Genomic DNA, 144,179 nt, shown 5'->3' on the forward strand with positions numbered 1-144,179 from the left:
ATATTCCATACCCCATATCACACACACATGCACACACACATTAACCACCAAGCCATCCCTGGAGGACGAGGCTGGGGGTTGGGCATGAGTACTCTCCCGGTTACCCGACCCCTGCTCACTCCTCGGTCAGGTTGGGGGCTGGCTGTTTGGGTGGGGGACGGCTACAACGGCTTGGGGGTGTTGCTGGATGTGGGGGGACCGGGTCGCCTACGCTCAGCATTGCTGCTGTCCATCACGGCGCTCCTCCCGGAAGGTGCGGTGGTGGGCGGCTGACTGCTTACCCGGCAGGGGCTGGCGATGGGCAACGGCCCTCTTGGATGTTTGGTGGGGACCCTGGCTGGGGCGCCGCGGGGTCGGACATGGCGGCTCCTCAGACCTCTGCCCCCGCCTATGCTTGGGAGCTCTGCCCTGGACTGGCTTGGGGGCCTTCCCGTCTTCGGGGATCCCCTGGCTCGGGGTCCTGTGTGGGCCTCTACCTGCCCCTCCTGGGGATGGGGGACGTGCGGTCGGTCTCTGGTGGGTGGCGGGGGTGGTTGTGGCGGGCTCTGCCCCGCTTTCCCGTTGCACGGCCGCTGGGTGTCCCGGGCATCGGGGTCCTTACTGGCTCGCTGCTGGGGGTTGGTCGGACAATGACTCGGTCCCCCACTCAGATTCCAACCACATGACAACACCTGCACATTTACACACGTGCGCGCTTATGCTTTCTCACACACACACATGCACCCCACTACACTATAAGATGAAACTGAACTGATATAGCTGTTGCAAACCTGGATAACCTCTCTTGATATGGTCGTTAACGATTACTAGAAACCATACCTGTTATACAAATGAATGTCAATCAAATGTTATGTTCTGTGAAGTATGTTCAGTATTAATTTGTTGTTGTTTATGTTCTGCCTTGTGAAGCATGTTCTGTCTATTTTGTAGTACCTTAATTGTTTAGTGTTGTTTATGCTTTGTTCTGTGAAGTATGTTCTGCTTTGTATTACCTTAATTGTTCAGTATTGTTTATGTTCTGTCTGCAATGTACTACACTGTCACTGTTAATGTTGTCTGCGCATCTCTCTCTCTCTCTCTCTCTGGAGGGGCTGAATGTTGTGGATAAAGTTCTCTAACTTCAGTGAGTGGGAGTGAGTATTGTTTTTGGTGGCTCTGTGTCTCTGTCTGTGCTTCCACACAGGGTGAGGTCTGCCATCTCCGTTTGCCTTGTTCCTTCCTTCTGCACTGAAAAGTGCAGTACAGTGAAGGTTACTGTTGTTATAACTCAGAAATGTGAATGAGAAAAAACCTTGTGAAACACTTTATAAAAAAAAAAAAAGAGTACTATGTTTAAACAATTTTATTTCACATTTAGGAAAAAATACAAAACAAACAGATGTTCCAAGTCAAATGTTAAATTGGGTGCAATTAAGTATTTTAAACAGAGTTGGACCTGTTAACAAACCGAATAAAAACATTTTTACTGAAAAAAATAAATTTTCCTGGGGCATTTTCCTGAGATGTGGCCCAAGTGTTAAGAGAGCAGCAGTTGTAGGAGTCTGGCCACCACAACGACATTCAGGCTGTTTCCTAAAGCTTTGAACTGTTGCTTGGTTGTGACTTGTACTGGAAAGCCTGCAAATTACACAAAACCAAATTTAGAACATCAGCAGGCACTTGGGTGTCTTATTCACACAATACTTTTCAACAGAGGGACTGCTGCGGTCTAAAATGCTAATTGGTTGAATTTGTCTTTATCACAACATGAATGAAAATCACCTTTTCTGTCAGATTACTGTAAAAGTACTACAAAGTAATGAACTGAGGTTTGTGTTTGTTTGTATTTGAGCTGCACCTTGAAATTTGAATGTTTGAAGTTTTTAAGTTAGCGATCTTTATGCTAACGTGTTAGCAGACTTCATCGTCACAAAAACAACAAACAGATGGATTATTCAGCGGCTGAAAGAGAGCAGGACAGACACAGTAGTTGTCTGAGATGATGACGTGACACCAGCACCGCTCTATATTCTTATGGGTGAGTTTTCATCTACGTAATGTGTGCCACTAGTGTTCAGTCACATACAGGGACGTTTTTTTCTTGTTATTGTTATTCACTAACTCAGCACATACATGTGCTGATGTGTTTGAATCATGTGTGAATGACACAGCCTTGTGTATAAAGTATAGACTGACGCAACTAGTTGAGAGTTATTAGTACATCATCAGCTCATTCAGTAACAGACTGATCCATCCACACTACACCACAGAGCCACTTCAATGTATTTCATTAGTGTCTGATTTGATATTAGACATATGTGTCTATCTTTGATCCTTCTCTCTTAAGTATATATAGTATATTTTGTTTTCATGAAACAACAAAAACAAATGATGGAAATACAGTGATATTTTTTTTGGTAATATTTATTTACTATTTTTTCTTATGTATATTATACTTTTTAAAACATTTCTTTCTACTTTATGCTGGTATTTTTGAGTGGACAGCAAAGTAAGAATTTCATTGTACAGGGAAACGTGTTTCTTTACTGTGCATATGACAATAAACACTTTGAATCTTGTATCTTGAATATGCAAACGTTTGGGCACCCCTGTAAATGTTCATGATTTCCTGTTATAAATCATTGGTTGTTTGGATGAGAAATTTCGGTTAAATATATCATATAGGAGACAAACACAGTGATATTTGAGAAGTGAAATAAAGTTTATATGATTTACAGATTGTCTGCAATATCAGCAGATTCTGGAGAACAATGTCCAGGAATCAGTGACAAAGTTGAAGTTGTGCTGAGGCAAACCATGAAACCTGACTGAACTTGAGATGTTTTGTAAAGAAGAATGGTCCAAAATACCTTCTGCCAGAATCCAGACTCTAATTAGAAGCTATAGGGAGCGTTAAGAGGCTGTTATTTCTGCAAAAGAAGGATGCACAAATGTTTTCTTTTGTGGTGCCTAAACTTATGCACATGCCGAAATTTTGTTTCAATAATTCTTGCAGACTTTCTGTTAATCATATAAACTTTATTTCACGTCTTGCATCATGGCGCCGTCCGAGCGGCAGCTTGTTACAGCAGCTCCGTACTCATTCTTTACTTTAGGTGAATTATGTGTATTTTTAGCGCTTTTTTATTGTGTATTTGTGTTCAGCAGTCGATCCCGTACACGTCCAACCCTGGACGTAACTCTGGTGAGACTTCTGTTGTTGTTTTCACTTTGTTTTGGACTTTTAAACTCCGCATCGGCGAACACGCTCAGTCGCAACGCTGTTGTTTACACACGGGATCAGCTGTTAGCGCTTAGCAACGCTAGGCTAACACCCGCGGAGAGACCGGTCATTCCCGCTGAACTACGGAGGAGACGGAGAGGATGTAGAGCCGGAGTCAAACGCCGTGAAAAGAGACGACGGTACAAACCAAGCCTCCCATCTGTCATCATGGGAAACGTGCGGTCTCTTCAGAACAAATTCGAGGAGCTTGCGGCGCTAACGAAGCTACAGCGGGAGTACCGTGAGTGCAGCCTCATTCATTTCACGGAGACTTGGCTGACCGATCTCATCCCGGACTCACTGGCGCAACTTGAGGGGTTTCAACTCGTGCGAGCGGACAGGAATACAAGGGAGAGTGGTAAGAAGAAGGGCGGGGGACTGGCGATGTTTGTGAACAATAAGTGGTGCCACCCGGGACACATTCACGTGAAGGAGCAGCGGTGTACTAGGGACATTGAGCTGCTAGCAGTTAGCATTCGACCATACTATCTTCCGAGGGAGTTCTCACACGTCATTGCTCTGACGGTGTACATCCCTCCCTCTGCGAATGCTGCTGCTGCCTGCGAGCTTCTCCACAGTGTTGTGTCCCAACTACAGACAGCACATCCCCAAGCCTTTTTCATAATCACTGGGGATTTTAATCATGTTTCCCTATCTGCCACTCTCCCTAACTTTCATCAATACGTGGACTGTCCCACCAGAGAAAATAAAACCCTGGACCTGCTGTATGCAAACACAGCGGGTGCCTACACCTCCTACCCCCTCCCCCCGCTGGGTCGCTCAGATCACAACCTTGTCCACCTACACCCTGTCTACACCCCCATGGTGAAACAACACCCCCCCACCAAAAGGAGTGTGAAGCTGTGGTCTGAGGAGACAAGTGAAGCACTCAGGGACTGTTTTCACACCACAGACTGGAATGTGCTCTGTGAGCCACACGGACAGGACATAAACAGTGTCACTGACTGCATCACGGAGTACATAAACTTCTGTGTGGAGACCACCGTGCCTACCAAAATGGTGCGGTGCTTTTCAAACAACAAGCCCTGGGTAACTTCTGAGATGAGAGCTCTGCTGCTGGAGAAGAGGAGAGCTTTTAGATCTGGAGACCGTGAGGAGCTGAGGAGAGTGCAGAGGGACCTGAAGAGGAAGATCAGGGAGTGCAAGGCAACTTATAGGAGGAAGATGGAGAACCACCTGGAACATAACAACGCCAGGGAGGTCTGGAGGGGACTCAAAACCATGTCAGGACAGGGCAAAGTAAGGACGAGGGACCCTGCTCCTGGTGACAGAGACTGGGCCAACAACCTTAATGTCTTTTTCAACAGGTTTGACACCAGTCTCATCCCTCCCCCCTCCAGCCTGTCTACTTCCAGCTCCCCTTTTCTTCCTGTCCCCCTCCCCTCTCTACCACCATTAACACCTCTCAGGCTCACACCCCCCACCCCTCCCACACCTCAACCACCACCTCAAGGACCCTCACCACCACCTCCCCCACCTCTGCTGCCCTCCTCTCCTCCCTTCACGACCACAGTGGATCAGGTGAGAGCACAGCTGAGAAAGACAAAAGCCAGGAAAGCTACGGGTCCTGATGGCATCAGCCCCAGACTCCTCAGGGACTGTGCAGACCAGCTCTGCCAGGTGGTTTGTTACATCTTCAACCTGAGTTTGAGCTTGGAGAGAGTACCCACCCTGTGGAAGACTTCTTGTGTGGTCCCTGTCCCCAAGACATCATGCCCCAAGGAACCCAACCACTTCAGACCCGTGGCCCTTACATCACATCTCATGAAGACACTGGAGAGGATAATCCTCAAACACCTCCGCCCCCTGGTGAGCCCAAACATGGACCCTCTGCAGTTCGCGTACCAGCCTGGCATCGGGGTGGATGATGCCATCATCTACCTGCTGCAGAGGTCCCTGTCTCATCTGGAGGGCACTGGAAACAGCGTGAGGATTACCTTTTTTGACTTCTCCAGTGCCTTTAACACCATACAACCATCGCTGCTTAGGGTGAAGCTGGAGAGAGCAGGTGTCAGCGACCGGCTGGCTGCATGGACCACCAACTACCTCACAGACAGACCCCAGTTTGTGAGGCTGCAGGACTGTGTGTCAGACACGTTAGTCTGCAGCACGGGAGCCCCCCAAGGCACTGTGCTCTCACCCTTCCTCTTCACCCTATATACATCGGACTTCAGGTATTCCACAGACAGCTGCCATCTCCAAAAGTTCTCTGATGACACTGCCATTGTGGGGTGTGTGTCAGGAGATGGCGACCAGGAATACAGGAGGACTATCATGGACTTTGTCAGCTGGTGTGAGAAGAATCACCTTCTTGTCAACGCCAGCAAGACGAGAGAAATGGTGGTAACCTTCAGTAAAAAGAAGCAAATCACTGCACCGGTGAACATCCAGGGACTGGACATCGAGAGGGTGACAACATACAAGTACCTGGGTGTTCACCTAAATAATAAACTGGACTGGACTGACAACACTGACTCGCTCTACAAGAAGGGTCAGAGTCGCCTTTATCTTTTGCGGAGACTGCACTCTTTTGGGGTGAGCAGGACACTGCTGAGGACTTTCTACGACACTGTGGTTGCGTCAGTGGTCCTGTTTGCTGTGGTGTGCTGGGGAGGGGGCTGTTCTGTGCGGGACAAAAACAGACTAGATCGGATAATTAAAAAAGCCGGCTCGGTCTGTGGCTGTCCCCTGGACTCCATCGAGGTCATCCAAGAGAGGAGGGTACTGGCCAAACTATCGGCCATCATGGACAACACCTCTCACCCACTGCACGAGACTGTTGGGGCCTTGAGAAGCTCCTTCAGTCAGAGACTGATGCACCCTAAGTGCAGGACGGAGCGGCTCCGCAGGTCGTTCATCCCTACTGCTGTCCGTCTGTACAACAGTGTGCAAACCAAATAACTATGTTTGTGTCACTGCTGTATTAGTCTGTTATTGTTTACAGTTTTGTTCCTCGTTTTTAGCTGGTCTGTTATGTTATTGTTTACAGTTTTTTGTTTTTCGTTTTTAACTGGTCTGTTAAGCTATTGTTTACAGTTTTGTTGTTTTTGTTTTGAACTGGTCTGTTAAGTTATTGTTACAGTTTTTGTTTTTTTGTTGTTTAACTGGTCTGTTATGTTTATTGTTTACAGTTCAGTTTCTTGTTTTAACTGGTCTGTTAAGTTACTGTTTACAGTTTTTGTTTTTTTTTACTGGTCTGTTAAGTTATTGTTTACAGTTTTTGTTCCTTGTCTTTAGCTGGTCTGTTTAGTTATTGTTCACAGTTGTTGTCCTGTTTGTCTTGTTTGCCTAGATTTGTCTTATTTTTACCTGAACCAAATACGCACCTTATTTACATTCACTCTTATCTTATTTCTTTCTTTGTACAGTTTTTATAACATTGTGTAATTGTTAATCTGTATACGGAGCTGCTGAAACCCTGTTCTCTCCCCACTGTGGGATAAATAAAGCTATCTTATCTTATCTTATCTTATTAACTGTGTTTGTCTCCTATAATATAGGAGACAAACACAGTTATGTCCTTTTCAAACAACCAATGATTTATAAAGGAAAATCATGAAGATTTACAGGGGTGCCCATACTTTTGCATAGCACTGTATGACTACACAAATGATAACAGAATGTATTGTATATAGAATAGAATAGAATTCAACTTTATTGTCATTGCACATGTCACCAGTACAGAGCAACGAAATGCAGTTTGCATCCATTCAGAAGTGCTGTTAGCAATTAAATATGTATGCAGTTTGCATCCATTCAGAAGTGCTGTTAGCAATTAAATATGTATATTACAAATGTACATGTATACAAATATAAATATATATACACAATATAATATAAACAGTATACATATATATAAAAGATAAATATGGTATATATGGTGGTTGATTATAGTTATAGGTGTTAAGCATTTATTTACAGCCGGGGAATAATTATTTTGTACATGTGATTATATTTGCAGTATTTACAGTATTGCACAGAATGTGATAAGGTGCGGGTGGTTGTGACTGATTCAGTCCAGGTGTTATTGTTATGTATGTCCAGAGGGAGCGTTCAGGAGTGTGACAGCTGTTGGAAAGAAGCTGTCACACTTAGTCCAGAGGCTCCTGTAGCGCCTCCCAGAGGGCAGGAGGGTAAACAGTCCATGAGCTGGGTGACTGGGGTCTTTGATTATTTTCCCAGCCCTTTTCAGACACCGCTTCCTGTAGATGTCCTCTATGGCAGGAAGTGGTGCTCCGGTGATGCGCTGGGCGGCTTTCACCACCCTCTGCAGCGCCTTCCGGTCCAAGGCAGAGCAGGTCCCGTACCAGACTGTGATGCAGTTGGTCAGGATGCTCTCGATGGTGCAGCGGTAGAAGTTCAGCAGGATGTCTGAGGACAGATGGTTCTTCCTTAGGGTCCTCAGGAAGAAGAGGCGCTGGTGAGCCTTCTTGACCAGCTTGGAGCAGCCGGTCGTCCAGGTGAGATCCTCAGAGATGTGGACTCCCAGGAACTTCAAGCTGTTCACACGCTCCACCACCGCCCCGTTGATGTGGATGGGTGAATGTGGTTCAGCAATCCTCTGGAAGTCCACGATGAGCTCCTTGGTCTTCTCGGTGTTGAGCAGCAGGTTATTGGTGTCACACCACTCAGCCAGACGATCCACCTCCTCCCTGTAGGCGGTCTCCTCATTGTCTCTGATGAGACCGATCACCGTGGTGTCATCTATTAAACTCCAGGATTGTCTAATAGACATACAGACGTGGATGACTCATAATTTTCTGATGCTTAACACAGAAAAAACTGAGGTCATGGTCCTTGGGCCAAAAGATATAAGAGCAGCACTTGGAGCTCTAAACCTAGGCAGTAACACTCCAGTCCCTTGCACTACAGTAAGGAACCTAGGAGTCCTGTTTGACCAGGATTTATCGCTGGATGAACATATTAAGCATATATGTAGAACAGCCTTCTACCACCTTCGCAACATCAAGACAATTAGAAATATTATATCAAGACAAGACTCTGAGAAACTTATCCACGCCTTTATAACCTCTAGGCTGGATTACTGTAACTCCTTACTGTCTGGATGTCCTAGTAAGTCCCTGAGAAGCCTTCAACTGGTCCAGAACGCAGCAGCACGTATACTGACTCGAACCAGACGACGTGACCATATAACTCCTGTCCTGGCTTCTCTTCACTGGCTCCCAGTGAAAAGTAGAATCGATTTTAAAATACTTCTACTTACATACAAGGCCCTGAATAATCAGGCACCTTCTTACATTTGTGACTTAATCACTTTATATCAACCGAATAGACCGCTGCGCTCCTTGAACTCAGGTCTACTGGTTATTCCTAAAATAACTAGAAGTAGAATCGGTGGTAGAACATTTAGCTACCAGGCTCCTCTCCTGTGGAACCAACTTCCGCTTTCAGTCAGACAGTCTGACTCGGTCTCTGCCTTTAAGGTGAGACTGAAAACCTACCTTTTTAACATAGCCTATAGTCGAAGCTAGATCAGGTAGCCCTGATTAGAATAGTCTATCTTATGGCTTTAGACTGCTGGGGGAATTTCCCATCATGCACTTAGAATGAGCACACAGACTTTGCACGAGCCGCACTTTCTCTACCCCGTCCTCGATTTTTCATCCCTCACCACTTACCCGATGTACCCCCATGAGATGTAGCACATAAATCTACATATAGCACATCTCTAACTGATTTTAATCTCTTACAGTTCTGCTGACACCAGTGAACGACATGAGGTCAGGACAGGAAAGAAGACTCCGTCATCCCCAAGTCTCTGACCACAACAGTCCTCACTACAGGCTGTGATAAACCCAGTGATCCAGATGATCCTGGCATTTAAAGACTTTTTTTTCACTTTTTATTCTTGTCATTGTGTATTGTATGTTTTGGGTAACATCTACTGCACGTCTGTCCGTCCAGGGAGTGGATCCCTCACCTGTGGTGCCCCCTAAGGTTTCTACCCTTTTTCAAGGTTTTTTTTTTCCCTGGTAGTTTTTCCTTACCCTGGTCGAAGGTCTAAGGACAGAGGATGTTACCAACCCTGTGAAGTCCCGTGAGACAAACTATGTTTTGTAAACTGTGGGCTATATAAATAAAGATTGATTGATTGATTGATCTGCAAACTTGATGATGGTATTGGAACCGTCGACAGGTCTGCAGTCATGGGTGAAGAGGGAGTAGAGGAAGGGACTCATCACGCAGCCTTGTGGTACACCGGTGTTCATGGTGATGATGGATGAGCTGCTGTTGTCCAGCCGGACATGCTGGGGCCGGCTGGTCAGGAAGTCCAGTAACCAGTTGCACATGTGGGAACTGGTGCCGAGGTCGGTGAGTTTCCTGATGAGTTGAAGGGGGATGACTGTGTTGAATGCTGAACTGAAGTCTATGAACAGCATTCTGGCGTATGTGTTTTTATTGTCCAGATGTGAGAGGACAGACTGCAGCGCTATGGAGACTGCATCCTCTGTACTCCTGTTCTGACGATAAGCAAATTGGTGGGGGTCCAGGGTGGGGGGGAGACAGGATTTGAGGTGTGCTAGGACCAGCCGCTCGAAGCACTTTGTAATGATGGGGGTGAGGGCTACCGGGCGGTCGTCATTGAGGCTTGATGGCTTGGAGTTTTTGGGTATGGGGACGATGGAGGTGGTTTTGAAGCAGGCCGGTACCACAGCATGCGCCAAGGACAGGTTGAATATGTCCGTCAGCACTCCTGCCAGCTCCCCAGAAACAGCCCTGGCTGTTTTGTAGGCCTGTGCATCCCCTGACCTGAAGGGGGTGTCACGGGCCTTCAGCAGGAGACGGACGTCCCGGTTCATCCAAGGCTTCTGGTTGGGGTACATGGTTATTTGTTTCTGGGTGGTGACGCTGTTTACCGGGGTAAAGATGTGGTCCAGTACAGATGAGGCGTACTGATCCAAGTTTGTGCGGTTGAGCCTGTTCCAGTCTGTGTTCTTGAACCGGTCCTGGAGCACAGCGTCTGTCCCCTCTGGCCACACTTTTATTGTCCTCACAGTGGGTTTCACACGTTGGATGAGTGGTGAGTACCGAGGTGTGAGGAACAAGGAGAGATGGTCTGAAAGTCCAATGTGGGGGAGGGGTATTGCTTTGTAGGCTCCAGCCAGGTTTGAATAAACATGGTCCAGAGTCTTATCCTCTCTGGTGTGGCAGGAGACATGTTGGTGGAATTTGGGGAGGACTGTCTTCAAGTTGGAGTGGTTGAAATCACCCGCAACAATAGAAGCAGCCTCAGGGTGTCTGGTCTGTTGTTTGCTAATGGCAGCATAAAGTTCTTTCATTGCTAGCTTAGCATTAGCGTCCGGGGGGATGTACACTGCAGTGAGTATGACGGCAGTGAGTTCTCTTGGGAGATAATAAGGTCTGCATTTGACCATTAAAAACTCCCCATTAGGTGAGCAGTGTCTCTCGGTAGTAGTAGAGTCCATGCACCAAGCTTTGTTAATGTAGATGCACAAACCTCCACCTCGGGTCTTGCCGGAGTCGTCTGCTACCCTGTCGGCACGGTGTGTGTGACGTCCTGCTAACTCAATAGCATTGTCCGGGTAGTTGTCGTTAAGTCATGTTTCCGTGAAAATCATGACATTTGAGTCCATAATCCGTCTGTTGTTGGTGATGGAGAGCCGTATTTCATCCAGTTTGTTCGCCAGGGAACGGACATTGGCAAGGAAAATGCTGGGTAAAGGGAGCCGGTGCGGTGTTAGCTTTAGCTTAGCTCGTAGTCCTCCGCGCTTACCCCGCCTTTGTTTACGTTCTGCAGAATTTGTTCAATTCAAATTGCCATATCTTCTTCAAATATTATCCGATTTGCATATGTTGGACATTGTTGGAAAGCTTAGAAATCACACTTCCAGAATCTGTAAATAACTCCAAATGTCCCTAGGTAGATTTGTGCCATGTTTTGCCATGGCTGGACATAGGGCTGGGCGGTATACCGGTTCATACCAAATACCGTTTTTTTTCCCCGTCACGATATGAATTTTTAATATACCCCCATACCGGTATATTTGATTACACAACATCCACGCAGCCGCAGCACTGCGGCGGTGCTGCTGCGCTGCTGTCTGTTTGTGAGTCGCTCTGCATGTAAACGTTTCATTAATGTTTATATATTTTTTTCAATCACTGAACAAAGCCTGTCATATTTGGGACAAGAGTCAGGACCTTAAAGCACTTGCACAAAACTATTGATCAGCACAGCATTTGTTTGTTTGTCTTTTAAACCTGTGTGCGCAGAGATAGCGAGGCATTTTTGGCACGGGGCTGGAGAGAGAGAGAAAGCGAGCGAGTGTGAGTGAGCAAGCGAGTGCGCTCTTGGTCATTAGTTCATTTACTTATTTTTGTGTAGGTAATATGTTGTGAAATATGTTTAAACTTAAATAAACTACACCTACAGGTAGTTATGTCTCGTTATATTAGTTTGTCCTGTTGTCAGTCAGACCTGACAGTCTGGCTGATTGAAACCCCCCAGATGCGCGATGCAAATACTATGAGAATATATTTGAATATCTGTGTTTTTGAGAGGGAATATTCGAATATAATTTTTGAGCAATTTTGACAGCCCTAGTAAGCATGTCAATGTCTTGGAATATCAAGAATGCATGAAGTTAAGGTCAGCACCCACCACATCAGCAGGTAACACAGGGATTTTTTAAAAAAGATGTTGATTTGCACAGTCAAAGTTCTGTAAATTGTCTTTGCATTCCGATTCCTCACTTCATTAGATTCATGAGTAGCTCTTCTTTGTAAACAGCATCATTTTCTGGTGCCATCTGAACCTGTACTAGTGTGGAGTTCTACAGTATTTATGTCAGTAAAATAGACCACCGTAAGTTAATCTACTGCAGTAATTCTGTTCTCAACCAGTAGAAAATGCTGTGAACACCTGATTATGCATGAAAAAAAAATACCGTCAGATACCGTGAAACCGTTCGAATTTTGAAAAATACCGTGATATATATTTTTTGTCATACCGCCCAGCCCTAGCTGGACACATTATGTACAGAAGTCCAAATTATGTGGCAGAAATAGTTTTTGGCAGAAAGGATGACATTAAACCAAATTCTGGATAAAAAGACGATAGTTGTTGTGAAACTCATGACAGGTTGTTGACTTACAAAGGCTTTGAGGGAATCCCATGAGGTTGGCAATTTCACGCGGAGTAAAATATCGGAGTTTCAGTTTCTGCAGCTGCTGGAGTTTATCTTCTTCAGAGCACTGGTCCAGACCGGTAAACACACTCGCCATCTGCAGAACACAATACTTCAATACACTAACATGAACATGTAATGGTTCTGCTGCTCACTGGAAACAATTAAAACCAAATATAAATCATTATATATACGTTCTTCAATTAATCTGTGTTTCATAAAAGAGGGACAGAAAGTCACACAACCCTTCACGAACCTTTGGCCTAATTATATTGACAGATTTATGATACCAAATAATACTGACATACAGATAAATACATCTTTTACACTAAAAGTAGCAGGTACATAAAGATAAACTTGCAAAAAATGGCAATTTACTCCTCTCTGCTGATTTTGTCACTTTTTGTTCTCCAGCGAGTCGTGTCCTCATTTTCAAGAAATTCTAATTCAGTGTACTTGCGCCGGAGAATGGTGACATGGTGGTGCTCTGGTTACTCTGGCTGTTAATTGTTTGTCTAAGTGTTGATCGTGTGGATTGTCTGATAAAATATGAAAGACTGGATACTCGGGAGCAGCAATCTCCTCCAAGACAGTTGTACTCTAAGGGGACTTTGAAACCACATCGATAGTGCCTCGGCCTTGGGATGCAACCAACCACCCTGGAAGCAAGGGTTAAAGAGTCTGGGCTCTCATGTGTCTACGGAGGCGCAAACACCGTTGCCCACTGCCCAGCATAAGCCTGTCTAATGTCTGATCGCTAGCAGTTCCAGTTCCATGCGCGACATGGCTGACTGCTCGGTGATGTGCTTCACAGAAACCTGGCTTCATGAGGGAATGCCGGACTCAGCAATACTACCAGTCGTCTTCTCACTGTTTCGGGTGGGCTGTATGGCGGACTCGCTAAAACAGAAGGCCGCCAGGGTCTCCTTCCTTGTGAATGAAAGATGGTGTACTAACACTACAACGGTCAATACATCGGTCATGCTCACCTGAACTACAGGCCCTCACAATACAATGTTGGCCCTTCTATTTACCGCGGGAATTCGCCTCCATTATCTTGGTGGCTGTATACATCCCCCCACAGGCTGTAGCCACATCTGTTATGCAGCAATTGGCTGTCTAATTCACAGAGATTGAGAGAGCACACCCAGACTCGGTCCTTCTGTTGATGGGGGACTTCAACCATGTCAACCTGAAAAAATCACTCCACAGGTACAAACAACAGATTCACCTTGCAACGAGAGGTGAGAAAACACTGGACCAATGTTATTGCACACTTCCTCAGGTGTTCAGTGCTGTAGCCTGGGTGCCTCTAGGTCAAGCTGACCATAACATGATATTTCTAATGCTTCAGTACCGTGAACAAAAAAACTGTTAAGTGACTGTATGGAACAAACAGACTGGAAAGTCTGCGAAGGGTTAGACGACTTCACTGACACAGTCACCTCCTATATCAACTTGTAGAGAACTCATGCATACCATCAAAGTCTGTGATTGTTTTTAGTAAGAATAAGCCATGGTTCAATAAAGAGATAAAAAAATTATGTAAGAAAAAGTGTGCCTTTAAAAGTGGTGACAAAGACCTATATAGAGTAGCTAGATTTGAATTTGAACGTGCTGTGAAGAAAGCAAAGGCTAGATACAGGGATAATATAGAAGATAAATTAAAAGCTAAATATACTAGAGGGGTATGGCAGGGACTACAGAAAACTGGGTACAAGAATAAACCGGCAGCTCAAGATGCAGACCCCCAGTTTCCAGATAATCTGAAAGAATTTTACTGCAGATTTGATTGCGCCCGACCTGACACAGCCCATGCACCTAGAACAGACCCTGTAACCCCACCATTTGTGGTTAAGGAACATGAAGTCAAAGCCCTGCTCCGCAAACAGATGAGCCGAAGAAGAAGAAGACGCAAGTGCGAAGAGAAACTTTTGCTCAAGTCTGCCAGTGGATCCTAACAGCGTGGGGCAGTTGGAAAGAATCCACCATCACTAGCGGGTTTCGAAAGGCTGGACTGCTGCACAATGAAGAGAACAGCACATCACAAATGACAGTGAGAGCGACAACGAAAGAGAGACGATGAAGATTGATGAAGATTCAAGGAAGAAAGTACATACATTACGTACTTTTTTATTATTTACGTTTCTTCACTTTCTGCACCAGCTCAGGAGGTTTGGTGTAGCTAGGGATGCAATGCTCCAATTTTAAAGACCTATGGTGGAAAGTGTGCTAGTCTTCCCAATCACTGTCAGGTACGGTAACTCCACCTCTTCAGAGAGGAAGCAGTTGGAGAAGGTGGTGCATTCGGCATCCAAAATTATAGGAGATGCTATCCTATCTGTAGCTTCCATCTACGCCACATGGATCAGCCATAAATCCCAAAAAGTACTAGCTGACCCCTCCCACCCTACCAGGTACCTCTTCCAACTACTGCCTTCTAGTAGGAGAGTCCAAAGTCTCTGGGGTAGAACATCCCATTTTGTAATAGTACTTTCCCTGCCACTATAAGGCTCCTTAATGCTTCTAAATTACTTCTTTGAAATGCACTTTATAGACTGCACAAGACACTTTATGGGAAGTTGAAATAGCACAAGTTTAACTTTACAGCTTTTTACTGGCCTATGTGATTGTTTTTCATGTACTGTATGTACCTGTGTATGTATTCATTTCCTTTTTTAACTGGAATGGCACCAAGACAAATTCCAATCAACTGTGTTGACATGGCAATACATTATTGAACTTGAACTTGAAATGCTTATCATGCGAGCACATGTTGTTGCCTTATTTCTAAATCAGCTCCTACTATTATTTAAGCAGCGTCTAAAACTATGGTCAGATTATCAGCCACCTTGTATAATTCCAATTCAATTCTGATTCATAACAGACCAGTGTCTTGCAGTTGATTTTCATGCGAATATGATTGTTCCCTCAAACTTCTAATGCACACATTTATACAATATTTCATGATCAACAACAGAACAAAGAAAGTCATATTAATGAGTCCATTCAGTATTGAAGCAGGAGCTCACAAATGGAAACTATCATAGAACATGTGTGGTTAACATTTAGCTCTAGAGGATGACACCGCTGTGCTGCCCCTGACGTCATAAGTACAAGCCATATGGATTCTTATATGACCATCTTCACTTATAGTAATTGACAGTGACCGCAGATATTGTACTTGCTAAGTATGGGACACAATTTAATTTTATAGTTTATTAAAATACACTTCCTGGCAAAGAAAAGTGCCAAAAAAGTGACCACCTGGATTTAACTAAGCACGTAGATAAGAGCCTCATTGTGGCTACTGTAAAAACCTGTGGGGCATTGCTATCATCTGGGGTTGCTGCAGTTGGTCAGGTCTAGGTTCAGCAACATTATGTGCCCAAAGACTGAGGTCAGCTGACTACCTGAATATACTGAATGACCAGATTATTCCATCAATGGATTTTTTCTTCCCCGATGGCACGGGCATATTCCAAGATGACTATGCCAGGATTCATCAGGCTCAAATTGTGAAAGAGTGGTTCAGGGAGCATGAGACAGCATTTTCACACATGGATTGGCCACCAAAGAGTCCAGACACTAACCCCATTGCAAATATTTGGGATGTGCTGGAGAAGGCTTTGCGCAGTGGTCCAACTCTCCCAGGAATGCGCGTTTTTGAAGGCCTGAACGTATCCCAAAACTCACAGATTTTTGCGACAGCATGAGACCTGGCTTAAATCGCCGAATGAAAGTGGTTCGGGGAATGTGCGTAAAAAATGGAAGTGGGAGGGACTAAAAACTGACGCAAAAAAGTGCTAGTAGGTTATCTCCTGTCAGGTTCAAGGTACATGAACGTTAGGTTGAGCTTTAAATAAAAGTCGATGACAAGTGTCCTGTGAATCCTACAGGAAGGCCGCCATTTTGGATTGAACGCGAAAACAGAGGCGTTTTTGGCGAATTTGCACGAATGCTACACAATCTATCTAGTCCTACAAATTTTGAGCGATCACCTTCAAACTTGGTGAGGGCACTGTGGACGAGATGAGGAACAGAATCAATTTGAAAGTTTTTTTGAAATATAACGGATTCGTGGGCGAGGCGCCTGTGGTGGCGTGGGCACACGGCAACTCGTGTGCATTGGTTCGTTCTTCTTTCATTCCTCTCCTATACAACCAATACATGCCAACCCCTCCTATGGCCTCCCATTAAGAGTTCAAATACAAACACTGGCAATTGTGTTTTTCTGTAAAGTTGGTAACATGTTCCAAGTAAGATTTCTTTGGAACATTAATAACATTAGTTCATCTGTTTACTCTGTATACTGTTTGTCAGCTTTCTGAAGATGAAGGACAATTTACAGCAGATTATCATAAATATCCCAATAATACAAGACGTTGCAACTTCTTTGGTTAGGATAATCGTCTCATGAAATTTTCATATCATCCCATGCCTTTTTAACACATTTATTGAAGCCAAATCATACCTGTGTTTCCACACAGCACTGCAGAACTGAACCAGTTCCCTCCACATACCGCCCATATCTGAGGAGACAAAATACTGATTATCAAATAAAAGCATCAATGAGACGCAGCAGGGTGACATGTACTAACTAACAGATTAATAGATACAATAGTCTTTTTTATTATGCAATAATGTAATTACCATTTACATCATTACACTAGGCCATATTAGGTAATAATCTAGTTTAGAGGTTGCACTATTTTATGATTAAAATATGACTATATGGTGCAATAAGTAATCATCAACCATTTTACAGTGCACCAGTAATGTTTAAGTGAGTGTAACAGTGGTATTCTGTCTCTGTTAACTTATTAGCACACATATGCTGTATAGTGCTTCAACAACACCTCAGAAAACCGGAATTATCTTTAATATAAGCATAATGTAATAGAGAATAGCTGCAATTATATTCATTGTGTAAAATATTCAAAATGTAATTTCTTAATCAATTGAATTCTCACTGCTGACCATGTTGATTGTAGATGTCTACAACTGTCCTTACATTACCAATATCATAAATGATATTATGAATGGTTGGTGTGAAACTTTAACTAGTTAGATAGTAACATTAGTTTAACCTGTGTTATGGGAGACGTGGCATCAATACTCCAAGGTATGATTGAATGCAAAGTAGTCATTATTAAATTTAAGAAAGCAGACAGAGGATTTCAAGAAGTTACAATGTCATTGTAAATATATTTAATCATAACAATGAATATGCTATTTAACTGTTTATGTTAAAATCACTACAATGTGTATATGCTTATGAAGGCAGTATAGCTGAGATATTTGTATTATTTTTCTTGTATTTTGTGACTTTTCTGTCATTCTATGGTTGTTCGGGCACTGGTACCATATCAACACCGATAAACATTCTTTATTCTCGTACCTACCCTTTAGTAAAGCAGACAGACCTCCTGCATGTGGGTTTAACAATGTCCAGGAGCAGAGCATATCGTAGCAATGTTTTAGGAGGAAGGAGATAATGTTTCAAGTTTGCCTCCAGCTGAGGTTCCAGAAAGTCTTGAATCTGCCTGACAAACAGATTGTTGTTCTGATTCATCTTCTTCTGAGCATCAGCCACTGTCTCCACTTTATAAAGGACATGGTCCTCCTCCACGCTGTCTTCTGACTGGCAGGTCCCCAAGCAAGACAGGACTGTGGGCAGCTCATAGCAATCTTTCTGAGCAGCATGTGGAAACACATCTGAAATCTAGAAGTTTACACAGTTTGTTCAAGGTGTGAACATGACATGACAGCTTCAATAATATTAGCATAGGGACTGATATTCCAAAACCTAAACGAAGGAGTCAAAACAGTCTGAATGGCAACTTAAAACAAAAAGCATGTGAGAAAACTATGTTTGTGACTGTGGTGCTATTGAACTAGAGATTAGGATAGAACAGGTTAGTGATATTGCTTAAGTAAACAGAAGTGCTATGCCAATCTCAGCTGTTAAATTAAAATATACATATAAACAATCATATGAGCAGGTCTAGAATGCACACCATGTGATGTCATGGATGCCTCTGTCTGCAGCAGAAAAGCATGGAGGGTTTCCAATGTGTCATGTTTTCAGTTGTCAAAATCAACATTTACCATTTATAAAATCCATGTTTGGGTATGTCAATTGTTTTACTTGCTTTGAAAATTCACTAATGTTAATCAAATAACAGTTTTACATGTATTAAGTGTCAGTGTTCATTTCCATAATATTCTATGCAAAAACCACATATAGGGCCTGATTTACTAAAGCTTTGCGCGTGCAAAAACGCGTGCAAACTGGATTGCACACGCAGATTAGCGTTGATGCTGATCTACTAACAGGGCGCAACGAGGAGTGCATCCCTCAGACGGGCAAAATAGCACTCGCAACCCATTTAGCATTCTTGCCTTAATGCATATGCAATATGGGGCGTTTACACGCTATTTTGCGTCTGTTGGGAGGAGAAAATGTAAATATGTTATTTAGCACGCGCAAAGTGATTTATCAAACCTGAAACTGATTGCGGTGTTTATTTTTGCGTCTATATTTAGCACGTTTGAAAGGCAGGTCTTAACTGGCACAGCGGTGCGCGGCGCGCACATGGCTGCGGTTATTTATAGTTATATATATTTGTAAATCAGGAAATTCCGCTTTTCCAGAGCATGTTCAACTACGCGTTCACAGATGACGCACATTCATTTCTTATTTGGTATATCTGAATAAATTAAACATAGATATCCAGAGGAGAAATGTGTGTTTGTACTGGTATGGGCTTACCTTGGTCTGCAGTTTGTGGTTCAAGGAGGGGTCGTACCTATGTTCCCCGGTTAAGACCGGAGGAACGGGGAACCCCGCTTTACCTTAACGGGTCCAGCTCTAACCTGGTCTACACGGCGAACCGCAGGCGGCACAGTGCGCACATGTCACCAAAACCTCACAGGCAGGTTACCCTAACCCTAACCCTTCCAGTTCCAGGCACATTTAAATGCAATAAATAATCACAACAATCACTATTTAATGTAAATATCTGAATCAGCTATAGATATATCATCTATATCGATTGTCCCGTCGCCTCTGACGTCAGATCAAAGGCTGTTGGCACGCGTAATGGAAACTCAGCCTGACTGAATGAACACAGATGAAACCAGGGACGGACTGGGACTAAAAAGCCGTTGTGATGATCCGCTTTATTTATTTATTGACAAGAAAGTCACTCATCCATTAGATCCATAGAAACAGCAGAACTCGCTCCCTGGCAGCTGTCAGTGAGCTGCAGGTGAGTCAGCAGGAGAGCGCAGCACCTTCTTTTTTTTTTTTTTTTTACGGCAACATCCATAGTCCATAGTTTTCTTTGTTTGATACGTCAGGTAATGATGGAGCTGTCCAAAATACCGACGCAGGATTATAATAATAATGATAATATAAAAAGGTCCTATGGACCCGGGGAACAATATGTCATATATGCCTCGAACCCAGTTATCTGCTCATCGCAGAACGTCACTTTCTTTTCAGTGGCTTCAAATTTAATTCAGCGCTTCCGCTGAGTCTGCTCTTTCTCCATGTGGACAACTCTTGACTAGCGCAAAATCCTCATTTAAATAGGGCGGTCTTAACCACTTCTGCGCCTGTAGTCAATTGCGGCCGCAATCTTAGTAGTTCAACCGCAAAACGTAACCCAGTAGCGGGCGCAGTCTTTCTGCTCGCGCAAGCAATTTAGCACTCGCTATTTGGAATCTTAGTAAATCAGGCCCATAGTCTACAAACAAACACGTAACGGGTATTCTATGTCAATTGTCAACTACGTTACTTTTAGAATACCCTCTCTTTATACATAATACATTATGAATAGAAAAAAAGAAAAATGTAAATAACCTATTTTAATGTTTAGTAAAATATAACTATACCCCCTTTAGTATATAGGGTAAGATTTTAAAAAATATTACTTTTTCATGATTTTTCCCTAAAAACTAACATCCAGTAGCTCTGCTGATATGCATTTGGGCATATCCATTCAAATAAATCACATGTATTACTTGTTATTTTCATTTCTAAACACTTTGGGCCTGATTTACAAAGATCAGGATTATTATTTTAATCCTGCATCGGTATGATGGACAGCTCCATCATTACCTGACATGTTGCCGTAAAAAAAAGGAAGTGCTCTGCTGTTTCTCTCAAGATGACACATAGGTCTACTTTCAATGGATGTGTGACTTTTTTGTCAATAAGTTAATAAATAAATAAAGCGGATCATCACAACGGCATCTGTGAACGCGTAGTTGAACATGCTCTGGAAAAGCATAATTTCCTGATTTACTGAAATTATTTTTGTTGATGGATTTCTCAGGACTATGCTTCAGCAGGGGTGCAGCAGTATGTGCATAACCGCGGCCATGTGTGTGCACAGCTGTGCCAGTTAAGACCTGCCTTTCAACATGCTAAATATAGACGCAAAAATAAGCACCGCGTTCAGTTTCAGGTTTGAAAAATCACTTTGCGCGTGCTAAAATAGCATATTTACATTTTCTCCTCCCAGCACATGCAAAATTGCGTGTAAACGCCCCACATTGCATATGCAATAAGGCAAGACCGCTAACTTGGTTGCGAGTGCTATTTTGCCCATCTGAGAGATGCACTTCTTGTTGTGCCCTGTTGGTAGAAAGCATCAACGCAAAATCCAGTTTGCGCACGTTTTTGCATGTGCAAAGCTTTAGTAAATCAGGCCCTTTGAATGTAAACGGGGATGATATATCTTTCATAATATACCAGATTTATTCGGGTGTCATTTGATATATTTAATAAAATGGAAATAAATCTGCGATTCCGAGCATGTGACGACTTCCGGTCCATTGAGCGGTCACTCAAAAATCGGCAGACCGCTTCTTAAGGCCCGCCCACAAACCGTAAACCATGGAGCAACACTCCAGGGAGCGCAAACTACACTTCAGTAAAGGCAAAGAACAAATCAGGGAGCGCAAAGAACAAATGTATCAAAATAATATATTTTTGAGTCTCCAGGGTTAACCAGTGTATTTGCAGATTTTAGATATGGGTCACTTTTGAAAGACAATGTAATCAGCTCCAACAAAAAATATTTTATAGGTGCAACATATCAGAATTGGGAATCAAGATCTGCAGTGCAAAAGCAGCCACATTTACCTATGAGAGGCCCTTCAGGCAGTAAATGATACTTGGTTTCGCACATAACATCATACTCTCACACATGCGCAACTATACTTTTACGCACACGCTACTATACCATCATACATGCACAATCATACTCTCTCACACTCTACTATACTCTCTAACACACGCACTACTATACTAATACACACACTACTATACTCTCTCACACACACTACTATACTCTCCTACACACCCACTACACACACATGCACACACCATTATACTCTTAAGCGGTGATTACGCTTCTATGAGGGCTCGAGGGGAGACCCCTCGAGCCCTCATAGTTCTCCGTCGTGGGTCTGGCTACGCAATGCAATTTCCCACCCGATCAGTAGGGGTTGCTACGCAAGACTGGCCTAGTCCAATGACACCAATGGTCGGTAATGTTGGTTGTACGCTGTATCTATGAGTAACAGTACAACGTGTACTGCCTCTCTCCTTTTTACTGTCATGTGTCGGTGCAGTCAGCGTGTGTGCTCTCTCTTCGACATTTGTGTTTTAATTACAGGCACTAGTGTCAGCACTGCTGCTTAATCTAGCGTCTGCGTAATCTGTACATTATACATGTCAGTGAAGCCAGTGTACTCGCTCCCTCTCCTGACATCTGTACTACTGTTATCCGTGAGTAACTGTACAGTGAGTACCGTTTCTCGCTTTGTTTTTTCTTTTCATGTGTTGGTAAAGACAGCGTGTGCGCTCTCTCTCCCGACATTGGGTTGTTGCACTGGCGGTCAACATTGCTTGCTTGACCTAGCGTCTGCCTAATCGCTACACCGCGGTTTGTACCCACCTCCAGTTGTAGCTTCATACGTCGGTGAAGGCAGCGTACTCGCTCCCTCTCCTGACATCTGCATTTCTGCTATATCCGTAGAGGCTTGACCTAGAGTCTGTGTAATCGGTACACAGCTGGTTGTACCCGGCCCACCTTTCGTGGTGGTTGTGTGTTTGTGAAGCCAGTGTACTTGCTCCCTCTTCCAACTTTGTACTTCTGCTGTATCTATGAGTAACTGTACGATGTGTACTGTCTCTCTTTTTTACTCTCCTGTGTCAGTGAAGACAGCGTGTGCGCTCTCTCTCCCGACATTTGTGTTTTTAGTTACAGGCGCTAGTGTCAGCACTGCTTGCTTGACCTTGCGTATGTGTAATCGGTACATTATACATACGTCGGTGAAGCCAGTGTATTCGCTCCCTCTCCTGACATCTGTACTACAGTTATCTGGGAGTAACTGTACAGTGAGTACCGCTTTTGCTTTGGGTTTTTACTGTGTTGATGATGATGATACACCGTTGGCTGTACTCTTCATGCTAGTCCCCTGTAGTTAGCAGACGTGTTCCACTAAGGCTAACTGCATTAGATACCCGTTTGTGAAGGCAGTGTGTTTGCTCCCTTTCCCATCGCAGGTGTATACTACTACCTCTAGTAACAGCCACATCTTGAGCTGTGTTGCTAGGCGGGATGGTTGTATTCGGCGCAGCAAGCCGACCTTTTGCTGGTGAAGGCAGTGCTCTCGCTCCCGCTCCCAGCATAGGCGGACACCGTTGGCCTCATAGTTAGTGTGAAGAACCACTAACCCTAACTGCATTCGGCCGCGCGACACCTGTTGGTGAAGGCAGTACTTTCGCTCCCTCTCCCAGCATCTGTTGCTTCTCCCACTCTACAGCCGCCGACTGTCACCATGCTTGGTGACCACTCCTGTGCGACCTGTATGGCCTCCCTGCAGCCAGAGGACGGTCATGATAGGTGCCCTCCGTGCCTTGGCCTCAGACACCTGAGGGAGGGGCTGTCGGAGGATCCATGCATGAACTGCAGCTTCATGCCCAGGGCAGTGCGGGTTGCCATACTGGCTGAGGTTGAACACCTGCTGGGTCATGTTCCGGAACAGGACCAGCTGACCCCAGCCCAGCGACTGCCACCAGCACAGCCTAACCGACCTAAGCGTCGGGCTGCAGAAGCTGTGGGCGCCCCCTCTGGGAAGAGGGTCGAGGAGTCTAAACTGGCCTCCAGGGTGGACCAGCTGACTGAGGAGTTAAACTAGATGAAGACCCTCATAGCCGTCCAGTTCTGGGACCGGTGCAGTGGACGCAGGTTTTTCCGCTGCCGCGGTCGAACCGGAGGAAGATGTGCTCTCTGTGGCGGCTTCAGCCACCGAGTTCATCAACTATGGGGCCAATGTGGTTCCCCAAGATGCTGCCTCGCACACCTCTGGGGTGAGCTCCCGCTCCCCAGCCAGCAGTGGCGGGTATAACTCCATGGGTGCCACCATTCGCATGGCCCCACAGGCTCAGCCGGCTCCCGCCAGTGCCTCTTCAGGCGTGAACCAGCCCAGCTCCCCCACTGTTCAGACTTGCCGCCAGTGGCTAGCTCAGGGGAGAGTCCGGGGCTGATTATCGGTTTCTTTTTTCCAGCAGCAGCTCAGCTTCTGGACTGCTTTCACCACAGGCCCTTAGGTGATTCCACCTTAACCCCACGTGTACAAATTTCAGTTCCGACACCCCTAACCTACAGCCTGGTCAAAATGACCATTATACGCGACCCAGCAGAAAAAACCCCTGTCACCAGGGGGTTCTACTCAACTTACTTTCTCATGGAAAAGAAAGACGATGGACTCCGCCCTATCACTCAACTTGAGGGGACAACAGGTTCCTGATGGTCACGAAGTTCCACATGCTCAGTAATGCAGTGGTTCTGTGTACTGGCTTTTACAGGGGAATGGTTTACCTCAATGGACCTGAAGGACGCGTACTTTCACGTCCCCATAGCACCAGGCATTTTCTGCAGCCTGCTCTCAGTCCGCCTCTCCCTTCACCACTGGTGCTTGCCAGGTGTGTGGCAGCAGCCCTCTCACCCCTGCAGTCGCGGGGCATGAAGATCCTCAGAGTGATTTTCACAATGAGCTGCCTGGTTCCCTCTCAGAGTACACTTTTCTAGGGGAGTGACTCTGGATGCCGTTGCATGAGGGCCTGTCCATCACCTCGGCGTGTGGACGACATCCTCATCCTTCTTCTCCTCTTCAGAAGGGCCGCTGCTTGCGCTACGCCCAGTATATGCGCCTCTTAGGCAAGCTAACAGCTGCTGCCACTGTGGCTCCCTTAGGCCCGCTGCCACTAAGCCCCCTTCAGAGGTGGCCGAACAGTTTTCCACTTGTATGCCAAGTGGCACCAGCACAGGAAGCTCAACGCTGCCTCCTTGGCCTCCTGCCTCCTCGGCCTGCTCTGGCCCCACGGAGGGTGAGATGGTTTCTTCTTCAGGGCACGCCCATGGGCTCCATTACATCCCTTCGGGAGACTGTCACACGGATGTATCCCTCACAGCTACGGGCAGTGCACATGGCACTGCAGCTTTTTCTTCAGTTCCTTCAGTAGAGGCATGTGCTAGTACGGTCAGACTATGTCTCAACCGTCTCTCTGACATAATTGCACACACTCTGTTGTAGAGGTGGTATTTAATATCTGGGATGTTTTTTCGGCAGGGCAGAGGTGGATCTCTTTGCCACAGGAGTCGACCCATTGCCCCCCTCTGGTTCTCCTTGACAGAGAAGGCCAGCCCTTCTCAGCCGCGAGGATGCTCTCGCCCACGATCGCCCAGAAGCTCTTATCTATGCCTTCCCAGAGAGCCGCTGATTCCTCAAACACTGCAGAGGGTCCTCCAGCAGGGCCACAACCTGCTACTGGTGGCCCCCTTTTCTGGCCAGGGATGACATGTTTTCCTCTGCTGCACAGGCTCTGCTGCAGCTCATTGCGGCGTCTCCCCGACAGGTTGGATCTCCTGTCTCAGTTAGGGGGCCAGGTCTGGCATCCTGACCCTCATTACCTCCAGCTCTGGGTCGGCCACTTCAGGGCACGACCTCCGGGCAGAGTGTTCAGACACAGCCCAATGTACCACACTGAAAACTATGGAGCTTTCTACCCAAATGCAGTATGTGAACAGGTGTAAACTGTCTGCCTGGTGTTCCGACAGGGGCGAGGACCCCGTCTACTATACAACTACAACAATTCTGTAGTTCCTACAGCCACTCCCGAATGGCGGACGGGAGGGCTTATGTGGCGGGCTTGTCCTCTCGACACGCTCAAGTCGATGACAACACCGTGGAGTGCCACAGACTTGTGTCCTTTTCCTTAAAGGGAAGCCTCAAGGCCACAACTACCAAGGGTACAGAGAATTCTGGCTTGGGGTCTGCCCCCGGTGCTGCAACCCCCCCCCCCCCCTTGAGTTGAAGACTGCCTTTCTCCTCACCATCACTTTAGTAAGGAGTGTTGAGGAGCTTCATGCTCTCTCTGTGAGGGACTCATGTCTGAGGTCGAACTCAGACTCAGATGGCTCAGGGGTCACTCTGTGGCCGAATACGGGCTTTTCTTCCTCAGGTTCTGTCATCGTCAAACCTTAATCCTGGCACAGTTTATCCTCCCAGCAGGGGAGGAAAGGTCAGGACGGCCGTGCCCTGTCCAGGCCTTAAGAGTCTATATAACTTCGACCGTGAGCTTGAGACGGTCAGAACAGCTGTTTCTCTACTACGGCGTCCTAATAAAGGCCGTGCTCCCTCCAAACAGCGACTCTCACACAGAATTATGGACGTCATTATGTACAAACACGGTGGTTATCCCCTGCCATCCGGGGGAGGTCACTCTACTAGGGCTGTCGCTACATCATGGGCGGCTCTGCGCGGCGTGCCCCTGGTGGGCATCACCAGCTACCCTCTCCAGATTCTATAGGGTGAATGTGGCCACCCCCACCCACTGGGTGCGGCCCTGTTGCCGCCTCTACCCTTTACTCTCACTGAGGTACGTACTGGCATTCCTCGTGACTTTGTTGTTATGGGTCATCCAGTGCTAAAGCACCGCCTCTGGCGGTCAGCAAGGATGAAATAGAACGAAACTTACGTATGTAACTACGGTTCTATGAATCCTGGATGACCGCCAGAGCGTTCTGTCACTCAGAATCCTCGTGGTTTCGCGAGAAGATTCTGCAGGAACAGATCCTCTGATGTCACCGTAAGATATAGGCTAGCCGGCGTCATCAGGGGTCATGGGTGACTTTGTTGGTATAAAAACTCGACCTGCGCATGCGCGAGATGGAGACATTCAGTGCTAAAGCACCGCCTCTGGCGGTCATCCAGGATTCATAGAACCGTAGTTACATATGTAACTTTCGATTTGAAAGGTTTGCATTTATGTTATCTTCATAACCACGTTCTTTGTTTGTTCAAATCACTAAGTTATCATTATGCTTTAATGTTCATTGACTTAGATCATTCAATTAACCTTGGATACTTAATGTTGATGAATCAAATTGTTTAATTTATTCTTGTTATTTGATTAAATAAATTGTTACTTTTGTTCACTTAAAGGAACGGTCTGTGTCTTTTGTACATGAATGTTGTGACAAACGGGGGTTGCGAGGGTCAGTGCTCGGATTCATACCTACATTACTGTTCAATTGGGATATCTTTGATATAGTCAATTACAGTGATTATTTAGACTGATTTTGAAAGGCATAGATTGATTGTCTTTTCCCTGATTTCAGGGTGGTGCCCCGATCTAAAGTTAATTAATTAATGTTTATTACTTTTATTTTTATCAATCAAATTATTGCCACTATTGTTGAACCACAACATAATGGTGCCCCGTGCAAGGGTTTTTAAGAAAATTAATAACAAAATTAATTATTAAAAATAATTAATCATTTGTATTAATATTTTCTGACCAATTACAAGTTGAATCACAACAGCAGCATCGGGTGGAAGCCTCATGTCTCACCCCCAAAGAATACAACTCAAGTAACAGGGTTTGTGTCTGGGCAGACTAGTTTAGCCATAGCTGACGCTAGAGAAATTGTTTATGGGTTTCCATGGCGACACCGGAGGTCAGCTGTTTCTAGCGGTGAGTTATATGATCCGGAAGTGGTGTGCGTAAAACGAAGGAAACGAGAGACGAATGCGAGAAAGACGGAGGAACTTTTATGCTCGCCCAAATTATCTACCGCTGGTTAACGGGGTGTACACGGTAAATACAATTTGTATTGTTTCTGAAGACCGATGTTTTGGATGAAATATTGTTGAAACTTGTTTGATGTTTATAGTTTTCACGGTGTTCCACGACTCTTCGGAAGCAAATAAAACTGAATGTGGACATCAGTACGAAGCATGAATTCTTCGAATCCAGGGCAGATACAGTGAAAACTTGACCTAATCCATCCAGAGGCTTCCAGTACAGCGGCGCTTCACATCCTGGGCAGCGTCGGCGGTGCTTCGGTGTGCAGCATGCCTTCACCGCAGCAAGCTACACCCAGGCTACAGGCTCCGCCGCGCAGCGTTGCTCCTCATCCTGCTGCTGTGGAGAGTCGGCTTCGGGCTTCGGCGTGATACGTGCCTGCACCGCAACAAGCCAGCAGGTATCAACAGACACTCCCTGGCGCAGCTTCAGGCTACAACGTGAGTCCTCAGGCGACATTGTGCAAGTGATTATGCCTCCGATAGTTGATGGACTGAACTAAAGACTATTGATAACGAATGGGAAATGAAAGGGATTATTAATTAAAAAAAAAAAAAAAAAAAAAAATCCATTGAATCTTCTGACGTTCTGATAACAGCTATTGTGTTTCTGGTTTGAGAGCTGAAAGGTGAATTCAATTCATATTTTAAAGGGCTGACACTATTATCTTTATGGTTGTTGTACCTTAAGTTTCTTACTTTGACCTGTTATTCTTTAAACCTCAATGTCTTTAAACGGTGACAAACAGACTGATGTCATGTTAGAGGGGCAAGAAGTAGAGGGGAGGGATGAAGAAAAAGGTTTGCGGTCTGAGATATCAGAAACAAAAACCAGAAAATCCTCTCGTGAAAGAAAATATACACATAAAATGAAAGAACTGAAAGAGCAAGAGGCAGTTCAAAGAGAAAAGAAGTTTAAGACAACTTACGAAAAATGGAAAAGTAACGTAAGAGATGTTCGAAACAGATTAAAACAAGTGTGCTCTGAGGGAGAATTGTACAATATGATGGATGAAACTGAAGGGCTGGATTCTGAGTTGAAGGCGCTGTATGACAGCATTAGACTCCATATAGTACCAGGTCAAGAGATATGGAGAAAAATTGATGCATGCACGGCTGTGACAGCAGACTTGATTAATCTAATGAGAGTGCGTCTAACTGAAGAGGGAGAGGAATTTGATGCTGCGACAGAGAAGTCAAGGCTGCGCGTACTTCTCCAAAACGATTATGCTAGGTCCATATATGGGTCCACAGCCTCAAGAGTTACTGTACCTAGTTGCCATCATTCTGATTGCCTCTCAGAGTCATCTAGCATCTCAGCTAAGAGGGCAGAAACGGCTGCGCAGTTGGCTGCAAAGAAAGCTGAAATGGATATGGAAGCTGCCATTGAAGCTCAACGTCAGCAGTTGAAGAAACTTGAAAATCAGCGAGACATTGATATCATTCAGACAAAGCTAAATGTTTACACTAAAGAAGAGGCAAAACAAAAGGATGGGTCTTGTAGTGCTGTACACAGCGAAGTGAATGACGCAAGCCCACTTGCTCACTACATTCCAAGACAAAAACAGCAAGCTGCGCAAAACGAGATATCCTTGGTCCAGACCTTACAAGAGTCACTAACTCTCACCCGTCTTCCAACCCCAGAACCTACTGTATTCTCAGGTGATCCCTTGAAGTTTGCAGAATGGAGCACAAGCTTTAAAGCTCTTATAGAGAGACGATGCTCTAATCCTCTAGACAGGCTGTTCTACCTGCAGAAATATATAGCAGGGGAGGCAGAGGTTTCTCTTGAAGGCAGCTTCTACAGGAAAGACGAAGAAGCCTATCAACAAGCATGGGATAGGCTGAATTCCAGATATGGTAACTCCTTTGTAGTTCAACAAGCTTTCAGGGAGAAGCTGAGACAACGATGGCACGAGTCTAGGCGTAATGTGGATGTTGGTGATGTGGTGATTATCAAAGAGGAGGATGTCCCTCGGAATGAATGGAAACTCGCTAGAGTTGTTGAAGCGCACAAGGATGATGATGGACTGATACGGAAAGTGACAGTGCGGATTGGAAATCTGAAGTTGGAAAAAGGGGTTCTCAGTCCACCATCCATCATTCAAAGACCCATTCAGAAGTTAGTGGTCTTGGTAAAAAGCAACTAAAAGGGTGGGAAAGGTTAGTTATTGATTAATATTTGCCTTCTGAGCTAAAGGTGTTTATTATACTGTAGTTCATTCATACTGATGTGTTATTTGTGTATTGAGATGTCAATTATATTGGTATGGTTTCTATTGACTAATATGTTATGGAAGTCACATGGTTGTTTATTTCATATGTGAGTGTTTAAAGAAGATGACAGTGTTTAAAATTACCATTGATTGTTTAATGAAGAGTCTAAATGTTTAACATCTCCATTGTGCCAATCTTAAGGTAATTGGTGGGAGTGTAGCTGACGCTAGAGAAATTGTTTATGGGTTTCCATGGCGACACCGGAAGTCAGCTGTTTCTAGCGGTGAGTTATATGATCCGGAAGTGGTGTGCGTAAAACGAAGGAAACGAGAGACGAATGCGAGAAAGACGGAGGAACTTTTATGCTCGCCCAAATTATCTACCGCTGGTTTACGGGGTGTACACGGTAAATACAATTTGTATTGTTTCTGAAGACCGATGTTTTGGATGAAATATTGAAATGTTATTGAAACTTGTTTGATGTTTATAGTTTTCACGGTGTTCCACGACTCTTCGGAAGAAAATAAAACTGAATGTGGACATCAGTACGAAGCGTGAATTCTTCGAATCCAGGGCAGATACACATAGTAATCGTTATATATAGACACGGGTAGTGCAGAGTCCCTCCAGTTAAACTGCTTGATCCAACACAATCCCCATTTCACCCGCACATTTCTTTGTGTGGATAGAGTCTTAGTCTCCTTCCTCACCTCTCCTCTCTCTCTGACAGAGCTGGCAGAGCATCACCGTGACAACCTTTATGCCACAGTCCCTCTTCCACTTCCTCTCCCCCCCTGATTTCACGGATATGACGTGCCTTCACAAACATGATTGACAGGAGAAAAACAAGACGATCGTCTTTCCCCAATCCCTGGTGGCGGGTGGCAGTGGCACCCGGTGGATGAAGGAAACGGGATAAGCGGACATTTTACCACCATATTTGTCCCTGTTGATATGTAACGTTGTGTGTGAAACCAAGTATAATTTACTGCCTAAAAGGCCTCTCATATTTACCTGTATGTTTTGACAGTCTGTCAATGGATTTTATTGACATGTTCAAAACCAATGAATCAATCACTATCAGCAGAACTGTGTGTGACATGGGGGGGTGGGGGTGGTGGGTGACCTACCACTCAAGTTAAAGGCCCCTATGTGGTATGTCCTCTAACCACCAGGAGCCTCATGTATAAGCCTTGCGTACACACAAATCAGCGCCGTACGCTTGCTTTCACGCACACAACGGCATCTATAAAAATGTACTTGGCGTGGAACTTTGCGGACTGCATGGCAAACTTTTGAGCTGCCATGAGAATTTGCGTGTGTAACTGGGTGATGACATGTGACACTGACAAATTTATAGATTGTTGAAATGATCTGTAAATTAAGATCACATAGATAAGTCATGTCTCAACAATGTTACATCTGAAAAACAACACTTGCAGGATCAACTATCAATGCACAGCCAGTCTTTTAAGCATCAATATTAATATGACAGCAGTCGCTGTGACCCAGACATTTAGTTACTTTATATTTATACTGTATAATTCCAAAAAAACAAACAAAATTATTATTATTTTTTTTTTAAATTTATACATCATAAATTGAAGTGCTGATCACGCTGACCCCATCAGGGAGGGCGTTTTAGAGTCATTTGTATATAAATTTTGTGGGTTGAACAAGGGCATGGTGTACGTCATCTTTCAGTATGAAAGCTGCGCACTCTTTTATACATGAGGCCCCTGGCCCCTACAAGATGAATGTATTGGCCAGCACTTGTATGGCATGTCAAAGTCATTTCTAAATAGAATACATATTGTGATATATAATACATAGATTTTGTTGTGTAAGTCTTACCTTTAAAATTGTGTGTTCTGTTGCAATCTTAGCAATCAGGAAATAGCGCAGTCTTGAATTTGGGATTCCAACCTGGAGTTATGAAGACAGGTGATACAAATCAAAGTTTCTACAGTGTGTAGAGCTCCCAGAGTATAATATTATTAAAGGAAATTAGTTACAGGGTAAATGTGTCTTACACTTGTGGGTGAGACCATGATCTCCTGAAAAGTATATCCACATTTCACAAGCATTTTCACTAAACAATCCCTAGAGAGAAATATAAAATGAGGACATATAAGAATTTAACATGGCTTACAATTAGAAATATTCAGATAAGAAAATAATGATTACCAATTACAGATCGGCTTATTTCAATTTTCAACTTGTTAATAAGACGAGTGATATTCTTAAATATTTGATAATAGCTGCTTTTCATTTCTTTAACTAGAAGTAACACATCATATTAACTGCATGCTCCCTGTGAAATGTTTAAAGCTCATTCAACCCAACAAAATATATGACTTAATATACATGTTGATGAGTTTTAATCCAATGCATGCTTTCTTAGCAAGAAAATCCTTCAAAGATTTCTAAAAGATAAGGTAGAGAATCACTTCATGATCTGAAGTGCATTTTGTAATTATTGATGATATGCTGAAAAACCAAAGAGATAATTTGCATCAAGTCAGATTTGCCTGTCTAACATACATGGTGCTGTGAGTGGTAACTGATCATTACCTGGCAGAGGAGTTCTCAAAGCCTTTCACATTCTCCAGCAGGATGAAGCGGGGTGGCGTGCTCAGCCTGACCACCAGCACCATATGCAAGTTAGAAAGAGAATGTCAAGAAGGGCTGACCAAAATCACGCCTTTAAGACAACCCCCTGTGTACACGACAGAAGATTCAACAAGAAAAGCTAAAGGACATCTCTGATCAACAAGGACATTTGAGATCTCTTTCTTGTTTTGTGTGTTTTTAATTGATTGTCTGATGTCAACATTTAACTATGTGCATTCGTTATGCCTGGTTCGCACTGCTGACTAGTGTGACTGTTGTTTGAAGGGGTGATGTGTTTATTAGCCTTTGTGGCTGAGTGAGAGATTTCACAAATAAAAGTCCCAAGATCATAAGCCTCAATATGCAAATAAGACTGTATGGAATTAGATTTGTGTTAACATTTTCAAACATCACGAAACAACACTTTAAGAAGCAGAGAAAACCCACGCACACATGGGTAGAACTTGCAGACTGCATGCAGAAAGGCCCTCGTTCCAACCAGTTCTCAAACCTGGGTCTTCTTGCTGCAAAGGCAAGAGTACTAACCACTACACCAACTGTGTGGCCATAACAATAGTTATGATAAGTATAATAAACCCTACAGAATCAACCAACTGATAGAGGAAGCTCTTTTTCATGTGATGCACTGAACCATTTTATAACAACATACCAAACCACTACACCAACCGTGTGGCTGAATGATTAAAATCGATATTTTATTTGCAATTTGTGTATTTTGATTTTGTGGTTCATTTCTGTCTGCTCATTCATACTCATGAAGTGTTGCTTGCTTCGTGAAAAGTGTTATTTGAAAATATTGACACAAATCTAATTCTATAAGAATTTATCCAAATGGTGAGTGACCAGGACAAGCAATCTGTTCATATACAGTACAATAAAATAATTTTAATATTTGAAATAAATTGTTTAAAGCCTATGTTGTACTGTACTACTCGATTTTTGTGTTCAAGTCAGAGAGCTATAACAGCAGGATATATAAGAGGATTGTTATAAATAATAATAAATACACTTGCTCCCATCAATAGAGGTTATACAGCTAGCCCAAGCAGAACATCCAGACACATTGTCTTGTCTGATTTAAGGTAAAGTGAAGACATTTAATCTTAATTTTGTCTTTTGCTGCTGTTGTGGGTGATATTTCGAAAAAGAATGGAACCAAGCCCCAAAATCGTATTTTTCCCATGTCTTTTTGTTTTAGGATACTTCCTACCAAAAACTTTTGTTCTCGTTATCGATATGTTTTTCTAACCCCCTACGACAAAATAGATGGGGTTGTTCATTATCAACTTGTGATGGCCAAAGGTAAATACTAGTGCCAAGGTAAGCAAAAACATCCAGAGAAACGGACCTGGGGCCTCATGTACAAAGACGTCCAGAAACTGTTGTACGCACAAATAAATTCAGATGTATCAAAGTGTGCGTACGCATGGATCCAAGCACTTTTCTTTTGTACATCCCAAATCAATGTGGAGTTGAGCGCACATGCAGAGGTGCCAAACTCCTCCCCGTCCACGCCCCCATTTAAATATGCAAATCAATTTAAATAGGCCCCGAGATTCACCTCTTTGATCAAATAACGCAATTAACAAAGGAAAGAAAAAGAATTTCTCCGCTCAGGGTTGATTGGCACACTCCTGACCGAAATCGGCTTATTAGCCAATTATCATCGTTTCCTAAATGACTACTTGTTTTCACATCATATCCCAGCATCACCACTAAGTACGGCCAAAGGAACAATAGCCGGAGAAACATCCGTACGCCAGCCATGTAGTTGGCGTGGGGCACCGCACATTTCCAAGGTCATTTCACGTTTCATACATTCGAACGCGAGTGTGGAAAAGGACGTACGCCACATTTGTGCGTACGCAACCTTTGTACATGAGGCCCCTGGTGCTTGGCCTAATGACTTAAGCTATAATTAAACACTAGTGGGGCTAGAAAATTGTTTCAAACGCCGACAAAAGCACAATAAAAAGCAAAATATGGAAATTTAGGACCGTGGCACAAGATCGAGGATGTAGAGGAAGCTCTTGGTTCTTTCATCTTGAATGTCACCCTGACGACCTATCCTGCAGAGAGAAGCAACATTTCAGTCAATAATATGTATGCATATTTATACTCAAATAAGTACACGTGAGCTGTAAACATGATTCACGTCCTCCTCCGTGACAGTTCTCTGTGTCAGTACATTTGCGAATCATGACTGAGTCAGTGAGTGACAGCGCGAACGAATCACATCCTCCAGGAGTGAGTGAGAGCGGCAGACAGTTCTTCTTACTAGTCTCTCCCCGCTCAGCGCACGTTGGCTGGCATTGTTTGCTGAAGATTCACGAGTGAGTGATGGTGTTCCGAGCCAGTTTGTTCACTCAAAAGATCAGTTCTTTCGACCGAATCGTTCGTGACCGACACAACACTAAGAGGAAGCCAAGTGGAAACATGAGGCTATAGGGAGTGGAGATAAAGAAGGTGGAGGATTTTAAGTACTTAGGGTCAATAGTCCACAGCAGTGGAGTGTGTGGAAAAGAGGTGAAGAAACATATTCAAGCTGGTTGGAACGGATGGAGAAAAGTGTCAGGGGTAATGTGTGATAGACGAGTATCAGCCAGAATGAAAGAAAAAGGTATGTAGACAGTGGTGAGACCAGTGATGCTGTATGGTCTAGACTAGAGACAGTGGAACTGAGGAAAAGACAGGAAGTAGAGCTGGAGGTAGCAGAGATGAAGATGTTGGGGTTCTCTTTGGGAGTGACGAAGATGGATAGGATCAGGAATTAGTTAATCAGACGAACAGCACATGTTGGATGTTTTGGAGATAAGGCCAGAGAGGCCAGAATGAGACGGTTTGGTTATGTACAGAGGAGGGATAGTAAATATATTATTAGAAGGATGCTGGGCTTAGAACTACCAGGCAGGAGGTCTGGAGGAAGACCAAAGAGTAGATTGATGGATGTAGTGAAAGAGGACATGAAGGAAGTTAGTTGGTGTAGCTTAAGTTGTAACTTTTCATGAAAACCTACATTCATACCTATGGGCAGCAGTTTCTCATTTGCCCTTTATTTCTATTTTCATTTTTTGAAGAGCAAACAGACTTACAATGCATATAAAACAAATACGACCCACCTGGTGAAAGGCTGACATGGAGGGCTCATCAAAATTGTGTCAAAACATAATTTGTTGAAGTCATCTAATGGTATGCCCTGAAAACAAAAAACAGAGGAGCTGTTTTCAAGATGTTGTTGTGTTTTCTGATTTGTTAATGTTGTTTCTGATTTAATGTTGTTTCTCTTTTGTTGTTGTGTTTTCTGATTTGTTAATCTTCTTTCACTTTTGTTGTTGTGTTTTATGATTTGTTAATATAATTTCTCTTGTTGTTGTGTTTTCTGATTTGTTAATGTCGTTACTCTTTTGTTGCGTTTTCTGATTTGTTAATGTCGTTACTCTTTTGTTGTGTTTTCTGATTTGTTAATGTTGTTTCGGATTTAATGTCGGATCTTTTTTCTTGTTGTGTTTTCTGATTTGTTAATGGCATTTCTCTTTTGTTGTTGTGTTTTCTGATTTGTTAATGTCTTTTCTCTTTGTTGTGTTTTCTGATTTGTTAAAGGTCCCATATTATACCCTATTAACCCAAGTTAAACTAGGTCCTGGTGCCATAATGAACATGTCTGTGTCATGCTTTAGTCAAAATATCATAAGGATGAAGCACAATAGCATTTCAATAACCCTGCCAAAACAGCCTTTTTCAGAACGCTCGGTTTTGTGCCTGGTCATTTACATGTGAATGGGACCCAGGTAAACACACATCCACTGCTTCCAGGGGAGTGTCAATCTAACTTTAGGCCACATAATACTTCTCCGACTGCGTATGCGTTATCCGTCTGGGTCACCATGGAGAAGCCTCGAGCCTTTATACTTCTGCGTCGTGGTGACGGACACGCGCTGCAATTTCCCGCCCGATCAGTAGGGGTCGCTGCGCAAGGTTGTTGTGCTTCTGGCTACAGTGAGCAATGGCATCGAGAGAGAAAGAAGAGAAAGACTGTTGTTGTTGAAACAGTGGCCGTTTCTCACTTTTCTGTGTCACGGAACGTAGTTTTAAGATCATTTGAGGCGAGAAATTGGCCATTAAGAGTCTAAACATGTGCCGTGTGTGTTAAGATATTACGTATTTATAGTTTGGCAGCGGCGTTGTCGGCGGGGATGAGCTCCGCCTCTGTGGACGGTCGGGTGCGCACTGTGAGCCGGCACAGAGCAGCTTCGCTCGGCCTGTCCTGAGGACCAATCGCGTAACCTACACAGAGCACTTTACGCAGAAGTATAAATTGGGCTTTACTAGCCACAGCCATACTGTCGCCACTTATCACCTATTGTCATGCACCGTCGTCACAACACCCGCTCCATATACCCCTTAGTAATGTCCGTTTACCCGTTGTTACTGAGTTTCACCATAATGCATAGAGTGACCACAATTTTGGCTGTCCCTCCAGCATAGGAATTTACACACACGATCAACAACAAAGGGCTTGTGAAGCTTGTGAACATTTTTTTCATAAATAAAATATATCCACTGGACACAAAAATCCTCTGAGGCTGGAAGTTTGTGTAAAACACAGCCACTCTTCCTCCCTCGCCTGCACTCTCGTATTTCACAGGGACAAGGGGGAGCTACGGTGGATCTGTGAAGTACTCTGCCTGGCGGGGAGCCAACATTCACGGTGAAATGTCCGCACTGTCGTCACTTGGTCGGGAGGTGTAAACATTGCGTGTTTTATCGCCTATACTTACACAAAGTGGAACCACTAAAACATGACTGAGTCTTGTTTTTTCACATTTTGGGGACTGGTATGGCCCACTGAGACCCAAGTATAAGTACTAAAAGATTAAAAAGTTGATTTTGCACAATAGGGGACCTTTAATGTCGTTTCTCTTTTTGTCAATGTTGTTTCTCTTTTGTTGTGTTTTTTGATTTGTTGATGTCATGTCTATTTTGTTGCTTTGTTTTCTGATTTGTTAATGTCGTTTCTCTTTTGTTGTTGTTTATTTGCACTTCAGGGCCACTGTAGGTTTTTATTTGTTATTACTAGGGCTGTCAAAGGATGATTAATTTGTGGAATTAACGCGTTAATTTTTTTAACGCATTAACGCACTTTCTCACTTTCATCGGTTTTCATAGGTTTTTACAAGTTATTTACAGTATTTTATTGTTCTTTACATTTATATTTTCACATACTTTATTTATCTCTCCGTTCCTACAACAATATAAAGAGAAAATTTGATTTTTTTGGCATATTTACGAATGGTAATTAATCGTGATTAATCGTATTTTTATTAATCGTTGTATAAGTAGTTTATTAATGTTCTCATGATACAGATTAGTGTTAATTTAATATTTATTACCGACATGCCACAGCATAGCTGGGACATTAGCTATAAGACTTCAACATCGGGCAACTGTTTACCGAAGCCCTGTCAGCATTAATTTTTATGGAGATGAAGCTAAGGAAATCTCCAAACAGGGTCAATCACAATCGCACAGCAAACTATTTTTGACAAATTTGTTACACTTATTATTGTATGTAGGTACATATTGTGTATATTGTGTGGAGTAAAAAAAAATATATATATATTCATACTCACCTCAATGGTCTTGTTCCAGAGTGGAGTATCTGGGAAATTGTGGCTATAGATCTGATTGGTTGTGGGATTTATGTCAATAGCAGCCACTATGTGAAAATGTACACCACTCTCTGGAGGAAAAAAAAAAGTAATTAGAAGCTATGGATTAAGATATTTTACATTTTTTCTACTACACAAAAATTGTGAAAGCAAATGTAATATATGATGACTTTATTTTGGCCTTTGTATTGCACGGACAAGTACACGACAAGGACTCATCACATATCCCTGTGAAAAACAAGTTTTCGGATTCTCAGACAATCTGGGGACAGTCAGCCATCATTGCTTGTCTGGATAAGAAATTTCAGTTAAATATATCATATAGGAGGCAAACTCAGAGATATTTGAGAAGTTAAATAAAGTTTATATGATTTACAGAAAGTGTGCACTAATTATTAAAACAAAATTAGGCATGTGAAAAAGTTTAGGCACCACAAAAGAAAAAAATGTACATCCTTCTTTTGCAGAAATAACAGCCTCTAAATGCTTTCTATAGCTTCCAATTAGAGTCTGGATTCTGGCAGAATGTATTTTGGACCATTTTCTTTACAAAACATCTCCAGTTCAGTCAGGTTTGATGGTTTCCGAGCATGGAGAGCCTGCTTTAAATCACCCAACCCATTTACGATGATATTCCGGTCTGGGGACTGAGATGGGCATTCAAGAATAGAGTTGTTCCGATTCCGATACCAGTAACCTTAGCTAAGGAAAGGCCTTAGCTAAGGAGCTAATGTGTCATGTGTGCGGTTCATGTTGGTCCGTGTATGTTTTGATCGTTTGCTTTTTCATTTAAACCAATGAACGAGACTGAAATACCATGCTTGTTTCGTTTTTCATTTTGAACAAATTCATTTATTTTTGGTAAGTGCAGCTATAACAGCTGGTTGTTTGGGAGAAGGAGAAGTAGGCTATAATTATTTTAGTATGTGAATGCATATTGTTGAAAACTTTTACCCTGCCTAAATAAAGAGCACCAGCAGAGGTCCCCATCACCCACAGTCAAGACTGACACGCTCACATCAGATATAGGTATATCTACTGTAACATCAGCTATTTAGTCAAACAAATCACACTGTGCTATATACTGAGTCAACACTGTTTTAAGAGAACTGTGTGACATTTTATCAGCCTGAAACGCGGAGAGCACAGCTACTCACAAGATATTTCTCTATCTTCTCCCTTTACACTCCAGTGTAATATAAGACCAAACAAAACATGATGTTATACAATGTGTATAGTTTCTGTGGCATGAATAAACTAAAATGTTAACTGACTTTGAAGGCGAAGAGAAGGCCACTTTCCAAGGCCTAAAATAATGTAAAACAGGCTTCAAATGTTGAAAATATCTAGAGATGTCAATCAGGCCTTTAAGCTCACATGTATGTTCTGTCGCATAGGGTGCAATAGCACTCTTCCTGAGCACTGCAAAGTAAAAACAATGGAAGTTAAATCCAAACAAGTCTCCAAATATATTGTGAGCTGAGACAATACAGTCATACAGCCATACAGTTATGGGTCGGGGTTTGCAAATAAACCATCCATCTATCTATCTATCTATCTATCTATCTATCTATCTATCTATCTATCTATCTATCTATCTATCTATCTATCTATCTATCTATCTATCTATCTATCTATCTATCTGTGTCAGTCTCGACAGTGGGTAATGGGGACCTCTGCTGGTGCTCTCTGCTGGTGCTCTTTATTAAGGCAGGTTAAAAGTTTTCAACAATATGCATTCACATACTTAGTTAAAATAATTATAGCCTACTTCTCTCTACTCCAAACAACCAGCTGTTATAGCTTCACTTACCAACAATAAACGTACTACATACCGGTGTATAAAGAGGACGGTATAAAATGTATGAAAATAAGTTACAGCGCTTTTATTTTGAAATGGTTACGCCTCACTTTCGCTTCCGGTATCACCGCCGTCGTGATATTAATAATTAAGAAACGAAAAACAAAAAAAAGGAATTTGCAAAAGACAAAATCTGGCCGTTTATTTGAATTTGGTTTTCTCGTTATTCGTTTTTTCATTTTGAACCAAAAACAAGGAAACGGCGAAAAAAACGTTGTGTTCTCGTTTTTGGTTCAACACGAAACAAGCGTGGTATTTCCTTTTCTCGTTCATTTGTTTCAATGAAAAAGTCAAACGACCGTGTACGGTCCGTGAACGTTTTGATCGTTTGTTTTTTCATTGAAACCAATGAACAAGAAACGGAAATACCGCGGTTGTTTCGTTTTGAACCAAAAACGAAAAAACCCATGTTTTTCTCGCCATTTTCTCGTTTTTGGTTCAAAACGAAAAAACGAAAAACGAGTAAACCAAATTCAAATAAACGGCCCGATTTTGGTTTTTGCAAATTCCTTTTATTCCGTTTATTTGCAACCTTTTATGGTTTGTTTACACCATGTGTTTTATCTGTATGTTTTTATCATTTCAGAACCACCCATACCTCCATGAAGGGAAGATGATGTGTTGATGTGTAGCAATAAATGTATTAAGGATGGATATGGATAAAGGACTATTGAAAAAGTAAAAAGTCATGTGGTGTCTTCTTAACAAACACCCTTCAGTAGACCTGGCTTCACTTACCACACAGTCACTACACCACCAGTACTCGTTTTTGAACTTCATCATCATCATCATCATCATCATCATCATCATCATCATCAACCGACCTCAACTCAGACTTAAACCTGCATGCTCTTCTGGCCTAACTGCTGTCATCTTCTAAGCATCTTTGACAGCTCACATCAGATATGTTTATCTAATGTAACATCAGCTATTTAGTCAAACAAATCACACTGTGCTATAAACTGAGTCAACACTGTTTCACAAGATATTTCTCCATCTTCTCCCTTTACATTCCAGTGTATTATAAGACGAAACAAAGCATGATGTTATACAATGTGTATAGTTTCAGTGGAAATATAAAAATGGGGAACATGCTCAGCTCGTTTATAAGCACATTTGACTAAAACTACAAGTCTTGAACCTCGGCCCATAAGTTACGAGACTAGTGCCCACTCACCCACCATGACTCCTTGTAAGTGTTCACTCTTGGGTGTAAATAGACACGTCTTTAGTTTTGAAGATTAAAAAAAGTATTCATTGTCAGTCAGTGATCGAATAAAGATTTCATATCAAGTCTATCTATATCAGTCTGTAATAATACATATCCTGAATACACACCAGTAGGTTTTTAAGTTTGAGTCAATAAAACATGTTCAACACCTCATGACAACCTGAAATGTAAATATGATTCACTGTAGTCACTATACAGTGTGACTGCTCACTGTATTGTCTCAGCTCACGATATATTTGGAGACTTAGATTTCACTTCCATTGTTTTTACTTTGCAGTGCTCAGATGTAAGAAAGCTGTTGCACCAATGTGACAGAACATATTACATGTGAGCTCAAAGGCCTGATTGACATTGCTAGATATTTTAAGCGCTCCACGTTTCAGGCTGATAAAAGGCCATAGTTCTCTCCTAAAACAGTGTTCACTCAGCATATAGCACAGTGTGATTTGTTTGACTGAATAGCTTAGGTTACATACCAATCTGAGCTGTCAAAGATGCTTGCACATGACATGAGTTAGGCCAGAAGAACATGCAGGTTTATGTCTGAATTGAGGGTGGATGATGATTATGATTATGATACAGTGATGAAGTTCAAAAACGAGCACTGGTGGTGCAGTGACTGTGTGGTAAGTGAAGCTAGAGCTACTAAAGGGTGTTTGTTAAGAAGACACCACATGACTCTTTACTTTTTCAATTAAATACAATTATAGGCCTCTATCTATCTATCTATCTATCTATCTATCTATCTATCTATCTATCTATCTATCTATCTATCTATCTATCTATCTATCTATCTTTCTTTCTTTCTTTCTTTTAAGCCATGTCAGTCTTGACTGTGGGAAATGGGGACCCCTGCTGGTGCTCTTTATTTAGGCAGGTTAAAGTTTTTCAAAAATATGCATTCACATACTTAGTTAAAATAATTATAGTGTACTTCTCCTTCTTCCAAACAACCAGCTGTTATAGCTTCACTAACCAAAAATAAATGTACTACATACCGGTGTATAACGAGAACGGTATAAAATGTATAAAAATAAGTAAGCGCGCTTTTATTTTGAAGTTTTTACGCCTCACTTCTGCTTCCGGTATCACCGCCGTGATATTGATAATTAAGAAACGAAAAACGAAAAACGAAAAAAGGAATTTGCAAAAGAACCACAATCGGGCCGTTTATTTGAATTTGGTTTTCTCGTTTTTCGTTTTGAACCAAAAACGAGAAAACGGCGAGAAAAACATGGTTTTTCGTTTTTGGTTCAAAACGAAAAAACAAAACAACCGCGGTATTTCCGTTTCTCGTTCATTGGTTTCAAAACACAAAAGATCAAAACGTACACGGACCGTACACGGTCCATTTCCGTTTCTCGCGCATTGGTTTAAATGAAAAAACAAACGATCAAAACAGATACGGACCCACACGGACCCATGTTTTGTGCAGTAAAGACAGCGGAGCAAAATAGAAACAGGCTGAGATGAACTGCTCACCCTTTAAAGCGTAATGCATTCCTCCGATCCCACAGTACAGTTCGAGCACCCGCAGACTCTCCATGGCGCACGTTTTCACGTTTTTGTTTATATATATTTTCTATTTCCTCATTCTTCGACTTCTTCTTCTAGACAGACTTCGAAGCTTCATCGGCGCATTGCTGCCACCTACTGTAGGACGCCAAAGGGGGCATTACGTTTCAATAATTCATACCAGACAAATACATGTAAAACAAGATATGCATATTTGCTCTTAAGTATAACGTGTGTTCCTTTTTATATGTTGCAATGCCCTTGTTGTGTTATTAAAAAAACTATGTTTTCTATGTTTCTATGTTTAATATGTTTACTCATTGTTCATTACAGGACGCGACTGACCAATAGGAAAGCAGCAGAGCCATCCCTGCATAGAAGACACCACGGACGTATAATACATCCATGACACACACACACACACTGTAACAATTGAGAAACGGGTAGAATGAGAAAATACATATATAAATAATTAAGAATTAATTAAGAATTAATTGAATAGCATATTGCAATACTTCGTCCAGGGTGTACCCCGCCTTTTGCCCTGTCAGCTAAGATTGGTACACGCCACGACCCTCATGTGGAGAATAAAGCGGAGGGTGTATGGGTGGATGGATGAATTATAATAAAGTTTGAAAGTTTCGTTGGTTCTGAGGCAGGGAGGCAACAGTCCTGCGTTTAACAAGGAGGCGGGGCTATGAGCTGAAAACCGGAAGTGTCCTATTATGGAAGAGTGGCTCTCGCACAAACTTCCGGTAGGGTGTGAGCATCCAGCGTAGGATTCTTGGGGATTTTAAAAGCCAATAATTTCCTCTTTTTCATTAGTCTCTGTGAAACGGTAAGTATGCTCACTATTTTCACTATTGACTTTGTGTATTCATTTTGTGTTTCTGCTGGTGCTAAGCGGACTGTGGCTGTGTCGTCAGCAGAAGGACTGGTGGGACCTGTTGTCTGACTTAACGTTGTGTTTTCAGTAACAATGTCCAAGTCTTTGAAGAAGATAGTGGAGGAGAGTCGAGACAAGAACCTGCCAGAGGTGGAGATGTGCGACAGAGGTATCTCCAACATGCTGGATATTCCTGGACTGTGTAAGATAGTCATCTTTAAACGTGTGTGTGTGTGTGTGTGTGTGTGTGTGTGTGTGTGTGTGTGTGTGTGTTACTAATGTTGTGGGGACCTAAAAGTGTTTACACAGTCACTTTGTGGGGAAAAAAATCAAGTCACCTCAATGTAAATGACTATATTTTAAAGGTGCATTATGTAATAAATCTAAAACTGGCCATAAAATCCTCCTATAGGCCACAAGGTGAACCCTGTTATCGTTTCATCCCGCTCCACAGGGGTGGAACTACATAATGTTTAGTTCATAAAAAAGAACGAGTCATGCTTATCCACCAAGAATTTTTTTTTAGCTAAATTTCCAGACTATTCTATCTGTGGTTGGAGTAATGTCAGTGTTGACAAGCACTACGCTGTTGTCAGTTGGCTGATGCTAGTCCTATTTCGCGTTTAACTTGAGCGTCTCAATATGCCACCGAGCTGAATTCATCTTAAACCACCTTCCTGAGGCCTGAGCAGACGTGAAACACATCTGTGGCTGCCCCATCAGATATCCACCGGGCTGCCGTTAACTGCCATGCTAACTCACTTCACGGAGTGTACAGAGTTGACCATTAACATTGACCAGCAGATTTTATCAGCGACAACAACATTCTGAATTACTATGTTCACATTGCTAGCTTCATTGGCTGAGCTTGTGGATTATTCCATAGCAGCGGCGGCTCCTGAAGAAAATTTCAGGGGGGGCAATTTTTTCTGATAATGATTAAGGTGACCCATTCAATAGTTGCATAAAGCAAGACAGTATCAATTTGTTGTTAGGTGATTAACAGTCCTCCTTGTGTCCACTAGATGGCAACTTGATAAACAAATATTATTTACATGATGTAAAATAGCTAAACAGGACACAAGATGTGTCCAGCAACCACATAAAGACAGGGGCAGCATATTAAGTCAAGTATTTATTAACTGACCAAGGATCAAGAGCTTTCACAACTTTTACCAGATACATAGAACACACATACATGACAAGATAGTGCAGTCAAATTATTCATTAAGTGTAAAGGAAAGTGCAGAATTTGATCTTTAGATGTGTTGATAAATGCATCTTACAATACTCTCTTACACAAAACAGTCTGATTGTCTGATTTGCGTGAAGTTTAACCTGCAGTTAAACCCTTAGCAGAGCAATACAAACATCAACAATGTTAGCAAACAAGCTAACGAACGTAGCTTCAAATGACTGCTGTCCGCTGCTACGAGCCATAAACAGCTAACATATATTTATATATTTACATATGACGTAAGCACGTTAGTGCATGCACAAAAATCCTCATTAAAAATGCATTGGAGGGTATGTTTTTCTAAAAAAAAGTTTTTAACATGAGAGTCAATGGGAGAATTTTTGGGCAATTCTTCACGTCAGTCAAATCGCCCCAGAAGAGGCGGAACCATAAAACGTGGCTTGAATCTGACGATTCTGATTGGACGATGACAGATAATATGTCTGGAACACTGATAATAACTACCTTTGCTGGCAGAGACGGCTGAAAGGAATATTAGTACTAAGGATCTTTGGAATTGCTGAGGAAAAAAATTCTCTTTCTCCTCCCAGTTGGGAGAGGTCGCCCAAATCGTCCCTATACACCGGCCGCCCCTGTTCCATAGACTGAGGACGTTTTTGTCTGTCTGTCTGTTGTTATTGTTCCTTGGGTTGTACCCCGTACACGTTAAATGCACTCTGAAAATAAACATGACTCGATTGCATGCATAGCTGCGTCCAAGAAGATCTTGTTATTTAGATCAATAAAAGGCATTCATTTTATAGACCAATGACCATTGAGTCATTTAATATTGATATTACTATTGATATTTACTCATTCATCCCTCCACAAATGAAAACAACAGTGATGAACCATAAAAACGACATTTATTACAAGTATGACATAGAAAACTGTACAAAACAGAGGACACTCTTATTCCTCACTGTCAGTGTCAGGGCAGTCATCTTTCTTTTCATCCGTTTCTTTTTTATTTGCACAATTTGAGCAATGACATAAGTCAGTGCAACAGAGTACTTACCATAACAATATCTTGGATGCAGCTATGTATGCAATCAAGTCATGTTTATTTAAAGTGTACAGGGTACAACCCAAGGAACAATAACAACAGACAAAAAAGTCCTCAGTCTGTGGAATAATCCACAAGCTCAGCCAATGAATCTAGCAATATGAACATAGTAGTCCAGAATGTTGTTGTCGCTGATAAAATCTGTTGGTCAATGTTGATGGTCAACTCTGTACGCTCCATGAAGGGAGTTAGCATGGCAGTTAACGGCAGCCCGGTGGATATCTGATGGGGCAGCAACAGATGTGTCGCATCTCAGGTGGTCTCCGTTCAGTGGCCCTCACGTCTGTTCAGGCCTCAGGAAGGTGGTTTGAGATGAATTCAGCTTGATAGCATATTGAGAGACGCTCAAGTTAAACGCGAAATAGCACTAGCATCAGCCAACTGACAACGGCATAGTGCTTGTTAACCCTGACATTACGCCAGCCACAGATAGTAAGACCTCTCACAAACACTGCCTATATAACGCAAATACATTGGACGTAATGAGGTATTAAATACTTATGACAAACATGAACTAAAAAACCTGCATACAGCCAGGCTTTTAGCCAGCAGGACCCACTATTTTTCCCCTGGTAACGACCCAAACGATGTTCTGATGACACATGGGTATAGACAGGCCCTTACTTCATGAGTCACCATAATGGTCCTTCAAAAAGCCCCAGAATGCTCCATTTCTACCTCAAGCAAGGGGGGGCACCCTCTAAAAAAATCCTAGCTATAAGCCTGCATACAGCACTGTTTGGAATCCATTTGGTCCGATATCTGTTCTGTTGACAAAATACAGCCACCCAATTGGTGTAGAACGATGCACTACTTTTGATAGTGAGTGTGCGTGCGTGCATGCATGCGTGTGTGTGTGTGTGTACGTATGCCAGTGAAAGTTTTAGGGGGTTTGTTGGCCTGATATATCTTGTCATTTCAGTCACTCTGTCCAACATCACTCAGCTGGTCCTCAGCCACAATAAGCTCACAGGTAAGAAATTATGCGATCTCAGAGCTTGAGGATGACCGTGTGTAATCAAGACTGTATATACGCATAAATGTTTTGAATTTGAGTTTTAGCTCCAAAATGTCTATATCTTTAGAATGTTTTCCCTACTAGTTTTCACCATTAGACAATCGACTGATAACTGAAGGTTGTGTCACTGTGTAAAATACTCATTCTCCTTCACCAAAATACATGCAAAAATCAGCTATTTTACATCACAATAACAGAAGTGGGTGATCAACTGCTGCCTCTAATAATTCATTACTTGTGTTGTTGATGATGATGATGATGATGATGTTGTTGTGAATGTGCGCAGGCTGATCAAAAGTTTGCATACCCTTGATTTGGCCTGATACCACGCACACAACTTGATATTAACAGATTTGGATCGATATTAAAGGTAACCATCTTCAGGAAAGGGATATAAGAAAATATCAGAAAGGAATTGAGAATGCCAATCAGCAGTGTTCAAACTCCAATTCCAAAAAAACACAGTTGGGTAGATCAACTAAAATTTCAGCCACAACTGCCATGGAAATTGTCCTGGATTAGAGATGCTCCGATACCATTTTCCCTCCCGATACTTGTGCTGTGGGTATCGGCCGATACGGAGTACCGATACTGATACCCATGTGGTATAATTTTCATTCTTTTTTTTTTTTTTTTTTTTTTTAAATCATACTACACCTGCATGACTGTAATATGATTATCATTGTGGTGAGGCCTGGCTCAGGTTAAACCCTTTTAAAAACAGCCAATGGAAGCCATTTATATTTTAAATTATGTTTAAATTGAACAGTATAAAACAGTAGTGCAACAGCAACTTAAATAAATAAATCTAGAAATAAATTCCTTTGATAAAACTTAAGTGCTGCTGCTAAAGTAGACATATTATATCCTATTTCTCCAAGTGAACCTAGTTCCCTGGTGTCCTCATGAACATGTCTGTGACATGCGTTGGTCAAAATACCTTAAAAGGAACCCCGGCTATAAGACTTGTAGTTCTTAAAAGATAAATGTTAGTATCAGTTATAATAAATTGATATAAAAAACCTTCTTGATGTCTTCGTTTTTATAAAATTTGTAAAAATAGTTTAAGTCGTAGGTCGCCATTGTTGTTAACGTCGCAATGCACTCTGGGTAGTGACGTTGTACTGGGGGCTTCGGGACCCTGTTGTGACTGTTCAGCATAAACATGTCATCTGTTCAGCCTTTTCAATTTGAACCCGAGCGAAACACACAGGAGGAGGACAGCACTGACAATGTTTCACAAAACGAGCATCAAAATGAAGAGCAAGAAAGACGGGATGAGGCGAGAGTGGGACAAAACCGGTGGTGTTTGTGTGGCAACTGCGTCTCCATATATGGATATACAGTGAAGTGGCGACTGCAGAAGCGGGTTGTCTGCTCAGGAGAGCATCCAGCGTCTCTTGTCTCTGCCGCTTTTTAACGCGAATTTCACTCGCTTCACGCGGGCGTTTAGGCTCCTTATGTGGGAGAATTGTCGGACAGGCATTTGGTTTAAGTCTCCGTTTGTATCCACCCGCTCTGGTGAGGTCTTTTAGCAGCTGTGGTCGACTAAAAGTCTCAAATGCTTCTGGCGAAAAATGTCTGGAACACAGCCGCGGATCTTTAGGAAGTTGTGTCCTTCCACAGGCATCTTCCCACTCCTTTCTCCTCTTCTTGTCAGTGGGAAAGCTGTGTAAACTCACAGCACTTCCCTTGTTGCCTTTCGATAAAAGCCAATCGAAAGTCAACCACAGCTGCTAAAAGACCTCACCGGAGCCGGCATTTTCGGCAGTATCGGAGGCCTTTCCGATACTGGTATCGGAATCGGAACAACTCTAACTCCGGGATGCAATGTACAGATCCACCTTTTTTCACTTCAGATCCGATACCTAACTTTACTATTCTGAGATGGATGCTCTATTTGCTTTAACATTATTATCATCATTGTTGATTTTATATAAGGCTTTAATAAACTCCTTTATACAGGCAAGTATGATGCAACATTTACAGCGATTTTGCAGACCCCTGGTGATTCTTTTTTCTAATTTTTAAAACAATTCTGCCGCACCAGTGAGATCCAGCTAACTTTATTTACTGGGAATGGAGAGTCTCACTCACTCACTCACTCACTCACTCACTGTGAGCGCAGAGCACACACAGCCACTGACACACACATAAACGGAGTCACAGATGAGCTGTGAATGTTCAATCTCCAAACACAATGCGAGGCCGACGTTTTTTTTTGTTTTTGTTATTTTTTTATAAAACGTTTCGGGTCCTAAAACTCCGTCTCCGTGTGGAGAGCCCCTGAATCACTGATTTAGTTATTTGACATTTTTACACCGGACATTTTTTTGCTGGCCAAATTAATGTGACAACGGCCAAAAGCCGGCTAACGTGAACCCTGGCTTGGAGCAGTGTGATTGTAATGCCATTTAAACCCTTTTATATAAAGTTGTGTGCATATGCACATGGTATCGGGCCAAATCACCAGGGCCCGGTTTTTCAAAAGTAATCTGCTCGGATTTTGGATAATGGATTGCATCAAATCTTGGAAATGGGTATGTCAAAAGAAAAAACGGATGATGTAATCTTATTAGATCACATAATCCAATCTTGGTTTTGATCTGGATCAAGACTCTAGTTTGGGATTTTCTGAATTTTGTACTAGGATTGGGATCACTTTGATCCCCAAAAAATCTGGATTAAAGTGATCCCATCAGAAGGGTGGATTCAACATTGATTTCAAGCCCAAAATGTAATGAAACTTTAAAATTGTATAATCATTTGGATCATGCAGTATACCCTACAATAAATCCTATTCACTCATAAGGTTTTCAGGCTACATTGATTAGAGTTTGGCCTCATAAAATAATCCCCCAAACAGCTGTCAATATTGACCACAAATAGTATATTTAATTCTGTCACTGTTCATTAATTACAATCAAAAATATTTTAATACAAATATAACATTTGAACAATTATTTTTGTTTTTTTATTATTTTTTAGTGATGCATGCAGTGATAAAACAGAATAACAAAGCAATTCCAATGGCATCACTGGTTTTTTAAATCCAAAACAAATTCAAATCAGAAATAATGTCTAACCATTGCGTCTCTTGTTGCAGGTCCTGTAATATTTGCTCGTTCTGGCAGAATGCAGGAGGTTGGTCAGGGTCTCCAAGGGGCTCAGATGCATCATTATCAGCACAGAGAGGGACATTGCACTTGGTAGCGATGTTGTGCAGGATAATACAGGCAAGGGTTATGTTGCATGCTTTCTGTGGTTCCGCTCTCAGGTAGTTAAGGCATGCAAAGTGCCTCTTAAGAACACCAATTAAACGCTCAATTGCACATCTTGCTCTGCAATGACCTGTGTATTTGCTGTCAGAAAAGCCATGGTATGAGTGGGTAGGCACTGTCTTCTAATATTATGCCATCTGGTTGATGGATTTGGAGGTCTCTATATAGACCACTCTCCCTATTTGAGCTCTGGTTATCCAGATTTGGTGATCTTGAAAAGTTTATATCCAGATCAGATTGATCCAATCCCATGTTGCTTTGAATAACTGTCTCAAAACTAAGATGATCATATGATCATGGATAGCAAAAAAAAAAAAAGATTAAGCCTTTTGAAAAACCGGGCCCAGGGCACGTAATCCACCTTGCTCTTGAGACAGTTTTTCAAAGAAACATCAGATTGGATCAATCTGGATAAGCAGAGCTCAAATAGGATTTGAAATCAACAATGTAGAACTATAGATATGTAGTGTAACAAGTAGAATAGCAATGCAATTGAGCTTTTCAATGGAGTTCTTAAGAGGCGCTCTGCAGAGCGGAACCACAGAAAGCATGAAACATCGCAACCAAGCGCAATGTCCCTCTCTGCTAACAATGATACACCTGAGCCCCTTGGAGACCCTGACCAACGTCCTGCATTCTGCCACAACGAGGGACGTGAGGGTATGTGAACTTATCAGCACAATTGTACCTAAGCCTTTTTTAAGTGCTAATGTCTGTTTTTACTTGTGTTACTATTTGTAGCCTTCTTTTCTGTAAGGGCATGCATCTTTGTTTCGCACAGCTCACTTTGAGGAAACTATCCCTTTACAAAAGCTTTTGATGGTTAGCAGATTGTCAGGAACAGAGGCTGTTGATGAATGCCAACACCACACTGTGTGTAATAATGAAAAGTGATGAACCTCTTTGAGAATTGGGTGTCTGATATGCTTGCTATTTCTCTCCTCTGTAAATGTGTTGTCCAGTGGTGCCTGCTAACATCTCTGAGCTGAAGAACCTTGAAGTTTTAAACATGTTCAACAACCAAATTGAAGAGCTGCCTACTCAGATGAGCAGCCTTCAAAAGCTGAAGCACCTCAACCTAGGGTATGTCTCTCTCACACATATACATACACACACAAACACTTAATACATACACACACATACTCAGGTTTGTGTAGCTATTCTCCTTAAGACACTGCATTGACAGAATGACTGAGAGAGAGGTGGGACTAGCACACTCTCTAAACTTTGTGGCATGCATTCTCAAGCCAATGCTGTATTTCTATAGAAAAATGTCAGACGCAGCAGCAGTATTTATTTCATCCCACCCTACTGACTGACTGTTGTATTTAGCATTTGCCAAGCTCTATTGCGGCCATTAGATTCACTGCTCTTCCACACCAGGCTTTTAGCAATCATGACGTCCGGTACTGAAAATAATAAGAAATTAGACGGCCTACGTTTAGGCAGCACACCCTAAAGATGCCCTATTTTTTCCTCCCATTTCCCCCGGTAACCACCGAAACAATGTTGTGATGACACATGCAAAAACTGCGGCCAACACGTGCCTGTCTACACCCACTTAGAGTCTGACCAAGATCAGTTTGGAATGCCAATAAAATGATTCCAACAAGATGTGAGTACACGGTAGAACAGCACCTATTAAATGCTGGAAAGTCTCTTTGCGCAAAAGCGAAACTTGGCTGCAGCGCAGCACAGATTATGAACTCCCCACAACAGAACTCTCTTCTCTCTCTCTCTTTGAGCAGTTAACTAAGAGATCAGATCATCCGATGCATCTGTTATTCCCTTAATTACAGCGCTAAAGCGAGAATCTGTCAACACGTTTTACAAAGATCTACTCGGATCCCCTGTAATTCATTGCGACTGTACTCGATCCTCGTCATAAAGATCATTACGTATGTGTCATATATGGATGTGTGGATAAAACTGCGCATAGAGAAATTATCCATTCAGCATTGGACACGAGAGGGCGCTTGGAGCTGCGCACAATGCAGGAGAGAGAGGAGCAGAGTCAGCAGGGGCGGTGCGGAGTAAAAAAAGGCCCGCACCAGATGAGGGGCACCCTCTAGAATTGCAATGCCTTGACTTTAGTTTTGTAAGTACACACAGTCCCAGCCATAACAACAAAATTAGATTAAAATACAATGTTACATTCATCCATCCATTTTCTACCGCTTATCCGGGGCCGGGTCGCCGGGGCAGCAATCTGAGAAGGGACGCCCAGACCTCCCTCTCGCATTAAAGGTCCCCTATTGTGCAAAATCAACTTTTTAATCTTTTAGTACTTATATTTGGGACTCAGTGGGCCATACCAGTCCCCAAAATGTGAAAAAACAAGACTCAGTCATGTTTTAGTGGTTCCACTTTGTGTAAGTATAGGCGATAAAACATGCGATGTTTACACCTCCCGACCAAGTGACGACAGTGCGGACATTTCACCGTGAATGTTGGCACCCCACCAGGCAGAGTACTTCACAGCTCCACCGTAGCTCCCCCTTGTCCCTGCGAAATACGTGAGTGCAGGCAAGGAGGGAGAGTGGCTGCATAGCGGAGCACAGTGTTTTTCACAAACTTCTAGCCTCAGAGAACTTGAAAAAAATGTTCACAAGCTTCACAAGCCCTTTGTTGTTGATCGTGTGTGTAAATTCCTATGCTGGAGGGACACCTTGAACGCACCAGTTACGTGCCTGCGGTTAGCGAGTGGCGTGTGTGGATCGGTTATATGAGGAGCACGCGTTTGAAAGCACTGCAGAAAGATGTAGATGTTGTCCTACATTTCTTCTCTACCAAAGGCTGCCTTTCTGTGGTGTTTCCACGTTCTCTCCTCGTGTTGTTGATCCACACACGTCAGTCGGAGCCGCAGTAACACTGGTGCGTTCAAGGTCTTTTTCTAGCATCGGAATTTACATACACGCCACCTCAGTAACAACGGGTAAACGGACATTACTATGGGGTATATGGAGCGGGGGTTGTGACGACGGTGCATGACAATAGGTGATAAGTGGCGACAGTATGGCTGTGGATAGTAAGTTAGATCGACACTCCCCTGGAAGCAGTGGATGTGTGTTTACCTGGGTCTCATTCACATGTAAATGACCAGGCACAAAACCGAGCGTTCTGAAAAAGGCTGTTTTGGCAGGGTTATTAAACTGCTTTTGTGCTTCATCCTTATGATATTTTGACTAAAGCATGACACAGACATGTTCATTAGGGCACCAGGACCTAGTTTAACTTGGGTTAATAGGGTATAAAATGGGACCTTTAAATATAGATATCCATAGGAGAAATGCGCGTTTGTACTGGTATGGGCTTACCTTGGTCTGCAGTTTGTGGTTCAAGGAGGGGTCGTACCTATGTTCCCCGGTTAAGACCGGAGGAACGGGGAACCCCGCTTTACCTTAACAGGTCCAGCTGTAACCTGGTCTACTCTCGGTGCACGGCGAAGCGCAGGTGGCACAGTGCGTAAATGTCACCAAAACCTCACAGCAGGTTACCCTAACCCTAACCCTTCCAGTTCCAGGCATGTTTAAATGCAATAAATAATCACAACAATCACTATTTAATGTAACTATCTGAATCAGCTATAGATATATCATCTATATTGATTGTCCAGTCGCCTCTGACATCAGATCAAAGGCTGTTGGCACGCGTAATGGAAACTCACCCCGACTGAATGAACACTGATGAAACCAGGGACGGACTGGGACTAAAAAGCCGTTGTGATTATCCGCTTTATTTACTTATTTACTTATTGACAAAAAAGTCACACATCCATTGAAATTAGACTCATGTGTAGTCTTGAGAGAAACAGCAGAGCGCTCCCTGGCAGCTGTCGGTGAGCTGCAGGTGAGTCAGGGGGAGAGCGCAGCACCTTCTTTTCTTTTTTTTTACGGCAATATCCATAGTCCATAGTTTTCTTTGTTTGATACGTCAGGTAATGATGGAGCTGTCCAAAATACAGACGCAGGATTAAAATAATAATAATATAAAAGGTTCCTATGGACCCGTGGAACAAGGACGTCATATGCCTTGATCCCAGTTATATGCTCATCGCAGAACGTCAGCTGTGCTTTCTGTTCAGTGGCTTCGAATTTCATTCTGCGCTTCAGTTGACTCTGCTCTTTTTCCATGTTGACAACACTAGCGCAAAATCCTCATTTAGATAGGGTGGTCCTAACCACTTCTGCGCCTGTAGTCAATTGCGGTCGCAATCTTAGTAGTTCACCCGCAAAACGTAATCCAGTAACAGGCGCAGTCTTTCTGCTCGCGCAAGCAATTTAGCGCTCTCTATTTGAAATCTTAGTAAATCAGGCCCTTAGTGTCTCAGTGTGAACCAGAGACAAAACCTGACATAGTCTCTTTGGGCCTCATGTTCAAACTATGCACTAATGCTCTGAAATGTTATATAAAGCTGGTTTTCATGCATGCATTGGGATGTATTTGTGTAATGTGAAAAAGTGCAGACAGCAAACATTCAAGCTTCCTTAGAAGTCAGAGAGGTGGCTCTATAAGGTGCTGAAACTTCAAAATAAGGCATACATAATCACCACAGTATTTCAAAATAACATTTTTCCTGCAGCTACAGTGACATACATGCAAGAGTTTGTGATTATTATGAAGAACGAACACCATAAATATGTGTTCATTTATATGGATACCATAGTGGAGCTGACCTTCCACACACAATAAGCCCCTCTCTCCCAGTAATGGTTTGTGCACTCTGCCTTTCTTTTAGCGACTTTGACTTTTGACTTTGAGTCAAACAATTCCCACAGATGTATCTGTACTCAGGATGGTTTTATCTGTTTGTGTGACACGTGTTTGATGTAAATGCACACAGATCGGGTACTGTACAGCTGCTGATATACTCAGATACATCTCACTAAAAACCAAAAAGGATTAAAAAGAAATACCTACATGGTTATAAGCCATGATCACAATAGAAAAGTTTCACATCAGGGGATATCAATAATTACATTAATAAAATGTCAGACAATCTAAGATAGTTGGAAACCAGTTAAGCCTGTTCCACACTAGAGAATAATACATTGTAGTCCTGATCTGGCCTTTCCAACAACAATAGCTACCTTCTGATTTTAGGCTGATTTGATCAGATTATATGGTTCACGGTTGCTCCAGGTACCAACAGAAGCATCATAAAACCATATCTAACTTTAACAAACGCAGACATGCTGCATACCCAAAGAAAGGTCATAAACTCCGTAACAGTGAATAACGGAGTAACGAATAACGTTTACAAAAAACGTTACAGTGCACACATTGAAAAGCGGCACCGGAATGTCAGCGTGATTATGTAAACAAAGAAAACGTGTCGACTGGACAGCGAAGAACCCACAGTTTCCAGCGGTACCATTTTTATCACTCTACGACCAAGACTCACGGATCCAGCCCCAAAATAAGAGCAAAACAACAACTGATTTTCAAGAAATACAAGCGGAAATGTTGTCTTACCTTTGCTGTTTATCAAAATTTCCACTAGAACAAAAGTTCTAATCAAGACCTGAAGAACTACACTTTCCTGAAGAACTACACTTTCCAGCATGCTTTGGGAACAAATCCCGGTCTGATTGATCATTACAGAGCGACAGATAGCTCTGATTAGAGAAGGGCGAATGTCCACGCAAATGTGTCCTATGCATTTATGTCCTTTTGACTCGATAATGAAGTGATTCACACACATTTGGTTTAGAGGTTTAAACGAACTGTCAATCACCCTAATTGACAAAGGTAAGCCAGAGCTATGGCACTGCGTAACTGAAGACGATTCAGAGTCACAGAGTTGTTATTACGCACCGCACAGGGAGCATCGATTTACAGCGAGTTATCATACTTTTTTTTTCTTTTTCAAAACAAGTTCTTTTTTCGACCTGTAGTGACATATAAATAAAATTAAATGGGTTTTTAATAATTTGCTACCTAAGAAATCTCAAATGGCACAGATGGTGCCAAACCGTGCCAAAAGAGAGAACGCCTAGACATCTCTTTACTAAAACCTCTGTAATTTCACTCTGCTTCATTTCAGCAGTATCAGACTTGTCCACATGTTGTTACATGACCTCCATATGTTTTTAAGCCCCTACTGCATGTTTTAAAGGTGCATTATGTAATAAATCTAAAGCAACTGGCCATAAAATCCTCCTAATATGTCTCATTGCAATTACTCAGACTCAAGAATAATGTTCATATAACATACTGAACTCACCAACAACAACAGTTCAGCCAAAATATTCACATTAAAAAAAATATTTTGCAGACTGCAAATCATGTTTATGTTTTGAAATCATGTTTTGGCATGTGGCGCCACCTACTGCCGTCTACCAAGCATGTCATTTTCGAGCAGGGACTCCAAAAAGAGGGTCAGGGAAGAAGAGGTTAACAGGCGCAATTTTAATGTTATCAGATGCATCGGAGTCTTCCAGATTTCAAATTGTATGTATTAAACATGAAATACACAACTGATCACCGATTGGGGAGTGAGCAGAAACTCACAATAACCCAAAAAATTTTACAGAAATCAGCAAGCATTTTAAACATAAACACAAAGGCAAAACATTTGATTGCAATTATATGTTGTGTCCCAAAGTGCATTTGCAGAGTGCATAAACATTGACAATTGAACATATTGTTCTTGATCAGGCATCCGTCCAGTGTTTTTAAATGTTCCATGAGTGCGTGTGAAGTGTCATTTGCGTGTGAGAGTTTGCAGCCCTGGTAAATTAATGATTTGCTTCTGTCTGTGTGCCTCGTCTGCTTATTCTGTGCATATTGAATCATGATGTGTGCCATTTACAGATTTATAGATTATGGAAATTACTCTGTTGCTGGTTTGAGTCATGTGTGTTTTTAATGTTTTTATCAGAAGTAAACAAGTTGCAGAGGTTTTTTTTTATTTTTTATTTAACATCAGCATTACCTTTTTGATCATTTTGCAGTCTGAAAACAGAAGGATTTACTGCTCACTTTCTTTTCATTTATCACTAATTCCAAAGAGCAAAACCAAAAAAAATAAAAAAATAGAATTTGTTTTGGTTCTTATTTCTTGCACTTGCATTAGCTCCAAACATCCTGCTGCCATCATGGATAGCTGAATAGATGTGTCTAATAGTATTTAAAATGCAAATAGCACACTTACTCACTCATCTTCTACGGCTTCAGCCTCCTGTGATGGACTGGCAACCTTGGACAGGTTGCCAGTCCATCACAGGGCCACACATAGAGACAAACAACCATTCACTCTCACACTCATAACCATGGTCAATTTAGAGTATCCAATTTACCTAATCCCCATTTCACATGTTTTTGAACTGTGAGAGGAAACTGCAGAAAAACCATGTGCACACATGCAGCATGCAAACTCCATGCAGAAAGGCCCTTGATCTGCCTGGTCGCGAACCCTCTGGCTCTTTTTGCTGCAAAGGCAAAAGTGCCAACCACTACACCAACCACGGGGCTGCCAACAGCACAATATCATTACAAAAGTATTTTTACACTGGTGGTTTGTGTTTGTAATTATGTTATTTATGTTTTGCATGTGTGTGTGCACAGTATGAACCGTTTGAGCAGCTTACCCAGAGGATTTGGTTCATTGCCAGCTCTGGAAGTGTTGGACCTTACCTACAATAACCTGAATCAGAGCTCTCTGCCAGGGAATTTCTTTTACCTCAGTGAGTATACACACACACACACACACAAACACACGCTAATACCTAATTTCACCTAACATCTAAATAAATCGACACAATATCTTTGTTAGGGATGCACCGATCCACTTTTTATCACTTCCGATCCTATCCGATCTCTGAATTTGGATATCTACCGATACCTATACTATTCTGATATGGATGCTCTGTTTGCTTTAATATTATTAAAGTGTGATTTTCATTGTTTTTATGTCGCTGTAAGTACTGTTCTCCTCAGCGAGCAGGCGTTTTTTTTAAATGGTGACGGCTGTGATTATGTCGGCTGAAGAGAGCAGGTTGCAGAACTGAACTTCCTGGTTAACTCCTGGTCAATCATGCTCTCCTGCTAGCTGGCTGTAAACTGTGGAATTGATTTCCTGAGTGGAGTCATGCATCATTACTCCACGTCTCATTGAGACACTCCTCAGTTCAGGAAACCATTCCACCTTTTGCAGCCAGCTAGCAGAGCAGTCAGTGAATCACTTGAGGAGCCTTTTCAGCAGACACACACACAGACGGATCGATCAGAAATCTCTATAGTTGGATCGGAAATTTCAGCGCCGTCAATTACGTCTGTATCGGAACCCGATACAGATACTGGATCGGGTCGGCCCCATCCCTAATCTTTGTAACACTATATTTGCTGGTTTATCTCACAGTCAGACAGACTTTTATGACATGAAACTTAAGTTTGTAAACCCCTCACTTACCTGTACCAATGTCTATACAGAAAGTCTGTATTTTTAGCAAGGACACAGGCTGCTGACCTTCAAATGCCAAATTTGATAAGTTTCTGTGAATTAGGTAAATCAGAATAAATAATTTAAATGACTGAAGTTTCAAATCATATATTTGAACTTACTAATGGAGACAATCAACTCCTATATGATGTAAAATCACAAGGTTTTTATGTACTTAAGTTCAGGAAGTGAGCTGTTAACAAAGCGAAATAACCTTGATCGGAAAAGCCTGTCGTATAGCAAGAAATATTGTACATTCAAACAGGTGAGCATTTTATGAAGTAAGCCTTTTGTTAAGTGGCTAAAAGCAATTTATTTTCACCGTTGGTAGAGAGAGAGATAGCGTCCATGTTTTTTTTGTGCACATTGTTTTTAAAAGCGACACGCACACGCGAGTGACTAGTGACTTGTAAAGCAGTTGTTTTCAGCAACTGCAACTACAACTGAATCACTACAATCAGTTAATTAAAAAAAAATAAAAAATCAGTACGTCCTCCATGACTGGTGCACAGTCTCTGGACTGAAATACGGCAGTGTGACCAGACTCCTCTGTTAAATACTGCAATTTAAGATATTTCTCTGTAATTGTTGACGATTAACCCACGTTTTTTTGGATTATTAAGTCTTTTTTAACTGATCTACAGTTCGGCACTGTTCAACTTGATCCTTGTATTGGACGTCTCAGGAGCACAGACTCCATCTGACATGGTCACACATAGTGGCATGGTTTATGCAGCTCGTCGGCTGCGATCAGTGGTGCTGTCCCTAAATACACCAGACTACTCTGTTAAATATTGAGATTTTAGACTGGTAGTTGGGTAGGAGATTAACCCACGTGTTTAGGATCGTTAAGTAGTTTTAAATGATCTACAGTTTGGCACTGTTCGGCGTTAGTCTTGTGTCGGATGTTTCTGTGACGGCACTCTGGCCAATCATTCGCCAGCAGTCTGGCGAAGTCGCGCATAGTACCAAATCAGTGCGCTTGGAACCTCGCCAGAGAAGGTACTAAAGAAGTCCAAGTGGAAACGCGACTTAACCATGCTGTCCCAAGGCGAGGTGAGTAGAGCTGGTGGAAACACACCAGCTCTACTAAACATGCCAAAAGTGTGCGGAAATAAATAAATGTAACGCTTAGAAACAAATGTTTCCTGAAATAAATAAATGTGATGTTTGGAAATAAAAGTTCCCTGAAAAGGAAGCTTATTTATTTATTCCATAGCCATATTTATTTATTTCAGGGGTATATTTATTTATTTCTGTTTTTATTTATTTATTTCATTTTGACTGAGATGGGGGCCAGCTCCTTGACCTGATTCAAACTGATAACCCTCTGGGTACAAGCTCAGTTTCCCTTGCAATTGTCCATGAGCTGCCCACAACTTGATGCGCGCCAACCTCGACACTTGAGCTCGTCTCTTGTTCATTCACTGTTTGTGATTGTAGTTATTATCAGCGCCGTGCGGATGTTGTGCTGTGGAGGCAAAGTAATGTTTTACTTCCTGTTTAGTGCGTTACATTTTCTGTTGGGAGGTCATCTTTTGCATGTTCAGGATAGGTCCCTGGTCTCACATATCAAGTTCCATGCAGATTAGTCAATGTACGGTAAAGTTAGAGGATATTTCCTGTTTAAAATGGCTGACTTCCTGTTGGGTCAAAGACGTGTCCATTAACGTGTTGAGGGAAGTTCCCTTGACTGATATATCCTGTTGCGTGGAGATCAGGCAATGTACGGCAAAGTTATTTTCCACTTCCTGTTTCGGCAGTTCCACTTCCTGTCTGGAGGTCGTCTTTTGCCGACATGTTCAGGGCAGTTTGTGGTCTCACATATCACATATTAGGTGGATACAACAATCCCTGTTATAGCAGCATACAGAAGTGTGAAATGTAATGTTAACTCCAGCAATTAAGGGGCGCTGTTTTTTAAAATGAACATTTTCATATAGACTTCAATAGAGTCGGACTGTCATCAATCCAAGGATTGGAACAGGGTTTGCAAAGTGATAAGTTTGTTTTTGTTGTTGCACAGTAAATAGCATAGTCTGCCCGGCGCTGTTTTAGAAATTTAATATATTCAAATAGACCTCCAGTGCATCAATCCAAGGAAGGACATTGGACCTTCCATCGCGAAGTTATAAGAGTTTCGTTTTCTGTTTTGACAAATCAGAATTTTTCCCAAATTTGTCGCCCCCTATCTCGTACGTATTTGAAAAAACCTTCAAAAACTTTAGATCCTCAACTGGTCCACAGTGACCTCACCAAGTTTGAAGGGGATAGTACAAAAGCTCTACGACAAGTTTGTTCAAATACGAAATGTAATTCTGTCTGTTGTCACCAGGGGGCGCTGTTTCCAAAATTAAATATAGACGTCTTCAGTGTTGTACTATCATCAATCCAAGGAAGTTTGGTTCATATCGGAACAGGATTCGCAAAGTTATGATTATAAATATACTTTATTTTTGGTTATAATTCTGTCACCACCAGGGGCGCTGTTTTCCAATTTGACCGTTTTTTTATTGTCGTATTTAGCAACTATCGATCATGAACCATAGCAAGTTTGGCTCGGATCGGACCTTCCAGCACAAAGTTATAAGTTCCGTTCAATATCAGAATGTTTGCCAACTTTGGCCCCCATCTCATACAGCATGCGACATTTATTCCGACTATGCACTCTGGCCGTTTGAACACCGTTAAACAATATGTTATCATATTCAACACGCATCCTCGACCATGTGTTTTTAGAGTTTTCACCAATTTTGAGTTGGGTACGCTAATCTCTGTAAAAGTTATTCCCGAAATCGTAAATAAACGTGTTTTTGGTACATTTTCTGTCACCACCAGGAGGCGATGTTTTCAAACTTGACCGTTTTGGCATAGGCGTTTTCAGCAATGACCCATCATCAATCATCGCAAGTTTAGTCTAGATCGGACCCTTTCCTCAAGAAAATTTGGACGATGCCTAACGCACTCACCAAATTTCGTCCAGATTGCACTACTTTTGTCTGATCATATCCCGACTTCCTGGGGCGCTGTCGAGCCCTGGGGCTAGGCACGGGTTAAATATCAAGAGTTTTTATGCACGTTAACCCCCTCAAAATTGAGCCCAATGTGAGAGGAAAAAATTATAATATTCTTAACAGGAACAATAGGTTCCTCGCACTTCGTGCCAGGAGCCATTGGCCCTAGCACAGTTGTGCTTGGGCCCTAATAACTCCTTCAGTTTCAATAGTGCTCAAACCCTAATAATAGTAATAAGAAGAATAACTCTCTCACTTTCAGTAGGGTTCTTGCACAGTCGTGCTGGAACCCTAATAATTAGAAACACTCCTTCAGTTTCAATAGGGTTCTACACACCTCGTGCTCGAACCATAATCATTTTCAAAAAACAACCAAAAATAGACAGTTGCTTCAAAATGCAAACAGGAAATGAGTACATTTATTTGAATATTTAATACGATGTCGGAAGCATTCTTATTTAAGCTTCTTTTTTTTCAGTAGACAGCACAGGTTTTAACTGCACAAAGTCAAAAACTGCATTTGGACAAACCATTCTGAATGTATGCTTATTCCAGACAGCAACATTCTTTGTCCCAAAATTAAGTTGCTAACAAGAAAAACAACTTAATTTAGCTATAAATGCTCCTAAATAATTATTTTAATGTTAAAATAATAACATTAAAACATAAAATATTAAATCATATAATAATGAATAGCTGTGGATGACCTGACGATAACGAAACAGTGGAAGAGGTGGCAGACATCAGGCTACATTAGTCATGCACCGTGTACAATGGATTTTGCATTAAAAGATGAATTGGACTCTACAGCAGAAGCATCTTTTTGGATCCATAAAATAAGGATTACATTGGACAACTTCCTTACCTCTTTGTGAAGTACTTAATAATATAGAGTTGTTTAGAGGAGGCTGACCCTCTTTTTCCCACTGCACATTGACAAATGCTGTCTTGCTGTCAGACGGTGGCCTTGCCAGACAAGCAGAAGGTCTGTGAAGATTGATTCTATCCAGTTTGTGAGGCAGTATTATTAATGGGGCTTGACTCTTGGTATTGACCAGACTCCAGTTCAGTCTCACACACACACACACACTAATGGGGAAGCTTGTCTTTCAGCTACACTTCGAGCTCTCTATCTGAGTGACAATGACTTCGAGGTCCTGCCTGCTGACATCGTGAAGTTGACCAAGTTGCAAATAGTAAGTTAATGTCAAGGTAATTTAGGGAATGAGCCAAATCTGTCTCTTGTTTATCATGAGGGCAAATGATGTTTAATAAAAAAGATTTTATTATGTTTATATTAATATATAACTTTTATGTTGACAGGGCAAGAAATGTTTTAATTTTTAAGTCACATATTCAGGGTTCGTACAGCTTTTTAAGATTTTAAAATTCAAGCACGTTTCCAGCACTTTCAAGATAAATTCTCAACTTTTTCAAGGAACTCGAAGCTTTAAATAAACTATATATATAGTTACACATATATATGACAAATAATCCTTCCAGTATACATTCATTTATGTTTAACTGTTGCTCTTTCCCAGAAATGACAACCCAATTCAAATAGCAAGGGAACAAAGCTATTGTGTTTATTTGCCATTCATAAGATTAATTTCATTGAATCTTTACTAATAAACATGTACATTTAATGTACTTTGCATGCAAACAATGCACAAATGGTCTTGATGATTCCTGCCTGAAAAAAGGGGAAACAAAGCAAATCTTGTTAAAAGAAGCAAATTAGAGAGTATGGCCCTCAACAGACCTTTATCAGTTTAGTTCACAGGAGCATAATTACCATCAAGTTAATAAGAACATGACTATACCTATGCCATACTCAATCAATAGCTCTAAATGTAGGCAGTACTTGCGTATTAATAAATTATTTCTCTCTCACACACGGTACATTTTTAGGAAACATTCAAGAATAAAGGCAAATACAGCCTTTGCACAGACCTTTTTATCCGACTGATAATCGCAAGTAAAAAATAATATATATATATATGCCTATAATAACTATTTTAAATAGGAGCTCATGTATGAGCAAACTCCCAATAGTGCTAGGTTGCTAGTTTACAGTTTGTGGGGGGCTTACATATTTGAAACAGACAAATGCAACGACATATGCATGGACAGGATATAAAATCTAAAAATTAAACATTACAACTAAAAGGAGCTTCCTGACTAAAATGGACTATATGCAACAATGAAACGGTATTTACTGCAACTGCAATTCAAAAAATGTTTCATTATTTCAAAGAGAATAGAAACAACATCAAAAACAGATGAAGGAAATATGACTATACAAGTGGAAGGACAAGAAATTATAACAGAATAAGCCACCCCCCTTCCTATACATTTTTTTAAAGTTATTTCATTTCAAATGTTAAGAGGTTGTTATGTCCAGTTTTTTTTTATGTATTCTGTGTAGCAGTGTAGCTCACAAAATAGTATCTGTGTTCCAGTTTGTGTGATGAAAAGTACAGAGAGGTGAGGTTTATCCTTTTGGATCAACTAAAGTGAGCACTTTCCTCCCGGTTCCATAGCATTGCGGCGCACCAGATAACTTTCATATTATCATTTTTTTCAGCGTGAGAAATACAATGTGTGGCAGGAGTGCGTGACAAAAGACCGAAAAGCGAGACTGCCACGCTCAGTGCGTGAGACTTTAAAGTAACCCCCGAGCTGAAGCTATCTAGCTAACAACATGCATTTGATGCAGTGACTGAATGAAAACTAGCTGACCTGCTAATTGCTAACGGTTCTGAGCGTCAATTTAGCATGCTATTTCTTTGTATCGACAAGTCAATAACACACAACATAGAATTTGCTGTAACTTACAAAGGCAACCATGAATGAACAGTCCGATATGAGATGAACCAAAACTTTATCTCAAATAACTGACCTTTGGCATGACTTAAGTGCTGATTCCCCCATTATATACAGCTCGATGTCCTTTTTGCAGACTGTACAGTATGCCTGTCGGTCATTTGGGCCTTGTCGCAACCAAATTTTATATTTATCATTTTCAAGCCAGTTGGCATTGAAACGGCAAAATGGCATGGTGGTATGAGGAGCGATAGGTCCATGTGAGCAGCGAAGTGGTTCTGGATAATTCCTGAAGCAATCACCAGGTGGGGGTGTGCACTTCAGGAAAGATAACATGGGGAGCAACACTCATACGAGACGGCTGAGAGAAAAAAAATACGCCTTAATTTTATTTTAATTTCCAGAAGATGTTTTTTTTGTAATTACAACACTAGTCAATATAGAGTAAATCCAACATTTTCCAGCACAGTGCTCACATTTCAAGCACATTTCAAACCATGAAAACACTATATTTAAAATCAAGCATTTTCAAGACTTTCAAGGCTCTGTACGAACCCTGCATTTTTTATTGTGGTAATAGATTTTAAGATCAGTTTAATTATTATTATTTAATTTTTTTTAAAGTGGAAAAAGATTACCTGTGTCAAATTAATGATGTCACTCTTTCAATGTTTGATTTGATCAGATTGTGTTTGAAATGAGTATGTTACTTTTTGCTTTTTTTTCCTCCTTTTTTTTCTCCTGCTGTCCAGTTGAGTCTGAGGGACAATGACCTCATCTCATTGCCTAAGGAGATTGGAGAGTTGGCTCAACTCAAAGAGCTTCACATTCAGGGCAATAGACTGACCGTCCTGCCCCCTGAACTTGGTACTGACCACACACACACACACACACTTACATTCTTGTACAGTACTCTTAGTGAGGAAACATAGATATATTGCATCACCTGGCCCCTTACCTAAACTTAATCATCACTATTAAATGCCTAACCTAAACCTAATTCTATGTTGAGAAATAATTCAGCCTGCCCACAACCCCACCTTTATGCCCAAACCTGACATAACAGAAGCACCATGACATGTAACACCAACTTGGCAAATCATCATTTTGATTTATCTTCTCTGATTCAAATGGAAAATTTTCCATATTGCCACCAGCACACAATTTTAATGAACATGAGTTGACCACACTGACATGACAACTTATACATGAGCCTTATCACAGAATATCTACTAAAATTCAGATAAATCTGATCATTTCAATTCAGTATTTGTCTGTGTGTCTATTTGTTTACAGGTAACCTGGATCTGACTGGTCCTAAACAGGTGTTTAAAGCAGAGAATAATCCTTGGGTAACTCCCATTGCAGACCAGTTCCAACTGGGTGTGTCACATGTTTTTGAATATGTTCGCTCAGAGACCTATAAGTAGTAAGTACTGACACACACCTACACATGTTAAACCTGACCAAGAGTCAACTTGCTGACATCTTTTGCTATTAAGGGCTGCTCTAGGTTGTGGGTTTGATCCCCAGCTACACTAGTTCCCTGGGCACATTCATACAGCACATTTGAGTGAATGGGTGTATTGTTTAGTGGCAAAAGTGTAGTGTAAAGCATCAATAATACAAAAGTGCCATGTAAATATCAGACCATTTACCATATTAAGTTAACATAAGTTAAAGAAAATCAATCTAGTCGGAGGTTATTAATCAGTCCCTCCAGGTTTTTGTGGGTTGTTGCAACCAAAAATGTCAGATTTCATGGAGTTAAAAAAAAAAAAAAAGTGAGGCCAGCTCCACCCACAACAGTTAACCTCTTCTTCACGGTTGGGGCAGCGTCAGACGCAGCGACAAAAGCATCATAAAACCATATCTAACTTTAACAAACACAGACATGCTGCATACCCAAAGTTAGGTCAGAAACTCAGCTAAAAGCTCATATAAACCTCTTATGTTCACGAAACACAGTTAAAACACCTACGGATCAAACCAGCAGGAGCGGAAAAAAACGATACAGCGCACACATTGAAAAGTGGCACCGGAGCGCCAGCGTGATTATGTAAACAAAGAAAACGTGTCGACTAGACAGCGGAGAACCCACAGATTCCAGCGGTACCATTTTTATCACTCTACGACCAAGATTCACGGATCCAGCCCCACAATAAAAGCAAAACAACAACTGACTTTCAAGAAATACAAGCAGAATTTGTCTTACCTTTGCTGTTTATCAAAACAAGTTATTTCCACCGGAACAAAACCACTTCTAATGAAGAACTACACTTTCCAGCATGCTTTGGGGACAAATCCCGGTCTGATTTATCATTACAGAGCGACGTTAGATCGTTCTGATTAGAGAAAGGCGAATGTCCGCACAAATACATCATAGGTATTTATGTCCTTTTGATTCGCTAATGAAGTGATTCACATGCATTTGATTCTACCGGTTCAGAGGTTTAAAACGAACTGTCAATCACCCTAATTGATCAAGGTAAGCCAGAGCTATGGCGCTGCGTAACTGAAGACGCTGCAGAGTCACAGAGTTGTTATTACGCACCGCACAGGGAGCATCGATTTACATCGAGTTATCATACTTTTTCTTTTTTCAAAACAAGGTCTTTTTAGACCTGTAGTGACAAATGTATTAATTTGGTACCTAATAAATCTCAAATGGCACAGATGGTGCCACATTGTGCCAAAATAGACGCCTAGACATCTCTTTACTAAAACCTCTGTAATGTTCACTCTGCTTCATTTCAGCAGCATCAGCTGCATATTTTAAAGGTGATATTTGCTTTAAAATGCAATATTTTTTAGGCGAGAGAAAAAAATCCTTCATTTATGCTGTGTTCCATTTTCTTTTTTTACATCCATCCATTATCTACCGTTTTATCCTCCACTGGAGGGTCGCGGGGGGTGCTGTGCCCATCTCAGCTGACATTCGGCGATAGCCGAAGTTGTTCCAAATGGGGCTCGAACCCAGAAACCCAGGTCTTCTTGCTGCAAATGCAAGAGTGCTAACAACTACACCAACCATGGGCCCTTCGATTTAAATCGTTTTTGGTTTTTTTTAAACTGTGTCACAGTCTTTGGACTAAAATACAGCGACAGCATGATGCCAGTCGAGGACCAGACTACTGTGTTAAATATTAAGATTTTAGACATTTCCCTGGTAATTGTCGGACTAACCCACATTTTTGGGACTGGTCGTCCTGCCTAAAAGTAGGGCGTCTAATTTCTTATCATTTTCAGTACTGGGCGTCCCCAGGACGCCCGGACACCCTGCTGGCTAAAAGCCTGCTTATTACTAGAATAGCAGTAGTATTTTTGAAAAATTGGGCTTCCCTCCCTCAGCTTCCCCTGAATATATACCGATATATGAAAAATGGAGTGTGGAGCAAAACAGCAAAACATTGTTTGACAGTGGAGCTTATTCACTGCAGCACCACACAAGCTTCAGGCTTAGCTGAAGAAGTAACTGTGGTAGTAATTGCAGGAATGATCAAGTTACTCCACCACCTTAGCAGAAAACATGTATGGGAGTACCAAGACTGTATGTAGTTATGTTAACAGACCCACACCCTCGGCTGTGCCACTCCCTCTCTTTTGCTCGACCACTCAAGCAATACAAACACACACTCGCACTCTCTCAGCTGTGCTCTCTTATTGGAGCACTCACTAATGCTCATGCATATAAAAAATACCGTTGCATACCATGAAACCGTTGAAATGTATAAAAAATGCTGTGATATGTATATTTGGTAATACTGCTCAACATTACATTATGCACATGAATAGCACTGATCATTATGAATTTGTAGGTTGGCCTCAGTTCTTTGGCATTCTGATCTCCAACTGTCTTCTTTGAGTCTAGTGGTGCCCATCACACTGAAGATGCCCCCCCAGTCTCCCAGAGACAATGTATGAACAGACAGTGAGAACATGGGAGAATGAGAAAGTCTTATGGTGGCATGTGTAGACAGGAAACTGTAAATGAGAAGACATTGTGGATGTAGATACACACATCTACCAGCAGACTGTCAGCAGCTGTTTAACTCTTCTTTCATCACAACTTCATTTACACCTGACAAAACCTCCCACTTCCCACTCACCACACGACACTGTACATTTCCCAGATTATTTTTGTTGTGGGCCCAACCCTGAAACCAAAAGAAGTGATAATTATTTGCCTAATTATTTTACTCTTGCTAGTTGAACATTTACATTTTCTTGTGCCTCCACAGTGAGGTTACTGGGAGAGAGTTATTTACTACTGTAATTATAGATCAGTGGCTTGTCTTTTAAAAACGGGAAGCTCATTTCAGGCCCAGTTATTTATACATAAATTCTCACATAAATTCTGAAAATGAACAACTCAAACAAGGAAACGCAATAATTATGTAAAACGAAGCGCTTTTATTTACAGTGTATGTACAAAGGAAATGAGATATATTGCCGAGCAAATAACAATAACAACCAGCTATTTGTCGACAGACTTCCCTCACAAAATCCACATAGGACTGAGGCAGAAAAGACTCTGCTGAGGTGTATGTTTCTGCAACACTGTCATCATGCAGAAACCCAGTGTCCACGCCCGCCCACTTGATCAATGCAAGAAGTCCTTTTCACTGAGTTGGTGGGAGGACTGTTAATCCATGTATGTGTTTGAGGAATTTCCTTAGAATGGCCATTAAACTGTTGACGTAAATGAAGAGCAACATTTATGAATATAGTTATATGCAGAAATCTAGCGACCTGCCCCTCCGGCTGCTTGAAGTTCAGTAACCAGGTTAGGGAGGCATGGTCCGTGCGGATGAGGAAGTGGTTGCCGTATAGGAACGGTCGGAAGTGCCTGCCGTATAGGAATGGTCGGAAGTTCCGTACTGCTGGAACCACCGCCAGCAATTCGCGGCGGGTCACACAGTAGTTTCTTTCTGCCCAGCTCATTGCACGACTGAAGTAGGCCAAAACCCGCTCTCCACCTACCCCCTGCTGTGACAGGACAGCTCCAACTCCCACGTTGCTGGCGTCGATGTCCAGCGTGAAGGAACGTTGGGCATCTGGGAAAGCCAAGACTGAAGCTACAGTGAGTGCTGTCTTGAACCTGTTGAAAGCTGTGGCACAGGAGTCGTCCCAGTTGAATGGTTGCCCCTTGTCTGTCAGACAGTGGAGTGGGCTGGCAATGGTGGCAAAGCTCTGGATGAAAGAGCTGTAGTAAGACGCCAGACCCAGGAAACTCCGCAGCTGGTTGATGTTAGCAGGAATTGGCCAGTCTCGTACAGCAGCTACTTTAGTTGGATCGGTCGTTATGCCCCTGCCACTGACCACATGGCCCAGGAACTCACTGGGGTCCTTCAACATCTGTAAAAAAAACTGCTGCGGATGTTTTACCAGTCTGTGGTGGACAGCGTCCTTTTCTATGGTGGACACAGTGCTGGACTCTCTTTTGACTGTGGCAGAGAGAAGGACCCTGGACAAACTGCTGTCCATACTGGACAACACCCAACACCCTCTGTCAGACATGCAAACTCCTCACCTCTCAGCGAAATCCGTAATGAATATGAAAAATGACTTGCGTGATTTGTGCAGATGGGGGCAATATCGCGGAAATGCTGTCATCTTGAGGAGAAGGAACATTTGTCTGGGGAAATGTTCCGGGGACTGCTCATTAGTGGCACCACCCGTGCATCTCCTCACAAACACCTGCCCAGGGTTTCCCCCAGTGCATTATAACTTTACTTGCCCCCCCTAGTCACAATCTCAAATATGTCATTATTACAGTTACATTGTTCTTGTCAATAAATACATTATATTTAGATAATTCGGTAGTTGAATCACAGCGAGTAAACTGTGGAACAGCCCCTATTAAATGCTGGAAAGTCTCTGCGCAAAAGCAAATCTTATGAACTCCCCGCGTCATTCACTTCACACCAGAAAACATTATCTCTCTTCGAGCAGTTAACTAAAGAGATTATCTCATCTGATGCATCTGTTCTTCCCTTAATTGCAGCGCTTAAGCGTCTTCTACACAAAGATTGAAACCACGGAGTGAAAACAATGAAAAGTGCGCTCTGCTCTGAAGAGTCTGTCAACACCTGTGCTCACTAACTCAGATTAAGACAGATTTGTGAACATTTGAGAGAAATTATGATTTTTTTATGTAGAAAATGTTTTAGATCTTTGAGTTCAGCTCTTGAAAAATGGGAGCAAAAAGAAAAGTGCTGTTTTTATATTTTTGTTCAGTGTAGTACAATACCAAGTCATCCCTCAGAGCACTCATGGATCACAAGACAGGAAATTTTATGAACTACACAGAGCACAAACTTCCATCAAGGCCACTCTGTTTCCAGTTATAGTGTCAAAACACTATAATAATTTATTAATTGTGCCACAACCAACATTCCCTAATTTTTTTTTGTCTAATTCCAACTTTTATTTTGAGAGTTATGTTGATACACAAACATGACCAAAGGCAACTTCTACAGCAGAGGTTTTTATGAGGGCAGAGGGCTTTAAGCCCCAGTTGTTTGTCATGAATTTAAATTAGGAACTTATTCCCCCTTATTCTTCCTCTTGTTCTCCATGCCCCATAATCTCATCTACATTTCCATTGTGTCTTCTCTCTTCTTCCAGCTTTTTTCTGCTTGTAAGAAAACTACTTTGCAGCTCTGGTGGAGATGAGGTAGCTGTGAGGGAAAGACCCCCATCAGATCAATGGTCTCTGGCCTCCCTGTGCATTTATCAGACATATACTCACAGATGTATATATATATATTTTGTAGCACACCCACATACACACACATTAATTCACATGGATGAAGAGAAGCAAATGCCAACTTTAAATCTCTTTATGCACACACACACATACAGACCTTTGCTGTGATTAATTAAGCTGTGAGGAATTGCAAAACTCCATAAAGACCTCTTAAAGAATCTGAATCCATTCACCCCTTCTTCTGCATTTAATTGGCCCTAACAGTTCATCACTGGAGATGCACTTTAACACACACACAAAGGAAATGGAAAATCTTTTTGTTGCTCTGCACCTAGACGTACTCAGCATACTTGTAAGGAAGCATAATGTCATTGTATCTTTGTCAGATTAAGATAACAAAGCCAAACAAATTCCACATACCCCACTTGTAGGACATAGTCAGCAAAATTATGAATGATCTAGCTGTGTCAAGTGGAGTCACAATATTTAAAAGTGTCATGAGGAAGAATCCGCATTATTTTGTTTTGTTGTTTTTGAGGCAGTGGCTCAGTAGGTAGGGGGTCGTTCACTAACCTGAAGGTTATATATATATATACATTAGGGCTGTCAAAAGATTACAAATTTTAATCAGATTAATCACAGGGTCGCTGTGGATTAATCACGATTAATTAGCATTCGTAAATATGCCAGAAAAATTAAATTAAATGTTCTCTTTATATTGTTGTAGGAATGGAGAGATACAGTATGTGAAAATATAAATGTAAAGAACAATACAATACTGTAAATAACTTGTTAAAACCTATACAAACTTAGTAAAAAATAAACATTACATTGTAAAGAACCCACATTTTAAGACAATATAAATAAATAGAAAAAAGAAAATACTGTAAATAACTTTAAAAAAAAATGTTTTTTTAAATGTTTTATACATTGCACTGTAAATAATTCACAGTATAAACTGAATATAAAGTATAGCAGTTAGTTTTCTTACTAAACCACAGCAGGAAATTCCTCATCAGCACCTTTAAAGCACTGCTACTACTAGTTAGTGTTAGCGTCAGCTAGCATTCTGACGCTAATGTTAGCTGCTGTCTGTGTCCCCGTTAGTTAGACAATGACTGTTAATGTTATGATATCATTATCTGCGCCAGCAGCGCCACTTACAACTGTGTGTCTTTCTTCCTTTATTCTTCATCCTCTTTTTTTCTTCCTCTTCTAACGACCTGATTGATAACTCCTCTTCATTTTCCTTCAGCTTCATGTACAACTTGCAGAACGATGACTTCACACAGGTTAACGTGAGGTGACGTGGGGCCCCTTTAGGGGGGTTTCCTACTGAGATGTCATTTTAAGGGGGACGGGGATGCTGCTGCTCACTGATGCATTTAGGCTCCGAGTGTCGGGTGCCCCCCTATCAGCTCGGGGCCCCAAGCAGTTGCCTGCCTTGCCTGTTCATAAACTGCACGTCTACCTGTAGCGAGATGAAAGTGAGAAAGTTCGTTAATGCGTTAAAAAATATTTATGCGTTAATTCCACAAATTAATCATCCTGTGTTATTTTGACAGCCCTAATATATATATATATATATATATATATATATATATATATATATATATATATATACAGTGGTATGCAAAAGTGTGGGCACCCCTGTAAATGTTGATTTTCCTTTATCAATCATTGGTCGTTTGAAAAAGAAATTTCATTTAAATATATCATGTAGGTGACAAACACAGTCAGTGATAGTTGAGAAGTTAAATAAAATGTATATGATTTACAGAAAGTGTGCAAGAATTATTGAAACACAAAATTAGGCATGTGCATAAGTTTAGGCACCACAAAAGAAACATTTTATGGATCCACCTTTTGCAGAAATAACACCCTAAAAACCAGTAGTCTCAGGGACGATATTTTGTGGCCCCCCCTTGATATCAAAGTTTAATGTAAGTGCTGCCCGCACTGGCGATAAGGAAGAGCGGCGCAAGAGGGAGCAAAAAAGAAAAGATGCAGACTGTAGCATCTGCTGTTTCAAAACAGCAGTTATGCACACACACATCAATATCACAACGTCTCAGCTGCTGTCAAGTTACTATAGCAGCCTATATATGCGACTCTGTTTTCACTTATATTCGCATCCACGCAGCCTCAGTGGCTGCGCTGGCCCGCCACACCCGTAAAGCTGCAGTTTCTCCACCCGCAGGTGCAAGGGAGAAGATATCGGTCAAAACGCCCTACTTTTTGGCTATTATTACTATTTTTTGTTTAAATTACTATTATTTCCTCCCATTTCCCCCGGTGACCACCGAAACAATGTTGTGATGACACATGCAAAAACTGCGGCAAACATGCGCCCGTCTATACCCGCTTAGAGACTGTCCAAGATCAGTTTGGAACACCAATAAAAACGATTCCAACAAGATTTGAGTACACGGTGGAACAGCACCTATTAAATGCTGGAAAGTCTCTTTGTGCAAAAGTGAAACTTGGCTGCAGCGCAGCACAGATTATCAACTCCCCGCAACAGAACTCTCTTCTCTCTCTCTCTTTGAGCAGTTAACTAAAGAGATCAGCTCATCTGATGCATCTGTTATTACCTTAATTACAGCGTTAAAGCATTTCTACACAAAGAATGAGACCACGGAGTGAAAACAATGGAAAGTGCGCTCTTAAGAATCTGTCAACACGTTTTACTAAGATCTACTCGGATCTCCTGTATTTCAAAGCGACTGTACCCGATCCTCCTCATAAAGATCATTATGTATGTGTCATGTATGGATGTGGAGATATAACTGCGCATAGAGAAATTATCCATTGTGCGTTGGATATGCAGAGTCCGCTTGGAGCTGCGCAGAATGCAGGAGAGAGAAGAGCAGAGTCAGCAGGGACTCTGCGGAGTAAAAAAAAAGCCTGCACCAGATGAGGGGCACTCTCTATAATTCCAATGCCTTGACTTTAGTGATGTAAGTAAACACAGTCCCAGCCATAACAACACAATTAGAGTAAAAACAATGCTACAGAATTGACATAATTCTTTTTTTTTAGGTACTTGGCCTTACTTCATGAGGTCTTTCAAAAAGCCTTAGAATGCCATTTTTACCTCAATTTTTCAAAAGAGCCTCATACCCCGCAATTTTTATTTTATTCATTTTTTTGGGGGGGGGGGCACTTACATGATGCGGCCCAGCCTCATCCAGACTCTAACTCATGCGGCCCCCAGGCAAATTGAGTTTGAGACCCCTGGTCTAAACCTTTCCTATAGCTTCCAATTAGTCTGGATTCTGGCAGAAGGTATTTTGGCCATTCCAGAACGTTGTATTTGTTCCTCTGCATGACTGCCTTAGTAGAATTTTAGCATTGTTTAGGGTCGTTGTCTTGTTGAAAGATCCAGCCCCGGCACAACTTCAACTTTGTCACTGATTCCTGGACATTGTTCTCCAGAATCTGCTGATATTGAGTGGAATCCATGCGATCATCAACTTTTACAAGATTCCAAGTCCCTGCACTGGCCACTCAGCCCCACAGAATGATGGAACTGCCACCAAATTTTACTGTAGGTAACAAGTGTTTTTCTTGGAATGCTGTGTTCTTTTCTGCCATGCATTTGCCCCTTGTTTTGCCCAAATAACTCTATTATAACTATTTTAGTTTCATCAGTCCACAGCATCTTATTCCAAATGAAGCTGGCTTGTCCAAATGCTTTTGCATACCTCAAGTGACTCTGTTTCTGGCGGGTGCAGAGAAAAGGCTTTTTCTGCATTACTCTTCCATACAGAATCTCCTTGTGTAAAGTGTGGTGAATAGTTCAACGATGCACAGTGACACCATCTGCAGCAAGCTTCGCCTCTGCTTATCTGAGATTTAAAGCTCACATAGAGTGGTCCTGTTGCACATATATGTTAATTATGGAGGTCAACTTACATACATTAACTTGTTTTCATGGTCAAAAACCTCCTAGTTGCTGTAAACGAGCCGATAGAAATCGTCTTTTCTGACGCTGTTTCCCAGCCACGATATTTCAGACTCCACTCTCACCCCGGCTTCCCAACTGTCTTCTGATTGGCCAGTACCTGGAAGTGACATATTCAGCACACCCGCTCTCAGAAGCGCAGCTCCCCCCTCTGGAACGGTGGATGCACTGCTACTCATTATTTCGTTACGACTACCCGCCGCAGTCCCTTTTTTTTTGCGAATAACTTTTTATTGAACCACTGCAAGTGACAGTAACATCCATACAACTTTTATAAAAATAATTCCGTCACCCCGCCCCCCTCCCGGGAGCATCCCTCCCTCCCCTCCCGAGTCTCCCCTGTACCAGTCAAACATCATCAGGTGTCAGCATTATATTGTAGTGAGTGGTGTACCTCTGTTCATAATCCAAGAAGTCTATCCTTTATCTGCTCAGCCGCACCTGACCACACCTCCAGCGTGGAGGCTTTGGCATTATTAATCCGTGCAGTAGACAACTCAAATAACACTATATCATGAAAGTAAATCAGCCACTTCCTAGTACTAAGGTCATGAGGCGGTAGCCATCTTTGCACTAGGAGTTTTTTGGCAGCTGTGAGGCCACTCAGCAACAGTTTGCGCTGTTTGTCATTTATATGCAGTTGAGAATCATCATTAAGAAGAAATAAGATTGGATTGCATGTTATGGCGGTACCTAGTAATTCAGACAAGACTTTGGTTACCCGGCCCCAGAAGGCCTGAACAGAGAGACACTCCCACATCATGTGTCTGTAGCCTCCTATTGCGTTAAGTTGGCACATAGTACAGTTTGGGTTTGGTATCAGTTTCGTGCAGAATCTAGTGACAGGTGTATAATAAAGTCTGTGACACACTTTAAAGTTAATAAGTCGGTGATTCGGATTCTTGGAGGCAAGAAAAGTGTTCTCCCATACATTGCTCCAGGAAATGTCATCATCTTTCAGCTCAAAGTCTCGCTGCCATGCTCTGAGCATCGATAGAGTCTCTCGCTGTGCAGATAGTTTGGAGTAGACTTTCGATACAAAGCCCCTGCAGGTAAGGGAGTTTATCCAGTCCATCAGAGGGTGTATGGGAAGCTTATCCCTGACTGGGACACCATGTGCTTTAAGTTCTGATCTTATTTGCAAATAATAAAAAAGGGAAGAGTCCTGTAAGTCAAAGCGGTCCTTCAAATCTTGATGGATAAGCATGCCCTTGCCATCATACAGGTCCCCAATAACATTAATACCTTTCGAAGACCAGAGGCTTGTTTCCAATCCGTAGGTTCATATTGTGCCACAAAGGGGTATCATTGTGCCACTTTAAGCTCCCCTTCCAGCTCTTCTCAACGACCCTGAAATTCCTGATTGTGTTGGCAACAATAAGGCCATAGTGCAACAAACTATTCGTCTTTTATGCCATAAAATTAAATGTCCTCTAATCTGTTGGGATGAACTAGATTCTTCTCTAAAGATTTCCATGAGACAGATGAGCGGCCGTCGAGCCAAGCCATAACAGGGCGTAGCTGGAAGGACTGATGATACACTTTGAAATTTGGAAGAGCAAGCCCGCCCTGGTCTTTAGTTCTCTGTAGCACAGAGAACTTAAGTTTTGGATGGCCGTTATTCCAAACATACCTCTTAATAGTTTATCAATTTTAACCCAGTCTTGAGGGGGAGAGAGCAGAATCATCATACTTAGGAAGTTAGTGCGAGGCAAAGCATTCATTTCGAATACAGATATATACGCATCCGCAGTGAGGCAGGCAGCCTGGTCCAGTTTGCAAGATCATGTTCAATTTCCTTTCCCTACATTTTTTAAAGATTGCTCTTCACTATTTTCTGGAGTGAAGAGTGTATCTGTATGTGATTTGGGTTACTAAGGGAATCTGACTGCTGTTTGAAATCCTCAAAAGCCGCTAATAAAGAGATAATAGAGTTTTCTATGTCCGTCATATATATGAGTATGTTGTCCGCAAAAGCCGACAGGGTATGAGAAGTCTGTCTGATTTGGATAGGGGACTGAATTTTGTCTAAGGTGCTGTGCAAACGGTTCGAGAGAAAGAATGAACAGGTTCGGGGAGAGACCACAGCCTTGTCTCGTACCACGACAAATGGGAAAGGATCTGGAATTCAATCCGTTTTTTGCTGACCATGGCTGAGGGGTTTGCATACAAGACCTGTATCAACTTAATAAAAGCTTCACCTAATTGAAATGTTCGCAATGAAGCCCACAAATATCCCCATTTTTTGGCAGCGTCGAGTGACAGAATGGCACATGGCCCCCGAAGCTGTTTGGATTCTTCTATTACATGCATTAAGCGCCTGATATTATCCGCAGCAAGATGGCCCTTCATAAACCCAGCTTGGTCAGTGTAAATTCACTTATCCATATAATGCTCCAGGCGTAATGCCAGCATCTTGGAGTAGATTTTCAGATCCAAATTTACAAAGCGTCTGTAGTTGGAGCATTGCAATGGGTCTTTGCCCTTCTTTGGTAACAATGAAATTAAAGCCACATTGGTGTGTTCGTGAAAGGCACCTTTCTCTATAGCAGTCTGGATGGAGCTCAGAAAAATCTAACTTAGAATGTCCCCCGAGAAGTGCAGGAGCATTTCAGGTGGGATCCCATCAGGGCACGGAGATTTCCCTCTTCTCATGTTACTCAGTGCAGCCTTCAATTCCAGCAAAGTTACCGGGCGGCCTAGATCCCCTGCCCCTTCTCCCTGTATAGGGTAGATCCACCCCTTGCAAAAAAGTATTACACACTTCTGGGTCTAAGCTGTCAGACAACGTGTATAAGTTCTCGTAATACGTCTGGAAGGTGTTATTTATCTCTGCTGGGTTAAAAACCAGATCTTTACTTGGGTGATGTATTGAGTTGATTGACGCCTTTGATTCACACTGTTTTAATTTTAGAGCCAGAAGTCTGCTGGGTTTACTTCCGTTACAATAATAATTTAATCTAGTCCTGTGTATAATGAATTCCGCTCATCTCCGTAGTAAATCGTTCAGCTCTTGTCTAACAACCTGCAGCTCGTTACAGACTGTGTTAGAATAGTTCTTCTTAAGAACCCTCTCCAGACATAAGCATTTCTCCTCTAATTCTTTCATCCTATGGTTCCTAACCTTTTTCACATGCGATGCATATGATGTTGTAAAGTCACGTATAAAACTCTTTGTTGCCATCCACACCAACCTAGCGTCCTCGACGGAGCCTATATTTTCTTGGAGAAATGTGGACACTTTAGTTCTAAATTCAGAGGCAAATGCAGTGTCATTTAGAAGAGAGGTGTTGAAACGCCATCTCTGAGATTTTTTTAGATTTAAAACTGAAGTCAATGCTGAGAACTAATGGGTTGTGATCAGCCAGTGTAGCTGGGAGAAATTTACAGGTATTGTGCATTCCTTCAAACCAACCACCAACAACAAAAATAGTCAATCCTTGAGAACGACGTGTGCATAGAAAGAAGTATAATCTCGACTGCCCAGGTTTTGTGACCTCCAAACATCAAAAAGGGCTAAGTTGTTAATCATTGCATTCAAAGCCGTAGAGGCCGACTGCTGACTATGTGTAAATGAGCTTGTAGATCTGTCCAAATCAAGATTACAGACTGCATTCATGTCGCCTCCCAGAACCAGCTCATATTCTGCAAAATTCAGTAATTCCTTTGTGAGGTCAGGATTGAAATTATCTTCAAAAACTGCTGGAGCATAGACCGATATAAATGCTACCTTTGTACCATAAATTGATGTGCACACATATGCTATTCGCCCAGATTTATCTTTACTAGTACCGTCAATTTTCACAAGTAGGTTCCTCTTAAACATAATCATCACTCCTTTAGAGCTAGACCCACTGCTGGAGGAGGAGACCACCATATATAGTTTGTTTTACATCTTCTGCACATCACCTTGTTTTAGGTGAGATTCCTGAATCAGTACTATATTGGCCTTTGTTCGGCGCATCAACTCTTGTTATTGACATTCAAACCCCGGACATTCAGACTTGGGATAGTCAATTTAAGCATTATCGAAAATCACTTTGGTTGTATTCCAGTTATAAACTTGACTGTAAAACATATATCCAAGTATATAGTCCAGTAAGAGACCCACACCCACCGTAGTAGATAGTTTCTTCCATGTTAGCATCGGTAGCCGGCGAGCTGTTAGCTCAGTAAAAGTTAAAATTATCAGTAAAAGTGGGGATATCACACGGGAGCTCTAGAGTCTTCCTACCATTGTGCTTGCCGGTCACGTGACCTCCCCGCAGTACCTTTTATGACTTTTACCTGGAGTCAGACCCAGAGTCAGAAGATACTGTCGCTCGTGAAACACCTCCACAACGGACGTTATTCTTCTTCTGCGGTTCAATGTACGCAGCCGGATGTGCCCGGACTACTGCCCGGAGCAGGACGATGTTGTGCTGCTGTTCCGAAGAACCGTTGTTTACGTAACCGGACCGGGTTTTTTCAGAGATCTCGCTGAGCCCGAGATTACAATAAAATACAGAGTTCTCAGCAGTGGCTGAACTGTTTGTTTTGAAACTTCAGGGCTTCTTAAACAAGGGAATGATGCAGATACACACTAAAAATCAGTGTTAATTGGAGCTTCCGGTCCAGCGGCCTCATTTATAAAACTGTGCGTAAGACCGACGTCAAAATTGGCATACGCACGAAACACAGAAAGTGCTTACGCACAAAAATATATATAATATATATAATAAACAGTGCGCACGTCCTACGCCGATTTCCCTTTATAAATCACAATTCACTCTAAATGTGGCCCATCTGTGTGCAGGTCATACCACGCCCATATTTGCCTATAAATATTCAGAGAAACGCCCCTCATGAATATTGATTCACGACTGAAATCATGCCGAAATCTGAGAGAAAGGCCAAGGAACGTAATTTCACCCAGTGTGAGGTGGAAGTGAGTGGCAGCATGTGGCGGATAATGTCAATGCTGTTGCCTCAGAAGGTCGGAGTGTGGCCGAGATGAAAAAAGTAGTCAAACATTGAAGTAGACGCAAAAAAACGCCTGGCGTCACATAGGCAGAGCGTGTATATATATATATATATATACAGTATATATATAATTTTGTTTAAATAATTCTTGCACACTTTCTGTAAATCATCTAAACTTTATGTAATTTCTCAAATATCACTGTGTTTGTCTCCGATATATTTAACTGGAATTTCTTATTCAAACAACCAATGATTTATAAAGGAAAATCATGGAAATTTACAGGGGTGCCAAAACTTTTGCATATATATGTATATATATATATATATGTATATATATATATATATATATGTATATATATATACATATATATATGTATATATATATATATATATATATGTATATATATATATATATATGTATATATATATATATATATATGTATATATATATATATATATATGTATATATATATACATATATATGTTTCTATATGTATAAACATATATATATATATGTATATACGTGTATATATATATATATTTAAAGAAATACATTGAATCAAGCAAATTATATTTAAAAGATATGGGCTGAAATATGTGCCACCAGAAACTGAATTTGAATCATTTAAATTTTAATTTTAATTGCAAAACTTGAATAATTGTATTGAAAAACTGAATCTGAATAGTATAATTTGAAATTAAATTTTTTAAATTCAACACTGCATATATCTGCGCATTCAGTTCTCACAATTCAAATTCATTTCTCAAATTCAGATTCAGTTCTCAAAATTCAGATTCAAATTACTGTGGCAGACATCCGATAGTTCAAGGATGAAGGAAGAACAGTCGAGTGCAGATGTGACCCGCCACGGACCAAGCGGGAACAAGTCGGCAAAGCACAAAACGAGAAAAAACAGGAAAACGTTTTTTTTTTTCCAAAATTAGGGATTTCCGTTTTTTTCAAAATTACACAAGTTGAAGTTTTGAAGAAGCCACTACATGCTTCAAATGACAGTATTGTGGGTCTTAAAACCATAAACTTTGTGTTTGAATTAAGGTTGTTTTATCGCTGTGAATCACTCCTAGTTAGGGTGTGGCGATCTCACATTGCAGAGCTTTTGTTGTTTTTTCAGCCAATCAGCTGACGATCACGGAGAATACAAATGGCTAATTAATATGCAGTACAGAGAGTGAGAGAGAGGGAGGGGGAGAGATAGTCTGTCCAGCAGTTGTGTGTGTGTGTGCAGTGTGAAATTAAATCATGATTGTCATCAAAGCAGTCATCAAAGCTTTGTTGAACAAAGGAAGACAAAGAAAACCGGAGAATAAGTCAGCTGTGGCACAAAGACAGAGACAGCAGAGAGGCGGCTGGTGTGTGGACTGTTAGCATTTTAAGCTAGCGATCTTTATGCTAACGTGTTAGCAGACTTCATCTTCACAAAAACAACAAACAGATGATTATTCAGCGGCTGAAAGAGTCCAGGACAGACACAGTAGTTGTCTGAGATGATGACGTGACGCCAGCACCGCTCTATCTCCTATCTAATTGGACATTTGGAGGCGAACAGACGTAAAACTGCGACTAAAAGGAAGCACGCCCGGTCCTCTAATCTGATCGGAGGCACTGAATTCTGCCGGAATACCTTTCAGTTTCTTATGGGTGAGTTTTCATTAACGTTGTTTATCTATGTTATGTTAGTGTTCATTCAAAGTCACATACAGACGCACATAGGGACGCTGTCTTTTAATAATCCACTGTGCGTTTCATAACGCCGTTTGGCTACATTAGCTGTGCCTGCTTAGCTCCCTAGCTCGCTAGCTCGGCACTCGTATTATAAGCTAAGATCATCTGATCGATATGTACGGGAGCATATGACCTCTGCTGTGCAAGAATAACGTGTGGATAACACACTTATGGTGCGTTTCAGAACGTTATGTTGCCATAACGGTTATTAGCTATACTAGAGATTGGCTAGCTCACTATTGGTGTGTTAAAAATAATACCGTAAGGGGAGCATGTCAAGGCCCTCTTTGAGATTTTGTACACCCGCAGGTTCAGTTTGATAATTTATATGATTTGAGACGAAACTCCCGTGTTCGAAACCTAACATTGCATTGAATGATGTGTGAATGCCACACCTTTGCATGCATGAATCACACGTGATTAACACAATGTGTGATGAACGTGTTAATTACACGTGCGATTCATGCACATAAAGGTGTGGCATTCACACATCATTCAAGCAATACTACTGATCAATCTATACTGATTCAGTGATAAAGTGCCTGTCAACATGAATCCATGATCTGAAACAAGTATTTTTTATTCAGAATCCTAGGCATAAGGATTGGCATGTGAAGTTGCTGCCAACCCATGTGTCCAAGGCCCCAGTGTGGCGTCTATACATGAGGTTGGCTAAGACTCTTGGTATGTGTAAACATTGATTTCTATACAATAGCCAAATGCTTATATTGACCAGTAACACTATGAGCCATTAGAATGAACATAAACATAATATTTGTCTTTTCAGGTGAACATGCAGTTTGTAAAACAAGCTTCAAAGCACTGTCGTCAAGTAAAGGGAGCAATGAAGTCATCAGCTACATGCATCATTTCTTCAGCAACTTTGGAGTTGGATTAACAGATGTGGATCTTCATTGTGACAACTGCAGTGGACAAAACAAAAACAAATTCCTGGTCTGGTACGGTGCCTGGCGGGTTGGACACCAAGCTTCACTCCACGCTCAGCATCCACTTCCTGATTGTTGGCCACACCAAATTTGCCCCTGACTGTGGCTTTGGACTAATCAAGCAAGCATTCATGAGGACCAGAGTCAATACTTTGGCAGACATCGCTCAGGTTAGTTCATTTTATTAGACTGCAATATGTAATGTGTAAAATGTGATCTTTTTTTTGGAAAAGTAATACAATTATTTTCATTGTGGTTCTTGTTGTCAACGGGTAGTGGAACACAGCTCTCCTGAAAGTCGTCTCAATATTCCACACCTTGTTGGAACGTGATAGTGAAGGCCATCGACTGGCAGACACATCTGAGTCCCTACTTTCGAAAGCTCCCACAGATCAAGAGTTATCAGCACTTTAGGTATTTATATTCAAACTTCTGCATTTTAGAAATAAAAAAATCACGAATGGACATAATAGTGTTCCATGTGAACAGTGAGCCGTGTTTTAAATATTCTGCTGTGTGCTTCTATTCTGTCACAGCTTTGATGCCAACAGACCAGGTGTGGTGCTTGCTCAAACTCACAGTGATGCAGAGCCTATCGAGTTTCAGCTACTGCGCAACCCAGGAATTCTGCCTCCTGTTGACAGTCTTCCCGTCCTGGCCCCACCTGGACTGACCATGGACAGGCAGACATATCTTTTTGAAAAAATCAGTTTTCTGATGAGGCAAAAGACTTCACATGCCCAGCACCAAAGGTTACAGCACAGAAGACAGAGCAGAAGAGGGTGAGCTTGGGATGTCACCATTTAGCCCGCATATCAACTGTGATGGACAGTGGGTACAGCCACATTGTGGGGGAGGAACTGGTATTGAAGATGATAATATAGTCCATGGTCTGGAAAATATTGAACTCTCCTTCACACACAGATATATTTTATTTGATATTTGAAGTATGTATCTAGCTTTCACCTTTCTTGTTTCTCATTTTTATTCAAGTGCTTTTTGTAACAGAAGAATTTCCCTCTGGGGATCAATAAAGTAAATTCTGATTCTTATCAGTCCACTGAAGTACTTAAGGCAAATAACACTACATTGACATGAACTACATTCATTCCTTTGTTTTCAAACTGTTACACTGTTTCTGTCCTGTGGGCTAACAGATATCAGATGTCACTGACAGCTAGACTGGGTAGGGAGTTGTGACCATGTAAATGTGATGCAAATGAGCAGCTATTGGCCTGGCTCCTCAAGAAGGTCAAAATCTTTCAGGCTGAATTTCTCCCTAAAGCAGTTTGAGGAGTGCCTACATTCAAATGGCCTCATCTTCTTCAAAAATTATCAGATTTACATGTGTTTGACATTGTTGGGGGCCCACGGTTGGTGTAGTGGTTAGCACTCTTGCCTTTGCAGCAAGTACTCGGGTTACTGGGTTCGAGCCCCGTTTGGAACAACTTCATAACAAGGGCCTTCCTGCAAGGAGTTTGCATGTTCTCCCCGTGTGTGCGTGGGTTTTATCCGGGTTCTCCGGCTTCCTCCCACAGTCCAAAAACATGCGATATGGGGATTAGGTGAATTGGTCACTCTAAAATGACTGTAGGTGTGAGTGTGTGAGTGAATGGTTGTTTGTCTCAATATGTGGCCCTGCGATGGACTGGCGAACTGTCCAGGGTGTACCTCGCCTATCGCCCAATGTCTGCTGAGATAGGCACAGCACCCCCCGTGACCCACTGGTGGAGGATGAAGCGGTAGATAATGGATCGATGGATGGATGACGTTGTTGGAAAGCTTAGAAATCACACTTTCGGAATCTGTAAATAACTCCAAATGTCCCGAGGTAGACTTGTGAGCGCTTTTGCCATGGCTGGACACATAGGAGAATCGATTTGGTTTTTCGCCAGAACACAGCAGCAGAGAAAACAAATTAAAACCTGAAATTTTATTTTCTATTTTTCTGTGTCCCAGTGTGCCAGCTGAAATTGGCACAGCACCCCTCTCGACCCTCTGTTGGAGGATAAGCGGTAGATAATGGATGGATGGATGTCAGCTGAGATTGGCACTGCGACCCTTAATGAGGCTTAGCACTGCAACCCGCCATTCAAACAGTACAACTTTGAAGTTACACTGCTGTTCCAATTGAAGAGACTGACTGATTGAAGTCGCTGACCACAAGCTGCGACAAACCCAGTGATCCAGATGGATCCTGGCATTTAAAGACTTTTTACTTTTTATTCTTTGTAATTGTGTATTGTATGTTTTGGGTAACATCTACTGCACGTCTGTCTGTCCAGGGAGTGGATCCCCTCACCTGTGGTTCTCCCTAAGGTTTCTACCTTTTTTTTTTCCGGTTATAAGGGTTTTTGCCCTGGTTTTTCCTTACCCTGGTCAAAGGTCTAAGGACAGAGGATGTTACCAACCCTGTGAAGTCCCGTGAGACAAACTGTGGTTCGTAAACGGTGGGCTATACAAATAAAGATAGATTGATTGATTGATTGATTGAAATGTAGGCTAACATTAACTTAGCAATGAGAGATGAGATGAAAGTTTATCAGCCTCTCATCTGCTAACCGGTAGCCCCTAAACAAACTGGAGATCCTGTATCTGCGCTCCATTGTTTTTCCTTCATCCTTGAACTACCCGGAAGTCCGTCACAGTAATTTGAATCTGAATTTTGAGAACTGAATCTGAATTGTGAGAACTGAATGCAAAGCTATATGTGTTGAATTTAAAAAAAATCAATTTCAAATTATACTATTCAGATACAGTTTTTCAATGCAATAGTTCAAATTAAACAATACAAATTCAAATGATGTGATTCAAAATCAGTTTTCAATGCAATTATTCAAGTTAAGCAATTCAAATTCAAATATAAGTGAATTCTCTCTCTCTCTCTCTCTCTCTCTCTCTCTCTCTATATATATATATATATATATTATAGGCAATTAATTGTTTCTAACATTAACATTAAAAAGCCAAATAAATAAAATGAAGCTTGAAGAAATAAGAGATTCACTGAAACTTTATAATAAAGTTTAATAACATAAAAAACAACTTATTTAAACAACTTAAAAAACAATTATTAAATAATAATAATCTCAAAATATTTGTAGGCAGCACAAAACCAAACTAAGTTAACATGTGGGTCACACCCTCTGACACATTCAAGTGCTAAACAAAGACAAAATGTCAAAACTAAACCCACTATTATAATAATATTGTTTTTTGGAGGTATTGAAAAGTGCAAAAATAAAAGGTTGTGCACATCTTTTGTAATGTAAACATGAGTCATCTCCCTTTACACAACAATACAAGCTTTTACTTATTGAAACATTGTATATAAACAGCTGTGACAACTATCACATTAAATTGCTTTGGCTGGACACTAGTGAACATCTCCAGTACAAAAACAGTAAACATGGCCCTGGCTCAAATGCTACCTGAAAGATTAAGGTAGATCTCTAAATATATTTTAAAGGTGAAGTAAGTAGTTTATAGTGCCATCTAGAGGAGAGGCTGAAATTTACAACAAAGACCTGCTGCTCTGCTCACCCCTCCCTTCCCTGAGCGCTACGGTATCCGCAGCCGGTCAAATGTCGAACTCGTCGTCTTTCTCCGTGTCAGCAGATGAGGTTCGTGAGGCGAGGGAGAGGGCGAGCTACCGCGGCCGTAGCAGACGAAGCGGAGAGAGAGGAGGCGGGACTTCCGCTACAAGTAAAGAGACGCATGATTTGTTCTCTCGCGTTTGTCCTTACAGGCTCCGGTAGAAACATGGCGTCTCGCTGCTAACAGTGGCGCATAGCGACCGTGTTATTTTACATGACTTTTTGAAACACTACGAAAATGAAACAAAAACTATTATACAGCGACTAGACAATGCAGGAGCACATAATATGTATAAAAAAGTGGATTTTGGGTTATATAAACCCATAAATACTACATAGTGTCCCTTTAAAAGTAGAACGAAATCTGAGCCAAAATTGCACAATATGTAGTAAACCAGTCGGTTATTCTATCATTTACCCAATTACAGGTTTTTTGCAAGAAAGACAAGTCTGTCCACCACATCTGGCTTTAAAGCTGCCCTATGGCAGGACACAATATTGCCACTTGTACTAAAAGCACGCTCCGAGGGTGAGCTGGTGGCAGGAATAGATAGATACCGCTTTGCCAGGAGGCTCACTCTGGGGTATGATGTGAAGTGGGTTTTCCACCATGTAAGGGGTTTGGTTTCGCTCTCTGCTTCTGGAGCTAGCAGATAACTGTTCAGTTCAGCCTCAACATCCTGCTGGACCATCTGTTAGACCAGAGATAGAAACAGAGTAGGACTTCTTGAAAAAGCTGCCCAGTGTCTTCCTCTTCATTTTGGCTGGTGGAGCTGAAGCTGTAGCATCTGCCTCGCCTCCGCCCAATCTGGTTGTGAGAGTAGACTGCGTTGTGCTCTGACAGTCACCCAGGATCTGGGCCACAGCTCTGGATTTTACAGCCTCTACCTTGTCATCTTGGATGTAGTGGGTCTTGAACCGAGGATCAACAAGGGATGCCATGTTAAGGAGGTCATCAGTGGCCGCGTCATCATATTTTTCATTCAAATATGTGGTGATAGTAGTTTTGATGGCCTTGGTTAGTTCTGTGTCATCCTCTCCTGGCTTCAAGACCTCCGTATTGAAGAGCTGTAGGACAGGTTTCACACAAGAGACACTGACGTGCTTCACCAGAGAGGGCATCAGTGAACTCAACAAGTGGATTAAGGGCCTTGTGTATGGACTCCAAGACCTCAATGTCTTGCCATGAGGGAGCCAGGTGCCTTGTTTTTTTTATCAGCAGATAAAACCTTTGAAATGGCCTTCTCCTGCTCCAGTACGCATGCTATCATTGCATGGCGAGAACCCCATCTGGTAGGTTATCAACTGGTGCTTAGGTAGGTCGAGCTCCTTTTGTGCAGCTGCTAGTTCTTTTTTCTTCTTCCATGAGAATGAGAAGTGTGTGTTTTTGCACACACCCATGTCTCTCTCTATTCTCTTGTCTCTCACACTTCGCTCTGTAAATGAAAAAAGGTAAGGATTATTTGAAAATCAGTTTCTGATTTATAATAATAAATCATAATATTGTCATGACATCCTTGATATGAAAAGCAATTAGACTATACACATAAAAATACTTTTCCTCAATTTAAGTTGAGTACAGTGATACAATAATCAACTCTTAATTCTAATACATCGTGGATGCAAAATGTTATAATAATCAAATCATCACCACAGTATAAATTGTTATCAAGTGATAGCCTGGCCCTGTACAGTGGTTTATTAAGGCATGTAGAATGTACACTGTTACCATTAAGTTGAAATAATTCAAATCATCATGAACTTACCAATGGCAAGGTGCAGCCGATGACCAAAGCACTGCCAGGACCAGCCTTTGAGTTGAAACGGTCTTGACGATGTTTTCCCCATTGTCTGTTGTGATGCACACCTGTCGGTCTTCCCTGAGGTCCCAGGATTTGAGTGCGTCCTCCAGCCCCTGGCTGATGATTTCCCTAGTATGGTCCTCTGGAAAGTATACTGTCTGTAAACATTTTCTGTGTAGAGCCCACGCCTCATCAATGAAATGAATTGTGAGACTCATATAAGGCACAGATGTACGTCCATGTAGTTCTGAAGCTCTCTTCGTCTTTCTAACTTCTCGCTCTCTCGTCCTTCTTCAAATACGTCAACGTCATCACGTCAGACGTGATCTCTCACCCAATCAGTGTTGAGGAGGCGTGTCTGTAAGGGGAGTGTCTGTAATGGTCTGCCATGGGGTCTGCGGTCTGCAGTTAGACCCTTCTCAGTGATTCCCCTGATTCATCTCTGCACCAGCAGGCTGGAAAACCTGAATCCGTGTGGCCACAACAAAACCTCAGGTGGCCAGCAGGGGGAGCAAAGGGGCGTCACACCGACACAGCATCAATGGCTCTTAGAATGTGCTGCATTGGTCTTTTTCAATCTTCTTTAACCAATAAGGCCTGAAGCGCCTGGAAAAAATGTCTCTAAAACCTGAGCTTCAATGGCTACTAAATAACTGCTTTCTCAGCCTCCGTAGCAGATAGGAACACAATTCAAAAAGTATTTGAGAGCTGTGTGGCTTTCCTGTGAAATTTAGTTTATTTAGATACAAAAATGTAAAATTGAAGTGAATAACTATTTTCAATTAAAAAACAGTAAGAAAATAAAGTAATATCAACTTGTGTCAGTGCCTTGATTTAGTCCTGATGGAGTGTGAAGAACAAGAACAGCATGTAATGACTGTAACAGTCTGCTTCCCATGTGACAGTGATAGTGCTTACAGCGCTGTGGCATCTGCAGGTAAATCCACTGTCACCCCTTGTGCGCGGTTGTAAACACTCCATCGATTACAGTGGTACTTATCGTCATTATCACCAAACCTTGTCGTCTTCAAACATAATTATGTCTTAACCATATATCCTGGTCGATTTGTTCAGCGTGTTCGAAGTTATCAGGGATGACGTCATCAAAGTCGAAACTCCTCAAAATCACTGCCTTTAGAAATCTCTCCGCTGACAAAGTCCTCCATGTTTGCTCGAAGAAATTTCAAAACAATGTCGCGAGGAACCCTTATACCCCCCGAAAATTTACGTATCAGCTTTACCGGCGTCTATGGTACAATAAAACGCGCAGCCGCTCTCCCGGCGTCAATGGTAGAAATGCGGCAATGCTTTCCTGGCGTCAATGGGTTAATATTCTTTTCCCTTTCCACTATCACATTCTAGAGGTTTTCATTGGACTCAGGTACAGAGATCGGACTGGACATACTGTTTAAAGGTTTTATGTGGTAATCCTCCATATACAAGTTGATTGACCTGACTATATAGCAAAGAGCATTGTGCTGTTCTTTCTCCAGAGTTGGGGAACATTGTCAGAGTTAAAGAAAAAACCTTTTTTGCAAGACAACCTTGACCAACGCTTGAGTCATAAATCCCTCAAAAAAAACAATTGTCCCCAATTTCAGCCATGCTGAAGCACTACCAGATCATTACCCATCCTCCACCAAACTTGACCATCACACTCGCAATGGTTTATAGTCATCTCTAGAGGAGGAGACCGTGGCCTCATGTACAAAGGTTGCATAAGCACCAAAACGTGGCGTACGTTCTTTTCCATGCTCACGTTCAGATGTATGAAACGTGAATTGACCGTGGAAATGTGTGGTGCCCCAGACTAACTTCATGGCTGGCGTACGCACGTTTCTACAGGTATTGTTTCTTTGGCGACACTTGATGCTGGGAAACTGTTAATAATGTGAAAACAAGTAGTCATCAGAGTGATGTGCCATCAATGTTCAAATCATATGTGATGCGCAAATGCAGCTAACTAACATCGGGCAAAGTGGCCTGGTTCAACGCATGAGATTAACACATCTTTTTAACTGATCTACAGTTCAGCATTGTTCGGTTTGATTCTTGTCCTGTTGCGCTCATGACTCTACCAGCAATTACACTCCACGACAATTAGTGGCCAATTCACTAATTGGCTGGCAGTCTGTCAACGTCGCTATCAGCTCAGCTTGCTTGGAACCTCACCAGAGCAGGTACTAAAAAGTACCTGGTACTATTGCTAATGGAAAGGAAAAAAAACAAAGTAGGGTCAAGCCAAGCCACAATACAGCTGTATAAAAGTACCATAAAACTGTGACATTTACTATTAAGACATTCCTAAATGTGTGATTGTCTATTGAAAAGTCATCTCCTCTCCACAGTCTCTATGGCAGACATATGCAGGCCAACCCAGAACCTCCAAAGAAGAACAATGACAAAAGTAAGAAGATAAGCCGCAAACCACTTGCTGCCAAGAACAAGTGAAGAGAGGACAGCGGATTGTGATGAACTCACTAAACCAGCCAAGCTCTCTGCATGTTCCTTTTTTGTTACTTTCTTATTATGGGAAACATTTGTTTCTAAATATGTTGTATTAAATATTGTTTAGACAATTCCGCTGTACACTGGACATTTTCAACTCTTTCTGTTTGTGTGGGTGGTTAAAAAGACAAAAAAGATGGTTGCCCTCTAATGCAACAGTTAAACTGCAATGATACTAAAGTAAAATGCTGAGTAAGGAATGCAGCTTCATTATGTTTCAGTGTCCCCTGTATAATCATATTGAAAACACACTGCAGCTTAAATATAACAGCTAATCTGTAATTTTACTTTGATTTCACTTTGATTATTACTACCTTACACTGTATGTAAGTTGTTGTATGTATGGACAATATCACCAAACTCTATTTCTCACTGATACTCCAAGTCCACATTTCTATTAATGCAATTATATTTCAAGGCATTAAATATGGTCAGTCACATTTCAGGATGTTGCAAATATTATGTGTGATTCATATATAAAACTTTTATTGCAGCTTTTGTCATAGCCAGCATACTAAAACTTGATTGTGTATTGTTAACATTTCCAATAAAACAATAACAACCATCTCTTGTCTTTCATGTTTGAAAACTATACAAAAGAGTGAAATATTATCAACATAAAGCCAGTCATATTTGTGGTTTGCATATAGCTGACTGTCAATACTGTAATAAACATCGCTCAGCATGCTGTTCAGGTCACATGAATTGATTAGCTGTGACCTGTTAATGATGGCTACCAGAAATGTGAGTATTTAAACAACAAAAACAGGCTTAGAGCAGGGGTCACCAACTATATTTGTCAAAGGGCAGACTCTTTGGGCGGCGGACATTCAAATAAATTAAATAAAAATTTACATTTTGGCCTAATAATTTAATGTGGTTTTAAATAAAAGGAAATAAGAACAGCATGTAAAACAATAAATGTTAAATGAGTGCAGGACATTTGTCCTTTTTATATTTTTGAAAATATACAAAGTGAAATCAACATTGCTTGTTTCTTCATTATTACACTATCCAATGGCAGTATTCACTTTTATTTGAAGGGTGTTTTCCATGAATGAATGAATGAAGTCATCCCTTTTGACTTAATTAATTGTTGTAAGTGTTTTTGCTACCATCTTTGCAATACTTGTCCCTCTCTGACTCCAAGCAGCGCACTAAGAAAACATAATCAACGGGTCGGATCTATTCCTCTAACAAGCTGTAAATTCAGAAATCAGACTTGTGCGATTGTGGGTTGAAGGACTGAGACCAGTGTTTTGAGAGTAACTTTCAGAGCATGTTAGTCACAAACCCATTCGGAAGAAGCAGCAGCTTAGCCCGTGGAAACATGTTCTTATGTCATATATTCAATATTATGAAATGTATTGATCGAAAATGTTTGACCCACTGCCGTGCCATGTGTGTGTAATGAGCAGTGAAGTCTCAGCCAATCGCAGATTATCCATGGCTTAGACAGCCTAGCCTTGCAAAAATATCCCCCAGGCAGTTACTTTGAAGAATTAATTAAAGATTAAATTTATCTTTGATCTTTTCAATTGGGCAGGTTAAATTGGCAAATGGTAAAACTGCAGTGTATCCAGTTACTACAATTTCTATTTTCCATTTCCATATTACCTTAAAAGGATACTTCCAGTTGTTTTAAAGTGGGGGTATACAGAGATACACAGACTGTTCAGAGTGTAAAAGAATGTCAACGGATTCACATTTTGACTGTATGCCATAGTGTTTGGAATATTTTCAGCAGTTTGAACAGAAAGCCTCAATGATTCCTTTAAAGGGGAAGTAAGTAGTTTATAGTGACATCTAGAGGAGAGGCTGAAATTTACAACAAAGATCTGCTGCTCTACTCACCCCCTCCCTTCCCTGAGCGCTACGGTATCCGCAGCTGGTCAAATGTCGTCCTCGTCGTCTTTCTCCGTGTCAGCAGATGAGGTTCGTGAGGTGAGGGAGAGGGCGAGCTACCGCGGCCGTAGCAGATGAAGCGGAGAGAGTGGAGGCGGGACTTCCGCTACAAGTAAAGAGACGCTTGATTTGTTCTCTCGCGTTTGTCCTTACAGGCTCCGGCAGAAACATGGCGTCTCGCTGCTAACAGTGGCTATGCGACCGCGGCCCACGACCATGTTATTTTAAATGACTTTTTGAAACACTACGAAAATGAAACAAAGAATATTATACAGCGACTAGACAATGCAGGAGCACATAATATGTATACAAAAGTGGATTTTGGGTAATATAAACCCATAAATACTACATATTGTCCCTTTAAGTATCAATTCAGACCAAACAAATGTGGATGATAATCATGGAGTTGTTTATCCAAGTTTAACTGGCTAATTGGGAAGAATATTTAGTAACTTTTGTTGTTGCAAAGAGAAGGGTTTTCCAAAAAACGTTTTCAAAGCCACTTGACTTATCTTCTGTTATACATTTTCAGTTGTAATGTCAGGGTCTGTGAGGAAGTGTGTCGCAAAAGGGACCATGCAATGCACTACTTTGCTAAATAAATATTTAAAAACTGAAGATTGGTCATTGAGCCATCATCACCACATACCAATCACCTCCACCCTAATGCTCAGGCTACATATTATGAGTGCTCTTCTATTTGCTGTTTTGCTCTCCATCATTGTGTTAGATGCTGTTTCTGTTTTATTCTCACTTCATCTCAATTCATATCACAGCCTTCCAAGGACACAATGAGTCCCAGGCTAACAAAAGCCCATTGATTTCCATGAGGTGATTTATAGGTGGCGTGTGTTAAGGCAGGTTTGATTGTCTAAGGGGAGCTGCACTGTGCTACTTTAATGAGGATGGTGACACAAAGCAGAGACACAAGTACCACCACAGACTGAGGCTATACAACTGCTGCTTTACTTAATGACAAAGCAAGTCTTTTAAAAAGTCTTTAAATATTCAGCTTCACAATTTATATTTCTTAAATTACAGTGTTGGTATTTTGAAAATGATAAGATGGTTACAACACTGGAATAATGACTAAGATAATAATAATGATAATAATAACCACAACAATAATAATAATAATAATAACAACAATACATACCGGTACTATAAGAAAAGATACAAAGCCTCATACAAACTGAAATTGGTAGCTGCTGGATTGCTGTTGCCTGGTCTACAGGTAAATAGAGATATTTAAATCACCAAAATCACAAAATAATACATTTGAGCTTACTGATATAGGCAGCAGTGGGTCAACGATTCCTGTGTGACTTGATGTGAATCATGATTCTCTCTATGGACAAAGCAAGTGTACAAAGCAACGCAAATGTCAGATTACAGTCAATTGTGTCCAACAGTGAAAAAACATAGATAGGTAAGATTAAATAGTGTCATGCCATGTGTCTTTTGTAAAGTGGCTAAAATGTGTTTCATTGTGCCCCTGCTGGCATATTTTCAATAAAAGAGTGTCTATGAGTATCGGGCTTGTTGGTACAATAGGTGTTCATGGAGTATGCACAGCACAGTCTGTGCTGACAATGTGTCATTACCAAGGCTGTATATAAAAAATGGAGAGGGTCATCTTCTCTATGAATTCAATCAGGAAGTAAGAGTATACTGAATACCCACCGGGGGTAACTGCTGGTTGCAAAAAATAAGTTTGTTTGAATGGAAGTCTATGAGAAATCGAGCTTGGTTGTTTGTCTCCATGTGGCCCTGTGATGAACTGGCCACCATTCCAGGGTGTATCCTACTTTTTGCTCTATGCTACCAGCACCCCATTCGCGACCCTCATGAGGAGGAATAAGTAGATGTCGAAGTCGAAGATGGATGAATGATGTTATTACTTTGATGGATGTCACTTATCAGCAGAGGTGGAAAAAGTACTAAAATATTGTACTCAATTAAAAGTACCAATACTTTGATGAAATATTACTGAAGTAGAAGTAAAAGTAGTCATCTGAAAATGTACTCAAGTAGGAGTAAAAAGTAGTAGTAATTTGAAATGTACTTTAAGTAAAAGTTACTTAGTTACTTTGCGTGAGGTGTGAGGGTAGTAGAAATATGACAAGGGGTCAGAAATCCAAAACAATTTTGGAGCTCACGCACCCGGTGCGACACAGGGCGACAAAAGTGATGTTATATCACTTTTGTCGCGTGCCCTCTATGTTCACGCGCCAGCGCTGGTGCTAATCACATCATCATTCGTCTGGTTCTGCTGTATATTTTCCCCCTGTAGGTCTTTATTGTGCTGAATTTTTATTTTTACTCAGCAGTGGACAGGATTTATAAAGTAACTAAGTACAATACTTGAGTCAATATGTAATCATGTAAAATACAAAATCCTGATTTTAAATTGTACTTAAAAAATACAAAATACACAAAAAAACGTATTCAATGCAGTAACTTGAGTAAATGTATTTCGTTACTTTCCACCTCTGTGATTAAATGTTTTTCTTGCTTTAGATTTTCTGTTGGAAATTTAAAAATAGACAGGTTTCCCTCACTACACAAACCTGAAAGATGAAAAATTTGATATGTAGGCTTAGACTAATAATCTGATTTTTTATATCATGTAGAACCCATTTAGATAAGCTGCTATTTTTTCCTGTTTCTATTGGATGGCAGACCAGGGGACCCCATTCGCCCTCCCGCTGTCTCTCTCTCTCTCTCTCTCTCGCTCTCTCTCTCTCTCTCTCTCTCTCTCTCTCTCTCTCTCTCTCTCTCACACTCTTCTCTGACTGCTCTGCATCACACAGACTTCATCTCGCACTGACCCACCTGAAGAGTCCAGCAGCTGTTAAGCACAGAGGGTCTACATGTGAGTGCGTCTCAGCTGCTGAATCCACTGCTTTAAAAAAGAGGGTTAGAGTAAAGTTTGAGTTAAAGTTTCAGCGCATCAGCAGAAAGTGATGAGAGAAGGGAGCTTTGTATAAAAAGATCATTAGCTTTACCAACAAAGTGTAGCTTTGCTACGGTTTCTGTCTTAAAGTGGTTTTCACTCATCCAGCAAGATTTCACCCAAAAGCAGAAACCAAATTCAGGACCAGCCTGCTCTAACGCGGCTGGTCAGCAGGAAGCGGCTTGTGGCAGCGGGGATCCTGGGGGTAATCATGGTTCTGGTTCTGGTTGTCCTCATTCCGGTTCTGGTCAACTCAGCGGGGTCGGCGGCACACTACGAAATGCTTGGTACCTGTAGAATGGTATGCGATCCATACGGCACAAAATCGCCGTCCAGCACAGCCACGGCGGACACAGTCCAAGACAACAGCTTGGTTCAGTCATTACCAACTTTTATTCAAGGTCCGAAAGGAGAAACAGGTCGGCCTGGTAAGGTGGGTCCTAGGGGAGCTTCCGGTGAGCAGGGACCACCAGGTCCAACCGGACCACCTGGGAACAAAGGTGAACCAGGCAGACCCGGTTTACCAGGACCTCCTGGATCAAGCGCAGCTGCCGGTGCCATCAGCGCAGCCACGTACACCACCGTGCCCAAGATCGCCTTCTATGCCGGATTGAAGAAGCAGCACGAGGGATACGAGGTGCTAAAGTTTGACGATGTGGTGACGAACCTGGGAAACCACTACGACCCGAGCACCGGGAAGTTCACCTGCTCCATCCCCGGGATTTATTTCTTCACTTACCACGTTCTGATGCGGGGAGGAGACGGAACCAGCATGTGGGCTGATCTCTGCAAAAACAATCAGGTAAAGCACACGCGTCACGAGTTTGATTTGAATAATAATGTAATAACGTATAATTATATTATACCTTAGATAAACATATGTACATTCAAAATAACACCGACTATTTCATTTTATATTATACTCCAACCGTATATAAATCATAGCATATTACAATTACTCACTGTAGTGGGTAGTAACCCCTGTACAATGCACACATGCATTGCATTTATATATTATATCCACTGTATGTTTGCATTAAAGAAAAATACATGAAAATATATGGCAATAAATATGCCATATATTTTGTAACATTTATCCATTTTCTTCACATACACGCATCATGTGACTGAAGTGTGTTCAAACTCAGTTTAGTTTAATCCATCACAAAAAACTTTCATGCTAATATATGATTTTAATTATAGTTACTTGTGTAATTTAATGTAAATTATGATAGTTCAACTCTACCCTGCTATATACAGTACATACAGTTCTTTAGTAACTGATGGTTTCCAGTAAGACAAAAGCTTTTGAAATGACTACACATTGTTTCCCAATAATTTTTGGAAACATTATTATTATTGTTGTTGTTATTATCTTTATTATTATAATAATAATAATGATAATAATAATAATAACAATGATACTATTAATAATGCATCATTGTGATGAAGTCAGAGGCTGCCTCCTGTTTAGAGCTATACAACAATTATTTTTATATTAATATAGATTTAATAGATTTGTTGTTTGGTCCTTAAAATGTTGAAACATGCTCTTTGGCTCAAACATTGAAATAATAATGTTCTCACATGTCTTGTCCTGCAAAGAAACCATTCATATTCAAGAAGCTGAAAAATCCAAGAACTTGCTTTAATGAAAACAAAAACAAACAAACAAATAAAACTCTCAAACTGAATAATAGATTATTAAAATAGTTTGATTAATCGTGCAGCCTTACTCCTGTCGTCTTGGCTAATTTTGTCTGTGGTGCTTTGACTCTGAGCATCTCAGTGGTGACCAGACTGTCAGCGGCAGCAGCAGATCTAATCCATGGGGCAAACCAGTGTTGCAGTATCGCTCCACCAACCACGTCCCTCCTGCTTGTCAGCCTGCTGTTGCTGAAGGGGTGGTGGCGGTGGTGGTGGTGGTGGCGGTGGTGCTGCTGCTGCTGCTGCTGAAGACGTCACGTCACTGCAAACATCTTTGGGATTAAAGCAGCAGCACTTCACTATGGAGATAAAGGGAGGTTTCCTACTGAGATGTCATTGCAAATCGCCCATTGTTTTTTAAGGGGGACGGGGATGCGGCTGGTCACTGCACATTTCAGTAAAAACAGCCCTCATGCTCCAAGTGTCGGGGGCACCCTTTCAGCTCGGGGCCACAAGCAGTTGCCTGGCCTGCCTGTTCACAAACTGTGCCTCTGATCAAAACATCTGATGGACATGAAGAAGTCTTCTTTCTCACTTCAATAAAAAGTAACAAAAAAAACAATAAAAACGGTTATGTTTATCCCTTGAGATCTTCATTGACCGGTCAATTGGGAAATATCCTATAAAAGTCATGATTTGCACTTATCCTTCCTCCATCTGGCCATGGTACAATTTTGCCACAGCTCACAGTCATTTTGCAAACCTCTTCCAAAGCCTTTTAATAGTTGCCTGTGTTAGAGCCACTTTAGCTAGTAGTGCTATTATTTCTCATTTGAGCAATATGATTACAGTCATTATCACAATTATGAATACCTGATTGATGAAAATTGTTTGTTGGCTTTACTAACATTTGCCATAATTTCGGAACCTGAATTTCTTGTTCTCCCGGCCACCAGTCGTCCTCTTTGTTTTCCTCCCTTTCCTAATCACCTGACCTACCACCCATCTGCAGCCATGATCCTGACCTCTACCCTAATTATCCGGAGTTTAAATATTAGACCTGCTTATCATTTGTCACACAGTATATTGTATCTCCTACAGACAAACTTTACACACTTACACTCTAATTCAAGTGTTATTTGCTTAACTATTAATTATTCAGGTACATCCATTGCATACCAGAATAACATTTTTTAAGGCATAAGGTTGTAGCCACTCTATTTCACAGGAACTGCAATGAGTCTAACTATTTAAAAAAAAAAAAAAGCTCTTTCCTGCTCGACCCTTTAGTTTGTTGGTGTCTTGTACTGTAACTGCTATCAAATTAAACCTATGTCCCTAAATCCTCAATTTTTCCGAGTTTTTGATTAGTCTTTTTTTGTTAAAGGCAACATTTCAAGTTTTTGTTTATCTTACTGTCACATCACAAGTGGTTCTCTCACTTCATTGGCTTGGGTGTTGTCCTATTTTCCTTTGCTCATTTTACTATTCCCCTTCTTTTTCACCTTTCCTTTTGTTAAATAATTTTTAACAGAGCACACTATTATTTATTATAGAAAAATGTGTAGTAATACAATAATAATAACTCACTTTGTGTAACTCATCTGAAAATGTACTGCGGTTAAGCAAAAGGTTAAAGATTGACATTATAAACATTTGATCTATTTGAGCTCCTCATAGCAGCAGTCACTGTATGAAAAGAGGCATTTACTTCAAATCTGATAGATCAGGTTATTATTGATAGAATAATATATGGAATAGATATAATAGAAATATTGCCTACTCATCAAATTAAAACAGCAAATTATGTTAATTTACTCATTAAAAATATACATTTTTACTTCACTCCCACAGATATTTGTTCAAGTAAAATAATTTTTCCAAGAGGAAAGCAAAAGAAACACAATTCTTTATAGACTGCCCAATAAAGATTTCCATCCATCAGCTACCGCTTTATCCTCCACCAGAGGGTCGCGGGGGGTGCTGTGCCTATCTCAGCTGACATTGGGCGGGGTACACCCTGGACAGTTCATCGCAGGGCCACATATAGAGACAAACAACCATTCACTCACACACCTACGGTCAATTTAGAGTAACCAATTCACCTTATCCCCATATCGCATGTTTTTGGACTGTGGAAGGAAACCGGAGAATCCGGAGAAAAACCCACACACACACGGGGAGAACATGCAAACTCCTTGCAGAAAGGCCCTTGTTCCAAAGTTGTCCCAAACGGGGCTCGAACCCAGGAACCCGGGTCTTCTTGCTGAGCGAGAATTGTTTAGCTAAACGGCCCTAAACCAAATCCCATTCATTCTCTATGGTAGTGCTGAACCACTACGGACGTAATGCTCAGCTCGGCCACTGAGGATTGTGGCGCTGTGACGCTGAAACTCCTCTCTCTCACTGAAAAGTTACAGGAGACTCCTGTCATTCATTCAGTGTCACGAGTGATTTCACCTTCAATTAAACAATTTATTTGTTCAAAACAACAAAGGTAAGATACTTTTCTATAAAAGACTAAGGTAATATCCTTCAGAATGCTGCGAATTTGTATTTCTGCGGCACCCGTGATGCACGTTTACAGTATTTTCACATCGTTATACGTGTTTTCTTGTTTAAAATTACTTGGAAATGTAAGATGTTTAATATAAATTTAATCCCAAATGGCGTTATATCCAGTAATACTATGTCCAGTTCCATTTATTATGTAGGTAAATGGTGCAATAAACAAAAACAAGTGGTGCAAGGGTAAATAAGTAATTCATGTTAATTCTGCTTCAAATAAAAGGATATTATATCAACATATTCACAAGTTTGCATTTCATTAACTAGTCTGTGTGAGTGTATACTGTATAAAGAACTGTGTGTGTGTGTGTGTATTTCTTAGAAAATATTAAATAATAATAAATAATAATATGCTAAAAGAATGTCATTTATGGTGCTTTAACTGTTTTAAAGATGTATAGCTCAAAATTAATTTTAAAAAGTTCTTTAGTAAAGGTGGTTGTCAGACATTCAAGTGTCAGGTCTTAGTGTTTTAAAAGGGTGGGAGGGGACAAAAGTTTAATGGGCTCTCACCTCCTTACCATAATGTAAGAAGTTTTTCATCAAGGTTAAAGTGTTTCTAGTAAGTGCTGCACATGTGTTATATATCCATTACTGTTTCTGTCCCTCCTGCTTTATGTCACAGGCCAGCATGTCAGAGAAAACCTGCTATTTTTTAAGGATACCTCTGCTAGAATCCAACGGATGCAGCCTAGCTCCTTAAAGACAACCCCTCTCTACAGAAGAAGTATGCACCTCTGAGGGAGGTTGCAGTGAAACAGAATGCCCTGACTGTTGTCCGTCAGAGAGGAGGAGATGCCTCAGATGTCACAGAGGTGCTGGGGGAATACATCCTGCAATTTGGCAAATATAAGGGGAAATCCTTCAGGTGGCTTTTGGAGAATGATGTAGGCTACACACTGTACCTTATCATGCACAGAGAGAGAGAAGAGGCTGCATGAGTTTGCATGTCTGAGGGCCACAACAAGGACAGCTTGCTGCTCATTAGTGGGTTTTTTTCTGCCTGCATTTATTGACATTCAAAATCATGGAAGATATGCTTATCCTATTCCAGAATAATTAAGTATATAGGACAATGCGTACTCTAATTCCTTCTATATGTGTCACGGTGATGGATGGTGATGAAGAGCTGGAAAGAGCAAATCCAAATGATCTGTTCAGGTTCACAACAGAATCATTTGGATGTATAAGTATAGCAGGTGACGTAATATTTCAGTAATATGTGCTTTAACCACAATTAATTTGTTTGTGTTTCTTACTGACAAAATGTATAATTCCAGGACCATCTGCTTCCCTGTCCAGACCACTTGCTGACACCAAAAGTGAACAGCACAAGTCACTAGAAGATGGTAATGAATCATTTGTCTCCATGAATACACTCATGTTAATAAGTTGTACGTACTGGAAATATCATTCACCATTTACTGTAATGTTTTCTTGTCATCTGTCCTTAAAGTTTCTACAACACCCACAGTGAAGAGACCTTTACCTCTTCCTTCTGAGCTACACTTTCTGGTCCTTAGCCAACAGTCTCTGCACCAGGTATGTGTCACACGCACAGATATACATATGCAGTTTTATTTTTCTCCTAAGCAGTGTCCACACTGTGCACTGGCAGCAAATATAGTAAATTAGTGAATAAATGCATGGTATAACTCTTTTCTTTAATAATGATGTGCCTTTTCTGTGTACAGTCTTTAATAAGAAAAATAAAAACTGTAAATATGACTCATCACTGATAGACTTCTAATTTTTCATCGTTGTTCTTCTGCTGTTGTTCCCCCACCAGTACTCGGACCAGCCCCTCATACACCACAGCCAGCACACATGACTACTATGACTACTACGACAAAAGATGTGGCAAAGTTTAACAGAGAGAACTACTGAGAACAACTGCCACCTGCAATTGTAAATCCACCAGACACATGTCCTCTCCCCCAGCAGACGTTCCAGAAAACTGCACAGGAAACATTGGTGCAGCAGCAGCAGCAGCAGCAGCAGCAGCAGCAGCAGCAGCAGCAGCAGCAGCAACAGATTTCTTTTGTCGGGAACTGGAGCTCATAAAGCAGAGAGTGGGGGAAAAAGCAGCAAAGAAAAAGCAGAAACTGTCAGAGAATCCACCAACTCAGGGAACTGAACTCAAGCAAAGGCCAAACAGTGTGCACATTCACACGGGCTTTCCAGGGGTGGCTGGAAAGTACATATACTGTCCAGTGAGAATCCTGAATTTGTATAAAAGCAAAGGCCTAACACAAGGAATGTCTTGGGGGGAATTGAAAGCCTCACCATTTTATTTTATGGAAAAGGAGAGGTGGGCAGCAGAGAGGAAGAATTAGCTGCAGAAATCCAAGTTCTGCAGAAGGTGTATATTTATGAGTGTTTAATAAACTTTGTTTAAGTTGAAGTACATTTGTTGTTTGTCTTGATATTCCATGGTCAGTTTATTTTCAATATGAATAGTATGTCAAATGGATGGTTTTTCAATTGCAACTGAATGTTAACTTGATTTTGTAGTGTAATGTAGTTTTGTGTTGTATATATACAACATAAAACACATATATTTAAGGCCTTCCTTGAAACAAATCTCTATTAAAAGAATGTGGTACACATTTTAGACTGACATGTTGCTTTTAACCTATCTGTTGTGAGAAATTTGAAAAGCGTTGCAGTTGTTTAATACCTTGGACAGGGACAGGTAAATTCAGCACCATGGACAGTGGCTGGACCCCACCCCCTCAATAGGTGCTGCAATTTCATTGGCTGTCAGTGCGTTACAAATATACGCGGCTGACCGGCGCGGCAAAGGCAAGAGTGCTAACCACTACACCATCCTGATACTCGCTGCATAGAGCGACAGTGGGTCAAACATTTCCAATCAGAAAATGTTTCCACTGACTCGCTGCTGCTTTTTCCAAATGGGTTCGTGACTTGTGCACTCTCAGTGTTCTCACACAGCGCCCCTTTGTTGTTAAAAAGTCTCAGCCATAATACTAGTCTCAGTCCATCAACCCACAATTGCGCATAATGGTGTTAGTCCGATTTCTGAATTCACAGCTTGTTGGAGGAATTGGGTCCTGTTGTTTATGTTCTCTGAGTGCGCTGTTTGGAGCCAAGGGAGCCAAGAGGGACAAGCAGCAATGACGGCAGCACAATGTGAACAACAACGGCCAGAATGACTTTATTCATTCATGGAAAACAACCTTCAAATAAATGTCAACCTTTTGAATGCCACATTGGATAGTGAAATAACAAAGCAAAAAACAATGTTGATGTTACTCTTTTAAATTAAAACTGAGAACAAACTTGCTGCACTGATTTAACATTTATTGTTTTACATGCTGTTCTTATTTTAACATCCTTGCCTAAAGAGATATTTCACCACTGGGAAGTTGAATGTATATAAAAAAGGGTCATCTATGGAGTAGAAATGTGAAATAATATTTGAAGAAAGTGCCTTACAAATTTATACATGAGCGATAAATAAATGTATCGCTGGAAGTCTCGCAGCAGCGCTGCCTCTCTTCCATTACTACAGTGACGCGGAGAGTGAGTTGTGTAAAGTTTACACAACTCACGCCTTGATGAATTAGTTGGCGAATACATTACAGATCTGCAAATTACAGTTTTTTTTTCTCTGTGGTGCTAAATTGTACCGGGACGTGCAGTAAAAACAACAAAAGGACAAGCAGTAAGTTTGCATTATTTGCCGGTCAGAAATTCAGAGTGGTGAAAGCTAGGTGAAAGTCGGCTATGCTAAGCTATGCTAAGTTTCTTCACCGAAGGCAAACCTGTAAACTCAAGAGGGTTTACGATCTCCAATACGAGCAGGAAGACGTCACTGAAAGGTAAGACTGACGATAATACTCCACTCTATTTCTGCTCATAATCGATGTGATATAATTGTCTGCAGTGTTGTGATTCAACTTGTAATTGGTCAGAAAATATTTATACAAATGATTAATTATTTTTTATTAATTAATTTTGTTATTAATTTTCTTTAAAACCCTTGCACGGGGCACCATTACGTTGTGGTTCAACAATAGTGGCAATAATTTGATTGATAAAAATAAAAGTAATAAACATTAATTAATTCGTTTAATAATTAATTAACTTTAGATCGGGGCACCACCCTGAAATCAGGGAAAAGACAATCAATCTATGCCTTTCAAAATCAGTCTAAATAATCACTGTAATTGACTATATCCAAGATATCCCAATTGAACAGTAATGAAGGTATGAATCCGAGCACTGACCCTCGCAACCACCGTTTGTCACAACATTCATGTACAAAAGACACAGAGCGATCCTTCAAGTGAACAAAAGTAACAATTTATTAAATCAAATAACAAGAATCAATTAAACAATTTGATTCACCAACATTAAATATCCAAGGTTAACGGAATGATCTAAGTCAATGAACATTAAAGCATAAATGATAATTTGGTACTTTGAATCAATAAATCCTACTTGCTAAAGCTAAAATCACACAAACTATGTACAACATAAACACCAGTGTGTGTGTGTGTGAACAGGAAGAGATAAGATAAGAGAAGGGAGTGACGCGGTTGATAGTCACTCCCCTTTTGAGTCCACATGGTGGAGCATGCGCAGTAGCTGTGACTGTAACGCACGTCTCCACCAAAGATGGCGCCAAATCACATTAACATCAGGCTGAAGATCTTAGACCGAACATGCGACAGCATGGCTGTAGGAGCGCGTATTCGACTCAAGATGGCGCCTGTGAGACCTTTCATTCATGAATGAAAGAGAGAGAGTTAGTGAATGAGCGAGAGAGAAAGCGGGAGTACACGATTGATCTTGCGTGCAGACACAGAGGGTGGTTCGAGCCCAGCGTGTTCTGTGACTGAAAAACAGGATCGCGTGTAAGTCAATGGCCATGTAACTCACACAGACTTGACGTAGGCAAAGCCAGGCCAGTCTGTGAGTCCTGACGTTTAAACAGCCATTATTTCACCACGTGATCTGCCTGCTCGTTCACAGCAGGGGAGGATACATGCGGAGCGCAGCGTTGCAGCGTATTCAACAGTAAAACCACAATAACGAACACCAAACGTAAACAAAGAAACGTGGTTATGACGATAACACAAACGCGAGCGTGTGGATGCGGGATCCAACACGTTCAACACAAAGAAAAATTAACAAACAGAAATATAACCTAACTCTGCCCGGAACACATTTGCCTCTTACTGTAAGCGGATCTCAGGTTTTGTGGTCAATCCATGGATTTGGTTCAGTTTGTTGGAGCCGTGGAGTGTGGACGGGCCGTTATTTGGCTCACAGTGGACAGCTGTTGATCCTCATTGTCTCTGAGTGGAAGCAGGGCGGGCGTCAGGTATGGAGTGATGCGCCGGCGGAGATGCGGGCGGCTTCTTCAAAAGGCGCATAGTTCGTGCTGCATGAGAGTGTCGCATGTCGGAGGGCACGGCCGGAGCCGCGTGGTCCGAGGGCCAGGGGGCCCAATGCAGGAACCAGTGCAGCAGGCAAGAGCGAAGGAACAAGAGAGAGAAGAAAGTTCTGTCTTCCAATTTATATGTTTTATCAGTCGGGGGATCATAAAACAGAGACGGCCAATGAGACTTAAAGGATTCTGCCCCCCCTGGGGGGGTCTCTGGTCATAAACCCCATGTGGTGTTACAAAATGGATCCTGCAGGATTTGTTAACTCACAGTCAGGCTTCGAATCCTGCATACAGGCCTTAGTCAGAGAACAATAGATTTCAGCCATACTGTTAGGGCCCAACAGTCCCCCTTTTGGTCTGATGACTGGGATGCTGGTTGCAGTGTTCAGAGCAACCGAAGGGCCTATATGCCAGTGTGGCCTGCCAGCGTTCAAGGCTGTCAACAGTCCAGTTTCCGAGTGGCAGAGTCCATACTCCAGGTGTCAGGGAAAAGACACAAGTCCATCGGTTCCTGGAGTTGAGAGTGGGCACAGTTAACAGTCCAAAAGGTTAACAGTTCAGGTTAACAGTTCACAGCTTAAATTAACAACAGTAAGAGGGTTGTGTCTGGGCAACCTTGAGGCGCATCTGGGCAGATGTCTTAAACTAAGCTAGCTAATACATACACATAGCACAGTGGAACACATGCACAATCACACAGTTCTGGAGTTCTTGCTGTTGGTCGACGAGGGGCACCTAGAGAGGGAATTGGATGATGGCGGAAGGGACCGCACGCAGAGGGGACAGAAAAGTGTGAGGTTGGCTTAACCTCGAAGGGGTTAGTGGTAAACATGTTTCCGGATTGTTTTGGTGGGCGCTGTGCACCAGCCAAAAGAGTCCAGCCTTGTCTGTTGTTTGGATGTATGTAATCTGTAAATGAAATGTGGAATGAGAGCCGTGATGGCCCAGCAGCTAAGGAGAAGACCAAGGCAGTAAGCTAGATTGTCTCTAGAACAGGCCTGTTCAGGTGATCAAGCCAATAAGTTCAGTACTTTTTGGGACTGAACTTCACCATTTAGTTCCCTCTGCAATAGGTTGCTGCCTAGAGGGTGGTGTTTGCTGTGATGTGACCGTTAAAAGGGGTCCATGACCTTAATCTCCCAGTCCTGTCGACTGGAGTCAAGGTGAGTGGAGGCCTAGGTCTTTACATGCAAAGTGGTTCCTGGGGGGACCATTTAAGAGAAAAAGAACGATCTATTTTGACAGGTACACCTTAGCAGCTGTGTCATGCCGGTCACGCTATCAGGACACCGCCCACTTTACCTGAGTCTTAATGCCTGGTTTCTACACGGATATGCCCTGGCACCTTTACTCAGATGCAGAAGTTCTGAGACTGCAGATAATTGGCTACTAGGGCAAACCCAAATGAATATCTTTAGTTTAGGTGCACAGGTTCAGGGTCAGGTATAGTGAGGGATCCTCATTGTGAAATGTGAGGAGGTGTTTCAGTTGCACATGTGTGTTGACCTTTCCAACAATCGACAGAGAGCATGGATTTCAAGTGACACATGCTCCTGATCGATTATTGGAAGGTTTAGTAAATATACCCTATCTCTAAACTGTAGGTTTCTAGAAGGGATTGCACTGCCAAGACTGCGTGAGAGATGGAGACAATGCATTTCCCCTTCTTTGGGGTTAGAGAGAAAGCTCCAACACTGTTGCTGGAATCTTCTACCCCCCCCTTTTGGATGTGGGAAACAGCTTATGGTTAAAGAGGAAAGATAGTTGGACGAACAAACAATTACAGAACAAATAATTCAGGGCCAGGAATAGGCTCTGAGCAAGAAGCATGGATCACTGAGGAGTGTCTGGTTTCTTGGTAGAAGCCATTTTGTTATTTGTAACTTGACCAAAATGCTCACTGGATCGAAGACTAAGGTGGAGTTACCTGAGCTAAGATGTGACATGTTTGGCAGTCACAAACAGAGAAGCCATTGACGAAGTCCTCACTGATGTGCAAAGAATCTGTGCGGAAAGCACAGACTCAAAAAGTGCAAAGTGAGTACATCCCCCTTACGACCACGGGATGTTTTAGTTATGCACGTTGCCATGGGGAATGGGTTCCCCTGGAAAAGAAAGAAGAAGAAAGGGTTGAAGTGCTAGTAACTGTAGGTTGAGAGGAGGCCCTAGTGTCTTCCGCATCTCTTCTCGCTGACAAAGTCCAGCTTTGTGGTTGAGTGAGGCGGAGTTAAGCTTTAGCTTTACCTCGCATGTCTGGCAAGGAAGCCACTTACACTGTTGGATCCAGGCCTCTACTTCTGTTGTAGCAACTTCAGGTTTCTGCTGTTAAGCATACTTCCCTTGCTCTTCTGGTTTGGGCTGAGCATTTGGTAAATACTACAGCCACTGGCATAACATGCCCACAATAAATCAAACACTGCTTGTCCGTGTTTAAACACCAATGACGTTATAGGGAAGCGAGGTGAGAGGCTTCCACCGGCTGCATGTCCTTTTAGGCAAACGGCTAAGGTGGGGGAGAATAAATATCTTTAATAATAATAATAATAATAATAATAATAATAATAATAATAATAATAATGCATTATATTTAAGGCGCCTTTCAAGACACTCAAGGTCGCCGTACAACAACAAAATAAAAATAACAAAAGGTAAGAGCAACGGGTAGAGAGTTAGAGAGTCAGAGGGAGTAGGCCTGTTTAAAAAGGTGGGTTTTCAGGTGGGATTTGAAGATGGCAAATGTCTCACCTTCAAGGCCATCCACAACCTCTCTCCCCCATACCTCTCTGACCTCCTTCACACCAACACCCCTTCCCGGACACTAAGATCTGGCTCATCTATCAGCCTCATTGTGCCTCCTGCCCGTCTGACCACCATGGGGGCCAGAGCCTTCAGCCGATCTGCCCCCCGCCTCTGGAACTCCCTCCCCCCCGGCATCAGGAACATTGTTTCATTAGATGTTAGTCTAGTAGAATTTTATAGTGTCACTAGTAGTACTAGTAGCGCGTTGATGTCAACTAGTGCACAGTTTTGCCTCACTCGTAAGATGTAGTTGTCCAACTAGTATGCCAAAGTTGTCCTACTAGTGGGCAGAAATGTCTTACATGTTACAAAATGGTCTTACTAGTTGCATGCAGTCGTGCACTTGTAGGGTGCAATTGCATACTAGTGGCGCGCTAATTGTGCACTAGTAGTGTGTTGTGTCTTACTAGTACAGCCAAACTCCTTACATGTTAGGTTCAGAGGCTCACTAGTAACACAAACTATCTCCAACTAGTTACACTAGTAAGGCAAAATCATCCTTCACTAGTAACACAAGTGAGCATTTTTAATGTTACTAGTACTACTAGTAAGGTGCAAAATCCCCCACTAGAGCAACTAGTGGATATTCTGCCACTTACTAGTGCTACTAGAACACATTTTGGCCCTTACTAGTGCTACTAGTAGACATGTTGGTTGTTAATAGTAGTACTAGTAGACATTATGGCCCATACTAGTTGTACTAGTAAGGCCATTAATGTTTTACTAGTACTACTAGCGGGCAGTTTGGTACTTACTAGTTATGTAAGCTGTGCCATGAATCCACTAGTGTCACTAGTTGCATTTTGTCTGGCCAACATGTAGTACTAGTGCGCAAAATGCAAATGAAGCAGGTGGGATAAAATTACATTCCTGAGTATTGGTTGGTTGGCACTACTTATTCTGAATTAGAGAGCCAATAGGAAACCTCAATGCATGCTACTTCCCTACCTTTCCATTAACATTTTGTGCGACTAGTGTTACTAGTAAGCACTTTTGTTTCTACTAGTTCAACTAGTCAGCATTTTTGCCATTACTAGTAGTACTTTTATGGTCCAAAATATCCAAACTAGTGCAACTAGTGGTTGCTCTGGTTCTTACTAGTAGTACTAGTAAGGGCCAAAGTGTCCACTAGTAGTACTAGTAAGGTGTCTTGGGTCTACTTGTAGCACTAGTAAGGGTCCAAATGTTCACTAGTATTACTAGTTGACATTCTATTCTCACTAGTAGTACTAGTAAGGTCAAAAACATCTCTTGAGTGCTACTAGTGGACATTTTGTCTCTTACTAGTACTACTAGTGGGTATTTTGGTATTTACTAGTCGTACTAGTGAGGTAAGACATACCTTACTAGTACTACTAGTGGGCATTTTGGTGCTTACTAGTAGTACTAGTGAGGTAAAAAATGCCTTACAAGTGCTACTAGTGGGCATTTTGGCACTACTAGTATGGTCTAGGAGGCTACAAGTGTGTGACACATGCCTACTAGTAGGGCCTAGTAGCGTTACTAGTACAGCAACATGGTTTACTAGTAAGGTTTGATTGCGCACTAGTAGGCCACTAGTACATGGACCTTTAGTCTGATATCAAGGATATTGAATTAATGCTCAAACGGCTTGCCATACTCCACTGCATATGTGGCCTGCCATGGTTGGCCACATATGCAAGCACAAGGGTGCACAAGTTGGCCCAGTTCAAAACAAGTACAATTTTTTTTTCTTTTTTTCAAAATGGGGGATTTTTGTTTTTTTTAAAGTGTGCAAGTTGAAGCCACTACATGCTTCAAATCACAGTATTGTGGGAGGCCCGCTTGGTGCGAACAACTCAAATTAGCATTTCAATGTCGTGATCGTCAGACCTGAGCTGACTGACACAAACAACTATTGGATGAAACCACAGACAGTTCCAAAGTAAAATCCTCTGTGACTGGACAGCAAATCCCTCACTCATTGGTCATCTTTGGAACATATGGCCATTTGCCCCTCCCATTTTTAATACTGATTATAATAATACAAATATTAATAATAACATTATTATTAATGATACTACTACTAATTATTCTTATGGCTATTATTATTTAGTGATAACTCCATGTCACAATAGAGAATAAGAGACATAGGAAAGTACATATATAAAGTGAAGCTTTATTTACAAAAGAAACCACAATTAACAAACAAACAAGCTTTATGAAAAATCTCTCTTGGCTGCTTCAGGGTCATAAGTTGGAGCAGGTCTTGCAGAGAGTGGCCCATTATGCAGCCTTCGGTGGTGGGTTGCTCGGTACTCTGGGTCCCTCTCAAGCCTCTCTTGTAGTACAGAACACATTTCTGACAGCTCCTGGCTCCTGAAGGATGAAGGCCGAACTATCCACCCAGCTTCTCCTTCTTCTATAGCACACAAGCCCACAATTGCAAAACACAGTTTGTCCTCCATCCTCCTCATCAGACATCAGGTCACTTGTGATGCCCCTCCATCTCATCCTTGGTTAAAATAGTCCTCCTTGCTTCCAGCAGCTGGAAACCCAAGAAGTACAATTAGTGCTGCTCCATGCGTGTATATATACACACGCATGTATGTATGTGTGTGTATTAACCAGTTAGTTTTGTAAAATGTCACACTTATAACTAAGTATTAAGGTCAAGAAAAACATTTTTAAATCATGCACTGATTTCAATCGTACCCTCTTTCTTCTCTGTCTGCTCCGGGCTGCACCTCTCACTGCTCTGGGCCGCAAGGTCTGGCTGACTTTATCTGTTCGTATGTAAGTTCTTCTGGAGTGTCTCGTTGTATGTCTTACATGCCGCTGACAAAAAGAGAGGCAACAGGCATTAATATGAAAATTTTTTTTTTTAGATTAAAGTTACTTACATATAAAGACTCCAGAGTCTACTCCACACATATCCAGGCTTGCAGAGAGAGTTTCCACCAAATGTAAAGTCACAGCGGAATTGTGGGTTCAACTGGGCTCGCGCTCAGTCTGTCAGCAAATAAAAAATACAGTCAGGTCAGATACATTTACTTATACTCCTACGTACACTTATATACTCATCTTATACATGTTTTTTTCCTTAAAATCGTACCCTTGTATGGAGTCATAACGCCTGTCATTTCCCTCTGAGTTATGAAGACAAGAGAAACGTATTTACCACAATTTTGGGATTGTGCACCCTTCTTTTCTTCTTCAAAACAGAACAGCCACAGTTTGTTGCTCTGGATCCACAGCTGCTTCCTCCAGCGACACCAGTCTGACCTCCATGGCTGCCATTTTGGTGTCTGTTTCCCTATAGATTAGATGCATGTGTGAGCATTTTATGCTCTTCACTATTTGGATCCTACAAAATTACAATTATTTTACTTACTTACTTTTGCTGTTCTTTCAAGGTCCCAATTGACAGCTGAGTGACACACATTTAGCGTTTGTTTGAGTGGCTGTGTGGTTAAAATGCCCCCTAGGTGCATTACCGTCCCTATGACAGACCATTTAACCCTCTACCTGAAACAAGCCCAGCTGTTAAAAGCAGTTTTTAGTTGTTAATGTCATGTCCAAAGCCACTGCATTCAAATATGTCCTTGCTAGTTTTTTTTTGTTAAGTTATTTTCTTATGTTCTCTCATCATTCATAGCAAACAATGAACAGGTTCCAAATGGATGTTAGCAATAAGTGTTAATCATTCTATCTGTTACCATGAACAGCTGGGAATCTACACACAATGTTGATACATGTCATTACTAAGTTTAAAGGTGTGGTGGTATAATCAGTTTCCAACCACATAATGCAATTAAATAATACTCCCAATTGTTCAAAGAAATAATTCCTCTTCAAAATGTAAACTGAAATTCCTTCTACAGGGAAACAAACTAAGTACAAAACTTTCTATCTATTGAGCAAAACTCAATGGCTCCCTGAGACTTGTGTATCTTTTCCGTGGAGACACACAGTCCTGATTTGCATTTGTACAGATCATGGATCATGATCATGGTCATTTACATGTGAAAACCTTAACCGCTCCTAGAAGCTGGGGGGGTGACTTTCTCACCTTAAGGCCACATTATACTTCTCCGACTGCGTATGCGTTATCCGACTGTGTAACCACGGAGACCACTCGAGCCTTCATACTTCTGCGTCGTGGTGATGGATACGCGCTGCAATTTCCCGTCCGATCAGTAGGGGTCGCTGCGCAAGGTTGTTGTGCTTTTGGCTACAGTGAGCAATGGGTCCGAGAAAGAAAGAGAGAGAAAGACTGTTGTTGAAACAGTGGCCGTTTCTCACTTTTCTGTGTCACGGAACGCAGTTTTAAGATAATTTGAGGCGAGAAATTCGCCATTTAGAGTCTAAACATGTGCTGTGTGTATTAAGATATGACGTATTTATAGTTTGGCAGCGACGTTCTCGGCGGGGATCAGCTCCGCCTCTGTGGACGCTTGGTGCGCACTGTGAGCCGGCACAGAGCAGCTCCGCTGGGCGTGTCCTGAGGACCAATGGCAGCCCTTGACGTCTCCGTTGTCCCTTGACGGAGTGACGGACACTTAAAAAATATTTTGTGCAGTCGGAGACGACGCAGGGGCTCTACGACAGGCTCTACGTCGACGCAGAGTCTCTGCGTAACATACGCAGAGCACTTTGCCCAGGAGTATAAATTGGGCTTTAGACTGCAAGTTTACAGCAATTCCTGTCAGTTATCGGCAACTGACTGAAACTTGCAGTTGTTTCACAGCAATTCTCAGGGACACTAACTGCCGCAAATCCAATTTTTCATGCAGTGTATGCTCAGGATAGTTTATGAGTCTGTTGTGGCCAGTGCAATCCTCTATGCTGTTGCTTGCTGAGGCAGCAGGCTGAGGGTCGCAAACAGACTCAACAAACTGATCTGCAAAGCCAGTAATGTTGTGGGGGTGGAGTTGGACTCTCTGAAGGTGGTATCAGAGAGGAGAATCTTGTCCAAGTTAAGGAAAATGGACAACAACATTCATCCCCTCATGACGTGCTGGCCGGCCACAAGAGCTTATTCAGTGAGGGACTGATTCCTCCACGATGCAACACCAAACGGCACAGGAAATCATTCCTGCATGTAGCTATCAGACTTTACAACTCTCATCTCTAGATGCACATCTAGATGTTGTACATTTTTTGTCATTCTTGTTTTAAAAGTGTATGAGCTTTTCCCACTCACTGGGGTTCAGGAAGGATAAAGAGACGGCGTTGAGTGAGTAAACAGTCTGGCTTATTGTACGAACGGAAACAATCAAAACAAACCAAAGAAGACAGCTGTTGCTGCTGTGTCTGCGCTCTCGCTCCGTGACCCTCTCTCTCTTGTTCTCTGTCTCTTATTCGGTGTCTCTTTCCGTCTCTCCCCCATGGCGAGTAGCAAGAGATGGTGCAAGACCAACTTGTGAAACTAATGTCGCCAACTAATCGTCGAGCTGGCAGGCTTAGGAACGGCAGACGGTCAGTCATCCCGACTGTCGAGAACCAAGGCCTGACAGTGCTTCAACTCAATGTCGAGGGCCTAACCACCGCCAAACTCGAAATCCTCCGTTACCTGGCTGATTCCAACAGGGCAGCGGTTGTGCTCCTGCAGGAGACACACTGCACATGTGACAACATCCTCAAGATCACTGGGTTCCAACTAGCTGGGTCCATCTACAGCAGGCAACACGGTGTGGCAACCTTCGTCCGGACTGACATAAGCTGGTCAGCCAGTAGCCAATCTCCATCAGGCTCTAACATCGAGTGGCTGGTTACTAAAATCCAGGACACATCAGTCGTCAATGTGTACAAGCCCCCACCATCGGAACTGTCCTTGACGTCACCGTCAAGGACAGCCGTCAGTAACTGCACCCGCCATTTATGCAGGTGACTTTAACTGTCAGCACACAGACTGGGGTTACAACCACACAACACCAAATGGAGTGGCGCTGAGCGAATGGGCCTCCAACACCGATGCCCTGCTGCTGATGACCCCAAGAAGCCTCCATCCTTCTTCTCTGCACGCTGGAATACCTCTACTAACCCAGACCTTGCCTTCGCCATCTGCCGCAGCGACGACCGAAAACCAGAGAGACACGTCCTGGACAGATTCCCCCGCTCCCATCACCGACCATCCATCATTAAAGTCCCATCACTGGTGGAACCGGTTCCAGGGAAACCTGTCAAGCGATGGAACTTCCGAAAGGCCAACTGGGAGTCGTACTCCAAGGAGACGGAAAGAAGGTCAGCTGGTCTGCCAGACCCAGAAACAGCTGACGTGGACGCAGCCTATGCAGCCTACTGCCAGGTTCTCCTGCATGCGGCAGAGAAGACCATCCCCCGGGGCTACAACAGGAATTACATCCCAGGCTGGGATGAGGAGTGCAGCCGCCTCCTGTGTAACCACCAGAGGGCTAGCTCCAGAGAAGAGGTGGAAGTGACTGCAGAAGCTTTGATCCAGAGGCTGGATGTCACCCATTGGACCAGATGGACCAGATGGACAGATGGACCGAAGCCTAACAAACCTGCGGAAGATCCCAGGTCATACAGACCCATCTCGCTGCTCTGTGTCCCATTTAAGATCATGGAAAGAATGATCCATAGCCGCATTGAGCCAGTGGTGGACTCACAGCTCCCACGGGAACAAGCAGGTTTCCGTCGCCGAAGGTCAACAGCAGACCAGGTAACACTACTCTGTCAGGACATCAAAGACAGCTTCCAGGACAATGAGAAGGCTGGGGTAGTGTACCTGGACCTGACATCCGCATATGACATTGTGTGGCACCGGGGTCTCCACCTGAAGCTGCTGAGGACAATACCGGATCGGCATATGGTGAAATTCATCATGGAGACGCTTTCTAACCGCAGCTTCGTCCTCCAGACCAGCAGTTGCCAGTGCAGCAGGCTCAGAAGACTGAGGAACGGGATACCGCAGGGGTCGGTCCTCTCACCAATGCTGTTTAATATATGACCTACCTGACACATCTTCTAGAAAGTACGGCTACGCAGACGACCTTGCCATCATGCTGAGATGACCAACGTGGAAGGCGATGGAAGACGGCCTGAATGAAGACATGGGCACCCTGGTAGCATACCTTCGAAGATGGCGTCTACAGCTCAGCATCGGTAAGACAGTCACAGCAGCATACCATCTCAGCACCAGAGAAGCAAGGAGGGAACTCGAGGTACGAGTTGACAACAAATGTCTGGAGGTCCAACAAGCTCCCAAATACCTTGGCGTGCGTCTGAATCGCACATTGTCCTTCAAACAACACCTCGAAGATGTCACAGCCAAAGTAATATCCAGGGTCACACTGATCCGCCGCCTTGCTGGAACAACCTGGGGAGCCTCCACTTAGACACTGTGACTGTCCACCCAGGCCCTCGTCCTCTCTGCAGCAGAATACTGTGCCCCAGCCTGGAGCAGAAGCCCACATGCAAAAAAGGTTGACCTGGCTATTAACAACGCCCTCCGTATTATAACCGGATGCCTGAAGCCTACCCCTGTGTCCCTTCTGCCAGTCCTGGCAGGAATAGCCCCGGCAGGCCTTCGGCGGGAGGCTGCCACCCTCGCCCTGGCCAGGAAAGCCCAAAAGCATGACTGGCACCTCCTGCACCACACCACAACAACAGCAGTGCCCCCAAGCAGACTCAAGTCTCGCCATCCCTACAACAAGGCAGCACAAGAGATGCTAAATTCCACCTCTGAGGACATCTCCAAAGATGCATGGCTGGCAGCAGCTTGGAAGCAGGAGTGGGAGTCAGCCGGGCCCTCCCGCATCCATCGTTACATCTAGGACCCAGGAGATGGCACCATAGGAGGAGACGACCTGCCACGCCGACACTGGACCACTCTGAACCGTTTACGAACTGGGGTCGGTCGCTTCAACTGGACAACCATCCATTTCCATCACTTGGTCAAAGGCGTGGCCGGAGGGTCTCATCCCGAGACTGCGCGAGTGGAAAATCTTCCATGGGGGCTATCTGTGGCCCCCCAGCAGCGTCGGGTTGCAGCACCTCCGCCTCACCACTAAGGACAACATATAACTCACATTTCCCTGACTTACGTGACCGGTGGTTTCCCCCGCTAAGCTCGTAAACCCCGGCCTATTTGTTCCCAAAATTAGAGGGTGTGTGAGGCGTACTAACTCCAGCCTTTACTCTATGTTTTTTCCCTTTAAAATACATTTCCAGAGCCACCACAGGATAATCGTGAATATCCCCATGTACACACCTCACCCTCATCCATGATGCCTCTAACAATGCCCCCGGTCGAACCAAGCGCTGATGGATCATGGTCTGTTCACAACCAGAATCCAGCAGAGCTTGGTGTGTACCCCCTTCCGAACCGGGGGAGGGGGCCGTTGGCCCAGCAACCCGAACCACTTGCCCCACTTCCATGAGAGGGCACTCCGCCTGATGTGGCCGGGCTGCCCACACCGCCAGCACACCTGCCCTGGCATCCCTCATGCTCCGCCGGGGAAGAGAGAGGACGATCACTGCCTCGATGTTGGAGGGGCAGTGGCACTGGACCCAATTGGCTGTAGACGATGGTAATCCAGCGATGAACTGCTCCACCGCCAGCTGGAAGCTCCCATGTTCAGCAGCATCTCTTAGGGTCAATGACGTGATTTTTTTCCTATGGTTTAGTTAAATTTAAAAAGCTTTAAATTTGAAAATAAACTCACAAATTACTTTTTGGAGACCTAAAATTTCTAAAAGTCTAAAAATTTCTGGATTTGATAAACTTTTTGAGAATATTCAGAGGATAATGATAAAAATGTCAACATGGTGTAACCATAAATACTTATTTTGGCATATTCCTACATTTGTGTTGTTTAGCAATGAATACAATACATGGAACATCATTCTTCTGAATATTATAACGAATTTGGGTAATTTTGTCTGTCAAGTCAACTTCCTAAATTGTCAAGGTGGTGTAACGTCCATGTGGCAGGAAATGATATCACAAAGAAGGACCCCTGATGAGCCTAACTCGTAGATGTAATGTGAGCACTGCAACAAAAAATCTCATGGGGCCCAAAAAGCAATTTTCCCATTGATCGCAATAGTAAAAGAGACATGGACACAGGCTTTTATAGATCTTTAATATTCTATATTTTTAATTCATCGAGTTTCGTATTTGAAAAACATTCCTAAAGGCCATAAAAAGCCCGGACAAATCTTATTTCCAGAGTGACGTCACAGCTGGGTACGAGTACAGCAAAGCACGGTCATGTGGCATCTCGGGAACGGCGCTGCTGTCAGTGGACCGTACGACATGAAAACTTTATGAGAAATGTGAATCAATGAAGACGAGGGTTTTTTTGTTTACATTTTTTTTAAATATTATGACAAAGCAGGTTTTCATTAGCATTTTTTTTCAAATGTATTATCGATGTATTAACGAGCTGTTGTGTGGATTCACGAATGAGAGGAGACTGACATGCTGCACTTTCACTGTGTTCAGTCCCGGACATCATGACACTGATGACGGTGTGTACTGTGGAGCTCTGACCGTGTGATGTACGGAAACCTACAGTCACTTCAACACTGATTCCCGGGGAGGCTGCTTGTCTTATCGTCTCTATCGGTTCATAAAGTTACTGTTAAATGTGATGAACTTGTGAATTATAGTTGAAGATAAACAGGTTGAGTGAAAGAATAAAAAAGAAATAAAAAAAAACTACTTTTAACACGTTGTTATTTTTCCTAATAATAATTAAACAATTATATAAAGTAAATCAGGCAAAAACAACTTGCCATTATTTAATGGTAATCTTTAATCACGTCATTATACTTTTCATTGCGGTGCTCTATCCAGTTTTTATAATACATCCAAGACTCACACACGCACGTACACACACACACCCTGCTGCCTATGTTGCATAATAAACACAGGGTTACTCATACCCATAAACAGTCAATATTATATGTGTCCAGCCATGGCAAAACCGGTCACAAGTCTACTTAGGGACATTAGGAGTTATTTACAGATTCTGGAAGTGTGATTTCTAAGCTTTCCAACAATGTCCAACACATGTAAATCGGATAATATTTGAAGAAGATATGGCCATTTGAATGTAGGCACTCCTCAAACTGCTTTAGGGAGAATTTTAGCCTCAAAGATTTACACCTTCTGAGAGCCAAGAGACAGAATCATCAGATTTACATAGCACAACCCCCTCCTGGTCTAAGCTGTCAGTGAAACCACACCCTGAGCACAGATACTATTGTTGTGAGCTACACTGCTACACAGAACAATACATGAAAAAACTGGACATAATATCCTCTTAAGATTTGAAATGAAATAACCTAAAAAATATATAGGGGGGGTGGGGGTGGGGGGGCCTTATTCTGTTATCATTTCTTGTCCTTACACTCCTGTAGTCATTGGTGCAGTCAGTGGTATGCAAACGTTTGGTCACCCCTGTAACTCTTCATGATTTTCCTTTATAAATCATTGGTTGTTTGAAAAAGATATTTCAGTTAAATATTTCATATAGGAGACAAACACAGTGATAATTGAGACGTGAAATAAAGTTTATATGATTTACAGGAAGTGTGCAAGAATTATTCAAACAAAATGAGGCATGTGCATAAGTTTAGGCACCACAAAAGAAAGATTTTGTGCATCCTCCTTTTGCAGAAATAACAGCCTCTAAACACTTCCCACAGCTTCTAATTAGAGTCTGGATTCTGGAGGAAGGTATTTTGGACCATTCTTCTTTACAAAACATCTCCAGTTCAGTTTGATGGTTTGCCCTGACACAACTTCAACTTCCTGGACATTGTTCTCCAGAATCTGCTGATATTGCAGACTTTCCGTATATCATATAAACTTTATTTCACTTCTCAAATATCACTGTTTGTCTCCTATATGATATATGTAACTGAAATTTCTTATCCAAACAACCAATGATTTACAAAGGAAAATCATGAACATTTACAGGGGTGCCCAAACTTTTGCATACCACTGTATTTGGTCTCTTGTCCCTCTTCCCGTTTTGTCCACTTCCCCTTCCTCCCCACATCCTCAACCCTCTTCCACGACACTGACCTTCCATTTCTGTGTCACAGAATTGTAGAAATGTTACACACTATGTCCTGCTTGGTTCGTATATGCTTGCCAAGTGAGGGTTTTTGTCATTGGTTACAGCTAATAATACACACCTCCTCGTGAGTGAGAGTTGAAGTTCACCTGAAGCAATTGTTAATTTCCAGGAAAAAATTATAAAGAAATGTATACAATTTGCTTGACAGCATTTGGTAACTAGTTCAACAGTTTTGTATGTAATGACTCAAGCAATGAAATGAAGACTATTATTGGGAACAACTATTCAGCATCCATATGTATAGTTTATTTTGACTGACATGACGGAAACAAATGATAATGTTATAAAACAGCAGAGATTTGTATGAAAGCAACTGATACATGTCCAAAAGCATTTGCAATTTGTTCAGAGGAAGGAGAAATTGTTACTATGATGTGCACACATGACTAAATGTCGTGGAGTTGAACTAATTGTTATGAGAATTTTCATTCTAATCTAAGAAAAGCACCAAAGCGACTGAGAAAACTGTAATACAAAATGCTGCAGCAGGAGTTCTGACAGGAAATAGAAAGAGTGACCATATAACTCCAGTGTTGGCATCTTTACACTGGCTCCCCATACAGTTCAGAATTTGATTCAAACTCCTCCTCCTCACATACAAAGCACTAAATGGTTAGGCCCCTTCATACCTGAAAGACCTAGTTTTACTTCATCACCCTAACAGATCACTTCGGTCCCAAAATGCAGGCTAATGGCTCATTTCCATCGGCTTGCCTCGGCACGGTTAAGTTGCCTTTTCATGAGCATAGCTCGTACCAGGTACTATTTTTACCTGCTCTGGCGAGGATCCAAGCGCACTGAGAAGGTACGATGCGTGACGTCGCCAGACTGCCGGCTATTGATTGGCCAGAGTCCCGTCACAGAAAGAGACGTCCTACACAAGGATCCAGTTGAAGAGTGCCGAAGTGTAGATCAGTTGATAGTAGTTAAATCCAAACTAGTTAACAATCCTAAAAAACCTGAGTTGTTCTCCAACAACTACCAGGAAAATATCTAAAATCCAAATATTTAACACAGGAGTGGTGTGTTTAGGGACAGCACCGCTGATTACCACCAGCGAGTGGCGAGCTGCATAAACCGCTGTATGTAACTGTATCAGATTGAGTCTTTGCTCCAGGGACTTCCGACACAATGATCAAGCCGAACAGTGTCAAAATGTAGATCAGTTAAAAAGACTTAAGAATCTGCCAAATGTGAGTTCATCTCCAACAACTATCAGGGAAATATCTAAAATATTTAACAGACGATTCTGGTCCGCGACCAGCAACACAAACCCTGCTGCTGTTTTCTGTCTAGAGACTGCGTCAGACGGAGTCTGTGCTCTGGTCATGGAGGTTATTATGCTATAATTAAAAGTCCATATTAGTAAATTTTTTATCAACAATTTCTGCTGCTGCTTATTTAAATGTCTGTAGTTCTATAAACATGTAATCACTGACTAACTGTACTGTATAAACTTAGAACTTGATACAATAGTTGTATATCTGCTCCTGGTCTCTTTTTGTCTCTATCTCATCTCCCTCTTGTTCTTTCACTCCCCCTTTCTGTCCCCCACCTCTTGTCTGTCCCCCAGTTTTCTTTTCACCCCAATCGGCCGAAGCAGATGGCTGCACATCTTTGAGTCTGGTTCTTGCTGTTAAGAGGGAGTTTTTTCTCTCCACTGATGCCTCGATCTTGCTCATTGTGTGAATTGTTGGGTTTCTCTGCTCTGCATGATGTTGTCTATCTACAGTGCCTTGAGATGATGTATGTTGTGATTTGCGCTATACAAATACAATTGAATTGAATTGAATGCAGCTCCCTCTGAACTTCTCTACATGTATTTCTCTACCAGCTTTCTTTAAGCAAATACTGCATCTGTAGTACTCTTTCTAGGCATGAAACCATACTGTTCCTCGCAAATGCTGACTTCTGCTCACAGTCTAGTTTCCACTACTCTTTCCCATAACTTCATTGTGTGGCTCATCAACTTTATTCCTCTATCGTTACTGTACATCTCCCTTATTCTTAAAAGTGGAAACCATCACACTTCTCCATTCCTCAGGCATAAGATAAGATAAGAAGATAAGATAAGAAGTCCTTTATTCGTCCCGCAGTGGGGAAATATACAGTGTTTACAGTGTCCCCTCACTCTCTAAGATCCTGTTGAATAGTCTAACCAGAAACTCTCCGAGACACTTCTGTACCTCCAAAGGTATATCATCAGGACCAACTGCCTTTCCACTCTTCATCCTCTTCAATGCCGTCTTCACTTCATCTTTACTAATCTCTGCTACTTCATGGTCCACATTACCACAAACACCTCTTCTGCCCTTTTCTCGGTTTAATTTTTCTCATTAATTAGGTCTTCAAAGTACTCTTTCATTCTTCCCATTACTCCTGTCGGACCTGTCAATACATGTCCCTCTCTATCCCTAATCACCTGAACCTGCTAGACGACCTTATCTCTGTTTTGCCAACCTGTATAAATCATTCTCTCCCTTCTTACTTTCCAACCTAGCATACAAGTCCTCATACATCCTTTGTTTTTCCTTTACCTCCTTTTCCTTTTTCTTTGCTAACCAATTACCCTTTTTGCACATCAAGGACGTTATGTCCCAACCTAACAAACTCCTCCATTAGGATAATCCCTACTCCAGTTCTCTTCCTATCAATACCATAGTAATACATAGGCCTGTCGCGATATTCAATAAATCAATTAATCGCACGATAATTAAAATGAGCTCGATAATTTTTTTGGCCGCGATAAATGCCATTTGCATGCTTTTTTGTTTTCCCCGTCTCTCTCTCTCCCTCTCTCTCTCGGGTCCTAAAGTGTGTGAAATTTGATGTAGTATGCATGCCAGGTGGCTAGGTGGCGCTGTGAAGCACTGCCATACAATAACACCAGGAGTGCACGCATGCGCTGAAACTTCCTTCTACTTCTTTCTAGTAGCGCTGAGTAGCCCACAGTCGAAAACCAAAACATTGACTCGGCGTAATTGCTGAAATGACTCCTGGATCGGTATCACCACCCTCCAGAGTGGAAATCTTAAAAACGCTCCGCTGTCAACCCTTTAGACGGGAACGCGACAGCGCTGCTCACGCTGACACGATGCTGAACCTGGGGCGAATGTGGTGCCAACTTCAGCTCCTCCTTCGAGCCCAATTTGCACTGTTACCCTGTAGGTTATTGGCACCAATGGCAGTCATTGTTAACCTGTGCCTCAGCAGATCCGGTATGAAAGTCGTAGGTTCCATTCGCATATTTAGTTTTATTTAGGCCTTATGCCCTTCCTGACGCAACCCTCTGCTTGGGACACTGAATTGTGTCCCCCTAGGGCTGCATTATTTTCCGAAATAAAATTTAGGGGCAAGAGGGGGCAGCTGCAGAGCCAGATGTAGAGCCCCCCTGACTTTTGTGGTTTAAAAACTTTACTTGAAAAAACATATGCCTATGTCCACAAGCTTTTCAAAGTATTATATCAAACTATAAATTGACGAAAAGTAAATAATTGTAAATATAATCTTAGGCCCCTGACTCACTTAGCTACAGCCCTGCATCAAACGTGCAGTGCGCTGTTCACAGTCTGGCTCACACACAGCGAGTCTGCTGCGATGGCCCTGCATCCAGGCACAGAGTGGAGCGATTGCGCTGCCCCCTGACCATCTGAAGGTGAAGTCAGTTTCCCCAGGTGACGTTTAAACACGCCAATTTAACTTAAAGTTACATTTATAATGAATGTAATCTAAAGCCCAATTTATACTCCTGCGTAACGTGCTCTACGTAGGTCACAGAGACCCCTCTACATCACCGGAGAGCCTGTCGAAGAGCCTCTCCGTTGTCTCCAGTTGCAGGAAATATGTTTTAAGTGTCCGTCACTCCATCAAGAGACAACGGAGATGGCAAGCGTCCACTGAGGCTGCACTGATCACCGCCGACAACGTCACTGCCAAACTATAAATATGTCATATCTTAATACACAAACCACATGTTTAGACTCTAAATGGTTCATTTCTCGCCTCAAATTATCTTAAAACTGCGCTCCGGGGCAGATAATATTTATTTCAGGTGAGAAAGTCTTTCTCTCTAGGACGCCATTGCTTACAACCTTGCATAGCGCCCCCTATTGATCAGGCGGGAAATTGCAGTGCGTATCTGGCACCACAATGGAGAACTATGAAGGCTCGAAGGGTCTCCGTGTTTACGCAGTTGGATAGCGCATTACGCAATCAGAGAAGTATAATGTGGCCTTAAGGTTATTCAGCGTCAGCAATAACAGCGCGGCCATTAATTAAATGAGAAATTGCTCATTCGTGATTTGTAAGAGTGTTTTGCTCTTTGATGAGTTTTGATTTTGGTAAAGACAACAACAGCTTCATACAATATATTAAAACCTGTCATGTTTTAATCCATAACGTTTACACAGGGTCGCCATTTTGCGGGCGTGATGTCACAACACACTACACAGTTGTATCGCGATCATATTGATTTGATTAGCTAAGCAGTAGACCTACTATAAAACCACTTACTGTCACCTATCACAGCAATGAGTTAAACCAGGTGACATCCTTTACTTTTCTAACTGGGAAAATAACAAATACAATAGCATTAAGTAGTCTAAATATAACTGTTGTGTGTAATAAATATCTTCTGATTTTTGATTTATTATACATATGTGTCCAGCCATGGCAAAAGCGTTCACAAGTCTACTTTGGGACATTTGGAGTTATTTACAGATTCTGAAAGTGATTTCTAAGCTTTCCAACAATGTCAAACACATGTCCATCTGATCATTTTTGAAAAAGATGTGGCCATTTGAATGTAGGCACTCCTCAAACTGCTTTAGGGAGAAATTCAGCCTGAAAGATTTCGACCTTCTCGAGGAGCCAGGCCAATAGCTGCTCATTTGCATCACATTAACATGGTCACAACCCCCCACCCAGTCTAGCTGTCAGTGACATCTGATGTCTGTTAGCCCACAGGACAGAAACAGTGTAGCAGTTTGAAAACAAAGGAATTAATGTAGTTCATGTCAATGTAGTGTTTTTTGCTGTAAGTACTTCAGTGGACTGATAAGAATCAGAATTTACTTTATTGATCCCCAGAGGGAAATTCTTCTGTTACAAAAAGCACTTGAATAAAAATGAGAAACAAGAAAGGTGAAAGATAGATACATACTTCAAATATCAAATAAAATGTATCTAAGTGTGTGAAGGAGAGTTCAATATTTTGAAGACCATGGACTATATTATCATCTTCAATACCAGTTCCTCCCCCACAATGTGACTGTACCCACTCTGTCCATCACAGTTGATATGGGGGCTAAATGGTGACATCACAAGCGCACCCTCTTCTGCTTACTTTTCTGTGCTGTAACCTTTAGTGCTGGGCATGTGAAGTCTTTTGCCTCATCAGAACAGAAAGGCCTGATTTTTTCAAAAAGATACATCTGCCTGTCCATGGTCAGTCCAGGTGGGGCCAGGACGGAAAGACTGTCAACAGGGGGCAGAACTCCTGGGTTGCGCAGTAGCTGAAACTCAATAGGCTCTGCATCACTGTGAGTTTGAGCAAGCACCACACCTGGTCTGTTGGCATCAAAGCTGTGACAGAATAGAAGCACACAACAGGATATTTAAAATAGGGATCGAACAATTATAAGCCCGGCCGATAATATCGGCCGATATTCGGCATTTTTGCGATAATCGGCATCGGCCATTTTTTTCACCGATAACCGATATAATTAATTAATGTATTTTTAAACGCGCTCCTTTGGCTCTGATGCAGCGTCTCTGCCTGAAGTCACCACTCTCTTGGTTGTGTAACAATGTCCCGCCCACAACCCTCACTGATTGGCTACTTGGCGCAAGTGAGTCAGTGACAACCAATCAGTCCACACTGAAGCCTCTACATGCAGCGCCACAGACTCAGAGGAGAAGCGGAGGACTGCTCCGGTGAGCAGCAGAAAGGTAAGGCAGTGAGAGTGGAAGTTTCAAAGCCCTCTAGGATGTTGGAATTTTTAAAAAATACCACAACCTTATCCTCTAGTATAAGGGAGGAAAACCTGCGCTTCGGCTCTGGAGATTAAACTACTTCAACACGTGTACCGCTACATTATAATTGCCGCGACCGCTTTAGAGCTGGGGCCAGACGCACAATAATAATAGGAGACCCTTACGGTTATCATTACTTTGTGGGAATAATTCATCTCCTAACGTGTCTCACCCCGTGGGGCGGCTCCCGGTTTACACCCACTGTGATTATAGACTATAAGTTTAACAGCACACGCTAACGTGTCCTTGTTTGTTTTCTATCGCCTCTCTCTCAGCGCTCTCTTTTTTCAATCAATAAATGAACCGTCGCGTCTACAACTCACGTGTGTAAAGTAGACTTTATTGTTTTCATTTCCAATTGCCTTATTTTTATATATGTAATATGACATACAGTTCTAAGAACAAGAGTGTACATTTAATGATCTGAGATTCCGAATATGACTTAATTTCTCTAAATATATAAATAAATATAATAATAAATAAGGAACTATAAGTGAAAAACTCTGTTAAGCACTGAAAGTTGTGTCTTTATTTACTCATTTTGCTGTTTGATGTAAACATTTTCATAAATAACTATTAAATCTATAAAATGAATGTAGTGAGCCAAGATTCAGGCCACCCTCTTTATTGGTTTGCTCTTAATCAGGCTGGATCAGATGTAGACTACCTGAGAGAACATAAGACATCATTAATTAAATGTTATTCATGTAGGCTATCATAATAATATTATATAGTGGAGTGGAAGTTTAATAGACAGTTTTGCTCTAATAAATGAATATATATTTACTCTTTTTTTAATTCTCACTCTTTCTTTTTGTCTCTCTTTCTCTAAATCCTCATTACAGATGGATGGATCCAAGAATCTGGTGAATAGTACACTATGGCAGTATTACACAAAGCCAACCCCAGGAAGGGCAGTGTGTAATACCTGCAAAGACATTAATGATTATGTGATTATGTTATTATGTTAATTATGTATTCATGTTATTTTACAAAAAGTTAAGGCCATTTTGTCAGTGTAAACAAACAGTATACTGTATTCAATTTAATCCCAGGTGTGTTTCTCAAAATTTTGATACCAAAATGTTCATTTTTACTGCAAATAAATATCGGTTCTACATATCGGCTATCGGTTTCGCTTGGTTATTAATAATCGGTATCGTATCGGCCCTGAAAACCCCATATCGGTCAATCCCTAATTTAAAACATGGCTCACTGTTCACATGGAACACTATTATGTTAATTCGTGATTTTTTTATTCATAAAATGCAGAATTTTGAATATAAATACCTAAAGTGCTGATAACTCTTGATCTGTGGGAGCTTTCGAAAGTAGGGACTCAGATGTGTCTGCCAGTCGATGGTCTTTACTATCACTCTGCCATCTGCCGTTCCAACAAGCTGCGGAATATTGAGGCGACTTTCAGGAGAGCTGTGTTCCACTACCTGTTGACAGCAAGAACCACAATGAAAATAATTATTTTACTTTTCCCCCCAAAAAAATCCCATTTTACACATTACATATAGCAGTCTATATAAGCATTTGGCTATTGTATAGAAATACATTTATACACATACCAAGAGCCTTACCCGACCTCATGTATTGACGCCACACTGAGGCCTTGGACACATGGGTTGGCAGCACCTTCACATGCCAATCCTTATGCCCAGGATTCTGAAAAAAAATAAAAAAATACTTGTTTCAGATCATGGTTCATGTTAACAGGCACTTAATCACTGAATCAGTATAGATTGATCAGTAGTATTGCTTGAATTATGTGTGAATGCCACACCTTTATGTGCATGAATTGCACGTGTAATTAACACGTTCATCACACATTGTGTTAATCATGTGTGATTCATGCACGCAAAGGTGTGGCATTCACACATCATTCAATGCAATGTTAGGTTTCGAACACGGGAGTTTCGTCTCAAAGCATTTGAATTATCAAACTGAACCTGCGGGTGTACAAAATCTCAAAGAGGGCTGTGACATGCTCCTCTTACGGCTTATAATACGCTCATCTGACCGAACAAAAGTTTCGATGTGCGCATCATTCTCATTGTAATAATACAGTACCGAGCTAGCGAGCTAAGCAAGCATAGCTAATAACAATGTAGCCAAACGGCGTTATGAAACGCACAGTGGATTATTAAAAGACAGCGTCCCTATGTGCGTCTGTATGTGACTTTGAATGAACACTAACATACCATAGATAAACAACGTTAATGAAAACTCACCCCATAAGAAACTGAAAGGTATTCCGGCAGACTTCAGTGCCTCCGATCAGATAAGAGGTCCGGGCGTGCTTTCTTTTCGTCGCAGTTTTACGTCTGTTCGCCTCCAAAAGTCCAATTCGATAAGAGATAGAGCGGCGCTGGCGTCATGTCATCATCTCAGACAACTACTGTGTGTGTCCTGCTCTCTTTCAGCCGCGGAATAATCCATCTGTTTGTTGTTTTTGTTACGATGAAGTCTGCTAACACGTTAGCATAAAGATCGCTAGCTTAAAATGCTAACAGTCCACACACAGCCGTCTCTGTGCTTTCTCTGTCCCTGTCCGTGAAGAAGCTGCTCAGCCACAGCTGACTTATTGTCCTGTTCTCTTTGCCTTCCTTTGTCAAACAAAGCTTTGATGATGACTGCTTTGATGATAATCACGCTTTAATTTCGCACACACACACACTGCACACATAAGCTGGAAAGTTCCAGACTCTCTCTCCCCTCCCATCACTCTCTCTGAGTGAGAGCTGCATATTAATTAGCCATTTGTATTCTCCGTGATCTTCAGCTGATTGGCTGAAAAAGCAACAAAGGCTCTGGAATGTGAGATCGCCACACCCAAACTAGGAGTGATTCACAGCGATAAAACAACCTTAATTCAAACACAAAGTTTATGGTTTTAAGACCCACAATACTGTGATTGAAGCATGTAGTGGCTTCTTCAAAACTTCAACTTGTGTAATGTTGAAAAAAACGGAAATCCCTAATTTCGAAAAAAAAAATTTTTTTTTCCTGTTTTTCTCGTTTTGCGCTCGGCCGACTTGTTCCCGCTTGGTCCGTGGCGGGTCACATATTAGCTACATGGTCCTACAGTGTAGTGATACAAGGATAACCAGAGCTTCTGTTACCTGTTTGTTCCCACCTATATTGTGTGACCCACAATTACATTAGTGATACCGAGTGGACAACACAAAAATGGCTCCTACAGTATCTTTTATTTTTTATCTTGTTGGGTGTTTTGATTTCATTTTGATTAAATGTGTCATTGCAGTCTCAGGAGCTGTGAGCTGTTACAGCAGCTAATATTAACCGTCCTCATTGTACAGTTAAGCTTTAATGGAGTAGATTTTCCTAAATTCTAGGCTTTGGCATAGTCTCACAAATACCCACTTTACATATCGTTTGTTCTGTATAGTATTATACAGAACAAACGATATGTAAAGTAAAGTATATAGTGTAAAGTATCTATTCATAATTGCTTTTCTATTTTTATTTTATATTTTGTGTAACAATTTTTGAGACTAAGCAATCAGGTAGTGACATTGGAAAAGAAAAACTCAATTGCACAGATAACATTTGTTATTATTTTTGCATGTGATATTGACACTGTCAAAATTATTTAGTAAAAAGGTATGGAGTTAAATTTGTTCCACTGATATTTGTGCGTGTGCAAATTGTGATCCACACGTATTTTCTTGATTTGTATGCGTGTTTTGAGATCCACAAAAAATCAAATTTGTAACATGTATATTGAGTTTTACAAATAAAGATGTAATTTGTAAATAACGTGACTTTGTAAAAATTAAATTTGCATTTGTGAATTGTGATTTCGCATTTGTGGATCGCCAGAACACGCATTCCTCATTTTTAAGAATCCCAAAAACACACATTGGAGTGCATGGTATATTTGTCTCAGTAATGCCTCCCTTCATCAGCACGTGGCAGTGTTTTCCAATTAGAATCTAGCTTCAATCCATGAACAAGACGCTCATTCGTTTTTCAAAATAAAACCAGAAAAAAGAGTTGAGAGAGTTGTGTGTGATATTTACAAATGCACACTTTATTTGTAAAAATCGACATACAAGTTACAAATTGGATTTTTTTTATTTGTAGATCTTAAAACACGCATACAAATCAAGAAAATACGTGTGGATCACAATTTGCACACACACAAATATCAGTGGAACAAATTTAACTCCATAAAAAGGAAGGAAGTTGGAGCCAGCTCAAGAATCAAACAAGGGTTTGAGACAAGACCCAATAAGTCCTGAAGCACCCGGAAAAATGCCTCTAAAACCTGAGGTTCAATGCCTACTAAATGACTGATTTCTCAGCCTCTGTAGCAGATAGGAACACAATTCAAAAAGTATTTGAGAGCTTACGCCTGTGGCTCTCCTGTGAATTTAGATACAAAAATGTAAAAAAAAGTAAAAAAAATACAGTAAAAAACAGTAAGAAAATAAGGTAATATCAACTTGTGTTGGTGCCTTGATTTAGTCCTGAGGGAGGGTGAAGAACAAGAACAGCATGTAATGACCGTAACAGTCTGCTTCACATGTGACGGTGATAGTGCTTACAGCGCTGTGGCATCTACAGTTAAATCCACTGTCACCCCTGGTGCGCGGTTGTAAACACTCCGTCGATTACGGTGTTACTTAACGTCATTATCGCCGACCTCGTCGTCTTCAAACATAATTATGTCTTAACCATAAATCCCGGTCGATTTGTTCAGCGCGTTCAAAGTTATCAGCGATGACATTATAGAAGACGAGAAACTCCTCAAAATCACTGCCTTCAGAAATCTCTCCGTTGTCAGTCCTCCATGTTTGTGAGAAGTAATTTAAAAAAAGTGTTGTGAGGAACCCTTATACCCCCCGAAAAATGAATCCACTTTACCGGCGTCTATGGTAGAATAAAACGTGCAGCCGCTCTCCTGGCTCTAATGGTAAAAATGCAGCAATGCTTTCCCGGCGTCAATGGGTTAATTTTGTACAAGAGGAGAATTCACAGAGCAACAATGCAGCTCCTGTTACATGTGAAGACTCAAGATCTAAGGAGAAAGGCATTGCATATATCTGTCTTTTTGGGTGTGTTCTAAAGCCCAATTTATACTTCTGCGTAAAGTGCTCTGCGTAGGCTACGTAGAGACTCTGCGTCGACGCAGAACCTGTCGAAGAGCCTCTGCGTCGTCTCCGGGTGCACGAAATATTTTTTAAGTGTCCGTCACTCCGTCAAGGGACAACGGAGACGGCAAGAGCTGCGATTGGTCCTCAGGACAGGCTGAGCGAAGCTGCTCTGTGCCGGCTCTCAGTGCGCTCCGGGCGTCCTGACAGAGGCGGAGCTGATCCCCGCCGATAACGCCGCTGCCGAACTATAAATACGTCATATCTTAATACACACAGCACATGTTTAGACCCTAAATGGCCAATTTCTCGCCTCAAATTATCTTAAAACTGCGTTCCGTCACACAGAAAAGTGAGAAACGGCCACTGTTTCAACAACAACAGTCTTTCTCTCTCTTTCTTTCTCGGACGCCATTGCTCACTGTAGCCAGAAGCACAACTACCTTGCGCAGCGACCCCTACTGATCGGGCGGGAAATTGCAGCGAGTGTCCGTCACCACGACGCAGAAGTATAAATGCTCGAGGCGTCTCCGTGGTGACGCAGACGGACAACGCATACGCAGTCGGAGAAGTATAATGTGGCCTTAAGTCTTGACTTTTAAGGAAGACGCCCCACAGGGAAATGGGGAGATGAGGTGGTGGTTTACGACTCAATCATTGTGTCGCCAACTGTGGTAAAACAATAGAAATGGTCCCTTGATCTTAGGTCACTACAGGACGTTTTGAACATTCCTCTTATACAAATACATTTCCTTAACCTCTTCTTCCCTGACCCTCCTTTTGGAGTCCCTGCTCGAAAATGACATGCCCAAATTAAATAGAGTAAATCTCTGCAGTTACAAGCTCTATGTGGATTATCTTGGTATCAAAATAAAGAAAACACTTGTGAGATTCCACCAGAGGTGTAAGTTTCACTGTAGATGCCACTGTGTCAGAGTAAATGTACATGGAACACAGCATAAATGAAGGATTTTTTTCTCTCGCCTAAAAAAATATTGCATTTTAAGGCAAATATCACCTTTAAAATATGCAGTAGGAGCTTAAAAACACATGGAGGTCATGTAACAACATGTGGACATGAGCTGTGCAAAGTTTGATGCTGCTGAAATAAAGCAGAGTGAAATTACAGCGGTTTTAGTAAAGAGATGTCTGGGCGTTCTCACTTTTGGCTAAGCTTGGCACCATCTGTGCCATTTGAGATTTCTTAGGTACCAAATTATTAAAAACCAATAAAATGTTATTTATATGTCACTATAGGTCTAAAAAGAACTTGTTTTGAAAAAAAAAAAAAAAGTATAATAACTCGCCTAAAATCGATGCTCCCTGTGCGATGCGTAATAATAACTTTGTGGCTCTGAAGTGTCTTCAGTTACGCAGCGCCATAGATCTGGCTTACCTTTGTCAATTAGGATGATTGACAGCTCATTTTAAACGTCTAAACCAGTAGAATCAGACCCCGGTCTCCAAATGCGTGTGAATTACTTCATTAGCGAGTCAAAAGGACATAAATGCATATGACGCATTTGGGCGGACATTCGCCCTTCTCTAATCAGAACGATCTAATGTCGCTCTCTAATGATCAATCAGACCGGGATTTGTTCCCAAAGCATGCTGGGAAGTGTAGTTCTTCATTAGAAGTGGTTTTGTTCCGGTGGAAATAATTTGTTTTGATAAACAGCAAAGGTAAGACAATATTTCTGGTTGTAGTTCTTGAAAGTCAGTTGTTGTTTTGCTCTTATTTAGGGGCTGGATCCGTGAATCTTGGTCGTAGAGTGATAAAAATTGTACCGCTGGAATCTGTAGATTCTCCGCTGTCCAGCCGACACGTGTTTTTTTTGTTTACATAATCACGCTGGTGCTCCGGTGCCGCTTTTCAATGTGTGCGCTGTGACGGTTTTTTTCCGCTCCTGCTGTTTGATCAATCGTTGTTTTAACTGTGTTTCGTGAACATAAGAATGATTTATATGAGCTTCTAGTTGAGTTTCTGACCTTTCTGTGGGTATGCAGCATGTCTGTGTTTGTTGAAGTTAGACATGGTTTTATGACGCTTTAGTCGCTGCGTCTGACGCTGCCCCCCGATCCCGGGGGCAACCGTGAAGAAGAGGTTAACAGACACCTTTGAATCATTTGAATAAAGCCCAACCTTCAACTTTTCTTCAACTCTTCATAACTTTTCTACATTTTGTGCATGTGACACATTTGATTTGACTCCTGCAGGTGCGGGCCAGTGCCATTGCCCAGGATGCTGACCAGAACTATGACTATGCCAGTAACAGTGCTGTGCTGCATCTGGAGCCAGGAGACGAGATCTACATTAAACTTGATGGAGGCAAAGCACACGGTGGCAACAACAACAAATATAGCACCTTCTCTGGATTCATCATATATGCTGACTAGAACTGCAACACATTCATGCCCTCAGCTACTTTAGGCCTTGTGGGCCACTATCCCAAAAGACTATCCCCTGCAAAAATAAGATGATCAGACTTAAACCTTAAAATGTGTGTGGGGAAACAAGTATTAATCAAAGTTCATAAGTTGCTTATTATTTGACTTTGTTTATCTTGCCATCATCACTGTCTTTGCTGAATATGGCTTTAGACAATGATACAGTATCAGTGAAATGGCTAAATTGTCAGTGTTGGATTGAACTACAGTATATCCTCTCTTTGTATCACTCCAGCACAACTGATCTTAAAACTGATGTGTTTATTTTGATGTGCACAAGAATTGGAGGCAGTGTAATAACAGAAGATAGATGAGTCAGCAATAAGGTACATGTCAATAAATTAAATCAAGCTGTTACAGCACAAACAATACTGAAGTCAAAAAGGGTTGGGGGAAATGACTGCAGGATGATTTAGTGCAATACCTATAATAACCTATAATCATGGCGATGATAAGAAAGCCTTCAATTGAAGTGTTTTTCTTTTTTATATCATGCAGTTCAGATAGCCTGGGAAAGCTGGTAACACTTGAAGTACTTTATGGTACACTTGAAGCAGATTATATTTCTATTATAAACATCATTACCTCTTTCATAGAATAATACATTAATGTCATATATAATCAAACAGCTATTAAATTACTGTTTGAAGCATGTACACATTTTACATAATGACCCATTTACTAATATGATGTTTGATGCTTCTGACTACTTTTACTAGGTATCCTAATGCTCTCATAAACTGTATGTTTAATAATATATTATATATTATATTTGGAGGCTCCTTTCATGACACTCAAGGTCACCTTAGAACAACAACTAAATAATAATAACAATAATAACAACAACGGGTAGAGAGTTAGAGAGTTAGAGGGAGTAGGCCCGGTTTTCAGATTGGATTTTTTCAAATGGGGAATGAGACAATGTTAGATGAGCCAGAACTGAGAACTCCAATTGGAGTTTATAGATGGACTTGTGGGGAAGACCAATGAGAAGGGAGTTACAATAGTCAAGGCGGGATGTGACCAGGGTGTGGACCAGGATGGCAGTGGAGTTGGGAGTGAGGGATGGGCGGAGACGGTTGATGTTGCGTAGCTGGTAATAAGCTGACCGAGTAGTGTTATTGATGTGGGTCTGGAATGAGAGAGTGCCATCAAGGATGACACCCAGACTCTTAACCTGTAGGGAGGGGCAAACTAAATCTTATATCTATACAAACATTGTACAAACATTGTTTGTGTAGATATAAGTGTTTTAGCCATATTTTACACACATTCTTTTAGCCCAATTTACCAAATATAAATATCACGCAGAAATAGTTACCCAAAGCTTTAAATTGCCACATTTTTGTTAAAAGAAAAACAAAAAAAAAACATACCATAGAACATGATTGTAAAAAAGACCTCTGTGTCTGTTTAGTGGCAAGAAACTGTTACTGGCTATAGAGTAGGCTTCTTTTTTTTTTACTTCGGTCAAATGCTATTACAAGAACAAGCTCCAGTTGGATACTGTCAAATACATACACTTGTTGCCCGTAGTAAGTTAATATCTCATACCAAAATATCACAACAACACTGTCAAAACAAAACAAAAATGTTAGCTGTCTTATTATTACAACAGACTCTGAGAGAGATTTATGCTGTATACACAAATCATGGCATGTGTTATCTAAATATTAATGTCTTATTGTAAGACTGTGCTGTATGCCTGTTCTGACAAAGCATCTGAATTAAGCTGTGCAATATACAGTATTTGTATTTGTTTCAGTGGAAGAATGACTTTTTCCCTGTGAGCTCTGATAAACATCTTAATGGCTACTTGCCGCTGTGTCATTTATTGGAATACATAAATCATGTATGCACTTGACTACTTACTCGTAGGTATAAGGAAAGCCCTACTCCAGCTAACCAATTTTGTTCCACCTAAAAAAAATGTACTGTCCATCAATCACAGGGCTAGCACATAGCGAGACAAAAAAACATTCACTCTCAAACGCAGACCTATGGTCAATTTAGAGTGTGCAATTAACCTCTGCATGTTGTGGGAAGAGCTGTGGGTGGAAACCGGACACACATACAGTAGAAAACATGAAAGCAGAAAGGCCCTTGTTTGGATATTTTTGATGCAATGCAACATTTATTCACATTCCGGATAGTGTGGATTTGCCAGACACAAAGCAAGTCAAAAGAAGAAAAAGCAACTACGGATTAATCTAGTGATAATGTTATGGGGGTTATTATTTTGTAACTTTTATTCTGGTCTCATAAAATGTTGTTTTTAGATGATCTGCTTGATAGAATGCACTGTCCCAAGTAATGATCACTACAAACAAACAATTGTTACAATTGAGACAAATATTGATCAAAATGTCACAATCTCAACCTTCGAAGGCAAAGTATATTTGAGGACTAACCTAGTGTGACATGCCGGGGGGCACAGTGTTGTGGTTGTAGCCATTGTAGCATGACTACAGGTTACCTCCTCCTGCTAACCAGAAGCTGCTGCCAACTAGTAACCATGGAAATTGTAGATTGGGCCAAATCGACCAAATTGAATCCCATCCCGGTAATCTGAAATCACCAGTGTGGATATAATTTTGTGATCCCAGTGAGTTTTTTCAACTATTCACGTGGTTGACAAGAAAACCATGGTATGTTAGATATGTTCTGCAGGATATCTCCACATGCATCAGAATGACATAGATCTAACTACTTAAACAACTCTATTAACACAACAACACTTCTACTCTTCCCTCATTTGTGATAACTACCGCTATAGGCAGACTACATGTACCTTATTGGGTGGTGGAAGATCCTGGATTTAAGCATTTTTACATCCATTTTGTTAATACATTATTTAATTTGACATTATGGCCTTAGTGTGGTACACTGCAAACAAATGATGGACATTATATCACTCATGACACCATGTAGGGAATCAAATGAGTTATGACATAAATCCAATGATCCTAGACTGAACTAGTGTAAAAAATGGCAGACCTATCTGCTCTAAAATAGAAAAAAATAATAATAATTGAGAATCGAATCGTAACCTTGAAAATGAAAATGAAATTGAATCAAGGATTTTGAGAATTATATAATTTGTGGACAAGTGTGATATCTATAAACTTTTTTGCGGCAATACTGTGACTTGCATGCAAGTATATTTTGTGTAGGCATTTTGTGTTTTATGTTTCATTCACATTTTTGGATCACTTGCTCCATTAGTTCAAGTTGTAATACTTCGGCTTCGGCAAAAAACTAGAGTTCTAGGATATGAGAGGTTTTATCTACAGAGACCATTTTAAAAAAAAATAAAAAAGAAGTCAGAAAAAAGGCTTCTACCTGGCATGATTTAGATTTTTTTTGTAGCGCTTTAGAGCTTTTGACAGATAGACGAGCGTCAAAATACACACACACAAATAATCATACATAATTGTATATTACTGTGTAACTTTTATGCATTTATTGAAATGTTTAACATGAATTTGGCGATGTTGTGTTTCGTTGTGTGTTCCCAACACACAACGAAACTCTTATAACTTTGCGATGGAAGGTCAAGTCGGAGCCAAACTTGCCATGATTGATGATGGGTAGTTGCTGAAGACACCTATGCAAAAATGATCAAGTTTGAAACCAACGCCTCCTGGTGGTGGTAGAAGGTATACAAAAAAAAGTTTATTTTACGATTTTGGTAATAACTTTTACATAGATTGTCATATCCAACTCAAAATGAGTGAAAACACTCAAAAACACATGGTAGATGATGCGTGTTGAATGTGATAGCGCATTGTTTAACGGTGTAGCCACGTGCGCAGTGCAAAGTCGGATTTTTGCGACAAAAAAACTAACTTTTATAACTTTGCGAGTCCTGGTCCAATCTGAACCAAAGTTCCTTGGATTGATGTTCTTCCAGCCCTGAAGACATCTTTATGAAAATATTCAATTTCGAAAACAGCGCCCCCTGGTGACAATAGACAGATTTTTTGGGGATATTTGAATGAACTTGTCCTAGAGCTTTTGTGCTATCACCTTCAAACTTGGTGAGGTCAATGTGGACGAGTTGAGGATCAAAATTTATTGAAGGTTTTTTCAAATGTCGCATGGCGTACGAGATAGGGGGCGCCAAAGTTGGCGAACATTCTGATTTTGAACAAATCTCTTATAACTTTGCGATGGAAGGTCAGATCCGAACCAAACTTGCGGTGGTTCATGATCGATAGTTCCTAAAGACAACTATGAAAAAACGGTCAAGTTCGAAAACAGCACCTCCTGGTGGTGAGAGAATTATAAACAAAACAAAGTACATTTATGATGATAACTTTGTGAATCCTGTTCCGATTTGAACCAAACTTCCTTGGAGTGATGATAGTCCGACACTGAAGACGTCTATATGTAAATATTCAATTTAGAAAACAGCACCCCCTGGTGACAGCAGATATAACTACATTTGGTATTTGAACGAACTAGTCGTAGAGCTTTTGTGCTATCACCTTCAAACTTGGTGAGGTCAATGTGGACCAGTTGAGGATCAAAAGTTATCGAAGGTTTTTTAAAATGTCGCATTCCGTACGAGATAGGGGGCACCAAAGTTGGCAAACATTCTGATTTGTAAAAACAGACAACGAAACGCTTATAACTTTGCGATGGAGGATCCAATGTCCTTCCCTGGATTGATGCTCTGGAGAAGTCTATATGACAATATTCAATGTCTAAAACAGTGCCCCCTGGTGACTATGCCTTTACTGTGCAACCAAAAACAAACTGTTATAACGCTGCAAATCCTGTTCCAATCTCAACCAAATTTCCTTGGATTTATGATAGTCCGACACTGAAGACCTCTATATGAAAATATTCAATTTATAAAACAGAGCCCCCTGGTTGCTGGATATAACATTACATTTCACACTTCTTTATGCTGCTATAACAGGGATTGTTGTATCCTCCTAATACGTGATATGTGAGACCACAAAACCGCTCTGACCATGTCAGCAAAAGACGACCTCCTGACAGGAAGTAGAACCGCCGAAACAGGAAGTAGAATGTAACTTTGCCGTGCATTGCCCAATCTCCACGAAACATGATATGTGAGTCAAGGGAACTTCCCTGAACATGTTAATGGACACGCCTTTGACCCAACAGGAAGTCAGCCATTTTAAACAGGAAGTGCCCTCTAACTTCACCGTACATTGATTGTTCTTCACGGAACTTGACATGTGAGACCAGGAACCTATCCTGGACATGTCTGCAAAAGCAAAACTCCAAACAGGAAGTGGAACACCAAAACAGGAAGTAGAATGTAACTTTGCCGTACATTGCCAGATCTCCAAGCAACATGATATGTGAGTCAAGGGAACTTCCCTGAACATATTAATGGACACGCTCTGACCCAACAGGAAGTCAGCCATTTTAAAAAGGAAGTGCCCTCTAACTTTACCGTACATTGACCGTTCTGCACGGAACTTGATATGTGAGGCCAGGGACCTATCCTGAACATGCAAACGATGTCCTCCCGACAGTGTAACGCACTTAACAGGAAGTAAAATATGACTTTTCCTCCACAGCCCAACATCCGCATGGACGGCGCTGATAATAACTACAACAGCAAACAGTGAATGAACGAGAGACAAGCTCAGGGCGCAAGTGTCGAGGTGGGCGCACATGGACTCGCGCGCTTCAAGCTCGAACCCGTTAATACCGCTTGCGGTCCTAGTTATTTTTATTATTATTATTATTCCGGCAAATGAATCGCTTTTTTGAGGCCTTTCCCATGCCCCAAAACTCACAGATTTTTGCGACCACATCAATCCTGGTGAAAATTTACATATTTTAAAGGTTCGGTGAAAAAGTGTGGAAAATTGGAAGTGGGAAGGGCTAAAGTGTGACGCAAAAAAGTGTCTCGGGGCTAAACGAGATCACTGCAAATCCCGAAATCATGACGTAAGCGGCGGTTCTCCTGAAAAGTGGATCCTCCTGCTCCGGGCAATAGTCCTAGGCACATCCGGTTGCGTACATTGAAGCGTAGAAGAAGAGGAACGTCGGAGTTGCTAAGCTGCTAAGCTGCTATCGGCTAAGAACATGTCTCCTAAGAAAAGATCACTGAATGTTTGCTCCGTTGTTGGTTGTACTAATCAACACCAGACACTCCACAAGCTCCCTGCCAATGAGGATAAAAAAGCGAAGTGGATAGATTTTATTTTTGATGGGAATGCTCCTGCTCAATGTCCCAAATATCTCCTGGTATGTGCCAACCACTTCACGGAGGACTCCTATTCAAACTTCGGGCAATACCATGCTGGGCTGAGCACATTTCTTCATTTAAACGCAGGAGCAGTGCCAACAGTACGTGGTGGATTACCTGCGGCAGAAGTTGTAAGTATTTCCAACAGTGAAACTGCGCATGTGTGCTTGTTCTGCTGTTTAGCTTTAGCATTAGCGATAGCCGGCTACAGGCTAAGCTACATGTGTTTGGTCGCGTTTCATGTGTGTGTTTCTCAATTTTCACGCCGGTACTAAGAGTGACTCTCCTGTAGCACAGAGCCAAGCGGGCTAATCGCTATAAGAATAGTTTGGGACCGTGTTTTCACGTGTTCCATGTGTGTTTATCACGCCGCTAAACGCGGCTGTATTATGAGTGACTCTCTGGGAGCACAGAGCTAAGCCGGCTAATCGCTATAAGAATAGTTTGGGACCGTGTTTTCACGTGTTCCATGTGTGTTTATCACGCAGCTAAACGCGGCTGTACTATAAGTGACTCTCTAGGAACAGAGCTAAGCGGGCTAATCACTATAAGAATAGTTTGGGACCGTGTTTACACTGTTCCATGTGCGTGCATGTGTGTTTCTTACGCCGTTAAACGCGGCTGTACTATGAGTGACTCTCTGGGAGCACAGCGCTAAGCGGGCTAATCGCTATAAGAATAGTTTGGGACCGTGTTTACACTGTTCCATGTGCGTGCATGTGTGTTTCTTACGCCGCTAACCGCGGCTGTACTGAGTGACTCTCTGGGAGCACTGAGCTTCATGAGTTTCATGTGCTTACATGTTTCTCTCACTGATAAACACAACGTTATTCATGTTCAGAGCTGACTGCAGGCGGTGTGGGAAATGTGTGTTTATTTGTCCGCATATCTTGAAACACTCCAGTTATGCATGTAAGACTAAATACTTGAATTATGTTCCACTAGTGAACAATTTATAGTAAAATTTATGCAATTTCAATAAAGGTAATGAAGTCCAATGCCAGTCTTTTTTGCATGATCTGTAATATTGTTTTAACCTTTACTATTGTCCTTACCAGAGCCGTTTAAACCACACCGGCACTCAGACGGAAGCTCGAAGTGAGAGAACATGTGGCACTCAGCTGTCAACTGTGACATTAAAAGCACACGTGATCAGCAAAAGTAAGTAGAATTGTAATTTTGTAACATCAAAATACAGAGGAGCATAAAATGTTCACACATTGTATCTATTCCATAGATACCCAGACACCAGTGCTCTCACACAACACTGCTGGCACACAAACCACTTTGCCGGATTACATGCTATCGTCAACACCTTTTGGATCACTAAAGAGACCATGTGTTGAGTCAGAGGAGGAAGAAGGATTCACCTCACCAGAGTCACAAGTCGACCCAAATGACTCAACCTTTACTCCTGGCGGATCCCTAACACGGGACTCAACAATGCTGTAAGTACTGAGTTAGACTAGGTCACAAGGTTTGTCACTACAGATCAAAGAAGTGAGCCTAAATGTATTGTCTTGTTACATTTGTAGGACTGAAAGTGCTTCATACCAGGACAAAAAGTACATCGTCTTTGAGTCCTGCCTGAGGGAGTTTTTTGACACATGTCCAGTGTGCAAGAGACAGTGTGAGGTGCAGCAGCAGCAGAGGGGCACATATGTTGCATTTCATCAAACGTGTCCAAAATGCAATTACTCCAGGAAGTGGCAAAGTCAGCCCATGATTAGGAATACCCCAGTTGGCAATGTACAGTTATCGGCTGCTACATATTTCACTGGGTCATCATTTATTCAGCTGGAAAAGGTAATGCAAGTAATGTCTTGTTGTACCAATCATATGACAATTTCAATCAATGCAGGGGCTATAAACACTTTTTTTTGTTATTACTTTCAGCTATGCCGCGCCTTGCAACTCCAGATTTGCCACTACGACACCTTCCGGAAACATGCAAGGAAATACCTGGAACCTGCTATCATTCACAAATGGAAGAATGATCAGCAGGAACTTTTCTCCACATTGAAACCGGCAGGGGGGGTTAAAGTAGCTGGAGATATGCGTGCAGATTCACCAGGTAATGACCAAAAAAGCATCAAAAATACTTATGACTTCTAAACAAAAAAGCATTTGACACATTGTTATGTTTACTTCAGGGCACTCTGCAAAATTTGGGAGCTACTCATTGATGCACATGGAAAGCAATAAGATTTTGGACCTCCAGCTAGTTCAGGTGTGTGGGAATAGTCTTGTGACATTTTGCTTTGAAGGAAACAATGTTTGCATTTTTGCCTCTAATTTCTGTTTGCATATAGAGCAATGAAGTGGGTGGCAGCTACCACATGGAGAAGGAGGGGCTACGAAGAAGTCTGGACCATCTAAAATCAAATGGCTTGGCTGTGGATTTCATTGTTACAGACAGACATCCACAGATCCAGAAGTATTTGAGAGACCAACAGATTACTCAGTTTTATGACGTGTGGCACTTCGAAAAAGGTACTTTTTTATCACTGTGCTTTTCATAACATACTTGTTCTACGACATTGTACAAATTGAGACATAAGTGTTCAAATATTTCAAGTCATTGTCTCAAACACAAGGCTTCTTCTGACAGTTGAAACTAAAATCTGAGCACATAAGACATGGATGAATTACAACATACAGACATATTGCACATGTATGTCTCTAGGCCAGGTCATGATGCTGAAGTGTTACATTAAATTGTTTTCTCTTCAATTCAGGTTTGTCCAAGAAATTGCAGACACTTGCCAAAAACAAAGACTGTGTGATTCTGACGAAGTGGCTGCGTGGCATAAAAAACCATGTGTACTACAGTGCAACGTCCTCAACATCAGGCCCAGAGAAGGTCGCAAAGTGGACGTCCATCATAAATCACCTGCAGGATGTGCATACTCACGACACTCCGATCTACCCAAAGTGTGCACATCCTGAGAAAGTGTCGAGGGATAAAAACAAGTGGTTCCAACCTGGTGAGGAAAAAATAATCCCTTTCCAGATGTTATGAAATGTATTGCAACATAACTACTTTGTCAAAACTGACACTATTTTTCTTTCAAATCCTTGGTATAAACGTATTTCTCTCAAATGCAATATCAACAGTTATGGTACTGAATATATTACAATCTAATTAAATGATTTGTTTTTCATAAATATTTATTGTTACTCTAGGGTCAGTTGCATTGTACAAGGTGGAAAAGACCTTGACCAACAAGAGGGTCCTCAAAGACGTGGCGAAGCTGAGTCACCACTACCAGACTTCAACGCTGGAGTCCTTCCACAGCTTGGTCCTGCGCTTTGCGCCAAAGAATGTGGTTTACCCTTACATTGGGATGTTATGCAGGTAATGTACATTATGATCCACTTTGTAACAGACTCATTCGGTATTATAACATTTTAAAAAAAGTAAACAAAACAAGACTGTCTCATTCATCTGCATCTTCATGTTTTACTAGGTTGTATCTTGCAACCATGCATCACAATGAAAATTCGAGGCGTGAGCAGGCAACTACAGCTTCAGGCCAACCTGTGTACAGAGTGTCTTACCCAAAGTCGAAGAAGGGAGAGGCCACTCCAAAGCCAGTCAAAACAGACCCCACGTTCAGTAAGTCAAAAATAACATTTATTCACAAGATGTAAACTTTTTACAAATAATGAAAAATCTTTACTATTTACAAGTAGTATACCAAAAAACTAAATAAAATATAAAATATAAGTAGTAATACTGTATGGACCAGTTATAAAATGACTGTCTGACTGTAATGTCATGGCTCTAATATTTACAGACTATGTGGCTGATTTGACGAGGCTGGTGTTCGAGGAGGTGATGGAGGACCCAGAGTCTTTCGCAAAGGACGTGAGGCAGATCAACATCCCAGAGACCCTGTCAGCCCAGTATGACAGACCCTCGAAGGAGGAAGTGATCGCCTCACACGTGACCCGATTCAGTCAAGGGGTGGGCGAAAGCCAACGTATTGTCCAGCCAGATCTGGAAACTCCAGGCGTATCCGGGTCACAACACATGACGGGATGACGACTCGACCCTCCGTCCTAAATAGCCCCAGCACCAGCTGACAAAGCTGCGGTATGCTAAGTGCCTGTAACGGCTGAAAAGAGGACAACGTTTAACTAAACACTTAAATGTTGTTCTTACTCTGTACATTTTTTGTAAATATTTGTAATAAAACATTTCAAAGTCACAGTGGCGTTCTTATGACTTATGTGTATTACGATTTAAACATGCCTCTCCTTTGTATATTGAAAATATAATGATATGCAGAAGTGATGAAAAACACACTCATGAATTGTTCTGCCCCGCAAAGGCCCATAGTCTGCTCGGTATATGTTGTTTATTTTCTGCAGTGTATATGGATTGAGACAGTTTGCCTCAAGGCCTGGATGGTGGGTCATACATGCTGGTGGGTCTGGAAGCTCATTCATTCTTCTGATTACCTGTGAGGGGGCAGAGCAATACTGTTACAATAATAGCATCAGGTGATAAGGTAAAAAATAAATAAAAGGTGAGTTTTTATGGTAAAGGTATGTACAGTCATAGTTGTAGCCAGGATTTGAAAGAATGGAGCTACATTATAGTCTAATTGTCTAATTACAAGATTCAAAATACAGACACTTTTGTACTACATTCCTTTTATTATATATTTTCAAGTTTTGTTATTACCTGTAAACTAACATTTAGTAGTCTTTAGTAGTTTCTTTTTTTACAGCACTGAATTATTTACTGCTTGTGGGAAAAATACCTTAAGTGTCTCATTGCAGCATATGTTCTCCGCTTCTGTGGGCATTGACACACAGTTCTCACAAGTGCACCTTCAAGAGAGACAGTGTTGAAAAAAAGTACAATAACACATTTCAAGTTTCAGTTCTTATTTGTCAGTTACTCAAAATGGGTAGGGGGTGGGGGTTATCATGCCTGAATCAGTGTCCCTACAATTAACCATATAAACAATTTCGGGAAAATACACGGAGGAAACTGATTACCATTCTGAGACGTCCTGCAAAACTCTTTGTTGTGGAGGTGTTTCACTTGCCACAGTGTCTTCTGACTCTGGGTCTGACTCCGGGTCAAAAGCGTAAGCTACGCCGAGAAGTCCTGACGAAGCCATTTAACAATGTTTTGATAATGAGTAGCAATGCACCCACCGCTCCAGAGAGGGAGCTGCGCTTCTG

The 144,179-nt window shown here is 41.7% G+C and overlaps 3 protein-coding genes across 3 annotated transcripts; 2 read left to right on the top strand and 1 right to left on the bottom strand.

The window, feature by feature from the left end:
- Window positions 1-1,413: 1,413 nt before the first annotated feature.
- Window positions 1,414-42,797, bottom strand: trdmt1 (tRNA aspartic acid methyltransferase 1). The gene is made up of 11 exons (XM_083885882.1): window positions 42,719-42,797; window positions 38,106-38,215; window positions 35,595-35,671; window positions 34,473-34,544; window positions 32,416-32,481; window positions 31,875-31,944; window positions 31,696-31,767; window positions 17,859-18,178; window positions 16,928-16,985; window positions 12,421-12,550; window positions 1,414-1,617 (listed from the first exon to the last, which is right to left on the bottom strand). The coding sequence occupies exons 1-11, from the start codon at window positions 42,780-42,782 to the stop codon at window positions 1,517-1,519; spliced, it is 1,140 nt and encodes a 379-aa protein (XP_083742008.1). The 5' UTR covers window positions 42,783-42,797; the 3' UTR covers window positions 1,414-1,516.
- A 693-nt stretch (window positions 42,798-43,490) lies between these two features.
- On the top strand, window positions 43,491-91,265 carry rsu1 (Ras suppressor protein 1). Its single transcript, XM_083910478.1, has 9 exons — window positions 43,491-43,589; window positions 43,726-43,839; window positions 46,863-46,913; window positions 51,202-51,322; window positions 57,809-57,927; window positions 62,810-62,892; window positions 65,275-65,389; window positions 65,819-65,951; window positions 90,601-91,265. Exons 2-9 carry the CDS (start codon window positions 43,731-43,733, stop codon window positions 90,701-90,703), a joined length of 834 nt encoding a protein of 277 aa, XP_083766604.1. The 5' UTR covers window positions 43,491-43,589; window positions 43,726-43,730; the 3' UTR covers window positions 90,704-91,265.
- Window positions 91,266-95,733: 4,468 nt separating this feature from the next.
- On the top strand, window positions 95,734-132,688 carry c1ql3a (complement component 1, q subcomponent-like 3a; the record flags this gene model as incomplete). The annotated part of the gene is made up of 2 exons (XM_083910668.1): window positions 95,734-96,423; window positions 132,509-132,688. The coding sequence occupies exons 1-2, from the start codon at window positions 95,833-95,835 to the stop codon at window positions 132,686-132,688; spliced, it is 771 nt and encodes a 256-aa protein (XP_083766794.1). The 5' UTR covers window positions 95,734-95,832.
- Between the last annotated feature and the right edge of the window lie 11,491 nt (window positions 132,689-144,179).

This window comes from Microchirus variegatus (genome assembly GCF_963457635.1).
Source record: "Microchirus variegatus genome assembly, chromosome: 2".
In the NCBI taxonomy this organism is placed as follows: domain Eukaryota; kingdom Metazoa; phylum Chordata; class Actinopteri; order Pleuronectiformes; family Soleidae; genus Microchirus; species Microchirus variegatus.

Excerpts from the sequence above, each read along its gene's own strand:
- rsu1 (XM_083910478.1), top strand. The coding sequence starts at position 43,731 with ATGTCCAAGTCTTTGAAGAAGATAGTGGAGGAGAGTCGAGACAAGAAC. Across the intron at positions 62,893-65,274 it reads AGTTGACCAAGTTGCAAATA|TTGAGTCTGAGGGACAATGA; the intron begins GTAAGTTAATGT and ends CCTGCTGTCCAG. Across the intron at positions 65,390-65,818 it reads CGTCCTGCCCCCTGAACTTG|GTAACCTGGATCTGACTGGT; the intron begins GTACTGACCACA and ends ATTTGTTTACAG.
- trdmt1 (XM_083885882.1), bottom strand. The coding sequence starts at position 42,782 with ATGGAGAGTCTGCGGGTGCTCGAACTGTACTGTGGGATCGGAGGAATG. Across the intron at positions 16,986-17,858 it reads TCTGTCTGCTTTACTAAAGG|ATATGGGCGGTATGTGGAGG; the intron begins GTAGGTACGAGA and ends TTGTCTCCTCAG. Across the intron at positions 1,618-12,420 it reads GGGATTCCCTCAAAGCCTTT|GCTTTCCAGTACAAGTCACA; the intron begins GTAAGTCAACAA and ends TGTAATTTGCAG.